Consider the following 143,534-nt stretch of genomic DNA (forward strand, 5'->3'; position numbering starts at 1 on the left):
TTTTTGTTTGTATTCCTGTGAATGGGAATAACATTTAAGTTGTTCATGATTAATATTGCAATTTATTTATTTGCATGATGCTTTTTTTTTGTAATTTATTATTTGAAAATTCACCTGTATAGCCGTGGTATTTTGTATACAGATAGTGTCAAAATGACTTAATAATGTCTGTCGGCATCCCATTTGTCACCCCTTATTCCACCGTTGACTCAACTGTGGAATGTGTCGGGAACATTGCAAGAGATTAGATGGTCACCATATATGTATGGCCAACAACCTTGTATAATACACTCCTAGCAGATGAAAGTTACCTTAAATTACCCATGTTCCAAACAAACATCAAAACACCTTTCAGTTCTTGAGACTACTTTTCTCTTTGTAATTTACTGTCTAAAATGAATAGTGTTAGAAAAGTTAGTCCTGGGCGAAATTTATGATTATTTAGGGTATGTGATTGGTTGTAGTACACTAGGAGCATACTACTGGAAGGATGGGGATCTGCTAGCGGCAGGCCATTGGAACATTTTCAGCTGACTTTCAAAACAATCCAGTGGTGTAAGTGTAATGATTCTTGAACTGCTTTAGAATCTGACAAAAGGCACGAGAAATTAACTCTTTTTAGTTACAAAAATAACGTGGTTCTTGCAGAAAGAGTGCTGTTTAAGGGTCCAGCAGAATAGTAGAAGTACTTAATCTGTATTGCATGCGTATGTACAATTAGGTTGTGTTTTTGAAATGGTTATGCTGATAAGGCACACGTTGAGCAATATTTATGCAGTAAGTTGTTAAGTTAGAACACAGTCTTACGTTGCAGTTTGACGTGCTAACAAAAGAAGTTACAATGCTTGCACGAATATTAGACATTATTACAGTAGAGAAAAGTGGAGCTATTATCAGAACATTTCCATCCAAGGTATCTTGTTATGAAGTGTAGAATGGCCCAGTGATTTTTAAAGAGCTGCTGACTTTGAAACAGGCTTAAAATGTAGTTGGTATGACAAAATAATTGCTATTAAATACTTCATTGTCAAATCTCAGTATATAAGTTACGTTATCTGTCAGTCTAACCGTATAGCTGGTTAGGTGCCATGTATAGTAGCTTTGGTTTTGATCCCTACGGCTGTTACGGTGGTTTGGTGGATTAATTAGTTCAGAATAGATCTGTAGCATACATTGGAAGCATTAGTTGCTTGCTAGCATTTATAATGACTGTTTTGTTTTATACATCAGACGCGGAGCTGCAGTTATTTGTGAAAGTATATGTATGCATGGGACTGTAGGTCATGATTAGGGTATGTTTTCTTTGGGATTTGCATTTGCCGTTGACTTATTGTTATTTATTGATAAAAGGTAATTTAGTTATAATTTCATGCAAACAGCTGGACGAATGTTTTACCCAGTAACATAGCCTTTGCCACTATCTAGCATTGGGCCTGATCTGTGACTTAAAAGCGTTTAGGCTGACATTGATGACCACATGGTCAGCAGTTGAGGGTGAAGTTGACTAACTACATGTCAACATGTCATCTCCTTTTGAAACATGGTCTTGATTTGTCACTGGAATGCTAGTTACTAGTACCATTATTGGAACAGTTCTTGAGACTACTTTTCTCTTTGTAATTTACTGTAAACATAGCAGGCACTCAGGCATGTTAGGAGTGGAGACATCAAGAGATGCCAGATAATAGGTATGTTGCTACTTACACAGGGCTGAGTACTTAGCTGCCTTGACATCGAATTACAGCCGTCATGTATGTTTTCACTGTCATTTAGCTGCTATAAGAGATTACCCTGTTCATTCCTGAAAGCCAACTGTTAAATCTTGTTCAGCCATTATATAGTTATTTTACTGTCTAATACTGTATCCCAACACAGTGGTATGCTTTCAGATTTGTTGTGTAGCTCCTCTAAACGATAACCCGTTCTCTCCTGAATCCAGCCATCACAACTTGTTCAGCAAATTCGTAACTTCTCATTTGACATTGTGGTGGGAAATCATATTCATGTGTTATTTCAACTTCAGACATTCTTATAGCAGATTATTCATATCAATAAATTACACTCAGTTTTTATATACGTGTTTGTGTCTTTTTCTCTCTTTTGGAAGTTGTGTCTTTAATACTGTACCTCGGTCTTTCGACTTTAATAGTACTTCCGCGTTTGGCCCTCTGCACAAGGGGATATATTATTCTGGACAGCCCAGTGCAGATTGTTACTAGTCGTGTACATGGTGTACTTGGTATAGCATTTGAGTGAGACAGCATTACAAATACAAAGGTGATCCAAAGAGAATGAAAGCTATAACAGCTAATTAGGTGAAGGCCAGTTTTGAGTCCAAGTTGTTCAAATATCTTCAAGTAAAAATTCGAAGACAGTTTAACGTCAACGGGTCAAAGGCAGATGTACAGGATGGCCATTAAGGTCAGAATAAAGAGAGCTGAGTTGACTCTAAACCTAAGAAATGTGAAGGTGAATGTGTTCAAACTGGGTGGAATTGCACTTGGGGATGATGGTAGCAGGCATGTTTAACGATTAAAACTGGATTGAATTGAGGTCTTCAAATCCCCCCCCCCCCCCCCACCTTTACCTCCCTAGAGATTTAAAATGACCAGCTCTCAAAATATAGGTCTGAATGCAAGAATTTTTTTCCGTTGAGTTGTCCAAGGCATTCTTGGGAAACGGCTGTACCTAACGTTTTACTTATTTCCTCGTCTAGCAGAATCTGAAAAATCAAAGTTATAGCATTTATATTCACAATTTGGTTATTGTAAACATTTACATGGAACAGAATAAAACTCTTACTCAACTGTCGGATTTCACCGGTTATGTGTGACCATTTTATCACACAGTCGTCGCTGCTGTTCTCTTAGTATTGTATTCATATTGATTCGGCCTGTATGTATCTTGTTTAGAGCAGAGCTAACAACTATCACAAGATTATCAATTAATGTAAGAAGCCAAGAACCAAAATGATATGAGCTGTGTAATATGTCTGCCACCGCATTAATTTACCTTCTATACCGCTGAACCGGCCCGGATAGCACAGTTGGTAGAGCGACCGGTAGATCGAGGATCAATCCTTGATCGAGTCACACCTAAGACTTTAAAAGAGGAAGTTGTAACTTCCTCGCTTGGCGTTCAGCATGAAGGGGATAGTGCAAACGTATCAGTATAATGGCTCGGGCGGGGCAGCTTACTTGCCTTCGGTAAGTCGTCTCAGTGAAGCAGCACTAAATAAAAGAGCGGTGGAAATCCGTCCTGCAACAAGGAGGCACATTACACGTACATGCACCCTAATGATTCCTTCGTCGTCATATGACTGGAAAATTGTTGAGTACGACGTTAAACCCCAAGCACTCACTCACTCACTCTATACCGCTGAAGAGCCGTAACCGAGGTGGTTAGTGTGCCAGCGCGGCGCAATGACCCAGGAGCCTCTCATAAATGTGGTCGCAGTGAGTTAAGTCTAGCTCATGCTTGCTTCCTTCCCATTCATACGTGGGAAGGTCTGTCAGCAACTTGTCGATGGTTGTGAGTTTCCCCCAGATTCCTCCAACTATATGCATAAAACATCAATCACATAAATAAATAAATACACCGCTGAAGAAATAGAATTTCACCTTTGATACTATTGCTAAGCCCAAAATTTTTAAGCAGTGATTATATGTGACTCATACCATTCTGTCAATTGGTATAAAATTTGAAAGATTTAGGCCTTAATTACATGTATAAAACAGAAATAAAGACATTGCAATGACTTCATAGGCAATAAACCACCGAAGCTATTTCAGTTAACATTGCTGCTGTTCGGTGGATTTATCTCGACATTATTGTATTTCACGATACCTGACGCAGTCAGATTTTACGTTTTTACTTGTGCTGTCACAAAAAGAACGCAGGGACATGTGGGCAAGCTGTTGAGGGGTTATTCCTAAAGAATTATCAAGCACCAGGCATCCATTCACAAAGACTACTCGGATCTTAGTCTTTAGCCAATGATCCTGATGCCATTGTATTGAAGTCGTCATTTGCATAGTTATCTATAAGTGGCGTCCTTCCTGAAAGCCTATTATAGATTTAATTGACTGCGGGTTTGTGTCAAAAAAGGTGAATAGTCTGAAGGTAAGGTAACTTATTTGGTTCGGTGGTTGTCCAAAGACACTGTCCCGTTTTCACGACACAGAAGCACGTACACTAGCAAGTCATATTACTGAGATATTGTTGAGTGAAGCATAAACCACAAGCTTAGTAAATCAATAACAAAAGATAAATCACGAAAGTTGCCCGGAAAACGAAATTGTTGATGTTTAAGATAAATATAAAACCCCTTTGTACAAATACAGTATAGCATGTAGCTCCAGGAAGACTTGGATCTTTTTCATTTTGTTTACTTGAGTAAGATTCTTGAGTTAACTTCGTGACGGTTTTGCACTTTTGTTCGATGAAAGCTGTTGTCTTTGATTTGCCATTCTTTGCAGCATAAATAGAAAAATTAGACGCCGACCTCCTCCCCTTTTCACTTATCATGTCATAATATGTTACAAAGGAACAGTGAAATTAGAATTATATGCCACATTCGTAGAGGTCCGTTCTAATCTTCAGTGTCACTGGAACAAAAACAAAACCAGGTTAAATCGCGCAATCACGCACAGAGGCTGTTTTAACTTATGTGTGTTTTGCACAAAAAAAAGGAAAAAGGCAAAAGACCAATCCAGTTTGTGTATGTTCTAGGCAAGAAGAATTCAATGGGTGCGAGTTTATTAATTTCAAAATAACTGATGTCTAAACAATTATAAAGTTCAAGGTAACGTTGCCAAGGCGGCATATTACATGTATTTGAAACCACATTAAGCAAAAGATGTGGACTGTGTAGTTCTGATGAAGTGGCAGTGCATTGGCAGTTTGCTTTGCGTATAATGTAAGTATGTAGCTAATACAGTTAGCCATTGCCTTGGCTGACCTCCAGTGGGTGGCCTCTTCTCCCATTATACGCTGGAAGTTAATGTAGCAACCTTTGAATGGTCATAGATTTCCCCCTGTCTTTGCCCGGTTTTCTCCCATCGTAATGCTGGCCGTCATCGTATAAGTGAAATATTCTGGAGTACTTCGTAAAACACCAATGGAATAAATGAATAAATAAATAAGTAAATAAATGATGATCTGGCTAGATATTACATTTTTGTTTCATTTGGGTCTACTCCTATTGGGCCCTATAGCTGTTAGCATCGCTCGTTGGCCTGTCCAAGAATTTCCGGACCCTGATTCTATGAGGCAGCGCTGTCACTTGGGAACAAAGACCGGGTGGAGGATTTTAACACTGCCGGTGAAATATCTTTAAATGTATTCTATACCACTTAAATAAATCCGTCTTCTGTCATTGTTAAGAGGAGGTCAATCTGTAAGACAACGATTGATTTTAATCTAACAAGGGTTTGGATCATTTAGCTTTGTTATTTCCAAGCTCCTATCTGTTGGCTGACGAATTAGGGAATTCACTTGGAAGTTTAATCGGGCTATCAGAGGGATTATGGCTGTGCTTACCCAAATCACTTCTCTGATCGAGGCAGGATTTAAAAGAAAGCCAGATTTCGGACCTTGTTGGCGGCTGACTTTCTGACGCTAATATGGCAAGTGATGGCGAGCTTCCGTGGTCAAGCTTGTTTTCGGCCGAACGACATGGCGGAATTTTCGGGTCAACTTGTTTACAGCAAGACAAGTATATTTATCTCGAGCTACAAATGCAGCAACCTACTTCCTGAAACGCAGTTCCGCTTACAGAGGCACTGACTGTTACCAACTCTTCCACATAACCTGAGACATCACACAGCTGGTTCTTTCATTAGGCAGAAACGCGAGAAAGTAAAAAGGCATTCGCCTACAGTGTGGACGGTGTCCTCATTGTGAATATTATGAAAGTGTCTGAAAAGAACAGTCGATGAAAGAGTACAGGGGTGTATGTCCGAAAATTACAGTCGATGAAAGAGTATACGGATGTATGTCCGAAAATTATTGTCGATGAAAGAGTGTACGGACGTATGTTCGAAAATTATTGTCGATGAAAGAGTATAGCGACGTATGTCCGACAATTATTGTCGATGAAAGAGTATAGGGACGTATGTCGGGCAATTATTGTCGACGAAAGATTGTTGGAAATTTCAGTCGATGAAACCCACTCTCTGAAGTGTATATGAAATCAAATTCGCAAATAAAGTTTATATACGTTATCACCTTTGTGAAGAGTATGAAAATGTCCCAAAACATGAATACAGTGGATGAAACATGCATAGTGAAGAGTAGGCCTACAAAGGGATGTTTGCCTGAAAATTACAGCCGTTTAAACCGGCACTCTGAGGGTAGGGAAGTGTGTATAAAATTACAGTCGGTGAAGCCTGCACTGTGAAGAGTTTGGAACTGTGTCCGATAATTGTATCTGTGTGCTTAAACCTAGACAGGGTAGAAAAAGGAAACCTGAACAAGTCGATAGAAGTTCAAAACAATTAAATAAAGCCGAGGAAATATTCCAAGGCCTGTATAAGAGTATGAGAGTTCCTATGAGTTGCTCAATACACCAGGTACCTATCAGTGTTCACCAATATATGAATCAGATTTGGAAGATTTAGAAGTATTGCTGATCTTTCTGTATCCCTGCCAAGACAAATGCATCTCAGTTATCAGATAATCCGTTTTGGAAACTATGTTTCGTGATTAAGACGTTGTCTTCTAAGGTCTTTCGTCATTCAACATTGCCAGAAGTCTTCGACAGTATTAAAATGCCTACGATTTGAGTTTATTGATTGGGGCTAAATTAAAGTGACGTCGGGCACTTGCGATTTGAAAAAACTGGTATAATTTAATCGAGGATCGAGGAGATGTAACGAATAATGGAATCCAAATCCGTTTAAAAGTTCACGTTGCTTCGTGTTGTACTTTGGGTATATGGGCTGTATACGTGGAACCGATTATATATATTATACCCTATATTTGTGTCACTAGGTGGTGCTAGCTAAGCAATACACAATACCGCCGAAATTCGTTCATTTAGAGAACAAACAATAGATACTTAACCGTAGCAACCCCAGCTGTATTATAAGAACTCTTATTTTGTAAAGTCACCAAGAATCAATAGAGCGTGCCGATGTGCAGACCTAGATATCTTTTGTTTCACAAGGCATAATTTCTTGAGGTTTATATAAAAATTTTAAAGAAAGGTTGATTTGATTGAAGGTAGGCCTATAATGCACGATAAGCGCGAAACGAAACACGTGTTTTCTTAAGCAGCTCATTTCTATTCTAACTTATGAACAACAGATTGACATCTTTGTAGGGAACAATCAGTCCGTGTTTTCGTGTCCTGTGTCAATCCTGGTTTTAGCTCAAATCACACAACAACAGCCACACTCACACTTTGTATCAGGTTTACGTGAATCTGGGCGCCCGCGTGCGACAGAACACGAGCTTGTCGTGAACTCAGTTGGCGGATCCGGGAAGATTAGCGCTCGCCCCAAGGTAAATAAGAAACAAATCCCCACTCTCACTCATCCAGATGCCCAGTCGTCGTAACTGTCTACGACATTCACACAGGCAGCTGATTCCCAGAGACACGGGACTTGCAGGGACAAAGATCTTCGTTTCGTCTCTAAATATTTCATATATTAAATAATATCCATTTGATATATAAAATATGAGAAATTCCTCGACCTGTATAAGTGTTGTCGCGATGATTAGGTATTTTGCACATCGTTACTTAAGCAATATTATGCTTGTCGGTTTATCATTTGCATGAGTTAGAAGCGCCCCCATTTACACATCAGCATTACATAGGTGTATTTATACATGTAGACCTGACACATTGCATTATATACTTTACGCTCGATCTGTGAAAAAAGCTGTTTTTATGTGTGATTATTACAGGCTGCACAACGATTCACAAGTATCTAGTTTTGTACAGTGTAGATGTAAGAAGATAAAAATCAACGTCAATTCTAGTGATATGTTTCAATGATGGTTTTAATTTGTCACAGACCTACAGAGAGGCGATAATCTTGGATAAGGTAACTTATTAACTGCACACCTTGTTACCTTTGTTATATAAAATACAAATCGAATGTAAAATGACTCATTTTGCCGCTATATCTGTAGAAATCGTCAAATTTTATTTGAAACTGTGGTATTTGAGTCTTAAATTCTCTCTCATGTTATAGTTTGATGATAAAACCTGGCACAAGTTTACTGCAATAAATACACCTGGGATGTTTTGCCATGTATCAATTATCTGTTATAAATTCGTTGCCATCGCCGCTTTCACACACATATAAATTTGGTTCTAATAGCAGGCACCTACCTCTCTTTCATAAGCATTGTACTCTTTCTAGCCAACACCCTGTGTACAATGTTCGTCCAAATTTGATATGCAAGGTACGTTGAATTCTATATTTGGGTTAAATAAAACATTTTCAGTCAGGATAAAGATGTTTTATAAAACCTAAATCCAGGATGCTGTTATGACCGAAACAGAATTCAGTATGCCTTTCTGTCGTTTCTTAAAGTCTTTACATTAGTTATTATACATCAATCTATTCAGTGGAAATCACGTGATAAATACTTTGATTCACTTCACAAGGTTAATTCACTTCGTAAATTAAATATGACCTGTTTGAACAAGTGTCGTAAAAACGAAACAAAGGACAAAAGCGTTAGTATTTTTGAGTGACTGAACACGATCACCGATAGTCGTAATGACACCATACATTTCAAATGTTCATTATTTTAAAGCTTTACATACATGCGTATGAAGGCTTCCACATAGTGATGTGCATATCTTGAAAGAAAAATCGGTTCGCAGATAACCTTGACGGTTACCTCTCTTGTGGAACATGGCGTTATCTTAGCACCAGGATGCTAATGAGCGACGGCTTAAGCTAACACGGGTAACAGAGTGCGGGGATCGCTCTTGTCTTCTTGATTACTCAGCTTAATCTTCCAAAACACAGACCTGATCTTCACAGAATGGCTAAGATGCCAGACAAATACCCCACTAATCCTCGCTTTTTGGCACGTTGGTTTGTGGCGAGGTTAGCCGAATTACGTAATTATTCCTCCGCCAACAAAGTTAACCCGAAACATTCGCGTCTTGCCTGATTTTAGCTTTAGTCACAATAGTGGATAAATGCTGTCTTGGTGTATCTCAATAGATAGTGAGTGTTAAACTCACTGACTGTGCACTTTACTTTTATACTCCATTTCAGTTTTGTGAATGTTATTATAATATTGTCCATTTTGACTGCTCTTCTTATTCGTTGGACAAACTATTTGATTGAGTTAAAGAATTTTACCTTTTATGCAATATTTCTTTGTGATACATTTGTTTACATGAGAGTTGATTGTTGCAGATTTGCTAACAGAAGGAAACGTTGCGAAGGGAAACATTGCATAATAGAGATTACATATATTTACGTTCTGTAAAATTCGGGGTTTCTGAACAAATGTCTGATGTTTTCGAGGTTACATAATACAAAATCCATACAGCCTGAGGGAGTTTGAAATTCTTCAAACCGATTTACCGGGTCTCATTTGGCTGAAAAAGGAAAGATTACAGAGGCAAGTCTTTAGGCAATACCACTTTTACATTTCCGTTGGGAATTATGCAAATATTTTCTATCGCCAGACAAACAAATTCCATATCATAACTATGTTTATGAAGATACATTTGATTGATGTTTTAAATGCGTTTCAGTGGCCGTCTGGACGTTTTCTCTAAGTAAAATGTCAAGTTCAATGCTTAGCCTTTTACAGCCAACAAGATTACTGATAAGAATTAATCCAAGCGATTAAATGATTACCGACGAATCCCGACGGCCGTCGTCCTTGGATTATCCCCGACTAGACAAGGTCACAGCCACGTCTGCCAACGTGTTCTTTTCCGTATTTTGCATAAGACTAGCGTAACATTTCGCAATTTTGGTCTAATTTTGTCACAGTGAATGCAGTGTTATTTTATCATATTTGTATATAGCGATTTTGTGAGATGAGTAAATCAATATCAGAAGCGATTTCACACTAGAGACCAGTAAGGGAATGCATCTGAAGACATATAATTGTCGGCAGGCCGCAGTTTCTAAAAAGACAAGACTCTCGCTCTGACGGACAACATTGACAAAGGATTAACCGAGAGAAAGTTTCAAGAAGCGGAGACGTCTGTTCGGGGAAGGGATACACAAGCTGCTATGTTATTGCGCATGGAAAAATGAGATAAAACTTTTTTTTTTATCTTTACACGCCTTTGCAAAGTATTCAACGTGATCTGTTCTCCATTGTAAGCTGTGTTTACCTCTCATGGAAACCTTTTTGTGATGTTTGCTTTGAACAAATAGGCGAATTAGTCGCATTATTCTGTAAGCTTCCTTTCCGGGTTCGCAGAGCTATATTAAAGCAGACTTGAACGGGTCCTATCCAAACGGCGCAATAAACTCGCCCCAGAAACAGACCACTCGCGACAAAGCCAAATCTGAGGACTTTACCAACTTGACGTCGTTGTGCACCGCTCAGCTCCCATCACTTGGGGCTCATTGTGCAGGATCGTAAGCTACACGTAGAGGGATTAAAGGGCTCTTATATAAAGGCAAGGGCCTCGTCTGTTGTTTCAGTCAAAGAGAACAGCCGTCAACCTTATCACGTGTTTGAGTAAACGGACCTGTTCCATCATCAAAAGCAATTTGTGACAGCATCTGGTTAGTGTCGCCATGAATCCTCGGGGATGCTGTACCGTTACATTGTTCATCGCTATATTGATGGTTGTGGAACTGCCCAAAACTGAAGCATATTACGGCGTCAATATGCAGGAACTCTCCAGTAAGTATATTTCTCTTTTGGGAGACATTTTTCATTTGGTCTGGGATGGACCATGTAAAGTATAAATAGCCTTGACACAGGAAAGAGAACGCCAGTTATAGTCCAAAGATTGCACTTTCAAATTGGTCGTTGGCCCCAAATCTTGACTTTTACCGATGAAGAGATCATCAGATCCTTCTTAAGTCTCGAAAGTTAGATGTAAGTTTAATATGAAAAAATGCTAACAAAGAGTACGTGGAAAGAAAACAAGATCATGCCTTCCTTCCATCCAGAAATGTGCCCTCTTAAAATATGCTATAGATTACAAATCGTGCTGAGGAAGGAAGTCAAATTCTTAAGCTAATTCGTTTCCCTAACAGTTGAAAACGTACACTGAATTCACAAGTGGATTTTCGTTCAATATTTTAGAAAATTTAAACACGGTATGTACAAAGAAGGCTCTGATTTGAATTGTTATTCTTTTATCCAGTTTACAGATACTGTGGATTATACGATAGTTTTACAACGAAAATGTAACCAATACAGCGGCATATCAGTAATCATAAATGATTATGATTACTGATATGCCGCTGTATTGGTTCATGACAAAACAATACACCCAGCGGAATACTATTGTACAATGTATTTTGATATTCGTTACAGTATGGAATGGTTATTTGCACATAGTTCAAGCATTCTACTATCATTTTATTTTCTGCTAAGTTACACCAAGACAATTTTCAGGCCAATAGTGAATGGTATTAGAAATACATAACCTTTTACGTGCCGTACATAAACCGCACGAAATATTTAAAACAGGCAACTTTTACAAGATGTGCTCAATGTGCAAGAGTTATGGCGAATTTGGAGGCAGACTTGAAAATGAAGACGAAGCAAATCTCACTAAACATCAAACGCAAAGTTAAATTCGCAAGCCGCGCCTTATTTCACAAACCACAGTTGTGTCTGACAGAGATGAAGTCCAACGCTGCAAGAATAGAATTTTAGCGCACGGGCGTTCTTCTCGTCTCTCCCACCTTCTCCCCGAGGACAATGGTCGCTTGTTCAGCACATCGGACTTACCTGTCTAAGCTCTGTGTTTTGAAGACCTCTTTCCAAGCCGCAGATTATCGGCGGAATCTTATATAAATCTCTGTGTGTTTGTATCAGGAATTCTTCCTTATATTGTCAGCCAAATTCAGATATTATGAGCCAATGGTTTGCTTCGTGTTAAACGCTGGAGAACAATGGATCGTGGACGAGACGATACAACCTATGAGACTGCGTGAATACCATTGGCGTGTTAGAGCCGATGTTGTTGCCGTCTTAAACAATTTACGGGAACTTGGCAAAATGCGTTTGTGGTATTTGCCTTTACTTGTGCCTGGTAATCGCTAGTGGGCTGTTCTTAACTGGATTTGTCGTTGTTGAAACGCAAATTTCATAACCGTATTCACGCCTCATGGGCTGTTGTTTAGAAAGAAAATACCTTTTTGACATTTGCCTTTTAAAACACCTTTTAGTGCATTCTTTCACGGCAATCTAAAATTAAGACACCTTTTGTCAACTAACGCGAATATTATCATCCAGTACTTTTCATGACAAAACTATGGATCTGTGCGGGCATGCCGAAGCCCGCCGTCAAGCAAAATGGACGTTGCGGGTCAATAATCACAAGGCTGATTCCCAAATACCATTTAACACAAACCACCAAAGAAAGTGTATCAAGTGTGAAATTAAGGCGGAATCATAAGTTAAGGTTAGGAGCTACATAACGGATAAAACCCATCGATTCTTCAATATGGATGCAAAACTTCTCATCATTTACAAAAAAATACATAAAATTACCCAAAGTAATCGGTCAATTAGCTAATTAATTATCTGATCCCAGAATTTGAACTTGACTCAAGTCATCCCTGAATATGACCTTCAAACGTCATTGATTGTGGTGAAAATAAATATGTTTGACATCGATTTGGAAGGATATTGGTGTGATAAGCATGTATAAATCCTATGGAGATATTATGGTCAATAAATTTATCCTTACGCCCCTTATCATGTTTTTTATCTCTCGATAATGTATAATCAGACAAAATAAATAGTGAGGTTGATATTTTCGTAAGATTTATTGTCCTTAGACAAAGCGTTAGTCTGGAACATGTCAAACAACCGGGCGTGCATGTTTTGTGCACGGTGCATGTTGGCGGGATCATTCTGATCATTACCTGGTTTGTGTTTTATTGACTTTCCAGAATACTGTGAGGCCTGTATGCTGTGGGGAGGGGCGCCTTTCTACAAACATCCCAAACATTGCCACAAGTACATCCATTGTTTCTACGGCTCAAACAACACGGTACTCGGTACGGAGATGAACTGTCCAGAAAGAACCTTCTGGTCACAGGATGACCTCACGTGCAGACCCCAGAACGAAGTCAAATGCAAACATGGTGAGTCAGATCGGGCCATGGAAAGAAGAGCGGAAGAATGATTTCAAGTGGCATTTATTGTTTGATTTAATTGTTCAAAGACTGAATGGATCCTATTGTCATGACTTTTGTATCTACTATACGACATTTTCTATACCTAGTCACTTTATCCTCGATATAGAGTGTACCACAAAATCTCGCATAATTCAGATCTAGTGTACTCGGTCCCTATACTAACTTATCGGCATATACATCTGAAGTAATACCGATCTCTCACTGACGACGGTATCTAGATCTGAAGAGACACCTACTCGCAGCTTGTTCGACTCTCCCAAGCTAGAGACTCTTTAGCTAGAGAGGCCAAATCTTGGCACCAACGAAACCGTTGTAATACATTAAACGAACTGATTTTGGTCAAATACAAATGAACCAACTGCAGACAGGTTAAGGGAAGATATGTCTTCAATTTTAATACAGAGAGCGAGTGCTATATCTGAAAATTTATGTTTAATTTATATCGAACTTTGGACTGGAAGAATTGCTAAAATGATACATCAGCGGTGTGGTTCTAAGAAGTATGGTTTCTCACAGATTAGGTCCAAGGACACATTCAACACAATATTACAGTGAATCTGGGTTAGGGAATAGCCGTGTAATGAACAAACAATCTCTCGCTTGCTCAGTTACCGCTACTCTGCACCGTTTTCTGTGTCATCCCAGATCCCTGTAAGTTACCGGGTCGCACCACCTACTCGGACGGACGGACGTGCAATGGCTACTGGAAATGCCGGGGTGACGCCCTGCCCCACAAGAAGTGTTGTCCCAAGGGTCAGAGGTACGACGACGGCAAGGAAATGTGCATAAATGACAAAAACTGCACGGAGGGGTGCCAGAAAAAATTTCAACTCACTGATAATTTTTTACCACGTAAGTAATAAGTTAACTGTGTGGTAAGGAAAAAAACAGCCAAATGTTGCCTCTTTACCGGTGACAAATAACATCGTGACTGACTGAATGTTTACTTATACAAAGGGAATAACATCGTGACTGACTGGTTGTTTACTTATATTACGGGAATAACATCGTGACTGACTGGTTGTTTACTTATATTACGGGAATAACATCGTGACTGACTGGTTGCTTACTTATATTACTGGAATAACATCGTGACTGACTGGATGCTTACTTATATTACGGGAATAACATCGTGACTGACTGGATGCTTACTTATATTACGTGAATAGCATCGTGACTGACTGGATGCTTACCTATATTACGAGAATAACATCGTGACTGACTGGATGCTTACTTATATTACGGGAACAACATCGTGACTGGCAATAACTGGACGTCAACAGATTGACATGTTGAACGCTAACAGCTTGACTGATATTAGATATAATATAGCAAGGGATAACATACTGACTGGCAGAAGCTGGGGGATAACATGCTGATCGAAAATAACTTAGGAATAACGTAGTAACTGAATGCTTGCAAGTGTGATTGACAATAGTTAGGGAATAACATCATGACTGACAATAGCTGGAGGATAACAGTGTGACTGGCAGTATCTGGAGGATAACAACCTGGCAGACAGTATCTGGAGGATACCATTGTGACTTCAGCTGCTGGATAACATGTTGATTGACAACAGCTGGAATATACCACCGTGACTGACAATAGCTTGAGGATAACATTGTGACAGGCAATAGCTAGAGGACAACAATGTGACTTGCAATAGCTAGAGGATAACATCGTGACTGACAATATCTGGAGGATAACATCGTGACTGACAATAGCTGGAGGATAATCTCGTGACTGACAATAGCTGGAGGATAACATCGTGCCTGACGATAACGTAAGAATAACATTGTGACTGACGATAGCTGCGAGTTACCATACCAACAAGAGATGGAGCAAATGCCGTAAATAACAATTCTTTGGAATAAACATCGTGACTGACAATAGCGTGGAATTAACATTGTAACTGACAGTCACAAGAGGCCGAGGCTAACTGACACTTATGACTGACTAATCATGCGTTTGTTAACTTTGTGGTGATAGTTTGTGCGAACATTGTGACTGACCATTGCTTGTGTAAACTTTGTGACTAACAATAATTTGTGTTAACAATGTGACCAAGACCATTGCTTATGTTAACATGATGGTTGGAAATTATAAATTTCAAAGTTCTGATGACAATATCTGATGTGCTATAGCGTCTGACATGTTAGAGAATGTGAAATCAGGAAAACTCAAATATATAGATAGGTGTATTCAGTGATCTTAAAATGAACTCCTAAGGCCCGTTTGTTCATAAGTGACAGTTAACTTTTATTGATCATTTACTTTAACAACGTGACTGATGTGACTGTTGGGTCTTTTAGTATTACATCTGCCTCCAGAATATCACGTGATCATGTTTGTTGACGTCATTGTAGAATGCGATAGCCGAGCCTTTGAAGGCGACAATCGGTACTACATGAGGAGGGTGCAGAGTGGGGCATTCGTCAAGATGCCCTGCAGTCCCGGCACACGGTTTAATATCGGCACGTGCAGCTGTTCGGAGTACGATGAGGATTTCTCCACAGGTAACCATGACAAGTGCTTTTGTGTATTTCACGTACATATTCAGCTGTTTCTATAAACTATTTGTACATTTTACGTATGCACAGTATGCACTTTCCGCACTTATCATGTATGTTTTAGTAACAGCTTTACACTTGTATCTCGAGTGCAACTGAACTCCAACTATACGTGGGTCCGATCCCATGCCCAAAGTGACTTGTGTTAGAACTTCATTGTACTGTTGTTGTTCTTTGTCTATGGTCTCAGAAGTTCGAATTTAGAATTTTCTAAAAAAAAAAAACAAAAAAAAAAAACACATATTATGTTTGCACACTTTGAGGTATTATAACTAAAAAAGACAAAATTTAACTAGGGTTTATGCAGGTGATTGGCTGTTTTGCACGTATTATAAGTTTACTCCTTTTTAGGACATATTTTATGTCAACTTTCTGACTTGTAAGTGAGCTGAAACAGCAAAATGTATGTCGCGCTCGTGTTTGCCCTCTATAATCTCGTATTTTCTTGCTTTTTCTGGCATTATTTACAGAAGTAGAATGCTTGCCATTCTTTTACTTTCCTTTGGACACGGACTTCAGGGACAAGACGTATAACGACCTCCGTACAGGTGACGTCAACGTCAAAATCCAGGCGGCCGCCGGGGCCACAGGAGGAAAAGCGGCCTATTTTGACGGTAAAAGCAAGCTGACGGTGTGGGCACTCAACAACATGGAGTTCGGGTCGCACTTCGCTCTGACGTTCAGGTTTAAGGCTGATGGACCGACGTACCGGAAGGATAACCGATATGACCGGAACTTGCCAGTGGCACTGGTGGACAACAGTGACTGTGATCGGAATGCCACGTTCGGGATCGCCCTCTCCTCTGATGGCGTCTCCGGAACGGTGTTTGGGGGCTTCCTCCTGGAAGATAGCAGCATTATCACCAGGAACGTGGGCAACATCGTAAGTCCGAAGACAAATCTTGTTGATGGTCATTTTCAAAACATAGTAGGGTCGTTGTCATCAGGTACGAGTTAATATTTGCAAGATGAAATCAGAAACGCTTTGGTGTTGAATTACTGGAGCGGCTTTATCGTTGATGAAAATACTTCTCGACATCAAGGGCATCGCAATAGTTCCAGATGACTACAACCTTCAGTTTGACAATATTTTTTTCATAACTTCTCGTATACAATATAACTTGTAGACATCGTCATCTACGAAAAACTTAAGAGAAACAGAACTTTTTGAAAGTTTTGTAAAAGTGGCCAGGCCTTTGAAGGGCCTGTTCCAAACCGGTTTCGCCGGGAAGTCGCCTGTCGTCATACATCAGCAGATGTGCAATGTATGCAAAAAACAACGGGCGGTTGTTATACCAGCCAGCTCTGATTGCTATTTTTTGCAATATGTTGCTCGTGATAACAGCCACACAAAATTTCCAAAAAGAGAGGTGCCGCAAAAACTCACCCACCCAACCAACCCAAAAAGCAAATGTGTTTTATTTCATTTGGATTTTATGAAATTAAGAAACCAGTGGTCAATTATGAGAAGTATGTTGACGTTGTCTTGTCTGCTAGGCTCTTACATGGAAATGGGTTCATACATATATGATATCTTAAAACTTACTTTATATTCTCATTTATAGCCCATGGGAAGTTGGCATGACGTCAGACTGGTCAAAGATGACAGCTATTTCGAGCTCAAAGTTGACAACACTATTGTGACAGGAGAAGCTGCTGGTAAGCATTTGCTCCATGCTCTCAGCGCCGTAATAATAATGGTAACTTCCAAGTTGTGGGAAGTATATATTTGTTTCTTCCTCAGAATGTTCCAAAATGATCTGAGACTAAATTAGAGAATTCATGTACCTGAAAGGAGGGCTACCCGAATTAAGATTTGTACCAACTTGGAAGAGGCGTTCAAGTCTTCAGAGAGTTTCAGAGCGTTGCCTTAGTCTACGTACATTATCTTTATATATATTTATTATTTGATTGACGCTTTATGCAGTACTCAAGAACAGGAGGAAACCGGGCAAAGCCCGGATGAAACCGACGACTATTCGCAGGTCTCTCGCATACCTTCCCACGTACGGCGTACATTAATCCAAAAAATGGGTGTAAATTCATGTATTAAGGCAGATGACGATTTAATGTGAGAATTATATGTAATCAGATTCGTGTTTACATATAATGTCGTTTTGAAAAAAATTTTCTTTGAGAATCTGGATTTCGTAAAACAGGAATTTGACCCCCCAAATGCCCACCTCCTCCCTAAGAAAAGAGGCAACCGCACGAATCCTTTTTGAGTTCTTGTTATTTGTTCGTTATAATGCCGCGTTCATAATGATATTTGAAGATGTTTGAAAACGTCACACACAGATGAAGAATATGTGTACGTTTTCTCGTACACAATCTGTGCTGATTCGGCTTGTCTGCATTCGGTAAATTGTTTGTGTTTTAATTTCAGGTAACATCAAGAGACACCCATGTTCAATGACGATAGGTATGGGCACCGGCCTCAACAACTTCCGGGGTTTTATTGACGATGTAAGTATCAGCCACTATGGCAATGCATACTATATACAAAACAATTTTGTTTTTAAATAAGTTGTCTTTTTCGTTTGTAAGTGATTATTCAGTATATGTACGCTTATGAAATCATTTAGATGTTTAGAGCCGCCTAACCTTATACACAAAGGGACAGTCCTGGGCAATTTATTTCATTTATATCAAGAACATTTCACTTACCCACGGCCAGCATTATGATGGGAGGAAACCGGTTTAGTGGAACAACTCTTGGGAGTTTTTTAGACACTTAAAATGTAGAATCAAATCAACCAGGAAAATTGAACATATAGCATTATGATAAGATGAAAACGGTATGAGCCCCGGGGAACCCACGACCATCAACAGGTGCTGAAAGACCTTCTTCCTGAGCTGGACTTGAATTGAATGGATAACAAATTGGATGAATATAACAGGTACCTAACCCGATTTGAGTAGCAAGACTTTTGCACAGATAAGGCTATGCTTTAATAACTTGCCCATTTCTGAATTCGTTTCCATTTTATTTTTCTTATTCAGATCCGGTTCTATAAGTGCAATCCTGGCTCAAAGCAGGAACAGAAACCTGCAAACCAAGTCTATGAAAAAGTGAAACCGAAACAGTAACAGCTAGATGGGATTTTTTTTTTGTTTCTCACGTTTGATTGTCTGATATAAACCATGTTTTCTTTATTTGTACATAATCATGCATGAATGCATGAGGTAAGTTTTGTTTTGTTGTTATGGTGTTGTGAGATTTTATCAGTGCTGACTGAAATGCAGTATATGGGATGTATATACTTCTGGTCTGTCATCCTCTTAAAAAGTCTTTTCACAGTTTCAAAGATCTGTAAAATTGCAGTACTTAGCCTAATTGTTTTTAATTAGTCATCAAATCAACCAGGAAAATTTCACAATACTGAGGAAGTTTTCACTCATACCATGGCGCTTAGGTTTGTGGTTGGAGGAAACCCAAATTTTCAAAGTACCATATCTTACAAACATCGTAACTTCAAACCAAGCCCAATCAGCGAAAGCTGGATTCAAGCCTTCGACACTTCGAAGCCTTGGTTAGGAATAATAACGGTTTACTTGAATGAGCCAGCGATGGGATCCCAATGGATGCTGCTTATGTATGTAAAACATTACCGTATTAAGCCACATTTGCATTAATGTAGAAATATATTTGAGCTGGTTGATGAGTTTTCGAGAGGTGCCACCATCGCTGGGCTGGCCTAGTTCTCTAATGGGTTCTCCTAGAATCCTCTTGACTAATGGACTCGAGTTTGAATTCTTAGTCTTACATTTCCAAAGAACCTCCAAAATGCTTTCATTCCGGATTTCAAGCACTTCCGGAACAGTGCAGTGTATCCAAGGTAGAGTCGCTCAAAATTATATGCTTTTCAGAGATATTTAATTTTTTCCCACAAACATCTTTAGCCTCATCAGAGCTCGAAACCACCTATCCAGATAACCTGAATCACATTTATTTATCAAATAATTTTACTTGTAAAAAAAATGGTCTCTAGCTTGTTTAATGGTTCCGAGGATTTTGTGGAAGGCATGATTATTTTACCTAGGCGACCTAAATGAAGAATTTTCTTGAATTTCCATTTATCAGACACTCTTTAAATATTTCATCCAAACATTTTGTACTGAAAATGATATAGATTTGAAAAGAAACTCGTTTATCAGTCACAAGATCAAGAATACGTACAAACATCAAAGACCGGTGATGTTTTTTATGTTAGGGTAATTTGATTTAAAACATATGCTCTCAGAGGCCGGGTTAATACAGTAATACCTTATCTGACCTTTGTTTTACGTTTGCACTAAATTATTTTACGTATATTATTTTGTATTCCGCTAAGATAGTTATTGTATCTTGGTTTAATCCAAACAGGACTCGAATCTATAAATCAGATTACAGTATTTACAGATGACGGTATGTGTGATCAGGAGGCCAAGATGATGGTTCTCGTACCTTGTAGTTACAGTGTCGATCAGATAGCTTCATATGCTTACATATCACTCTTACTTTAGAACATATTTACATCATTTTAATGAAGTCGATGTTTCATCCCTCATTTTATTAACTTGTTTTTTTTTTATTGTTTTATTGTGTACATATATAAATGAACCGTAGAACTGTATTTACTTCTTACTTGTCAACATTTTTGTAAATTATTCATTCCTCAATTCCAAATAAAAGAATCAGTTTTCTACAAGAGTCTTCCCGTGTACAACTCTTTCAACCACCGTAGGGGCCCCCGTGGCTCAGTTGGTTAGCGCGCTAGCGCAGCGTAATGACCCAGGAGTCTCTCACCAATGCGGTCGCTGTGAGTTTAAGTCCAGCTCATGCTGGCTTCCTCTCCGGGAAGGTCTTCCAGCAACCTGCGGATGGTCGTGGGTTTCTCCCAGGCTCTGCCCAGTTTCCACCCACCATAATAGTGGCCGCCGTCGTATAAGTGAAATATTCTTGAGTACTTCGTAAAACACCAATCAAATAAATCAAATAAAATCAACCACTGTAGGCAGTAATCCTCGAGTGACTTGTTGAAATGTCATGCCTGGTGTCAGTTTACTGTGACTTGTTAAAGTGTCATGTCTGGTGTCAGTTCACTGTGACTTTTTGAAATGCCATGTATGGTGTCAGTTTACTGTGACTTAGTGAAGTATCATGCCTGATGTCAGTTTACTATGACTAGAACTGTCATGTCTGTTGGTGTCGTTCAAGTGTCCGAACTGGTGTCAGTTTTCCTATCTAGTATAAGTCATGCAAATTTTACTGGTACTAGGTGGAGTGTCGTGCCTGATTTATGTTTAGACACACGGTTATTGTTCTGCATCCGGTATAAGCTTTACTGGTACCGGTTGGGGCGTCGTGTCTGATGTCTGCTCAGTGTAACTCGATGGGTGTCCTGTCCAGTAACAGTTATGCTGGGTCGGAGTAAGATGTTTTAATTCTGATCACTGGTCGCTTTATAGTGTACCTTGTTAGATGAAGTACTATACAGTTACACTGGAATCAAACCTAGTAAACTAGACTGACTCGCCGCATTAAAACACCACCTCTTTGTCAAACGCCCGATGGCATGAACGTGTGAAACAAATCAAAGTCCTTTAAAAACACCAATGGATAAAGTCAGATGATTTGAACAAACGACTTTGTATATGGTAGGTTTCCCTCGCATTTTGTAAAGGTATCATGCCTAGTGTCACCTGTATATACAGGTGTCCACACTGTCTCTTAAAAGACGGAAGCAGTAAGTTGACGAAACCATCATGGAAGCGACGTCAAACTGGAAAGAGCTTATGAATCGGTTAATCGACCAATGGTACTGTCGAAGGAACGGCTGTAACTTGGAATGCAGAACTGTTCGCCCATATCGCCACAAATCAGTCACAGAGATATGATATGGACAGGGAAATCAGCTATTTAACATGACGGCTGCTTGAACTGGCTCATCAACAGCAAGTGCCTTATCACTAACAAAAGAATCTCTCTACGTGTTTTGACCACGACACATTTCGCCCGATCAAAACAACAACAAATATATGACTAAGGATAAACCAGTCAGGGGAAAATGACAACCAGCTTATGTGATTTATTGTAGTAACACATTTGATGATTTATATGCAATTGGATTGGATACGTTTGGCATGAAACAGAAATTACACATCGTGGTGAACTCAAATGACAATTGTCGTCCGATATCAACGATGCTCTATCCTATCTATAAGATGTGACTACAACAATTTCTGTGCTTATGAGAACTGCACATGTATGAACAACGACATGCTGTTTTAAAACTTAAAATGATGTTTTCTTTCCATTGATTTAAATTATACAATTTATTCATTGAAGTAATTGGTTCAAATTATGTTATTATACTCGTGCGTTTTTTGTAAACTTCAAAATATTTAAATATACACCGTCTCTTCAAGGTTCCTACTACACCACAACAGTCAATGTTCCAAAACCCACATTTTCAGGCGACAAGATGAGGCCCGCTTTTTGGAGGCAAACTCAAATCCACATGTTTTCAATCTTTTTGGTGATCGACGAAACATTTATCGTCCACATAGTTTGTTTACTGTGTCACAAAGTTAAAGGTAGCATCGAAAATCTTCCCGGTCGTCTTCTCGTGAGCCTTCACCTTGAGCTCTGTGCCGCCAACTATAAACTTCACTCCGACTTCACGGTGCTTCTCTCCAGTCAAATCCGGCATGTCTACTGTGAAACTACCCAATTTAAAGCAAGAAGAGTCAGTTGTGTACTTTGGTTTCATCTTCGTCGACTTAAACACCTGTATGGTCATTCTTGTCTGACCAGTGTAAACGGGGACAGAGATCTTTTCCGGCGTTTCCATTCCGTATGGCACTTCTTCGTCCATCTTAACAAACCTAGCGAAAATATCACCGCATAACCTTTTACCTTCAGCTATATATAACTTCTCAGGGGCATGTTCACCATCAATAAAAACTCTTGATGTCCTTTTTCCGTAAGTAAATGCGGCAAGGCGGATTCCAATGGCGCCCGGCTGATGGCCGAATATCACCGCTCCTTTCACCACAGACAGGACGGCGTCTAGAGGAGTGACCACAGTCACAGACCGGAAGTTTTTCCTGAACTCCTCTTGGAGAAGTGGCGATTCGGAAAACCCACCCACCAGTAAGATGTGGGAAATTCCTCTACACTTGGGATCCGCCATTAGTGTTTCTACATGAGTGATAATTTTCTGAATGGTTGGTTTCATCAAAGACTGCATCACTTTACCGCTGATTCTAATCTTGTCACCTGTAAACCGAACATCTCTGGATAACCCAGACTCAGCCACTTGGTCCTCTAACGAGCACTTGCTGTGAAAGTTGAACGTTTCATGTAGAGAAGCCGGCAACCGGAAGGTGAATTTCTGTTCATCATTACTAGATATCCTCCGTTTATTGATTTCAAATTCTTTCTCAAGTTCCAGCCAATCCGATTTGTGGTTTTTGCCGAACTCCTTCATCACCTTTACGGTAAAAATCTTGAGCAACAGATCGGTGAATTGGTCGTCTACCTGAGTGCCGCCCCAACCTCCCCCGCTGGCTTTGTGTAGTTCTTTGAGATCCCCGCTTAGCATCACCTCGTGCACTGTCGTGTCCACAGTACCACCTGGGTAAAATAAAACGTTATCAACCAAGTTTAGGCCCATGAGTAACATTCTTCATGTAGATACACGTGTAGGGATGACAGATTAAAGAGAAGCCACACAGTTTCAAAATAATGAGCTTAGCTGAAATAAATGATGTGAGTAAAAGCCCTCTGTCCAAAATTCTGGGAAATGATCTTGTATAGTTCCATCATACCTTTGCTGTTTATTGACGTTGCCCACACCTACCTTTTGCCGTCAACAGTTCAACAGCCCACACTGTCTACAGTGTGATCATATAACCCCTATCCGATTAATCTCCATTTCTCTACCTATTTTCTGCTAATTAACTGCTCCAAATCAAAGGGTTTATGTATATTTCAAACTTCAATTCCGAGATAAACAGTAACATTATATATGCGTCTATAAACCTACTCAGTATATATAAACTCTATTCAGTATATGCTCTATAAGGCACAAGCGAATACAACTGATTTTCTGTCAATGATCCATATCTTGTAAATTGACTTCTTCGGCGTAGTATATAGCTTTCATCGCCATGGTTGTTCATTCTAATGAATAATAATTTAAACTTGTGAATATCCAGGCAGGAGACAATATGGAGAGTTCATGTACTAGATGAACAGTTACCACTTCATCTGCATAAATACGTAATTGTCCTCAGTCTTCTGAAGCGCGTGGAATCATTTCATTGTGCAGTACGATTTGAACAACGACAAGATTGAGTACAATGACGTCAGATCTTATAGAATCGTTAAAACAAAAATGGTTTAGATTTAATTCCACGACTAGAATCCTTACGCACATGGCATACGAATGATAATGCGTTTACGTTCAGATTTATTCAGGTACCTCCAGCGTCCACAACAATGTAGCGAGATCCAATTCCCGAGATGTCGTCTGCGTCACAGAATTCGTCATCGGATCGGCTGTTCGCTAATAAGGACTGACAGAAAATGGAGGCCGCTTCCGGTTCCAGTGCAATAGCCAGTTGATCTCCAAGTATGCCAGACTGGTTAAAGAAAGAAAACATGTAAATATATGCTATCATTTGTTGTTTAAATGATATCGAAAAGGGTTTCTTCATTGTGAACATAATTATGAATATGGCAAAAGAATACAATGACTTTTCTTTACACCTGAGTAAATATCAAGGCTGAGTGTTAAAACAATAACCCAATTGAACACCAGCGTTTTGTGTGTAATAGATTATTAACAGTTAATCGGATTATATGATAGAAAATCATAAACATCAAAGAAACCATTACATGAAAATTTCATCTGGAATTTGTACCTGCAGAGCGGCTTTCCTCATGAACTGCTTGGCGTCCTCGTCCCATATAGCAGGTACCGTCAGCACGTACTGGATCTCCGAGTCAGCCACTTGCTGCTGAAGGCTTCGTCTAAAATGCTCCTTAAGGTACAGTATTGACATGGCAAATACACTAAGGGCATTCAACCGTTGTCCGGACACCGACTCCAGCTCCATAGTCTCACTTATCTGAGGTACAAACAAAAACCAGATAGACTAATGCAGATGTATTATGACAAAAATCAATCAATAAAGTGGTATTTTTGTACGAATGAAATGGAACACTGATCAGTAATTGTAGGGATGGTAAGGTACTGTCTTATTCGTTAAGCTTATTTGCTAGTAAATATTCTTGAATACGGTGTAAAACACCAGTGAAATAAATAAATATTTGCTAGTAAAACAGAGATATAACTGTTAAATGTTTATGTTTCACAAAAGACATGCAATAATCTCTGTGTAAACAGGGCAGAAAGTAAAACAGGGGACACAACTTTTGTAAGTGATCCTTCGCATTTGCATATACAGTTGACATGTGTACATGGCATGCTCTTGTCTCTGTTCCTTTTTTCCCCATTAACATTCGTCTATGCCAGTCCTATTAACAATAACAGAGCACACCGCACATTTTCTGTTCATAATCGAAATGTTATCTTCAGTACTTATATCCATTATACAAACAGTGCATGCTGAGCGATGGTATATCAGGAATTGTATTTCTGTATTATTATTTTTGTATGGGGTATTTCAAGATCCATGGGTATATATCCCCACTTTTGCAAACGAAAATTTCCATCGTCATCTTGAATTATCGACATGTTTTGTCGTGGTAATAAATAAAGATTTTACATCCCAGGTAGTTTTCGTTTCTGTGTCTCACCTCAGATTTGTAGAGGTTCATCTTAAATTGACGGAATAACAACCAGTTTTTCTCCTCCTTGTTTTTGGCGACTTGCGAGTACTTTGTCTCCGCTTCATATCCGAAACTGTGAAAATGTCCATCCGGGTCGAACAGTACAGATGTCGGGGTTTTGTACGAGGTCTGAAGGTGGTTGCCCCCATCTGACCAAACCTTGTTGGTTGTAATCTTGAGTTTATCAGCCAGAAACTCGTGTTGGAAGGAGAAGGCGTAGCCAGAATACGTTGTACCGATATCAATGGCGACCACGAGAAGGGGTTTGGACTGGGCCATGGTTACCCGGTTTACTTCCAGGTCAAGGCTATGTCAACTGAAGAGAGAGGACTGTTCAAACCTAAATTTCAGTTTGATCTCTAAGCCGAGCTTCAATTTTGTAATTAGCCCCAAAGTGATTGTGTAATAATGCATTAAACATGTAATAAATCTGCTGCTGTTATAATTGGGATGGGACAACGGTATTGGCTTCTGGGGTTTGCTAAACATTGAACTACAGGTGTGAGGTAATACACGTTTAAACAGCCGATCCCAGGACAATAAGTCGATGTTAACTGACACTGATTATAATATATGATTCAACAAGTATATGTTAATCATTCATTAATGCGATTTTCTTTATCTGTCTATCAGATAAGAGTAGTGAAATAAACATGTGAATATTTACAAATGTAATTAAACTGGGCCAGTACCTAAGAATATCTTCAAGATACAACAAAGGCTAGCCGAGCGTATAGGAGAAACCATATTGTGTCCCCCACAGACCCTATACGCCCATTCGAACAAGCGATCCGGCGGGTAATAACATGTAGTCTCTGAACTGACCCATTCCAGACCGCTGGGTTCTATATAGGCGGACATAAACCTTGTATACTGGGTAAGTTTTGGCCTATATAGCACGTTAAATCTCCCTCGCTAAGCTTGCAGGCCTTGATCGATACAACACTGAGCTATACTACATCACTACGCCTGCTCAAGGCTGAGAGAGAAAAGAGTTAGAAACTGAATGTTTGTAGTCGACAATCAACTTTTCTCCCAGAAGACTTACAACACTGACACGTTCTGTGAAGAGGAATTACCCCGGTATCTGTAGTGTCGACAACTCACCTCAAATTGGTCGCCGGCAAGCTAAAGATGGCTGTTTGTGCAGGGTGATTTCTGGCTAAATGAGCAGGTTGGAGAGACAGATGACGTGACACACCTATAATGAAAGTGAAAGTACAATTGCACATCACTGCCTTCGCCCGGCTTGGCTCTGGGATTTTCCTGGAGTACATCAGGCATCAATATAAATAGAAATACAGTTAGCGTTGTACCGTATAAATCTCTACATGCAATGCCAACGTAATCAATCCCTATTATAAATGTCAATTGCTATTATATGTGCAATATGGACAATCATGAATCAGTGAATTCAACGAGTTCATGATCCAAATACTGTATAAACTTCTCCTTACTAAAATGTGCAAATATACATTGGTATGGTCATGCATGGGTTCATTGTTTATTCATTATTCCTGATCAAGATAGGTATGATACACAATTGACACTAAATCCCCTTAATGATCATAGTGAGTGTATTAGGTGATTCCTTTTGGAATTCGTATTAGGCATTTTTAACAGCCAGTTATCAGGCGACCTGCAGCTCCAGGTGAATTTGTGTATTAATCTCGCCGAAAGCAGGTGCTCTGAGATGGCCGAGTGATCAGAGAGTCGGCTTGTGACGCGGTGGGTGCTATTAGCGCTGAGTTTTATCAAGTATCTTGGTACTGCCTCATTTAGGAGGCATGTCTCTTTAAAATGCCCAATTGCTTATAGTATTATAATCTGACTTCATGCGGTGTCTGGGAAGTTTTACTGAAAGCAAAACGTTCACAACCAATCACGACTATGTATACATATAAACACATACATGCCTGTTTTACTATGTAGTCTATGTCTACATAACACGTTTTCTTCCATAGTCAAGAGCTCTCTAGTCCCTTGTGCGTGAGTGAGAACAGCACTTACACATGCTGTTTGTAGAGAAAGGAATTATAGCTGGAATGTTTCTAATCGGCAGCCAGTATGTGTACTAGAAGAGTTATATAATCCCGTCAATGAAAGATCCTTTCACGAGGAATTAATCTGACATCAATTCCCACCACTCTCATTAAGCTGTAATCGCTCGTTACATCTCCATTTTATCACGTCTTACACGTCGTTTATAATGCAGATATGTGTATCGCCTTCATTCAACAGGCGGAAAGGACCGATCCACCCAAGAATAGCTGATGAATATTAATATAAACAGATTACCCAATGAAATAGTAGTTTCCCTATAACGATGGACAGCAAAGAAGAAACAACATGCATAGATTGTTCACATACACAACGTTTGATGACAAGTAAAATCTGACAACAGAAGCACTTTTCACTCTCTCTGTACGACTGGGGGCGAAAACGGCATAATCATCTGCATAGCTTGGTATCACACTAAACCGTGATGTCAAAATAACTTATTTGAAATATAATTGATCTTTTAGTGATTTCTGTACATTCAGTACACCTCACAGCTGCGTCTGAAATTTTCTGTTTGTATAAGCCCTTTGCAAACTTGAGCGGGTGTGTGACTAGATTATGATGACGGCTGGTTAAGTTCTTTTGGAGATAGACATCCGCTTAGCTATCATATAAAAGTAGTTAAAGGAGTGGCATAAAAGCAGGAGCAATAGAGGTAGTCTCTGGCTTGATTTAAGCCGTTACCTGGGTCTCGTCCCTGAATTACTGGTTATTTACTCCGTGGGCGTCGGTAAACATGACCGCCGGTATAAGTGAAAACGAATCCAGTTCACATCTAAAGTGAGACATGTAAAGGAAAGTTACATAAAAGTACGTTTAAGTTCTACCATGGATATTTCATAAGCAGTTGACTGTAAATAGGTGAGGTACCATGACTGGTATTTGTTGAGTATGGCTAGTGATTGTCATGTACTCTGTTACTTAACTGTGAATATGTGAGATATCCTGTATGGTGTTTGTTGAGTATGGTTGGTAATGTGTCATGTATCGTGTCAGTTGACTGACTAGGTGAAGTGTCCTCTCCACTGACCTATACATAACCGGAGTAGTGATGACATTTCCTGACGTCACAACTGTCCAATATTTTTAATATATTGGACAGTTGTAACTGTGACGTCACACGTACGGACTACTTTTTGTTTGTCAACAAGCAGACGATACAACACGATGTTCGTCCGTGCTCGTCCAGAAAAATCTGTGTCTCCGAACAGTTCGTTCTACCTCACACCAATTCACGAGTGTCGCCTCAAACCTGATGCAGCTGTGTGGTATTACTCGACTCCAATGGGAGAGTATCGTTTGGGAGAGCTAATAAAAAGGGCAGCCGAGGCTGCTGGACTGAAAGGCCGGAAAACTAATCACTCGGTCGAAAAAACAATCGTCCAAACCCTTGTAAAATCTGGCGTCGCTCCACATAAAATTATGCAGGTCACCGGACCAAATCCTTGCTAGCATCCAGGAGTATGATTCTAAATTAGATCACGTAGAGCAGAAGCAAATGTCGAGTTTACTTCAGGGCAATCGCGCCTTCAGTCAACCATCTCTCGCGCTTACACTCCCTGGCCGGTCAGTTCAAGTGCACACAAACGAAGTTTTCACGACTCCGATGCCATCAGCTTCCGCACAGAATCCCAAGGATAATCAGCTAACTTTGTCAGCAAACTCTACTTCTCTTTCGTCCTCATCCTGTAAAGATTACACAAGTCTGTTCGGTGGCGCAGTTTTCAATAACTGCGCTTAATTTTCACTGAAATGTCTGCATTCCTTTTCTTTACAATTCTATTTGTAAAATACCGCTTCGGCCACGTGCGCCTGACCCAGTTTTCCGTCAGCCAATAAAAGTGCTCCATTCAGTATTCCATATTCATCCGCAACCGGCAATCGTCTATTGTTACGCGATATGAAATAATTAGCACGGTTTTACCCAATTTGTTCAGCGTTCGAGTTTATTTACTTACGTTTTTGACAAGTGGGTGTATAATAAAAAGGTTATTGGATTGTATGGTCCTGTATGGACTCGCAAGCTCGTCCCTTTCCTGGGCGCCTAGGACTCGTCCATACAAGACCATACAATCCAATAAGCTATAAATATCAGCCGAAAAGCAAAGCTGTGATTTATCGTCTATTTCACCTCAAGGTAAAAGTAATGCATGTACAATAGCATAAAGGTATGAACCCGTTCCATATGCATACTAATCAATTTAGTACCTAAGAATTTAAGGCAACATTTTCATGTCTCGTTAATTTAATCAAAGGCGTAACTGGATATACATAATACATATGGCATAAAAAGTTTGGCGCCGCAGATCTGATAACACTATTTCCAGCACTATCCCATCCCAAAACATCGCTGCAATTTCTATGACTGCTTTTAGCGACTCCAAACGCAAATTTCCTAGAGCACCCTTGACGCAATTCTCGATATAGTGTTATTTTCTAGTAGTTTTCCGGATAAGATTTATTTACATATTTGATTGGTGTTTTATGCCGCTCTCAAGAATATTTCAGGTGTTCGACGGCGACAAACATTATGGTGTCAGGAAACTGGGCAGAGCCCAGGGGAATCCCACAATCACCCGCATGTTGATTGGAAATTTTCGCACGTGCGGCCAAGGAGGAAGCAACCATGAGCTGGACTTGAACTCACAGCGACCACATTGGTAAAAGGGTACTACGTCTTTTCGCCGCGTTGGCGTGGTAACCACTTCGGCCAACTGTGCATCTCCAGACTCTCAGAGTCTTTCTATGGTATATCATACCGTATTCTGTCCATAAACTATAAATAAATAATACAACTACTAAGAACATCATATTCTTAGTTAGTTGTATATGTTAAACATATATGATAAGAAAAACCAAATCTGTAATGTGTCAACTGAAAACATATATCTTGGGTTTACTTTGAAAGCTTACCTTGTCTAATACTTACCGGCGCAGCAACCATCCGTAACTACGAACATTCTATTTTTGGTTAATTTTATATATTAAACATAAATGATAAACACAGAATGTTCAATATATGTGCCTACTAAAAACAAATATCTTGGTTCTCACTCTTTGACAGGATATCCTATCTAATACATTTACTGACACAGCAACAATCACGTGACACGTCTTGTTAGTTGATGCCTCAAGACCAATTCTTCAGTGAAAGTGATATCAAACATTACAACAGTATTCAGCAACAAAGTTCTGACCCCTTCCGCGTTCAGAATATTAGGTTGGGTTAAGCTGTTCCCGGAGCTCATATTTTTTTTATCTTCAGTCCGCTGTCTGTGGCTCTGGATAGCATACAGATAGTCTGACTTACTTTGTCACAAAGTTAAAGGTAGCGTCGAAGATCTTCCCGGTCGTCTTCTCGTGAGCCTTCACCTTGAGCTCTGTGCCACCAACTATAAACTTCACTCCGACTTGACGGTTCTTCTCTCCTGTCAAATCCGGCATGTCTACTGTGAAACTACCTAACTTAAAACATGAAGGGTCAGTTGTATATTTGGGTTCCGTCGCCGTGGATTTGTACACTGCCACCCTCATTTTTGTTTGTCCAGAGTAATTCGGAGAAAAGGTATGTTCGCTAGTTTCCATACCATATGGCACTTCTTCGTCAACAGAACCAAATCTGTCAAATAAATCCTTGCACATCCTCTCACCTTCAACCATAATTAATTTGTCAGGATCATGGTCACCATCCTCAAAAGTGGATACGATATCAGTTCCGTAAGTAAAGGCTGCCAGACGGATTCCAATGGCGCCCGGTCGATGACCGAATATCACCGCCCCTTTCACCACAGACAGGACGGCGTCTCTTTGAGTGACCACATTCATAGACCGGAAGTTCTTCCTGAACTCCTCTTGGAGAAGTGGCGATTCGGAAAACCCACCCACCAGTAAGATGTGGGAAATTCCTCTACACTTGGGATCCGCCATTAGTGTTTCTACATGAGTGATAATTTTCTGAATGGTTGGTTTCATTAAAGACTGCATCACTTTACCGCTAATTCTCATCTTGTCACCTGTAAACCGAACATCTTTGGATAACCCAGACTCAGCCACTTGGTCCTCTAACGAGCACTTGCTCTGAAAGCTGAACGTTTCATGTAGAGAAGCTGGCAACCGGAAGCTGAATTTCTGTTCATCATTACTAGATATCCTCCGTTTATTAATTTCAAATTCTTTCTCAAGTTCCAGCCAATCCGATTTGTGGTGTTTGCCGAACTCCTTCATCACCTTTACGGTAAAAATCTTGAGCAACAGTTCGGTGAATTGGTCGTCTACCTGAGTGCCGCCCCAACCTCCCCCGCTGGCTTTGTGTAGTTCTTTGAGATCCCCGCTTAGCATCACCTCGTGCACTGTCGTGTCCACAGTACCACCTGGGTAAAATGAAACGTTATCAACCAAGTTTAGGCCCATGAGTTACATTCTTTATTTAGATACACATGTAGGGATGACAGATTGAAGAGAAGCCACACAGTTTCAAAATAATGAGTGAGTAAAATAATAAATGATGTGAGTAAAAGCCCTGTGTCCAAAATTCTGGGAAATGATCCGGTATAGTTTATCATGCCAATGTTGTTGATCAACCATGTCCACGCCTAGTTTTTGCCGTTAACGGTTCAACAACCCACACTGTCTACAGTGTGATCATATAACCCCCCCACACGATTAATCGAAATTCTGTGCCAATTTTCTGGTAATCACTTACTCCAAATCAAAGAGTTTCTGTATTTTTCAACTTCTATCCCTAGACAAGCAGTAACATTATACATGTGTCTATAAACCTACTCAATATATATAAGATCTATTCAGTATATGCCCTATAAGGCACAAGCGAATACAACTGATTTTCTGTCAATAATCAATATCTTGTAAATTTACTTCTTCAGCGTAGTATATAGCTTTTATCGCCTTGGTTGTTCATTCTAATAAACAATAATTTAAACTTGTGAATATCCAGGCAGGAGGCAATATGGATCAACTCATGAGCTTATGTATTAGATGAACAGTTACCACTTCATCTGCATAAATACGTAATTGTCTTCAGTCTTCTAAAGCGCGTGCAATCAAAGTGCAGTACGATTTGAACAACGAAACGATTGAGTACAATGCCGTCAGATCTTATAGAATCGTTAAAACAAAAATGGTTTAGATTTAATTCCACGACTAGAATCCTTACGCACATGGCATACGAATGATAATGCGTTTACATTAAGTTAAATACCTCCAGCGTCCACAACAATGTATCGAGATCCATTCCGCGAGATGTCGTCTGCGTCACAAAATTCGTCATCGGATCGGGTGTTCGCTAATAAGGACTGACAGAAAATGGAGGCCGCTTCCGGTTCCAGTGCAATAGCCAGTTGATCTCCAAGTATCCCAGACTGGTTAAAGAAACAAAACATGTAAATATATGCTATCATTTGTTGTTTAAATGATATCGAAAAGGGTTTCTTCATTGTGAACATAATTATGAATATGGCAAAAGAATACAATGGCTTTTCTTTACACCTGAGTAAATATCAAAGCTGAGTGTTAAAACAATAACCCAAGTGAACACCAGCGTTTTGTGTGTAATAGATTATTAACAGTTAATCGGATTATATGATAGAAAATCATAAACATCAAAGAAACCATTACATGAAAATTTCATCTGGAATTTGTACCTGTAGAGCGGCTTTCCTCATAAACTGCTTGGCGTCCTCGCCCCATATAGCAGGTACCGTCAGCACGTATTGGATCTCCGAGTCAGCCACTTGCTGCTGAAGGCTTCGTCTAAAATGCTCCTTAAGGTACAGTATTGACATGGCAAATACACTGAGGGCATTCAACCGTTGTCCGGACACCGACTCCAGCTCCATAGTCTCACTTATCTGAGGTACAAACAAAAACCAGATAGACTAATGCAGATGTATTATGACAAAAATCAATCAATAAAGTGGTATTTTTTGTACGAAAGAATTGGTAATTGTAGGAATGGTACGGTACTATCTTATTCGTTATGCTTATTTACTAGTAAATATTTTTGAATACGGTGTAAAACACCAGTGAAATAAATAAATATTTGCTAGTAAAACAGAGACATAACTGTTAAATTTGCAAGTTAATGTTTCACAAAAGACATGCAATAATCTCTGTGTAGGCAGGGCAGAAAGTAAAACAGGGGACACAACTTTTGTAACTGATCCTTCGCATTTCCATATACAGGTGACGTGTACATGTCATGCTCTTGTATTTGTTGCTTTTTTTCCCCATTAACATTCGTCTATGCCAGTCCTATTAACAATAACAGAGCACACCGCACATTTTTTGTTCATAATCGAAACGTTATCTTCAGTACTTATATCCATTATACAAACAGTGCATGTTGAGCGATGGTATATCAGGAATTGTACCATAGGGTATTTCAAGATCCATGGGTATATATCCCCACTTTTGCAAACGAAAATTTCCATCGTCAGATTGAATTATCGACGTGTATTGTAGTGGTAATAAATAAAGATTTTACATCCCAGGTAGTTTTCGTTTCTGTGTCTCACCTCAGATTTGTAGAGGCTCATCTTAAATCGACGGAATAACAACCAGTTTTTCTCCTCTTTGTTTTTGGCGACTGTCGAGTACTTTGTCTCCGCTTCATATCCGAAACTGTGAAAATGTCCATACGGGTCGAACAGTACAGATGTCGGGGTTTTGTACGAGGTCTGAAGGTGGTTGTCCCCATCTGACCAAACCTTGTTGGTTGTAATCTTGAGTTTATCAGCCAGAAACTCGTGTTGGAAGGAGAAGGCGTAGCCAGAATACGTTGTACCGATATCAATGGCGACCACGAGAAGGGGTTTGGACTGGGCCATGGTTACCCGGTTTACTGCCAGGTCAAGGCTATGTGAACTGAGGAGAGAGGACTGTTCAAACCTAAATTTCAGATTTATCTCTAAGCCGAGCTTCAATTTTGTAATTAGCCCCAAAGCGATTGTGTAATAATGCATTAAACATGTACTAAATCTGCTGCTGTTATAGTTGGGATGGGACAACGGTATTGGCTTCTGGGGTTTGCTAAACATTGAACTACAGGTGTGAGGTAATACACGTTTAAACAGCCGATCCCAGGACAATAAGTCGATGTTAACTGACACTGATTATAATATATGATTCAACAAGTACATGTAAGCTATTCATTAGTGTGATTTCTTTATCTGTCTATCAGATAAGAGTAGTGAAATAAACATGTGAATATTTGCAAATGTAATTAAACTGGCCAAGTACCGAAGAATATCTTGATGATACAGCAAAGGCTAGCCGAGCGTTTAGGGAAAACCATATTGTGTCCCCCACAGACCCTATACGCCCATTCGAACAAGCGATCCGGCGGGTAATAACATGTAGTCTCTGAACTGACCCATTCCAGACCGCTGGGTTCTATATAGGCGGACATAAACCTTGTATACTGGGTAAAATTTGGCCTATATAGCACGTTAAATCTCCCTCGCTAAGCTTGCAGGCCTTGATCGGTACAACACTGAGCTATACTACATCACTACGCCTGCTCAAGGCTGACAGAGACGAGAGTTAGAAACTGAATGTTTGTACTCGACAATCAACTTTTCTCCCAGAAGACTTACAACACTGACACAGTTCTGTGAAGGGGAATTAGTCCGGTATCTGTAGTGTCGACAACTCACCTCAAATTGGTCGCCGGCAAGCTAAAGATGGCTGTTGTGCAGGGTGATTTCTGGCTAAATGAGCAGGTTGGAGAGACAGATGACGTGAGACACCTATAACTAAAGTGAAAGTAAAATTGCACTCACTGCCTTCGCCCGGCTTCGCTCTGGGATTTTCCTGAGGACTTTCAGCACCGATATAAATAGAAATACAGTCAGCGTTGTACCGTATAAAGCTCTACATGCAATGTCGCCGTAATCAATCCCTATTATAAATGTGAATTGCTATTATATGTGTGATATAGACAATTATGAATCAGTGAAATCACCGAGTTCATGATCCAAATATTGTAAAAACTTCCCGTAACTAAAATGTGCAAATATACATTGGTATGGTTATGCATGGGTTCATTGTTTATTCATTATTCCTGATCAAGATAGGTATGATACACAAATGACACTAAATCCCCTTAATGATCATAGTGAGTGTATTGGGTGATTCCTTTTGGAATTCGTATTAGGCATTTTTTAACAGCCAGTTATCAGGCGACCTGCAGCTCCAGGTGAATTTGTGTATTAACCTCACCGAAAGCAGGTGCTCTGAGATGGCCGAGTGATCAGAGAGTCGGCTTGTGACGCTGTGGGTGCTATTAGCGCTGAGTTTTATCAAGTATCTTGGTACTGCCTCATTTAGGAGGCATGTCTTTTTATAATGCCCAAGTGCTTATAGTATTATAATCTGACTTCATGCGGTGTCTGGGAAGTTTTATTAAAAGCAAAACGTTCACAACCAATCACGACTATGTATACATATAAATACATACATGCCTGTTTTACTATGTAGTCTATGTCTACATAACACGTTTTCTTCCATTGTCAAGAGTCCTGTAGTCCTTTGTGCATGACGTGAGAACAGCACTTACACATGCTGTTTGTAGAGAAAGGAATTATAGCTGGAATGTTTCTAATCAGCAGCCAGTATGTGTACTAGAAGAGTTATATAATCCCGTCAATGAAAGATCCTTTCACGAGGAATTAATCTGACATCAATTCCCACCACTCTCATTAAGCTGTAATCGCTCGTTACGTCTCCATTTTATCACGTCTTACACGTCGTTTATAATGTAGATATGTGTATCGCCTTCATTCAACAGGCGGAAAGGACCGATCCACTCAAGAATAGCTGATGAATATTAATATAAACAGATTACCCAATGAAATAGTAGTTTCCCTATAACGATGGACAGCAAAGAAGAAACAACATGCATAGATTGTCCACATACACAACGTTTGATGACAAGTAAAATCTGACAACAGAAGCACCTTTCACTCTCTCTGTACCAGTGGGGGCGAAAACGGCATAATCATCTGCATAGCTTGGTATCACACTAAACCGTGATGTCAAAATAACTTATTTCAAATATAATTGATCTTTTAGTGATTTCTGTACATTCAGTGCATTTCACAGCTGCGTCTGAAATTTTCTATTTGCATAAGCCCTTTGCAAACTTGAGCGGGTGTGTGACTGGATGATGATGACGACTTGTTAAGTTCTGTTGGAGATAGACATCCGCTTAGCAATCATATAAAAGTAGTTAAAGGAGTGGCATAAAGGCAGGAGCAATAGAGGTAGTGTGTGTATTGATTTAAGCCGTTACCGGGGTCTCGTCCCTGAATCACTGGCGGTTTACTCAGTGGGGGTCGGTAAACATGACCGCCGGTATCAGTGAAAACGAATCAAGTTTACATCTAAAGTGAGACATGAAAAGGAAGGTTACATAAAAGTACATTTCAGTTCTGCAGTGGATGTTTCCTAAGCAGTTGGCTGTAAACAGCTATCCAGTGTGGTATTTGTTATGACTGGTGAATGTCACGTATTGTGTTACTTGACTTTGAGTATGTGAGGCATCCTGTGTGGTGTTTGTTGAGTATGGTTGGTAATGTGTCACGTATAGTGTCAGTTGACTGAATAGGTGAGGTATGCTGTTTGGTGTTTGTTTAGTATGGTTGGTAATGTGTAATGTATGGTGTCAGTTGACGAGTTATAGGTGAGGTATCATGTCTAGTGTTTTTGGAGTATGACTGACAATGTCTCATTATCGTGTCAGTTAACTGTGAATAGGTAAGGTATCCTGTCTTCTGTTTAGTGTGTCATGTATTCCGTTAGGTATCATGCCTGGTGTTTGTTGAGTATGATTGGTAATGTCTCATGTATCGTGTTAAATGACTGTGAATAGCTCAGGTATCATGTCTCCTGTCTAGTGTGTCATGTATTACGTTAGTTTACTGTGGGGTATCATGCCTGGCGTTTGTTGAGTATGATTGGTAATGTCTCATGTGTCGTGTTAACTGACATGGGGTGGGTGAGATATCATGTCCCCTGTTTTTTGGGACGATTAATAATGTATTATTTTTGTGTCAGTTAACTGTGAATAGGTGAGGTATCATGTCCAATGTTTTTTGAGTATCATTAGTAATGTCTCATGTATCGTGTCAATTCACAAGGTCAGGTATCCTACTTGGTCTTTGTTGAGTATAACTGGCAATGTCTCAAGTAACGAGTCATTTGAATGTAAATACCCGAGGCATCTTGTCTCCTGTCTAGTGTGTCATGTATTACGTTAGTTTACTGTGAGGTATCATGCCTGGTGTTTGTTGAGTATGACTGGTATTGTCTCATGTGTCGTGTTAATTGACATGGGGTGGATGAGATATCATGTCTGCTGGTTTTTGGGACGATTAATAATGTATTAAACGAATCCAGTTCATATCTGAAGTGAGACATGACAAGGAAAGTTACATAAAAGTACGTTTAAGTTCTACCATGGATATTTCATAAGCAGTTGGCTGTAAATAGGTGAGGTACCATGACTGGTATTTGTTGAGTATGGCTAGTGATTGTCATGTATTCTGTTACTTAACTGTCAATATATGAGATATCCTATATGGTGTTTGTTTAGTATGGTTGGTAATATGTCATGTATCGTATCAGTTGACTGACTAGGTGAGGTATTCTCTCCACTGACCTATACATAACCGGAGTAGTGATGACATTTCCTGACGTCACAGCTGTCCAATATTTTTAATATATTGGACAGTTGTAACTGTGACGTCACACGTACGGACTACTTTTTGTTTGTCAACAAGCAAACGACATTACACGATGTTCGTCCGTGCTGGTCCAGAAAAATCTGTGTCTGCGGACAGTCCGTTCTACCTCACACCATTTCCCGAATGTCGCCTCAAACCTGATGCAGCTGTGTGGTATTACTCCACTCCAATGGGAGAGCATCGTTTGGGAGAGCTAATGAAGAGGGCAGCCGAGGCTGCTGGACTGAAAGGCCAGAAAACTAATCACTCGGTCCGAAAAAACAATCGTCCAAACCCTTGTAAAATCTGGCGTCGCTCCACATAAAATTATGCAGGTCACCGGACACAAATCCCTTGCCAGCATCCAGGAGTGTGATTCTAAATTAGATCACGCACAGCAGAAGCAAATGTCGAGTTTACTTCAGGGCAATCGCGCCTTCAGTCAAACATCTCTCGCGCTTACACTCCCTGGCCGGTCAGTTCAAGTGCACACAAACGAAGTTTTCACGACTCCGATGCCATCAACTTCCGAACAGAATCCCACGGATAATCAGCTAACTTTGTCAGCAAACTCTACTTTTCTTTCGTCCTCATCCTGTAAAGATCACACTAGTCTGTTCGGTGGCGCAGTTTTCAATAACTGCACTTAATTTTCACTGAAATGTCTGCATTCCTTTTCTTTACACTTCTATTTGTAAAAAAACCGCTTCGGCCACGTGCGCTTGACCCAGTTTTCTGTCAGCCAATGAAAGTGCTCCATTTAGTATTCCATATTCATCCGCAATCAGCTATCGTCTATTGTTACGCGATATGAAATAATTAGCACGGTTTTACCCAATTTGTTTAGCGTTCGAGTATATCTACTTACGTTTTTGACAAGTAGGTGTATAATAAAAAGGTTATTGGATTGTATGGTCCTGTATGGACTCGCAAGCTCGTCCCTTTCCTGAGCGCCTAGGACTCGTCCATACAAGACCATACAATCCAATAAACTATAAATATCAGCCAAAAAGCAAAGCTGTGATTTATCGTCTATTTCACCTCAAGGTAAAAGTAATGCATGTACAATAGCATAAAGGTATGAACCCTTTCCATATGCATACTAATCAATTTAGTACCTAAGAATTTAAGGCAACATATTTATGTCTCGTTAATTTAATCAAAGGCATAACTGTATATACATAATACATAAGGCATAAAATGTTGGCGCCGAAGATCTGATAACACTATTTGCAGCACTATCCCATCCCAAAACATCGCTGCAATTCCTATGACTGCTTTTAGCGACTCCAAACGCAAATTTCCTAGAGCACCCTTAAGGCAATTCTCGTTTTAGTGTTATTTTCTAGAAGTTTTTTTTACATTTAAGATAAGATTTATTTACATATTTGATTGGTGTTTTATGCCGCTCTCAAGAATATTTCAGTTGTTCGACTGCGACAAACATTATGGTGTCAGGAAATCGGGCAGAGCCCAGGGGAATCCCACAATCACCCGCATGTTGTTTGGAAATTTTCGCACGTGCGGCCAAGGAGTAAGCAGCCATGAGCTGGACTTGAACTCACAGCTACTACATTGGTAAAAGTGTACTACGTCTTTTTGCCGCGTTGGCGTGGTAACCACTTCGGCCAACTGTGCATCTCCAGACTCTCAGAGTCTTTCTATGGTATATTATACCGTATTCTGTCCATAAACTATAAATAAATAATACAACTACTAAGAACATCATATTCTTGGTTAGTTGTATATGTTAAACATATATGATAAGAAAAACCAAATCTGTAATGTGTCAGCTCAAAACATATATCTTGGGTTTACTTTGAAAGCTTACCTTGTTTAATACTTACTGGCGCAGCAACCATCCGTAACTACGAACATTCTATTTTTGGTTAATTTTATATATTAAACATAAATGATAAACACAGAATGTTCAATATATGTGCCTACTAAAAACAAATATCTTGGGTCTTAATATCTGACAGGATATCCTATCTAATACATTTACTGACCAAGCAACAATCACGTGACACGTCTTGTTAGTTGATGCCTCAAGACCAATTCTTCAGTGAAAGTGATATCAAAGATTACAACAGTATTCGCAACAAAGTTCAGACCCCTTCCGCGTTCAGAATATTAGGTTGGGGTAAGCTGTTCCCGGAGCTCATATTTTTTTTATCTTCAGTCCGCTGTCTGTGGCTCTGGATAGCATACAGATAGTCTGACTTACTTTGTCACAAAGTTAAAGGTAGCGTCGAAGATCTTCCCGGTCGTCTTCTCGTGAGCTTTCACCTTGAGCTCTGTGCCACCAACTATAAACTTCACTCCAACTTCACGGTCCTTCTCTCCCGTCAAATCCGGCATGTCTACTGTGAAACTACCTAACTTAAAACATGAAGGGTCAGTTGTATATTTGGGTTTGGTCACCGTGGATTTGTACACTGCAAGCCCCATTGTTTTTTGTCCAGAGTAAATCGGATTAAAGGTATGTTCGCTAGTTTCCATACCGTGTGGCACTTCTTCGTCAACAGAAACAAATCTTTCAAATATATCCTTGCACTTCCTCTCACCTTCAATCATAATTAACTTGTCAGGATCATGTTCACCATCGTCAAAAGTGGATAAGATATTAGTTCCGTAAGTAAAGGCTGCCAGACGGATTCCAATGCCGCCCGGTCGATGGCCGAATATCACCGCCCCTTTCACCACAGACAGGACGGCGTCTCTTTGAGTGACCACATTCACAGACCGGAAGTTCTTCCTGAACTCCTCTTGGAGAAGTGGCGATTCGGAAAACCCACCCACCAGTAAGATGTGGGAAATTTCTCTACACTTGGGATCCGCCATTAGTGTTTCTACATGAGTGATAATTTTCTGAATGGTTGGTTTCATCAAAGACTGCATCACTTTACCGCTAATTCTCATCTTGTCACCTGTAAACCGAACATCTCTGGATAACCCAGACTCAGCCACTTGCTCCTCTAACGAGCACTTGCTCTGAAAGCTGAACGTTTCATGTAGAGAAGCTGGCAACCGGAAGCTGAATTTCTGTTCATCATTACTAGATATCCTCCGTTTATTAATTTCAAATTCTTTCTCAAGTTCCAGCCAATCCGATTTGTGGTGTTTGCCGAACTCCTTCATCACCTTTACGGTAAAAATCTTGAGCAACAGTTCGGTGAATTGGTCGTCTACCTGAGTGCCGCCCCAACCTTCCCCGCTGGCTTTGTGTAGTTCTTTGAGATCCCCGCTTAGCATCACCTCGTGCACTGTCGTGTCCACAGTACCACCTGGGTAAAATGAAACGTTATCAACCAAGTTTAGGCCCATGAGTTACATTCTTTATTTAGATACACATGTAGGGATGACAGATTGCCACAAGAGAAGCCACACAGTTTCAAAATAATGAGTGAGTAAAATAATAAATGATGTCAGTAAAAGCCCTCTGTCCAAAATTCTGGGAAATGATCCGGTATAGTTTATCATGCCAATGTTGTTGATCAACCATGTCCACGCCTAGTTTTTGCCGTTAACGGTTCAACAGCCCACACTGTCTACAGTGTGATCATATAACCCCCACACGATTAATCAAAATTCTGTGCCAATTTTCTGGTAATCACTTACTCCAAATCAAAGAGTTTCTGTATTTTTCAAATTTCTATCCCGAGACAAGCAGTAACATTATCCATGTGTCTATAAACCTACTCAATATATATAAGATCTATTCAGTATATGCTCTATGAGGCACAAGCGAATACAACTGATTTTCTGTCAATAATCAATATCTTGTAAATTGACTTCTTCAGCGTAGTATATAGCTTTTATCGCCTTGGTTGTTCATTCTAATAAACAATAATTTAAACTTGTGAATATTCAGGCAGGAAGCAATATGGATAAACTCATGAGCTTATGTATTAGATGAACAGTTACCACTTCATCTGCATAAATACGTAATTGTCATCAGTCTTCTAAAGCGCGTGTAATCAAAGTGCAGTACGATTTGAACAACGAAACGACAAGGTACAATGACGTCAGATCTTATAGAATCGTTAAAACAAAAATGGTTTAGATTTAATTCCACGACTAGAATCCCTACGCACATGGCATACGAATGATAATGCGTTTACATTAAGTTAAATACCTCCAGCGTCCACAACAATGTATCGAGATCCATTCCGCGAGATGTTGTCTGCGTCACAGAATTCGTCATCGGATCGGCTGTTCGCTAATAAGGACTGACAGAAAATGGAGGCCGCTTCCGGTTCAAGTGCAATAGCCAGTTGATCTCCAAGTATCCCAGACTGGTTAAAGAAACAAAACATGCAAATATATGCTATCATTTGTTGTTTAAATGATATCGAAAAGGGTTTCTTCATTGCGAACATAATTATGAATTACGGTAAAAGAATACAATGGCTTTTCTTTACACCTGAGTAAATACCAAGGCTGAGTGTTAAAATAATAACCCAATTGAACACCAGCGTTTTGTGTGTAATAGATTATTAACAGTTAATCGGATTATATGATAGAAAATCATAAACATCAAAGAAACCATTACATGAAAATTTTATCTCGAATTTGTACCTGTAGAGCGGCTTTCCTCATGAACTGCTTGGCATCCTCGTCCCAGATAGCAGGTACCGTCAGCACGTATTGGATCTCCGAGTCAGTCACTTGCTGCTGAAGGCTTCCACTGAAATGCTCCTTAAGGTACAGTATTGACATGGCAAATACACTGAGGGCATTGAACCGGTGTCCGGATACTGACTCCAGCTCCATAGTCTCACTTATCTGAGGTACAAACAAAAACCAGATAGACTAAAGCAGGTGTATTATGGAAAAAATCAATCAATAAAGTGGTATTTTTGTACGAAAGAAAGGCAACATACCACTCATCAGTACTTGAAGCAATGGTACTGTACGACCTTATTCGTTCATCTTACTTCCTAGTAAATATTTTTGAGTACCGTGTAAAACACAGGTCAAATAAATAAATACTAACTAGTAAAACAAGGCTATAACCGTAAAATTAGCAAGTAAATGCTTGATACAAAACATGCAATATACGCCGTGCACAAAGGGCAGAAAGTGTACCAGGGGACACAAATTTTGTAACTCATCCATACATGTGACATGTATACATGGCATGCTCTTGTCTCTGTTGCATTTTTATCATTAACATCTGTCTATGCCAGTCCTATTAACAATAACAGAGCACACCACACATTTTTCTGTTCATAATCGAAAGGTTACCTTCAGTACTTATATCCATTATACAAATAGTGCATGCTGAACGATGGGATATCAGGACCGTGGGATATTTCAAGATCCATGTGTATATATCCCCACCTTTGCAAAGGAAAATTTCCATCGTCATGTTGAATTATCGTCATATTTTATCGTGGCAATAAATAAAGATTTTAGAGCCCAGGTTGTCGTTTTCAGGTCTCTTTGTTTCTTACCTCAGATTTGTAGAGGTTCATCTTAAATCGACGGAATAACAACCAGTTTTTCTCCTCTTTGTTTTTGGCGACTGTCGAGTACTTTGTCTCCGCTTCATATCCGAAACTGTGGAAATCTCCATACGGGTCTATCAGTACAGAGGTCGGGGTTTTGTACGAGGTCTGAAGGTGGTTGTCCCCATCTGACCAAACCTTGTTGGTTGTAATCTTGAGTTTATCAGTCAGAAACTCGTGTTGGAAGGAGAAGGCGTAGCCGGAATATGCTGTACCGATATCAATGGCGACCACGAGAAGGGGTTTGGACTGGGCCATGGTTACCCGGTTTACTGCCAGGTCAAGGCTATGTGAACTGAGGAGAGAGAACTGTTCGAACTTAAATTTCAGATTTAACTAAGCCGAGTTTTTAATTTTGTAAATAGCCCCAAAGCGATTGTGTAATAATGTATTAAACATGCACTAAATCTGCTACTGCTATAATTGGGATGGAACAAGAGTATTTGTTTCTGGGGTATGCTAAACATTTAACTACAGGTGTGAGCTAAACCTTTGACTATAAAATCTGACTTAATACAAGTATGAGCTAATACATTTTTGAATAACCGATCATAGGACAATAAGTCGATATTGACTAAAACTGATTATAATATATAATTCAACAAGTATATGTAAGCATTAGTGTGATTTTCTTTATTTGTCCATCAGATAAGAGTACTGAAATAAACATGTGAAAATTTGCAAATGTGATTAAACTGGGCAAGTACCTAAGAATATCTTCAAGATACAACAAAGTTAGCCGAGCGTATAGGAGAAATCCACGCTAAGTGCCCCACAGACCCTAGGACGTATGATGAGCTATACGTCGATTCGAACATGCGACCCGGCGGGTAATAACATGTAGTCTCTGAACAGACCCATTCTAGACCGCTGGGTTCTATATAGGCGGACATAAACCGTGTATATTTGGTAAGTTTTGGCCTATATAGCACGTTAAATCTCCCTCGCTAAGCTTGCAGGCCTTGATCGGTACAACACTGAGCTATACTACATCACTACGCCTGCTCAAGGCTGACAGAGAAAAGCGTTAGAAACTGAATGTTTGTACTCGGTATTCAACTCTTCTGCCAGAAGACTTACAACACTGACACGTTCTGTGAAGAGGAATTAATCCTATATCTGTAATGTCGACAACTCACCTGAAGTATATTGATCGCTGGCAAGCTAAAGATTACCACCCTGCTGGATGCTTTCTGGCTAAATGAGCAGGTTGGAGAGACAGATGACGTGGCACACCTATAACGAAAGTGAAAGAAAAATTACACATCACTACCTTCGCCCGACTTCGCTCTGGGATTTTCCTGGAGTACTTCAAGCATCGATATAAATAGAAATACAGTTAGCGTTGTACCGTATGAATCTCTGCATGCAATGTCACCGTAATCAATCCCTATTATAAATGTCAATTGCTATTATTTGTGCAATATGGACAATTATGAATCAGTGAAATCATCGAGTTCATGATCCAAGTATTGTATAAACTTCTCCTTACTAAAATGTGCAAATATACATTGGTATGGTCATGCATGGGTTCATTGTTTATACATTATTCCTGATCAAGTTAGGTATGAAACACAACTGACACTAAATCCCCTTATGATCATAGTGAGTATATCACGACTCTGTCATTCCTTCTAAAATTTGTATTAGGCATCTTTAATAGCCAGTTATCAGATCTGCAGCACCCAGGTGAAGTTGTGTATTAATGGCAAAGAGTCAGGCTCGAGACGCGGTGGGTGCTATCAACGCTGAGTTTTATCAAGTATCTTGGTACTGCCTTATTTAGGAGGCCTGTCTCTTAAAAATGCCTAATTGCTTGTGGTATGATAGTCTGACTTCATGCGGTGTCTGGGAAGTTTTGCTAAAACTAAAACATTCTCAGCCACTCACGACTATATATACATATAAATACATAAATACCTGTTTTACTATGTGGTCTGTCTACATAACACGTTTTCTTCCATGGTCTAGAGTCCTATAGTCGTTTGTGCATGAAGTGGGCACAGCACTTACACACGCTGTTCGAAGAGAAAGGAATTATAGCTGGAATGTTTCTAAACAGCAGCCAGTATTTGTACTAGAAGAGTTATATAATCTTGTCAATGAAGGATCCTTTCACGAGGAATTTATCTGACATCATTGCCCACCACTCTAATTAAGCTGTGATCACTCGTTAAATCTTCATTTATCACGTCTTACACGTCGCATATAATGTAGATATGTGTATTGCCTTCATTCAACATGCCGAAATGACCGATCCACCCAAGAATAGCTGATGAAAATAAATATAAAAAGATTACCCAATGAAACAGTATTTAATGATGGACAGCAAAGACGAAAAAGCAGGAGCAATAGAGGTAGTGTGTGTCTTGATTTAAGCCGTTACCGGGGTCTCGTCCCTGAATCACTGGTGGTTTACTCCGTGGGCATAGATAAATATTACCGCCGGTATCAGTGAAAACGAATCAAGTTTACATCTAAAGTGAGACATGAAAAGGAAGGTTACATAAAAGTACAGTTCAGTTCTGCAGTTGATGTTTCCTAGGCAGTTGGCTGTAAACAGCTATCCAGTGTGGTATTTGTTATGACTGGTGAATGTCATGTATTGTGTTACTTGACTTTGAGTATGTGAGGCATCCTGTGTGGTGTTTGTTGAGTATGGTTGGTAATGTGTAATGTATCGTGTCAGTTGACGAGTTATAGGTGAGGTATCATGTCTAGTGTTTTTGGAGTATGACTGACAATGTCTTATTATCGTGTCAGTTAACTGTGAATAGGTAAGGTATCCTGTCTTCTGTTTAGTGTGTCATGTATTCCGTTAGGTATTATATCTGGTGTTTGTTGAGTATGATTGGTAATGTCTCATGTATCGTGTTAAATGACTGTGAATAGCTCAGGTATCCTGTCTCCTGTCTAGTGTGTCATGTATTACGTTAGTTTACTGTGGGGTATCATGCCTGGTGTTTGTTGAGTATGATTGGTAATGTCTCATGTGTCGTGTTAATTGACATGGGGTGGGTGAGATATCATGTCTCCTGTTTTTTGGGACGATTAATAATGTATTATTTTTGTGTCAGTTAACTGTGAATAGGTGAGGTATCATGTCCAATGTTTTTTGAGTATCATTAGTAATGTCTCATGTATCGTGTCAATTCACAAGGTCAGGTATCCTACTTGGTCTTTGTTGAGTATAACTGGCATTGTCTCAAGTAACGAGTCATTTGAATGTAAATACCCGAGGCATCCTGTCTCCTGTCTAGTGTGTCATGTATTACGTTAGCACACCTATAACGAAAGTGAAAGAAAAATTGCACATCACTGCCTTATAAATACATGTATATATAACAATATATTTATTTATATCGATATAAACAGAAATACATTTAGCGTTGTACCGTATAAATCTCTACATGCAATGTCAACGTAATCAATCCCTATTATAAATGTCAACTGCTATTATATGTGTGATATAGACAATTATGAATCAATGAAATCACCGAGTTCATGATCCAAATATTGTAAAAACTTCCCGTAACTAAAATGAGCAAATATACATTGTTATGGTTATGCATGGGTTCATTGTTTATTCATTATTCCTTATCAAGATAGGTATGAAACACAACTGACACTAAATCCCCTTAATGATCATAGTGAGTTTATCACGGCTCTGTCATTCCTTCTGGAATTCGTATTAGGCTTTTTAATAGCCACTTATCAGATGACCTGCAGCACCAGGTGGTTAGGGGACGTTGGCACAGGACTGCCCACTGGACTGGACGTGTGCATGACGAAGGGCACAACACTTACACACGCTGTTTGGAGAGAAAGGAATTATAGCTGGAATGTTTCTAATCAGCAGCCAGTATGTGTACTAGGAGAGTTATACAATCCTGTCAATGAAAGACCTTTAACAAGGAATAATTCTGACACCATTTTCCATTCTCATTAATCTGTAATCGTTCGTTACATCTTCATTTTATTACGTCTGACACGTCGCATATAATGTAGATATGTGTATTGTCTTCATTTAACAGGCCGAAATGACCGATCCACCCAAGAATAGCTGATGAATATTAATATAAACAGACTACCCAATGAAATAGTAGTTTCCATACATCGATGGGCAGCAAAGAAGAAACATCATGCAAACGTTGTCCACATACACGATGGTTGATGGCAAGTAAAATCTGATAACAGAAGCACTTTTCACTCTCTCTATACGAGTAGGGGCGAAAACGGCATAATCATCTGCATAGCTTGGTATCACACAAAACCGTGATGTCAAAATCATTTATTTGAAATATAATTTATCTTTCAGTGATTTCTGTACATTCAGTGCATTTCACAGCTGCGTCTGAAAATTTCTATTTGACTAAACCCTTTGCAAACTTGAGCAGGTGTGTGAATGACATTGTTAAGGTCTGTAAGAGATAGACAACCGCGTAGGCGTCATAGAAAAGTGGTAAAAGAAATGATGTAAACGCAGGAGCGATTGAGGTAGTGTCTGGGTGGTGTAAGCCGTTACCAGGGTATTGTCCCTGAAGTAAATATTAAGTGAAAATGAATCCAATTCACATCTGAAGTGAGACATGAAAAGGAAAGTTCAAAATAGTATATTTAAGTTCTGTTGTGGATAATTCCAAAGCAGTTGGCTGTTAATAGGTGCAATATCATGGCTAGTATTTGTTCAGGATGACTGGTAATGTGTCATGTATCGTGTTATTTGACTGTAAACAGGTGAGGTATCTTGCCTGGTGTTTGTTGAGTATGACTAGTAATGTGTCAAGTATCGTGTTACTTGACTGTTAATAGGTGAAGTATCCTGTCTAGTGTTTGTTGAGTATGATTGGTAATATGTCATGTATCGTGTCAGTTGACTGAACAGGTGAGGTATGCTGTTTGGTGTTTGTTTAGTATGGTTGGTAATGTGTAATGTATCGTGTCAGTTGACGAGTTATAAGTGAGGTTTCATGTCTCGTGTTTATTGAGTATGGTTGGTAACGTCTCATGTATCGTGTCAGTTGACTGTGAATAGGTGAGGTATTATGTCTCGTGTTTGTTGAGTATGATTGGTGATATCTCATGTATCGTTTCAGTCGACTGTGAATAGGTGAGATATAACTTCTGGTGTTTGTTGATTATGATTGGTAATGTCTCATGTACATTCCCAGTTAACTGTGAATAGCTGAGGTATCCTGTCTCCTGTCTGGTATGTCATATATTACGTTAGTTTACTGTGAAGTATGTTTGATGTTTGTTGAGTATGATTGGTAATGTGTCGTCTATCGTGTCAGTTGACTGTGAATAGCTGAGGTATCCTGTCTCCTGTGTAGTGTGTCATGTATTACGTTAGTTTACTGTAAGATATCGTGTCTAATGTTTGTTGAGTATGATTGGTAATGTGTCATCTATCGTGTCAGTTGACTGTGAGCAGCTGAGCTATCCTGTCTCCTATATAGTGTGTCATGTATGACGTTAGTTTACTGTGAGGTACTGTGTCTGGTGTTTCCACGTACATGTATGTGGTTGGATGAGCTGACGTTTACTGACGTCTGTGTAGGAGTAAAACGTATTTACAGACATGAATTTTTTCAACGATGCAGCCCAGTCCTTCACGGAAATAGTGATAAAATTTGCAAACGTTAAAATCGAAACAATTAATAACCAGAACTACGCGTTGTGAGGTAAGAGGTTGCAGAAGTTAACAAATCTTCGCCACGGTCCAGCTACAAATCTAGCTCTTGGTTTATCTGCCATTTCATACCGCCTCAAGGTTCAAACGATAAATGTATAAAGGAGCGCCCATGACATAAAGGTACGAGCTCTCCCCACATGCATACCGATCGTAGAGCTTATGGTATAGTATATAACAAACAACTAAAGCTCTAGGAAATAAGACAAAATTACTTTCATTTTATTCCTGAAGGAATACACATGTTTCTCTTCACATGATGCATATGGCGTAAAACAAAAAATACACGTCCTCCTCTTCACCAATGGGACTTGAGATCTGCGACCATAGAAGCGCTACTTCATCCTGAAAACATAATTACAACCCCTGACATAGCTTTTGGCGAAGCCATACGCAGATTCCTGGACCAGCAATGACGCAATTCTTGATTGGTGTCTTTTATAGTATTTTACCCGATAAGACTAATAGACACACAGTTTTGTTATAACCGAATATCACCGCACCTTTCACCACAGACAGGACGTCGTCAGGTGGAGTGATCACAGTCACTGAGCGGAAGTTCTCTCGGAACTCCTCCTGGAGAAGTGGCGATTTAGAAAACCCACCCACCAATAAGATGATGGATGGATAGATGGTTTCATCAACCCATGCATCACTTTGCCACTGATTCTCATCCTGTCGCCTGTAAACCGAACATCTCTGGATAACCCAGACTCAGCCACTTGGTCCACTAGCGAGCACTTGGTGTGAAAACTGAACACCTCACGTAGAGAAGCCGGCAACCGGAAAGTGAATTTCTGTTCATCATTACTTGATATCCTCCGTTTACTGATTTCAAATTCTTTCTCAAGTTCCAGCCAATCCGATTTGTGGACTGTGGTTGGGGTGAAACCCAAGTCATTAAAAATGTTGGTATACTCTCTTGTTCGGAGGTATGTCTACCAGGCGAATTGGTTCTGGCAATATAGCCTGACTTCATACTGTGTCAGGTGTGTTTTCCTAAAACTGAAACATTCCTAATTTCTCGAGATCATAGATACAACCATGCAAATGTCTGTTTCATGGTGTAGACTACATGTTTGTCTACGTTAGGCCATGGCTTTCTTCATCGTGAGTTCTGTAATCCTTCTGTGTGTTCTACGCTATGTTTGGTGATAAAGAAATTATAGCTGGAACATTCAAAATAATTATTCTGTTAAATTAAACAGAAAGTCTGATATCTGAGTAATACTCAAAATGTATCCGGATAATTCTGTTAAATATAACACACTTATTCTGTTCAACAGAACTATTCTATTAGACTGACAATATATTATTGTTGAATGTGACACAATATTGAGTTATAATAACAGAATACATTCCAGCATCACTCATACAACAAACTTTCTGCTAAACTTAACGGACCAATTTTTTTAGAAAACGATTCTAATCAGCAACCAGTATGTGAACTAGAACTTACATTCTTACCAATTAAGTCGAGATCGCTGGCAAGTTACATCTTCATTTCGTCAAGTCTGATACTTCGCATTTACATTCAACAGGGAGTTTTATACATGATCCACCCCACTCTATAGCTGATGATTATCAGTATAAATACAGTACCCAATAAATAGTAAAATAGTAGTTTCCCTATAATTATGGACAGAACAGACGAAGCAACAACGTGCATAGGTTCTCCACATACACGGCCGTCGATGAAAGGTAACATCTGATAACAGAAGCACTTTCCGCGCCCTCCACGTGTTATTCACAAAAACAGGATTATCATCATTATGTTTTAGCTCTATTTCTATATTTAGTGCAGTTCATAAGTGCGTCTAATTTTATATTTGCATAAACGTTTGCAAACATGAGCGCGTACGTGTCTGACAGGCATAATGATGACGGCCTGTAAAGGAACATCCGACTCGTCGTTACATCATGGCAGTGAATGGAGTAATATAAAAGCCGAATCAGTATACATAATCCGGTTTTATTTAATCTGTTACCGGATATTCGTCTCTCAATCACTGGTGGTTAATACCGTGGACATCCATAAATATATCCGCCGGCATGTAAGAGAAAACGATCCTGTTCAAATCTGAGATGAGGCACAAAAAGGAATGTTACATGAAAGTACACATTTAGGTTTAACCGTGATTTTGTTATCTAAGTATTTTGCCTTATTCATGTTTTCTGTATGCATGATTTATTTATTAATTTATTTGATTGTGATTATTTATCACCATCCTGAGGAATCTTTCGCTTATAGGATGGCAGTCATTTTCTATGGGTTAGGTAAACTACCGACCTTTGGCAAGCTGTCCACCAAATTTCCAACATACGACGTACAGGTATTGACACTGAGGTAATGACACTGAGGCAATGTGTCATCTATTGTGTCAGTGGACTGCATGTAAATATGGGAGGTATCTTATCTGCTGGCCGCCGTCGTATAATTGAAATATTCTTGAACACGGCGTAAATCACTAATCAAATAAATAAATTATCTGCTACTTGTACGGCTGGTAAAGCATCACACATCATGTCAGTTACCTGTGAGAAACCCTGTCTCCTGTTTGTTATCCTGTCTGGTGTTTGCTAGATATTATTGGTATAATATGTCATGTATCGTGTCAGTTGACGGTGAATAGATTATGTACACGTATTATGTTTGGTGTGTCATGTATTATGGCAGTTGACTGTAATTATGTGAGGTGTCATATCTGATGTTTATGTGATTATTTGAGTTTTTTTTATTTATTTGATTTCTTTTACGCCGCACTCAAGAATATTTGACTTACACGACGGCGGTCAGTATTATGGTGGGAGGAAACCAGGCAGAGCCCGGGAGAAATCCACAACCATTCGCAGGTTGCTGGAAAACCTTTCCACGTACGGCCAGAGAGGGAGCCATCGTGAGTTGGACTTGAACTCACAGCGACCGCAATGAAGAAAGGCTCTTGGGTCATTGATAAATGCGCCGCGCTGACGTGCTAACCATCGGCCCAGGTAGTTGATTAATTGAGCTGACGTTTAATAACATCTGTTTACTGGCAAAACGTCTTCGATGTCATCGAGATAACTTTTATTCAGGGATACAGCCTTTTACATAACCAGAGTAATAATGAAATTTTCTAACATCTTAATGGAAACAATTAGTAAACCAAAAAGTGAACGGATATTTGTTACGTTCAAGGCTTAGTGCATCTACTCTTTCATATCGCCACAAATCATCCAAAAAGCAAAGCTGTGATTTATCGCCTGTTTCACCTCAAGGTTAAAGTGATACATGTACAATAGCACAGAGGTACGAATCCTTCCCACATGCATACTTAGCAATTTAGTATCCAAGATTTAAGGCAACATGAGATATGTCTCGATTATTTAACGACATACCTGGATATGCATAATACATACGATATAAAAAGTTTGCGCTGAAGATCTGATAACACTATCTGCAGCACTATTCGATCCCAAAATATCATTGTAATTTCTAGGACAGGTTTTAGCGACTCCAAACGCAATTTCCTGGAGCAAGTCTCGTTTTAGTGAACTTAGCTGAACTTGAACTCACAGCGACAGCATTAGTGAAAGGGCACTGGATCATCTCGCCAGATGAGACTAATAGACTCTCAAATTTTTATGGTATTTTAGACTGTATTCTTAGTTAGTTGTATATGTTAAACATATATGATAAGAAACACCAAATATGTAATGTGTCAGCTAAAAATAAAATTTCTTCGGTTTACTCTGACAGCTTACCTTGTCTAATACTTACTGGCGCAGCAACCATCCGCATACTACGAACACTATATTTTTGGTTAATTGTATATGTTAAACATAAATGATAAACACAAAATGTGCAATACATTATCTAATACATTTACTGACACAGCAACAATCACGTGATACCTCTTGTTAGTTTTTCAGTGAATGTGCTTTCAAAGATTACAACAGTATTCAGCGACAAATCCCTAATCCCTTTCGTGTTCAGAATATTAGGTCGAGGTAAGCTGTTCCAAGAGCTCCCATGTACACATTTTTAATCTTAAGTCCGCTTTCTGTGCCTCTGGATAGTATATAGATGGTCTAACTTACTTAGTCACGAAGTTAAAGATAGCGTCGAAGATCTTCCCGGTCGTCTTCTCGTGTGCCTTCACCTTGAGCTCTGTACCGCCAACTATAAACTTCACTCCAACTTTACGCTTCTTCTCTCCCGTCAAATCCGGCATGTCTACAGTGAAACTACCTAACTTAAGACATGAAGGGTCAGTTGTATATTTGGGTTTCGTCACCGTAGATTTGTACACGGCGAGCTCCAATGCTGTTTGTCCAAAGTAAGCCGGAGCAAAGATGTGTTCCCTAGTTTCCATACCGTGTGGCACTTCTTCGTCAACAGAAACAAATCTGTTAAAAATATCCTCGCACTTCCTCTCACCTTCAATCATAATTAACTTGTCAGGATCATGTTCACCATCAACAAAAGTGGATACGCTACGAATTCCGTAAGTAAAGGCAGCCAGACGGATTCCAATGGCACCGGGCCGATGGCCGAATATCACCGCCCCTTTCACCACAGACAGGACGGCGTCCAGTGGAGTGACCACATTCACAGACCGGAAGTTCTTCCGGAACTCCTCTTGGAGAAGTGGCGATTCGGAAAACCCACCCACCAGTAAGATGTGGGAAATTCCTCTACACTTGGGATCCGCCATTAGTGTTTCTACATGAGTGATAATGTTCTGGATAGTTGGTTTCATCAACGACTGCATCACTGTACCGCTAATTCTCATCTTGTCACCTGTAAACCGAACATCTCTGGATAACCCAGACTCAGCCACTTGGTCCTCTAACGAGCACTTGCTCTGAAAGCTGAATACTTCATGTAGGGACGCCGGCAACCGGAAGGTGAACTTCTGTTCATCATTACTAGATATCCTCCGTTTATTGATTTCAAATTCTTTCTCAAGTTCCAGCCAATCCGATTTGTGGTGTTTGCCGAACTCCTTCATGACCTTTACGGTAAAAATCTTGACCAACAGATCGGTGAATTGGTCGTCTACCTGAGTGCCGCCCCAACCTCCCCCGCTGGCTTTGTGTAGTTCTTTGAGCTCCCCGTTGAACATCACTTCGTGCACAGTCGTGTCCACAGTACCACCTGGGTAAAATGAAACGTTACCAAACAAGTTTAGGCCCATGAATTACATTCTTTATTTAGATACACGTGTCAGGATGACAGATTCAAAATACACAGTTTCAAAATAATGAGCTTAGCTGAAATAAATGATGTGAGTAAAAGCCCTGTGTCCAAAATTCTGGGAAATGATCTTGTATAGTTCCATCATACCTTTGCTGTTTATTGACGTTGCCCACACCTAGCTTTTGCCGTCAACAGTGCAACAGCCCACACTGTCTACAGTGTGATCATATAAACCCTATCCGATTAATCTCCATTTCTCTACCTTTTTTCTGCTAATTAACTGTTCCAAATCAAAGAGTTTCTGTATATTTCAAACTTCAATTCCGAGATAAGCAGTAACATTATCTATGCGCCTATAAACTTACTCAATATATATAAGATCTATTCAGTATATGCTCTATAAGGCACAAGCGGATACAACTGATTTTCTGTCAATGATCAATATCTTGTAAATTGACTTCTTCAGCGTAGTATATAGCTTCATCGCCATGGCTGTTCATTCTAATGAATAATAATTTAAACTTGTGAATATCCAGGCGGGAGGCAATATGGAGAGTTCATGTACTAGATGAACAGTTACCACTTCATCTGCATAAATACGTAATTGTCCTCAGTCTTCTAAAGCGAGTGCAATCATTTCATTGTGCAGTACGATTTGAACAACGACACGATTGAGTACAATGACGTCAGATCTTATAGAATCGTTAAAACAAAAATGGTTTAGATTTAATTCCACGACTAGAATCCCTACGCACATGGCATACGAATGATAATGCGTTTACGTTCAGATTTAGTCAGGTACCTCCAGCGTCCACAACAATGTAGCGAGATCCAATTCCCGAGATGTCGTCTGCGTCACAGAATTCGTCATCGGATCGGCTGTTCGCTAATAAGGACTGACAGAAAATGGAGGCCGCTTCCGGTTCCAGTGCAATAGCCAGTTGATCTCCAAGTATGCCAGACTGGTTAAAGAAACAAAACATGTAAATATATGCTATCATTTGTTGTTTAAATGATATCGAAAAGGGTTTCTTCATTGTGAACATAATTATGAATATGGCAAAAGAATACAATGACTTTTCTTTACACCTGAGTAAATACCAAGGCTGAGTGTTAAAACAATAACCCAAGTGAACACCAGCGTTTTGTGTGTAATAGATTATTAACAGTTAATCGGATTATATGATAGAAAATCATAAACATCAAAGAAACCATTACATGAAAATTTCATCTGGAATTTGTACCTGTAGAGCGGCTTTCCTCATGAACTGCTTGGCATCCTCGTCCCATATAGCAGGTACCGTCAGCACGTATTGGATCTCCGAGTCAGCCACTTGCTGCTGAAGGCTTCCACTGAAATGCTCCTTAAGGTACAGTATTGACATGGCAAATACACTGAGGGCATTCAACCGTTGTCCGGACACCGACTCCAGCTCCATAGTCTCACTTATCTGAGGTACAAACAAAAACCAGATAGACTAATGCAGATGTATTTTGACAAAAATCAATCAATAAAGTGGTATTTTTGTACGAATGAAATGGAACACTGATCAGTAATTGTAGGAATGGTACGGTACTGTCTTATTCGTTAAGCTTATTTACTAGTAAATATTCTTGAATACGGTGTAAAACACCAGTGAAATAAATAAATATTTGCTGGTAAAACAGAGATATAACTGTTAAATTTGCAAGTTAATGTTTCACAAAAGACATGCAATAATCTCTGTGTAGACAGGGCAGAAAGTAAAACAGGGGACACAACTTTTGTAACTGATCCTTAGCATTTCCATATACAGGTGACATGTATACATGCTCTTGTGTTTGTTTCTTTTTTCCCCATTAACATTCGTCTATGCCAGTCCTATTAACAATAACAGAGCACACCGCACATTTTTCTGTTCATCATCGAAATGTTATCTTCAGTACTTATATCCATTATACAAACAGTGCATGCTGAGCGATGGTATATCAGGAATTGTACCATGGGGTATTTCAAGATCTATTGGTATATATCCCCACTTTTGCAAACGAAAATTTCCATCGTCATCTTGAATTATCGACATGTTTTGTCGTGGTAATAAATAAAGATTTTACATCCTAGGTAGTTTTCGTTTTTCTGTCTCACCTCAGATTTGTAGAGGCTCATCTTAAATCGACGGAATAACAACCAGTTTTTCTCCTCCTTGTTTTTGGCGAGTTGCGAGTACTTTGTCTCCGCTTCATATCCGAAACTGTGGAAATGTCCATCCGGGTCAAACAGTACAGATGTCGGGGTTTTGTACGAGGTCTGAAGGTGGTTGTCCCCATCTAACCAAACCTTGTTGGTTGTAATCTTGAGTTTATCAGCCAGAAACTCGTGTTGGAAGGAGAAGGCGTAGCCAGAATACGTTGTACCGATATCAATGGCGACCACGAGAAGGGGTTTGGACTGGGCCATGGTTATCCGGTTTACTGCCAGGTCAAGGCTATGTGAACTGAGGAGAGAGAACTGTTCAAACTTAAATTTCAGATTTATCTCTATGCCGAGCTTCAATTTTGTAATTAGCCCCAAAGTGATTGTGTAATAATGCATTTAACATGTACTAAATCTGCTGCTGTTATAATTGGGATGGGACAACGGTATTGGCTTCTGGTATTTACTAAACATTGAACTACAGGTGTGAGGTAATACACGTTTGAACAGCAGATCCCAGGACAATAAGTCGATGTTAACTGACACTGATTATAATATATGATTCAACAAGTATATGTAAGCTATTCATTAATGCGATTTATCTGTCTATCAGATAAGAGTAGTGAAATAAACATGTGAATATTTGCAAATCTGATTAAACTGGGCAAGTACCTAAGAATATCTTGATGATACAGCAAAGGCTAGCCGAGCGTTTAGGGGAAACCATATTGTGTCCCCCACAGACCCTATACGCCCATTCGAACAAGCGAGCCGGTGGGTGATAACATGCTGTCTCTGAACTGACCCATTCTAGACCGCTGGGCCTATTTTTTGGCCTATATAGTACGTTAAATCTCCCTCGGTAAGCTTGCAGGCCTTGATCGGTACAACACTGAGCTATACTACATCACTACGCCTGCTCCAGGCTGACAGAGACGAGAGTTAGAAACTGAATGTTTGTACTCGGTAATCAACTCTTCTGCCAGAAAACTTACAACACTGACACAGTTCTGTGAAGGGGAATTAGTCCGATATCTGTAGTGTACTCACCTCAAATTGGTCGCCGGCAAGCTAAAGATGGCTGTTTGTGCAGGGTGATTTCTGGCTAAATGAGCAGGTTGGAGAGACAGATGACGTGGCACACCTATAACGAAAGTGAAAGTACAATTGCACATCACTGCCTTCGCCCGGCTTCGCTCTGGGATTTTCCTGGAGGACTTTCAGCATCGATATATAAATAGAAATACAGTTAGCGTTGTACCGTATAAAGCTCTACATGCAATGTCGCCGTAATCAATCCCTATTATAAATGTCAATTGCTATTAAATGTGTGATATAGACAATTATGAATCAGTGAATTCAACGAGTTCATGATCCAAATATTGTAAAAATTTCCCGTAACTAAAATGTTCAAAAATACATTGTTATGGTCATGCATGGGTTCATTGTTTATTCATTATTCCTGATCAAGATAGGTATGATACACAAATGACACTAAATCCCCTTAATGATCATAGTGAGTGTATTAGGTGATTCCTTTTGGAATTCGTATTAGGCATTTTTAACAGCCAGTTATCAGATGATCTGAAGCACTGGGTGAATTTGTGTATTAACCTCACCGAAAGCAGGTGCTCTGAGATGGCCGAGTGATCAGAGAGTCAGCTTGTGACGCGGTGGGTGCTATTAGCGCTGAGTTTTATCAAGTATCTTGCTACTGCCTCATTTAGGAGGCATGTCTCTTTAAAATGCCCAAATGCTTATAGTATTATAATCTGACTTCATGCGGTGTCTGGGAAGTTTTACTAAAAGCAAAACGTTCACAACCAATCACGACTATGTATGCATATAAACACATACATGCCTGTTTTACTATGTAGTCTATGTCTACATTACACGTTTTCTTCCATTGTCAAGAGTCCTGTAGTCCTTTGTGCATGACGTGAGAACAGCATTTACACATGCTGTTTGTAGAGAAAGGAATTATGTGTGTGCACTAGAAGAGTTATATAATCCCGTCAATGAAAGATCCTTTCACGAGGAATTAATCTGACATCAATTCCCACCACTCTCATTAAGCTGTAATCGCTCGTTCCGTCTCCATTTTATCACGTCTTACACGTCGTTTGTAATGTAGATATGTGTATCGCCTTCATTCAACAGGCGGAAAGGGCCGATCCACCCAAGAATAGCTGATGAATATTAATATAAACAGATTACGCAATGAAATAGTAGTTTCCCTATAACGATGGACAGCAAAGAAGAAACAACATGCATAGATTGTTCACATACACAACGTTTGATGGCAAGTAAAATCTGACAACAGAAGCACATTTCACTCTCTCGACACGAGTGGGGGCGAAAACGGCATAATCATCTGCATAGCTTGGTATCACACTAAACCGTGATGTCAAAATAATTTATTTCAAATATAATTGATCTTTTAGTGATTTCTGTACATTCAGTACACCTCACAGCTGCGTCTGAAATTTTCTGTGTGTATAAGCCCTTTGCAAACTTGAGCGGGTGTGTGACTAGAATATGATGACAGCTTGTTAAGTTCTGTTGGAGATAGACATCCGCTTAGCTATCATATAAAAGTAGTTAAAGGAGTGGCATAAAAGCAGGAGCAATAGAGGTAGTCTCTGGCTTGATTTAAGCTGTTACCGGGCCTCGTCCCTGAATTACTGCTTATTTACTCCGTGGGCGCCGGTAAACATGACCGCCGGTATAAGTGAAAACGAATCCAGTTCACATCTAAAGTGAGAGATGTAAAGGAAAGTTACATAAAAGTACGTTTAAGTTCTACCATGGATATTTCATAAGCAGTTGGCTGTAAATAGGTGAGGTACCATGACTGGTATTTGTTGAGTATGCCTAATGATTGTCATGTATTCTGTTACTTAACTGTCAATATATGAGATATCCTGTGTGGTGTTTGTTGAGTATGGTTGGTAATATGTCATGTATCGTGTCAGTTGACTGACTTGGTGAAGTATCCTCTCCACTGACCTATACATAACCGGAGTAGTGATGACATTTCCTGACGTCACAACTGTCCAATATAATGTATTGGACAGTTGTAACTGTGACCTCACACGTACGGACTACTTTTTGTTTGTCAACAAGCAGACGATACAACACGATGTTCGTCCGTGCTCGTCCAGAAAAATCTGTGTCTCCGGACAGTCCGTTCTACCTCACACCATTTCCCGAATGTCGCCTCAAACCTGATGCAGCTGTGTGGTATTACTCCACTCCAATGGGAGAGTATCGTTTGGGAGAGCTAATGAAGAGGGCAGCCGAGGCTGCTGGACTGAAAGGCCAGAAAACTAATCACTCGGTCGAAAAAACAATCGTCCAAACCCTTGTAAAATCTGGCGTCCCTCCACATAAAATTATGCAGGTCACCGGGCACAAATCCCTTGCCAGCATCCAGGAGTATGATTCTAAATTAGATCACGTAGAGCAGAAGCAAATGTCGAGGTTACTTCAGGGCAATCGCGCCTTTAGTCAACCATCTCTCGCGCTTACACTCCCTGGCCGGTCAGTTCAAGTGCACACAAACGAAGTTTTCACGACTCCGATGCCATCAACTTCCGCACAGAATCCCACGGATAATCAGCTAACTTTGTCAGCAAACTCTACTTCTCTTTCGTCCTCATCCTGTAAAGATTACACAAGTCTGTTCGGTGGAGTAGTTTTCAATAACTGCGCTTAATTTTCACTGAAATGTCTGCATTCCTTTTCTTTACAATTCTATTTGTAAAATACCGCTTCGGCCACGTGCGCCTGACCCAGTTTTCCGTCAGCCAATAAAAGTGCTCCATTCAGTATTCCATATTCATCCGCAACCAGCTATCGTCTATTGTTACGCGATATGAAATAATTAGCACGGTTTTACCCAATTTGTTCAGCGTTCGAGTTTATTTACTTACGTTTTTGACAAGTGGGTGTATAATAAATAGGTTATTGGATTGTATGGTCCTGTATGGACTCGCAAGCTCGTCCCTTTCCTGGGCGCCTAGGACTCGTCCATACAAGACCATACAATCCAATAAGCTATAAATATCAGCCGAAAAGCAAAGCTATGATTTATCGTGTATTTCACCTCAAGGTAAAAGAAATGCATGTACAATAGCATAAAGATATGAACCCTTTCCATATGCATACTAAGCAATTTAGTACCTAAGAATTTAAGGCAACATTTTTATGTCTCGTTAATTTAATCAAAGGCATAACTGGATATACATAATACATATGGCATAAAATGTTGGCGCCGAAGATCTGATAACACTATTTGCAGCACTATCCCATCCCAAAACATCGCTGCAATTTCTATGACTGCTTTTTGCGACTCCAAACGCAAATTTCCTAGAGCACCCTTGACGCAATTCTCGTTTTAGTGTTATTTTCTAGAAGTTTTCCGGATAAGATTTATTTACATATTTTATTGGTGTTTTACGCCGCTCTCAAGAATATTTCAGGTGTTCGACGGCGACAAACATTATGGTGTCAGGAAATCGGACAGAGCCCACGGGAATCCCACAATCACCCGCATGTTGTTTGGAAATTTTCGCACGTGCGGCCAAGGAGGAAGCAACCATGAGCTGGACTTGAACTCACAGCGACTACATTGGTAAAAGGGTACAACGTCTTTTCGCCGCGTTGGCGTGGTAACCACTTCGGCCAACTGTGCATCTCCAGACTCTCAGAGCCTTTCTATGGTATATTATACCGTATTCTGTCCATAAACTATAAATAAATAATACAACTACTAAGAACATCATATTCTTGGTCAGTTGTATATGTTAAACATATATGATTTATGTTAAACACCAAATCTGTAATGTGTCAACTCAAAACATATATCTTGGGTTTACTTTGTAAGCTTACCTTGTCTAATACTTACTGGCGTAGCAACTATCCGTAACTACGAACATTCTATTTTTGGTTAATTTCATATATTAAACATAAATGATACATAAAAATATGATAAATAAAAAACATAATGATTCAGTGAAAGTGATATCAAAGATTACAACAGTATTCGCAACAAAGTTCTGACCCCTTCCGCGTTCAGAATATTACGTTGGGGTAAGCTGTTCCAAGAGCTAATATTTTTTTTATCTTCAGTCCGCTGTCTGTGGCTCTGGATAGTATACAGATAGTCTGACTTACTTTGTCACAAAGTTAAAGGTAGCGTCGAAAATCTTCCCGGTCGTCTTCTCGTGAGCTTTCACCTTGAGCTCTGTGCCACCAACTATAAACTTCACTCCGACTTCACGGTTCTTCTCTCCCGTCAAATCCGGCAGGTCTACTCTGAAACTACCTAACTTAAAACATGAAGGGTCAGATGTATATTTGGGTTTGGTCACCGTGGATTTGTACACGGTCGCCCTCATTTTTGTTTGTCCAGAGTAAGTCGGAGAAAAGGTATGTTCGCTAGTTTCCATACCATATGGCACTTCTTCACCAACAGAAACAAATCTGTAAAAAATATCCTTGCACTTCCTCTCACCTTCAATCATAATTAACTTGTCAGGATCATGTTCACCATCAACAAAAGTGGATAAGCTACGAATTCCGTAAGTAAAGGCAGCCAGACGGATTCCAATGGCACCGGGCCGATGGCCGAATATCACCGCCCCTTTCACCACAGACAGGACGGCGTCCAGTGGAGTGACCACATTCACAGACCGGAAGTTCTTCCGGAACTCCTCTTGGAGAAGTGGCGATTCAGAAAACCCACCCACCAGTAAGATGTGGGAAATTCCTCTACACTTGGGATCCGCCATTAGTGTTTCTACATGAGTGCTAATTTTCTGAATGGTTGGTTTCATCAACGACTGCATTACTTTACCACTGATTCTCATCTTATCGCCTGTTAACCGAACATCTCTGGATAACCCAGACTCAGCCACTTGGTCCTCTAGCGAGCACTTGCTCTGAAAGCTGAACGTTTCATGTAGAGAAGCCGGCAACCGGAAGGTGAATTTCTGTTCATCATTACTAGATATCCTCCGTTTATTGATTTCAAATTCTTTCTCAAGTTCCAGCCAATCCGATTTGTGGTGTTTGCCGAACTCCTTCATGACCTTTACGGTAAAAATTCTTGAGCAACAGTTCGGTGAACTGGTCGTCTACCTGAGTGCCGCCCCAACCTCCCCCGCTGGCTTTGTGTAGTTCTTTGAGATCCCCGCTTAGCATCACCTCGTGCACTGTCGTGTCCACAGTACCACCTGGGTAAAATGAAACGTTATCAACCAAGTTTAGGCCCATGAGTTACATTCTTTATTTAGATACACATGTAGGGATGACAGATTGAAGAGAAGCCACACAGTTTCAAAATAATGAGTGAGTAAAATAATAAATGATGTGAGTAAAAGCCCTGTGTCCAAAATTCTGGGAAATGATCCTGTATAGTTTATCATGCCAATGTTGTTGATCAACCATGCCCACACCTAGTTTTTGCCGTTAACGGTTCAACAGCCCACACTGTCTACAGCATCCAGGCAGGAGGCAATATGGATAAACTCATGAGCTTATGTATTAGATGAACAGTTACCACTTCATCTGCATAAATACGTAATTGTTCTCAGTCTTCTAAAGCGCGTGCAATCAAAGTGCAGTACGATTTGAACAACGACACGAATGGGTACAATGACGTCAGATCTTATAGAATCGTTAAAACAAAAATGGTTTAGATTTAATTCCACGACTAGAATCCCTACGCACATGGCATACGAATGATAATGCGTTTACATTAAGTTAAATACCTCCAGCGTCCACAACAATGTATCGAGATCCATTCCGCGAGATGTCGTCTGCGTCACAGAATTCGTCATCGGATCGACTGTTCGCTAATAAGGACTGACAGAAAATGGAGGCCGCTTCCGGTTCCAGTGAAATAGCCAGTTGATCTCCAAGTATGCCAGACTGGTTAAAGAAACAAAACATGTAAATATATGCTATCATTTGTTGTTTAAATGATATCGAAAAGGATGTATCATTGTGAACAAAAATATGAATATAGTAAAAGAATACACTGACTTTTCTTTACACCTGAGTAAATATCAAGGCTGAGTGTTAAAATAATAACCCAATTGAATACCAGCGTTTTGTGTGTAATAGATTATTAACAGTCAATCGGATTATATGATAGAAAATCATAAACATCAAAGAAACCTTTACATGAAAATTTTATCTCGAATTTGTACCTGTAGAGCGGCTTTCCTCATATATCTGAGGTACAAACAAAAACCAGATAGACTAAAGCAGGTGCATTATGAAAAAATCAAACAATAAAGTGGTATTTTTGTACGAAAGAAAGGCAACATACCACTCATCAGTACTTGAAGCAATGGTACTGTACGACCTTATTCGTTCATCTTACTTCCTAGTAAATATTTTTGAGTACCGTCTAAAACACAGGTCAAATAAGTAAATACTAACTAGTAAAACAGAGCTATAATTGTTAAATTAGCAAGTAAATGCTTGATACAAAACATGCAATATACTCCGTGCACAAAGGGCAGAAAGTGTACCAGGGGACACAACTTTTGTAACTCATCCATATTGTGACATGTGTACATGGCATGCTCTTGTCTCTGTTGAATTTTTATCATTAACATCTGTGTGTTCTGTGCCAGTCCTATTAACAATAACAGAGCACACCACACATTTTTCTGTTCATGATCCAAAGGTTACCTTCAGTACTTATATCCATTATACAAATAGCGCATGCTGAGGGATGGGATATCAGGACCGTGGGATATTTCAAGATCCATGGGTATATATCCCCACATTTGTAAGGGAAAATTTGCATCGTCATGTTGAATTATCGTCATATTTTATCGTGGCAATAAATAAAGATTTTAGAGCCCAGGTTGTCGTTTTCAGGTCTCTTTGTGTCTTACCTGAGATTTGTAGAGGTTCATCTTAAATCGACGGAATAACAACCAGTTTTTCTCCTCCTTGTTTTTGGCGAGTTGCGAGTAATTTGTCTCCGCTTCATATCCGAAACTGTGGAAATCTCCATACGGGTCTATCAGTACAGAGGTCGGGGTTTTGTACGAGGTCTGAAGGTGGTTGTCCCCATCTGACCAAACCTTGTTGGTTGTAATCTTGAGTTTATCAGCCAGAAACTCGTGTTGGAAGGAGAAGGCGTAGCCGGAATATGTTGTACCGATATCAATGGCGACCACGAGAAGGGGTTTGGAATGGGCCATGGTTACCTGTTTTACTGCCAGGTCAAGGCTATGTGAACTGAGGAGAGAGGACTGTTCAAACTTAAATTTCAGATTTAACTAAGCCGAGTTTTCAATTTTGTAAATAACCCCAAAGCCATTGTGTAATAATGTATTAAACATGTACTAAATCTGCTACTGCTATAATTGGGATGGAACAAGAGCCTTTGCTTCTGGGGTATGCTAAACCTTTGACTATAAAATCTGACAATACAGGTATGAGCTAATACATTTTTGAATAACCGATGATAGGACAATAACTCGATATTAACTAAAACTGATTATAATATATAATTCAAAAAGTATATGTAAGCATAAGTGTGATTTTCTTTATTTGTCCATCAGATAAGAGTACTGAAATAAACATGTGAAAATTTGCAAATGTGATTAAACTGGGCAAGTACCTAAGAATATCTTCAAGATACAACAAAGTTAGCCGAGCGTATAGGAGAAATCCACGCTAAGTGCCCCACAGACCCTAGGACGTATGATGAGCTATACGTCGATTCGAACATGCGACCCGGTGGGTAATAACATGTAGTCTCTGAACAGACCCATTCTAAACCGCTGGGTTCTATATAGGCGGACATAAACCGTGTATATTTGGTAAGTTTTGGCCTATAGAGCACGTTAAATCTCCCTCGGTAAGCTTGCAGGCCTTGATCGATACAACGCTGAGATAGGTTACATCAGTAGGCCTGCTCCAGGCTGACAGAGAAAAGAGTTAGAAACTGAAAGTTTGTACTAGACAATCAACTTTTCTCCCAGAAGACTTACAACACTGACACGGTTCTGTGAAGGGGAATTAGTCCTATATCTGTAGTGTCGACAACTCACCTCAAGTATATTGATCGCTGGCAAGCTAAAGATTACCACCCTGCTGGATGCTTTCTGGCTAAATGAGCAGGATGGAGAGACAGATGACGTGGCACACCTATAACGAAAGTGAAAGCAAAATTACACATCACTACCTTCGCCCGACTTCGCTCTGGGATTTTCCTGGAGTACTTCAAGCATCGATATAAATAGAAATACAGTTAGCGTTGTACCGTATGAATCTCTGCATGCAATGTCACCGTAATCAATGCCTATTATAAATGTCAATTGCTATTATTTGTGCAATATGGACAATTATGAATCAGTGAAATCAACGAGTTCATGATCCAAGTATTGTATAAACTTCTCCTTGCTAAAATGTGCAAATATACATTGGTATGGTCATGCATGGGTTCATTGTTTATTCATTATTCCTGATCAAGTTAGGTATGATACACAACTGACACTAAATCCCCTTATGATCATAGTGAGTATATCACGACTCTGTCATTCCTTCTAAAATTTGTATTAGGCATCTTTAATAGCCAGTTATCAGATGATCTGCAGCGCCCAGGTGAAGTTGTGTATTAAACAGCGACCCTCACCGAAAGCAAGTGCTCTGAGATGGCAGAGAGTCATGCTCGAGACGCGGTGGGTGCTATCAACGCTGAGTTTTATCAAGTATCTTGGTACTGCCTTATTTAGGAGGCCTGTCTCTTAAAAATGCCTAATTGCTTGTGGTATGATAGTCTGACTTTATGCGGTGTCTGGGAAGTTTTGCTAAAACTAAAACATTCTCAGCCACTCACAACAATATATACATAAAAATACATAAATGCCTGTTTTACTATGTAGTCTGTCTAAATAACACCTTTTCTTCCATGGTCAAGAGTCCTATAGTCGTTTGTGCCTAAAGTGGGCACAGCACTTACACATGCTGTTCGAAGAGAAAGGAATTATAGCTGGAATGTTTCTAAACAGCAGCCAGCATGTGTACTAGAAGAATTATATAATCTTGTCAATGAAAGATCCTTTCACGAGGAATTAATCTGACATCATTGCCCACCACTCTCATTAAGCTGTGATCACTCGTTAAATCTTTCTTATCACGTCTGACCTGTCACATATAATGTAGATATGTGTATCGCCTACATTCAACATGCCGAAATGACCGATCCACACAAGAATAGCTGATGAATATTAATATAAAAAGATTACGCAATGAAATAGTAGTTAATGATGGACAGCAAAGACGAAACATCATGCAAACGTTGTCCATATACACGGCGGTAGAAGGCAAGTAAAATCTGATAACAGAACCACTTTTCACTCTCTCTATACGAGTAGGGGCGAAAACGGCATAATCATCTGCATAGCTTGGTATCACACTAAACCGTGATGTCAAAATAACTTATTTGAAATATAATTCATGTTTTTAGTGATTTCTGTACATTCAGTGCATTTCACAGCTGCGTCTGAAATTTTCTGTTTGCATAAGCCCTTTGCAAACTTGAGCGGGTGTGTGACTGGATGATGATGACGGCTTGTTTAGTTCTGCTGGAGATAGACATCGGCGTCGCCGTCATATAAAAGTAGTTAAAGGAGTGGTATAAAAGCAGGAGCAATAGAGGTAGTGTGTGTCTTGATTTAAGCCGTTACCGGGGTCTCGTCCCTGAATCACTGGTGGTTTACTCCGTGGGCATAGATAAATATTACCGCCGGTATCAGTGAAAACGAATCTAGTTTACATCTAAAGTGAGACATGAAAAGGAAAGTTACATAAAAGTACATTTCAGTTCTGCAGTGGATGTTTCCTAGGCAGTTGGCTGTAAACAGCTATCCAGTGTGGTATTTGTTATGACTGGTGAATGTCATGTATTGTGTTACTTGACTTTGAGTATGTGAGGCATCCTGTGTGGTGTTTGTTGAGTATGGTTGGTAATGTGTCACGTATAGTGTCAGTTGACTGAATAGGTGAGGTATGCTGTTTAGTGTTTGTTTAGTATGGTTGGTAATGTGTAATGTATCGTGTCAGTTGACGAGTTATAGGTGAGGTATCATGTCTAGTGTTTTGGAGTATGACTGACAATGTCTCATTATCGTGTCAGTTAACTGTGAATAGGTAAGGTATCCTGTCTTCTGTCTAGTGTGTCATGTATTACGTTAGTTTACAGTGGGGTATCATGCCTGGCGTTTGTTGAGTATGATTGGTAATGTCTCATGTGTCATGTTAATTGACATGGGGTGGGTGAGATATCATGTCTCCTGTTTTTTGGGACGATTAATAATGTATTAAACGAATCCAGTTCATATCTGAAGTGAGACATGACAAGGAAAGTTACATAAAAGTACGTTTAAGTTCTACCATGGATATTTCATAAGCAGTTGGCTGTAAATAGGTGAGGTACCATGACTGGTATTTGTTGAGTATGGCTAGTGATTGTCATGTAGTCTGTTACTTAACTGTCAATATGTAAGATATCCTGTATGGTGTTTGTTTAGTATGGTTGGTAATATGTCATGTATCGTGTCAGTTAACTGACTAGGTGAGGTATTCTCTCCACTGACCTATACATAACCGGAGTAGTGATGACATTTCCTGACGTCACAACTGTCCAATATTTTAAATACATTGGACAGTTGTAACTGTGACGTCACACGTACGGACTACTTTTTGTTTGTCAACAAGCAGACGATACAACACGATGTTCGTCCGTGCTGGTCCAGAAAAATCTGTGTCTGCGGACAGTCCGTTCTACCTCACACCATTTCCCGAATGTCGCCTCAAACCTGATGCAGCTGTGTGGTATTACTCCACTCCAATGAGAGAGCATCGTTTGGGAGAGCTAATGAAGAGGGCAGCCGAGGCTACTGGACTGAAAGGCCAGAAAACTAATCACTCGGTCCGAAAAAACAACCGTCCAAACCCTTGTAAAATCTGGCGTCGCTCCACATAAAATTATGCAGGTCACCGGACACAAATCCCTTGCTAGCATCCAGGAGTGTGATTCTAAATTAGATCACGTACAGCAGAAGCAAATGTCGAGTTTACTTCAGGGCAATCGCGCCTTCAGTCAAACATCTCTCGCGCTTACACTCCCTGGCCGGTCAGTTCAAGTGCACACAAACGAAGTTTTCACGACTCCGATGCCATCAACTTCCGAAATGAATCCCACGGATAATCAGCTAACTTTGTCAGCAAACTCTACTTCTCTTTCGTCCTCATCCTGTAAAGATCACACTAGTCTGTTCGGTAGCGCAGTGTTCAATAACTGCACTTAATTTTCACTAAAATGTCTCCATTCCTTTTCTTTACACTTCTATTTGTAAAAAACCGCTTCGGGCCATGTGCGCCTGACCCAGTTTTATGTCAGCCAATGAAAGTGCTACATTCAGTATTCCATATTCATCGCAAATCAGCTATCGTCTATTGTTACGCGATATGAAATAATTAGCACGGTTTTACCCAATTTGTTTAGCGTTCGAGTATATTTACTTACATTTTTGACAAGTGGGTGTATAATAAAAAGGTTATTGGATTGTATGGTCCTGTATGGACTCGCAAGCTCGTCCCTTTCCTGGGCGCCTAGGGCTCGTCCATACAAGACCATACAATCCAATAAACTATAAATATCAGCCAAAAAGCAAAGCTGTGATTTATCGTCTATTTCACCTCAAGGTAAAAGTAATGCATGTACAATAGCATAAAGATATGAACCCTTTCCATATGCATACTAAGCAATTTAGTACCCAAGAATTTAAGGCAACATTTTTATGTCTCGTTAATTTAATCAAAGGCATAACTGGATATACATAATACATATGGCATAAAAAGTTGGCACCGAAGATCTGATAACACTATTTGCAGCACTATCCCATCCCAAAACATCGCTGCAATTTCTATGACTGTTTTTAGCGACTCCAAACGCAAATTTCCTAGAGCACCCTTGACGCAATTCTCGTTTTAGTGTTATTTTCTAGAAGTTTTCCGGATAAGATTTATTTACATATTTGATTGGTGTTTTACGCCGCTCTCAAGAATATTTCAGTTGTTCGACGGCGACAAACATTATGGTGTCAGGAAACCAGGCAGAGGCCAGGGGAATCCCACAATCACCCGCATGTTGTTGGCAAATTTTCGCACGTGCGGCCAAGGAGGAAGCAACCATGAGCTGGACTTGAACTCACAACGACCACATTGGTAAAAGGGTACTACGTCTTTTCGCCGCGTTGGCGTGGTAACCACTTCGGCCAACTGTGCATCTCCAGACTCTCAGAGTCTTTCTATGGTATATTATACCGTATTCTGCCCATAAACTATAAATAAATAATACAACTACTAAGAACATCATATTCTTGGTTAGTTGTATATGTTAAACATATATGATAAGAAAAACCAAATCTGTAATGTGTCAACTCAAAACATATTCTTGGGTTTACTTTGAAAGCTTACCTTGCTTAATACTTACTGGCGCAGCAACCATCCGTAACTACGAACATTCTATTTTTGGTTAATTTCATATATTAAACATAAATGATAAACACAGAATGTTCAATATATGTGCTTACTAAAAACAAATATCTTGGTTCTCACTCTTTGACAGGATATCCTATCTAATACATTTACTGACAAAGCAACAATCACGTGACACGTCTTGTTAGTTGATGCCTCAAGACCAATTCTTCAGTGAAAGTGATATCAAACATTACAACAGTATTCAGCAACAAAGTTCAGACCCCTTCCGTGTTCACAAAATTAGGTTGGGGTGAGCTGTTCCAAGAGCTCATATTTTTTTTATCTTCAGTCCGCTGTCTGTGGCTCTGGATAGCATACAGATAGTCTGACTTACTTTGTCACAAAGTTAAAGGTAGCGTCGAAGATCTTCCCGGTCGTCTTCTCGTGAGCTTTCACCTTGAGCTCTGTGCCACCAACTATAAACTTCACTCCGACTTTACGCTTCTTCTCTCCAGTCAAATCCGGCATGTCTACTGTGAAACTACCTAATTTAAAACATGAAGGGTCAGTTGCATATTTGGGTTTCGTCGCCGTGGATTTGTACACTGCCACCCTCATTTTTGTTTGTCCAGAGTAAGCCGGATAAAAGGTATGTTCGCTAGTTTCCATACCATATGGTACTTCTTCGTCAACAGAAACAAATCTGTCAAAAATATCCTTGCACTTCCTCTTACCTTCAATCATAATTAATTTGTCAGGATCATGTTCACCATCAACAAAAGTGGATAAGGTATCAGTTCCGTAAGTAAAGGCTGCAAGACGGATTCCAATGGCGCCCGGTCGATGGCCGAATATCACCGCCCCTTTCACCACAGACAGGACGGCGTCTAGAGGAGTGACCACATTCACTGACCGGAAGTTCTTCCGGAACTCCTCTTGGAGAAGTGGCGATTCAGAAAACCCACCCACCAGTAAGATGTGGGAAATTCCTCTACACTTGGGATCCGCCATTAGTGTTTCTACATGAGTGATAATTTTCTGAATTGTTGGTTTCATCAAAGACTGCATCACTTTACCGCTCATTCTCATCTTGTCGCCTGTAAACCGAACATCTCTGGATAACCCAGACTCAGCCACTTGCTCCTCTAACGAACACTTGCTGTGAAAGCAGAATACTTCACGTAGGGACGCCGGCAACCGGAAGGTGAACTTCTGTTCATCATTACTAGATATCCTCCGTTTATTGATTTCAAATTCTTTATCAAGTTCCAGCCAATCCGATTTGTGGTTTTTGCCGAACTCCTTTATCACCTTTACGGTAAAAATCTTGAGTAACAGTTCGGTGAATTGGTCGTCTACCTGAGTGCCGCCCCAACCTCCCCCGCTGGCTTTGTGTAGTTCTTTGAGGTCCCCAGTGAACATCACCTCGTGCACTGTCGTGTCCACAGTACCACCTGGGTAAAATGAAAAGTTATCAACCAAGTTTAGGCCCACGAGTTACATTCTTTATGTAGATACACGTGTAGGGATGACAGATTGAAGAGAAGCCACACAGTTTCAAAATAATGAGCTTAGCTGAAATAAATGATGTCAGTAAAACCCCTGTGTCCAAAATTCTGGGAAATGATCTTGTATAGTTCCATCATACCTTTGCTGTTTATTGACGTTGCCCACACCTAGCTTTTGCCGTCAACAGTTCAACAGCCCACACTGTCTACAGTGTGATCATATAACCCCTATCCGATTAATCTCCATTTCTCTACCTATTAACTGTCCCAAATCAAAGGGTTTCTGTATATTTCAAACTTCAGTTCCGAGATAAGCAGTAACATTATATATGCGTCTATAAACATATTCAGTATATATAAAATCTATTCAGTATATGCTCTATAAGGCACAAGCAAAAATAACTGATTTTCTGTCGATCCATATCTTGTAAATTGACTTCTTCGGCGTAGTATATAGCTTTCATCGCCATGGTTGTTCATTCTAATGAACAATAATTTAAACTTGTGAATGTCCAGGCGGGAGGCAATATGGAGAGTTCATGTACTAGATGAACAGTTACCACTTCATCTGCATAAATACGTAATTGTCCTCAGTCCTCTGAAGCGCATGCAATCATTTCATCGTGCAGTACGATTTGAACAGCGACACGATTAAATACAATGACGTCAGATCTTATAGAATCGTTAAAACAAAAATGGTTTAGATTTAATTCCACGACTAGAATCCCTACGCACATGGCATACGAATGATAATGCGTTTACGTTCAGATTTAGTCAGGTACCTCCAGCGTCCACAACAATGTAGCGAGATCCATTCCGCGAGATGTCGTCTGCGTCACAGAATTCGTCATCGGATCGACTGTTCGCTAATAAGGACTGACAGAAAATGGAGGCCGCTTCCGGTTCCAGTGCAATAGCCAGTTGATCTCCAAGTATGCCAGACTGGTTAAAGAAACAAAACATGTAAATATATGCTATCATTTGTTGTTTAAATGATATCGAAAAGGGTTTCTTCATTGTGAACATAATTATGAATATGGCAAAAGAATACAATGACTTTTCTTTACACCTGAGTAAATATCAAGGCTGAGTGTTAAAACATAACCCAATTGAACACCAGCACTTTGTGTGTAATAGATTATTAACAGTTAATCGGATTATATGATAGAAAATCATAAACATCAAAGAAACCATTACATGAAAATTTCATCTGGAATTTGTACCTGTAGAGCGGCTTTCCTCATGAACTGCTTGGCGTCCTCGTCCCATATAGCAGGTACCGTCAGCACGTATTGGATCTCCGAGTCAGCCACTTGTTGCTGAAGGCTTCGTCTGAAATGTTCCTTAAGGTACAGTATTGACATGGCAAATACACTGAGGGCATTCAACCGTTGTCCGGACACCGACTCCAGCTACATAGTCTCACTTATCTGAGTTACAAAGAAAAACCAGATAGACTAATGCAGATGTATTATGACAAAAATCAATCAATAAAGTGGTATTTTTGTACGAAAGAAATGGTAATTGTAGGAATGGTACGGTACTATCTTATTCGTTAAGCTTATTTACTAGTAAATATTTTGAATACGGTGTAAAACACCAGTGAAATAAATAAATATTTGCTAGTAAAACAGAGATATAACTGTTAAATTTGCAAGTTAATTTTTCACAAAAGACATGCAATAATCTCCGTGTAGACAGGGCAGAAAGTAAAACAGGGGACACAACTTTTGTAACTGAGCCTTCGCATTTCCATATACAGGTGACATGTGTACATGTCATGCTCTTGTATTTGTTGCTTTTTTTCTCCATTAACATTCGTCTATGCCAGTCCTATTAACAATAACAGAGCACACCGCACATTTTCTGTTCATAATCGGAATGTTATCTTCAGTACTTATATCCATTATACAAACAGTGCATGTTGAGCGATGGTATATCAGGAATTGTACCATGGGGTATTTCAAGATCCATGGGTATATATCCCCACTTTTGCAAACGAAAATTTCCATCGTCATCTTGAATTATCGACGTGTATTGTAGTGGTAATAAATAAAGATTTTACATGCCAGGTGGTTTTCGTTTTTGTGTCTCACCTCAGATTTGTAGAGGCTCATCTTAAATCGACGGAATAACAACCAGTTTTTTTCCTCCTTGTTTTTGGCGACTTGCGAGTACTTTGTCTCCGCTTCATATCCGAAACTGTGAAAATGTCCATACGGGTCAAACAGTACAGATGTCGGGGTTTTGTACGAGGTCTGAAGGTGGTTGTCCCCATCTGACCAAACCTTGTTGGTTGTAATCTTGAGTTTATCAGCCAGAAACTCGTGTTGGAAGGAGAAGGCGTAGCCAGAATACGTTGTACCGATATCAATGGCGACCACGAGAAGGGGTTTGGACTGGGCCATGGTTACCCGGTTTACTGCCAGGTCAAGGCTATGTGAAATGAGGAGAGAGGGACTGTTCAAACCTAAATTTCAGATTTATCTCTAAGCCGAGCTTCAATTTTAATTTGTAATTAGCCACAAAGCGATAGTGTAATAATGCATTTAACATGTACTATATCTGCTGCTGTTATAATTGGCATGGGACAACAATATTGGCTTCTGAGGTTTGCTAAACATTTAACTACAGGTGTGAGGTAATACACGCTTGAACAGCCGATCCCAGGACAATAAGTCGATGTTAACTGACACTGATTATAATATATGATTCAACAAGTATATGTAAGCTATTCATTAATGCGATTTATCTGTCTATCAGATAAGAGTAGTGAAATAAACATGTGAATATTTGCAAATCTGATTAAACTGGGCCAGGACCTAAGAATATCTTGATGATACAGCAAAGGCTAGCCGAGCGTTTAGGGGAAACCATATTGTGTCCCCGACAGACAATAAACGCCCATTCGAACAAGCGATCCGGCGGGTAATAACATGTTGTCCCTGAACTGACCCATTCCAGACCGCTGGGTTCTATATAGGCGGACATAAACCTTGTATACTGGGTACAGAGAAAAGAGTTAGAAACTGAATGTTTGTACTCGACAATCAACTTTTCTCCCAGAAGACTTACAACACTGACACGGTTCTGTGAAGTGGAATTAGTCCGATATCTGTAATGTCGACAACTCACCTCAAATTGGTCGCCGGCAAGCTAAAGATGGCTGTTTGTGCAGGGTGATTTCTGGCTAAATGCGCAGGTTGGAGAGACAGATGACGTGGCACACCTATAACGAAAGTGAAAGTACAACTGCACATCACTGCCTTCGCCCGGCTTCGCTCTGGGATTTTCCTGGAGGACTTTCAGCACCGATATAAATAGAAATACAGTTAGCGTCGTACCGTATAAAGCTCTACATGCAATGTCGCCGTAATCAATCCCTATTATAAATGTCAATTGCTATTATATGTGTGATATAGACAATTATGAATCAGTGAAATCACCGAGTTCATGATCCAAATATTGTAAACACTTCCCCTAACTAAAATGTGCAAATATACATTGTTATGGTCATGCATGGGTTCATTGTTTATTCATTATTTTTGATCAAGATAGGTATGATACACAACTGACACTAAATCCTCTTAATGATCATAGTGAGTGTATTAGGTGATTCCTGGAATTCGCATTAGGCATTTTTAACAGCCAGTTATCAGATGATCTGCAGCACTTGGTGAATTTGTGTATTACCCTCACCGAAAGCAGATGCTCTGAGATGGCCGAGTGATCAGAGAGTCGGCTTGTGACGCGGTGGGTGTCATCAACGCTGAGTTTTATCAAGTATCTTGGTACTGCCTCATTTAGGAGGCATGTCTCTTTAAAATGCCCAAATGCTTATAGTATTATAATCTGACTTCATGCGGTGTCTGGGAAGTTTTATTAAAAGCAACACGTTCACAACCAATCACGACTATGTATACATATAAACACATACATGCCTGTTTTACTATGTAATCTATGTCTACATAACACGTTTTCTTCCATTGTCAAGAGTCCTGTAGTCCTTTGTGCATGACGTGAGAACAGCATTTACACATGCTGTTTGTAGAGAAAGGAATTATGTGTGTATACTAGAAGAGTTATATAATCCCGTCAATGAAAGATCCTTTCACGAGGAATTAATCTGACATTAATTCCCACCACTCTCATTAAGCTGTAATCGCTCGTTCCGTCTCCATTTTATCACGTCTTACACGTCGTTTATAATGTAGATATGTGTATCGCCTTCATTCAACAGGCGGAAAGGACCGATCCACCCAAGAATAGCTGATTACGCAATGAAATAGTAGTTTCCCTATAACGATGGACAGCAAAGAAGAAACAACATGCATAGATTGTTCACATACACAACGTTTGATGGCAAGTAAAATCTGACAACAGAAGCACATTTCACTCTCTCGACACGAGTGGGGGCGAAAACGGCATAATCATCTGCATAGCTTGGTATCACACTAAACCGTGATGTCAAAATAATTTATTTCAAATATAATTGATCTTTTAGTGATTTCTGTACATTCAGTACACCTCACAGCTGCGTCTGAAATTTTCTGTGTGTATAAGCCCTTTGCAAACTTGAGCGGGTGTGTGACTAGAATATGATGACGGCTTGTTAAGTTCTGTTGGAGATAGACATCCGCTTAGCTATCATATAAAAGTAGTTAAAGGAGTGGCATAAAAGCAGGAGCAATAGAGGTAGTCTCTGGGTTGATTTAAGCTGTTACCGGGCCTCGTCCCTGAATTACTGGTTATTTACTCCGTGGGCGCCGGTAAACATGACCGCCGGTATAAGTGAAAACGAATCCAGTTCACATCTAAAGTGAGAGATGTAAAGGAAAGTTACATAAAAGTACGTTTAAGTTCTACCATGGATATTTCATAAGCAGTTGGCTGTAAATAGGTGAGGTACCATGACTGGTATTTGTTGAGTATGGCTAGTGATTGTCATGTATTCTGTTACTTAACTGTCAATATATGAGATATCCTGTGTGGTGTTTGTTTAGTATGGTTGGTAATATGTCATGTATCGTGTCAGTTGACTGACTTGGTGAAGTATCCTCTCCACTGACCTATACATAAACGGAGTAGTGATGACATTTCCTGACGTCACAACTGTCCAATATAATGTATTGGACAGTTGTAACTGTGACGTCACACGTACGGACTACTTTTTGTTTGTCAACAAGCAGACGATACAACACGATGTTCGTCCGTGCTCGTCCAGAAAAATCTGTGTCTGCGGACAGTCCGTTCTACCTCACACCATTTCCCGAATGTCGCCTCAAACCTGATGCAGCTGTGTGGTATTACTCGACTCCAATGGTAGAGTATCGTTTGGGAGAGCTAATGAAGAGGGCAGCCGAGGCTGCTGGACTGAAAGGCCAGAAAACTAATCACTCGGTCGAAAAAACAATCGTCCAAACCCTTGTAAAATCTGGCGTCGCTCCACATAAAATTATGCAGGTCACCGGGCACAAATCCCTTGCCAGCATCCAGGAGTATGATTCTAAATTAGATCACGTAGAGCAGGAGCAAATGTCGAGTTTACTTCAGGGCAATCGTGCCTTCAGTCAACCATCTCTCGCGCTTACACTCCCTGGCCGGTCAGTTCAAGTGCACACAAACGAAGTTTTCACGACTCCGATGCCATCAACTTCCGCACAGAATCCCACGGATAATCAGCTAACTTTGTCAGCAAACTCTACTTCTCTTTCGTCCTCATCCTGTAAAGATTACACAAGTCTGTTTGGTGGAGTAGTTTTCAATAACTGCGCTTAATTTTCACTGAAATGTCTGCATTCCTTTTCTTTACAGTTCTATTGGTAAAATACCACTTCGGCCACGTGCGCTTGACCCAGTTTTCCGTCAGCCAATAAAACTGCTCCATTCAGTATTCCATATTCATCCGCAACCAGCTATCGTCTATTGTTACGCGATATTAAAATAATTAGCACGGTTTTACCCAATTTGTTCAGCGTTCGAGTTTATTTACTTACGTTTTTGACAAGTGGGTGTATAATAAATAGGTTATTGGATTGTATGGTCCTGTTTGGACTCGCAAGCTCGTCCCTTTCCTGGGCGCCTAGGACTCGTCCATACAAGACCATACAATCCAATAAGCTATAAATATCAGCCGAAAAGCAAAGCTATGATTTATCGTCTATTTCACCTCAAGGTAAAAGTAATGCATGTACAATAGCATAAAGATATGAACCCTTTCCATATGCATACTAAGCAATTTAGTACCTAAGAATTTAAGGCAACATTTTTATGTCTCGTTAATTTAATCAAAGGCATAACTGGATATACATAATACATATGGCATAAAATGTTGGCGCCGAAGATCTGATAACACTATTTGCAGCACTATCCCATCCCAAAACATCGCTGCAATTTCTATGACTGCTTTTTGCGACTCCAAACGCAAATTTCCTAGAGCACCCTTGACGCAATTCTCGTTTAAGTGTTATTTTCTAGAAGTTTTCCGGATAAGGTTTATTTACATATTTGATTGGTGTTTTACGCCGCTCTCAAGAATATTTCAGGTGTTCGACGGCGACAAACATTATGGTGTCAGGAAATCGGGCAGAGCCCACGGGAATCCCACAATCACCCGCATGTTGTTTGGAAATTTTCGCACGTGCGGCCAAGGAGGAAGCAACCATGAGCTGGACTTGAACTCACAGCGACCACATTGGTAAAAGGGTACTACGTCTTTTCGCCGCGTTGGCGTGGCAACCACTTCGGCCAACTGTGCATCTCCAGACTCTCAGAGCCTTTCTATGGTATATTATACCGTATTCTGTTCATAAACTATAAATAAATAATACAACTACTAAGAACATCATATTCTTGGTTAGTTGTATATGTTAAACATATATGATTTTATGTTAAACACCAAATCTGTAATGTGTCAACTCAAAACATATTCTTGGGTTTACTTTGTAAGCTTACCTTGTCTAATACTTACTGGCGTAGCAACCATCCGTAACTACGAACATTCTATTTTTGGTTAATTTCATAATTTAAACATAAATGATAAACACAGAATGTGCAATACATGTGCCTACTAAAAACAAATATCTTGGGTCTTAATATCTGACAGGATATCCCATCTAATACATTTACTGACACAGCAACAATCACGTGACACGTCTTGTTAGTTGATGCCTCAAGACCAATTCTTCAGTGAAAGTGATATCAAAGATTACAACAGTATTCGCAACAAAGTTCAGACCCCTTCCGCGTTCAGAATATTACGTTGGGGTAAGCTGTTCCAAGAGCTTATATTTTTTTTATCTTCAGTCCGCTGTCTGTGGCTCTGGATAGTATACAGATAGTCTGACTTACTTTGTCACAAAGTTAAAGGTAGCGTCGAAAATCTTCCCGGTCGTCTTCTCGTGAGCTTTCACCTTGAGCTCTGTGCCACCAACTATAAACTTCATTCCGACTTTACGCTTCTTCTCTCCCGTCAAATCCGGCAGGTCTACTCTGAAACTACCTAACTTAAAACATGAAGGGTCAGTTGTATATTTGGGTTTGGTCACCGTGAATTTGTACACTGCCACCCTCATTTTTGTTTGTCCAGAGTAAGTCGGAGAAAAGGTATGTTCGCTAGTTTCCATACCATATGGCACTTCTTCATCAACAGAAACAAATCTGTAAAAAATATCCTTGCACTTCCTCTCACCTTCAATCATAATTAACTTGTCAGGATCATGTTCCCCATCAACAAAAGTGGATAAGCTACGAATTCCGTAAGTAAAGGCTGCAAGACGGATTCCAATGGCACCGGCCCGATGGCCGAATATCACCGCCCCTTTCACCACAGACAGGACGGCGTCCAGTGGAGTGACCACATTCACAGACCGGAAGTTCTTCCGGAACTCCTCTTGGAGAAGTGGCGATTCAGAAAACCCACCCACCAGTAAGATGTGGGAAATTCCTCTACACCTGGAATCCGCCATTAGTGTTTCTACATGAGTGCTAATTTTCTGAATGGTTGGTTTCATCAACGACTGCATTACTTTACCGCTGATTCTCATCTTATCGCCTGTTAACCGAACATCTCTGGATAACCCAGACTCAGCCACTTGGTCCTCTAGCGAGCACTTGCTCTGAAAGCTGAACGTTTCATGTAGAGAAGCCGGCAACCGGAAGGTGAATTTCTGTTCATCATTACTAGATATCCTCCGTTTATTGATTTCAAATTCTTTCTCAAGTTCCAGCCAATCCGATTTGTGGTGTTTGCCGAACTCCTTCATCACCTTTACGGTAAAAATTCTTGAGCAACAGTTCGGTGAACTGGTCGTCTACCTGAGTGCCGCCCCAACCTCCCCCGCTGGCTTTGTGTAGTTCTTTGAGATCCCCGCTTAGCATCACCTCGTGCACTGTGGTGTCCACAGTACCACCTGGGTAAAATGAAACGTTATCAACCAAGTTTAGGCCCATGAGTTACATTCTTTATTTAGATACACATGTAGGGATGACAGATTGAAGAGAAGCCACACAGTTTCAAAATAATGAGTGAGTAAAATAATAAATGATGTCAGTAAAAGCCCTGTGTCCAAAATTCTGGGAAATGATCCTGTATAGTTTATTATGCCAATATTGTTGATCAACCATGCCCACACCTAGTTTTTGCCATCAACAGTTCAACAGCCCACACTGTCTACAGTGTGATCATATAACCCCTATCCGATTAATCTCCATTTCTCTACCTATTTTCTGCTAATTAACTGCTCCAAATCAAAGGGTTTATGTATATTTCAAACTTCAATTCCGAGATAAACAGTAACATTATATATGCGTCTATAAACCTACTCAGTATATATAAACTCTATTCAGTATATGCTCTATAAGGCACAGGTGAATAGAACTGATTTTCTGACAATGATCAATATCTTGTAAATTGACTTCTTCAGCGAAGTATATAGCTTTTATCGCCATGGTTGTTCATTCTAATAAACAATAATTTAAACTTGGGAATATCCAGGCAGGAGGCAATATGGATAAACTCATGACCTTATGTATTAGATGAACAGTTACCACTTCATCTGCATAAATACGTAATTGTTCTCAGTCTTCTAAAGCGCGTGCAATCAAAGTGCAGTACGATTTGAACAACGACACGATTGGGTACAATGACGTCAGATCTTATAGAATCGTTAAAACAAAAATGGTTTAGATTTAATTCCACGACTAGAATCCCTACGCACATGGCATACGAATGATAATGCGTTTACATTAAGTTAAATACCTCCAGCGTCCACAACAATGTATCGAGATCCATTCCGCGAGATGTCGTCTGCGTCACAGAATTCGTCATCGGATCGACTGTTCGCTAATAAGGACTGACAGAAAATGGAGGCCGCTTCCGGTTCCAGTGCAATAGCCAGTTGATCTCCAAGTATGCCAGACTGGTTAAAGAAACAAAACATGTAAATATATGCTATCATTTGTTGTTTAAATGATATCGAAAAGGATGTATCATTGTGAACAAAAATATGAATATGGTAAAAGAATACACTGACTTTTCTTTACACCTGAGTAAATATCAAGGCTGAGTGTTAAAATAATAACCCAATTGAATACCAGCGTTTTGTGTGTAATAGATTATTAACAGTCAATCGGATTATATGATAGAAAATCATAAACATCAAAGAAACCATTACATGAAAATTTTATCTCGAATTTGTACCTGTAGAGCGGCTTTCCTCATGAACTGCTTGGCATCCTCGTCCCAGATAGCAGGTACCGTCAGCACGTATTGGATCTCCGAGTCAGCCACTTGCTGCCGAAGGCTTCGACTGAAATGCTCCTTAAGGTACAGTATTGACATGGCAAATACACTGAGGGCATTGAACCGCTGTCCGGATACTGACTCCAGCTCCATAGTCTCACTTATCTGAGGTACAAACAAAAACCAGGTAGACTAAAGCAGGTGCATTATGAAAAAATCAATCAATAAAGTGGTATTTTTGTACGAAAGAAAGGCAACATACCACTCATCAGTACTTGAAGCAATGGTACTGTACGACCTTATTCGTTCATCTTACTTCCTAGTAAATATTTTTGAGTACTGTCTAAAACACAGGTCAAATAAGTAAATACTAACTAGTAAAACAGAGCTATAAATGTTAAATTATCAAGTAAATGCTTGATACAAAACATGCAATATACTCCGTGCACAAAGGGCAGAAAGTGTACCAGGGGACACAACTTTTGTAACTCATCCATACATGTGACATGTGTACATGGCATGCTCTTGTCTCTGTTGAATTTTTATCTTTAACATCTGTGTGTTCTGTGCCAGTCCTATTAACAATAACAGAGCACACCACACATTTTTCAGTTTATGATCCAAAGGTTACCTTCAGTACTTATATCCATTATACAAATAGTGCATGCTGAGGGATGGGATATCAGGACCGTGGGATATTTCAAGATCCATGGGTATATATCCCCACATTTGTAAGGGAAAATTTGCATCGTCATGTTGAATTATCGTCATATTTTATCGTGGCAATAAATAAAGATTTTAGAGCCCAGGTTGTCGTTTTCAGGTCTCTTTGTGTCTTACCTCAGATTTGTAGAGGTTCATCTTAAATCGACGGAATAACAACCAGTTTTTCTCCTCCTTGTTTTTGGCGAGTTGCGAGTAATTTGTCTCTGCTTCATATCCGAAACTGTGGAAATCTCCATACGGGTCTATCAGTACAGAGGTCGGGGTTTTGTACGAGGTCTGAAGGTGGTTGTCCCCATCTGACCAAACCTTGTTGGTTGTAATATTGAGTTTATCAGCCAGAAACTCGTGTTGGAAGGAGAAGGCGTAGCCGGAATATGTTGTACCGATATCAATGGCGATCACCATAAGGGGTTTGGAATTGGCCATGGTTACCTGTTTTACTGCCAGGTCAAGGCTATGTGAACTGAGGAGAGAGGACTGTTCAAACTTAAATTTCAGATTTAACTAAGCCGAGTTTTCAATTTTGTAAATAACCCCAAAGCCATTGTGTAATAATGTATTAAACATGTACTAAATCTGCTACTGCTATAATTGGGATGGAACAAGAGCCTTTGCTTCTGGGGTATGCTAAACCTTTGACTATAAAATCTGACAATACAGGTATGAGCTAATACATTTTTGAATAACCGATGATAGGACAATAACTCGATATTAACTAAAACTGATTATAATATATAATTCAAAAAGTATATGTAAGCATAAGTGTGATTTTCTTTATTTGTCCATCAGATAAGAGTACTGAAATAAACATGTGAAAATTTGCAAATGTGATTAAACTGGGCCAGTGCCTAAGAATATCTTCAAGATACAACAAAGTTAGCCGAGTGTATAGGAGAAATCCACGTTAAGTGCCCCACAGACCCTACGACGTATGATGAGCTATACGTCGATTCGAACATGCGACCCGGTGGGTAATAACATGTAGTCTCTGAACAGACCCATTCTAGATCGCTGGGTTCTATATAGGCGGACATAAACCGTGTATATTTGGTAAGTTTTGGCCTATATAGCACGTTAAATCTCCCTCGGTAAGCTTGCAGGCCTTGATCGGTACAACACTGAGCTATACTACATCACTACGCCTGCTCAAGGCTGACAGAGAAAAGCGTTAGAAACTGAATGTTTGTACTCGACAATCAACTTTTCTCCCAGAAGACTTACAACACTGGCACGGTTCTGTGAAGAGGAATTAATCCTATATCTGTAGTGTCGACAACTCACCTCAAGTATATTGATCGCTGGCAAGCTAAAGATTACCACCCTGCTGGATGCTTTCTGGCTAAATGAGCAGGATGGAGAGACAGATGACGTGGCACACCTATAACGAAAGTGAAAGCAAAATTACACATCACTACCTTCGCCCGACTTCGCTCTGGGATTTTCCTGGAGTACTTCAAGCATCGATATAAATAGAAATACAGTTAGCGTTGTACCGTATGAATCTCTGCATGCAATGTCACCGTAATCAATCCCTATTATAAATGTCAACTGTTATTATATGTGTGATATAGACAATTATGAATCAGTGAAATCACCGAGTTCATGATCCAAATATTGTATAAACTTCCCGTACCTAAAATGTGCAAATATACATTGGTATGGTTATGCATGGGTTCATTGTTTATTCATTATTCCTGATCAAGATAGGTATGATACACAACCGACACTAAATCCCCTTAATGATCATAGTGAGTATATCACGACTCTGTCATTTCTTCTGGAATTCGTATTAGGCTTTTTTAATAGCCACTTATCAAATGACCTGCAGCACCAGGTAGTTAAGGGACGTTGGCACAGGACTGCCCACTGGACTGGACGTGTGCATGACGAAGAGCACAGCACTTACACACGCTGTTTGGAGAGAAAGGAATTACAGCTGGAATGTTTCTAATCAGCAGCCAGTATGTGGTTGAGTATGGTTGGTAACTTCTCATGTATCGTGTCAGTTGACAGGGGATAAGTGAGGTATCATGCCTGGTGTTTGTTGAATATGATTGGTAATGTCTCATGTGTCGTGTCAGTTAACTGTGAATAGCTGAGGTATCCTATCTCCTGTGCAGTGTCATGTATTACGTTAGTTTACTGTAAGATATCATGTCTAATGTTTGTTGAGTATGATTGGTAATGTGTCATCTATCGTTTCAGTTGACTGTGAGCAGCTGAGCTATCCTGTCTCCTATATAGTGTGTCATGTATGACGTTAGTTTACTGTGAGGTATTATGTCTGGTGTTTCCACGTACATGTATGTGGTTGGATGAGCTGACGTTTACTGACGTCTGTGTAGGAGTAAAACGTATTTACAGACATGAATTTTTTCAAATATGCAGCCCAGTCCTTAACGGAAATAGTGATAAAATTTGCAAACGTTAAAATCGAAACAATTAATTAACCAGAACTGACCGCTCTGAGGTAAGATGTTGCAGAGGTTAACAAATCTTCGCCACGGTCCAGCTACAAATCTAGCTCTTGGTTTATCTGCCATTTCATACCGCCTCAAGGTTCAAACGATAAATCTATAGAGGAGCGCCCATGACATAAAGGTACGAGCTCTTCCCACATGCATAACGATCGTAAAGCTTATGGTATAGTATATAACAAACAACTAAAGCTCTAGAAAATAAGGCAAAATTACTTTCATTTTATTCCTGAAGGAATACACATGTTTCTATTCACATGATGCATATGGCGTAAAACAAAAAAATACATGTCCTCCTCTTCACCAATGGGACTTGAGATCTACGAACATAGAAGCGCTACTTCATCCTGAAAACATAATTACAACCCCTGACATAGCTTTTGGCGAAGCCATACGCAGATTCCTGGACCAGCAATGACGCAATTCTTGATTGGTGTCTTTTATAGTATTTTACCGGATAAGACTAATAGACACACAGTTTTGTTATAACCGAATATCACCACACCTTTCACCACAGACAGGACGGCGTCAAGTGGAGTGATCACAGTCACAGAGTGGAAGCTCTCTCGGAACTCCTCTTGGAGAAGTGGCGATTTACAAAACCCACCCACCAGTAAGATGATGGATGGATAGATGGTTTCATCAACCCTTGCATCACTTTGCAACTGATTCTCATCCTCTCGCCTGTAAACCGAACATCTCTGGATAACCCAGACTCAGCCACTTGGTCCACTAGCGAGCACTTGCTGTGAAAGATGAACACCTCACGTAGAGAAGCCGGCAACCGGAAAGTGAATTTCTGTTCATCATTACTTGATATCCTCCGTTTACTGATTTCAAATTCTTTCTCAAGTTCCAGCCAATCCGATTTGTGGACTGTGGCTGGAGTGAAACCCAAGTCATTAAAAATGTTGGTATACTCTCTTGTTCGGGGGTATGTCTACCAGGCGAATTGGTTCTGGCAATATAGCCTGACTTCATACTGTGTCAGGTGTGTTTTCCTAAAACTGAAATATTCCTAATTTCTCGAGATCATAGATACAACCATGCAAATGTCTGTTTCATGGTGTAGACTACATGTTTGTCTACGTTAGGCCATGGCTTTCTTCATCGTGAGTTCTGTAATCCTTCTGTGTGTTCTACGCTATTTTTGGTGAGAAAGAAATTATAGCTGAACTATTCAAAATAATTATTCTGTTAAATTAAACAGAAAGTCTGATGTCTGAGTAATGCTCAAAATGTATCCGGATAATTCTGTTAAATATAACACACTTATTCTGTTCAACAGAACTATTCTATTAGACTGACAATATATTATTGTTGAATGTGACACAATATTGAGTTATAATAACAGAATACATTCCAGCATCACTCATACAACAAACTTTCTGCTAAACTTAACGGATCAATTTTTTTAGAAAACGATTCTAATCAGCAACCAGTATGTGAACTAGAACTTAAATTCTTACCAATTAAGTAGAGATCGCTGGCAAGTTACATCTTCATTTCGTCAAGTCTGATACTTCGCATTTACATTCAACAAGGAGTTTTATACATGATCCACCCCACTCTATAGCTGATGATTATCAGTATAAATACAGTACCCAATAAATAGTAAAATAGTAGTTTCCCTATAATTATGGACAGAACAGACGAAGCAACAACGTGCATAGGTTCTCCACATACACGGCCGTCGATGAAAGGTAACATCTGATAACAGAAGCACTTTCCGCGCCCTCCACGTGTTATTCACAAAAACAGGATTATCATCATTATGTTTTAGCTCTATTTCTATATTTAGTGCAGTTCATAAGTGCGTCTAATTTTATATTTGCATAAACGTTTGCAAACATGAGCGCGTACGTGTCTGACAGGCATAATGATGACGGCCTGTAAAGGAACATCCGACTCGTCGTCACATCATGGCAGTGAATGGAGTAATATAAAAGCCGAATCAGTATACATAATCCGGTTTTATTTAATCTGTTACCGGATATTCGTCTCTCAATCACTGGTGGTTAATACCGTGGACATCCATAAATATATCCGCAGGCATATAAGAGAAAACGATCCTGTTCAAATCTGAGATGAGGCACAAAAAGGAATGTTACATGAAAGTACACATTTAGGTTTAACCACGATTTTGTTATCTAAGTATTTTGCCTTATTCATGTTTTCTGTATGCATGATTTATTTACTAATTTATTTGACTGTGATTGTTTATAACCATCCTGAGGAATCTTTCGCTTATAGGATGGCAGTCATTTTCTATGGGTTAAGTAAACTACCGACCTTTGGCAAGCTGTCCACCAAATTTCCAACATACGACGTACAGGTATTGACACTGAGGTAACAACACTGAGGCAATGTGTCATCTATTGTGTCAGTGGACTGCATGTAAATATGGAAGGTATCTTATCTGTTACTAATGCTGGCCGTCGTCGTATAATTGAAATATTCATCACTAATCAAATAATTAAATTATCTGCTACTTGTACGGCTGGTAAAGCATCACACATCATGTCAGTTACCTGTGAGAAACCCTGTCTCCTGTTTGTTATCCTGTCTGATGTTTGCTAGATATTATTGGTATAATGTGTCATGTATCGTGTCAGTCGACGATGAATAGATTATATACACGTCTTATGTTTGGTGTGTCATGTATTATGGCAGTTGACTGTAAATATGTGAGGTGTCATATCTGATGTTTATGTGATTATTTGAGATTTTTTATTGATTTGATTTCTTTTACGCCGCACTCAAGAATATTTGACTTACACGACGGCGGTCAGTATTATGGTGGGAGGAAACCAGGCAGAGCCCGGGAGAAATCCACAACCATTCGCAGGTTGCTGGAAAACCTTTCCACGTACGGCCAGAGAGTGAGCCATCGTGAGTTGGACTTGAACTCACAGAGACCGCAATGAAGAAAGGCTCTTGGGTCATTGATAAATGCGCCGCGCTGGCGTACTAACCATCGCGGTCCCCAAGGCCCAGGTAGTTGATTAATTGAGCTGACGTTTAATAACATCTGTTTACTGGCAAAACGTCTTCGATGTCATCGAGATAACTTTTATTCAGGGATACAGCCTTTTACATAACCAGAGTAATAATGAAATTTTCTAACATCTTAATGGAAACAATTAGTAAACCAAAAAGTGAACGGATATTTGATCACGTTCAAAGCTTAGTGCATCTACTCTTTCATATCGCCACAAATCATCCAAAAAGCAAAGCTGTGATTTATCGCCTGTTTCACCTCAAGGTTAAAGTGATACATGTACAATAGCACAGAGGTACGAATCCTTGCCACATGCATACTTACCAATTTAGTATCCAAGATTTAAGGCAACATGAGATATGTCTCCATTATTTAATTATTATTTGATTGGTGTTTTACGCCGTAATCAAGAATATTTCATTTCTTGACGGTGGCAAACATTATGGTGGGAGGAAATCGGGCAGAGCACAGGGGAATCCCACAATCACCCGCAGGTTGATGGCAATTTTTCACACGTGCGGGCCAGGGAGAAACCCAGCATGAGCTAAACTTGAACTCACAGAGACATCATTAGTGAAAGGGCACTGGATCATTTCGCCAGATGAGACTAATAGACTCTCAGATTTTTATGGTATATTAGACTGTATTCTTGGTTAGTTGTATATGTTAAGCATATATGATAAGAAACACCAAATATGTAATGTGTCAGCTAAAAATAAATTTCTTCGGTTTACTCTGACAGCTTACCTTGTCTAATACTTGCTGGCGCAGCAACCATCCGCATACTACGAACACTATATTTTTGATTAATTGTTTATGTTAAACATAAATGATAAACACAAAATGTGCAATATATGTATCTACTAAAAGCAAATATCTTGGGTCCAAATATTTAAAAGGATATCTTATCTAATAAATTTACTGACACAGCAACAATCACGTGATACCTCTTGTTAGTTTTTCAGTGAATGTGCTTTCAAAGATTACAACAGTATTCAGCGACAAATGTCTAATCCCTTTCGTGTTCAGAATATTAGGTTGAGGTAAGCTGTTCCAAGAGCTCCCATGTACACATTTTTAATCTTAAGTCCGCTTTCTGTGGCTCTGGACAGCATATACATGGTCTGACCTAAGACCAATTCTTCAGTGAAAGTGATATCAAACATTACAACAGTATTCAAGTTCTGACCCCTTCCGTGTTCACAAAATTAGGTTGGGGTGAGCTGTTCCAAGAGCTAATATTTTTTTTATCTTCAGTCCGCTGTCTGTGGCTCTGGATAGCATACAGATAGTCTGACTTACTTTGTCACAAAGTTAAAGGTAGCGTCGAAAATCTTCCCGGTCGTCTTCTCGTGAGCTCTCACCTTGAGCTCTGTACCGCCCAGTATAAACTTCACTCCGACTTTACGGTTCTTCTTTCCCGTCAAATACGGCATGTCTACTCTGAAACTACCTAACTGAAAACATGAAGGGTCAGTTGTATATTTGGGTTTCGTCGCCGTGGATTTAAATACTGCAAGCCCCATCGTTGTTTGTCCAGAATAAACCGGAGAAAAGGTCTGCTCTCTAGTTTCCATACCGTATGGTACTTCTTCGTTCATCGTAACAAATATGTTGAAAATGTCACGGCATAACCTTTTGCCTTCAGCTATGAATAACTTCTCAGGGGCATCATCACCATCAATAAAAACTCTTGATGTCCTTTTTCCGTAAGTAAATGCGGCAAGGCGGATTCCAATGGCGCCCGGTCGATGGCCGAATATCACCGCCCCTTTCACCACAGACAGGACGGCGTCTAGAGGAGTGACCACAGTTACTGACCGGAAGTTCTTCCTGAACTCCTCTTGGAGAAGTGGCGATTCGGAAAACCCACCCACCAGTAAGATGTGGGAAATTCCTCTACACTTAGGATCCGCCATTAGTGTTTCTACATGAGTGATAATGCTCTGGATAGATGGTTTCATCAAAGACTGCATCATTTTACCGCTGATTCTCATCTTGTCACCTGTAAACCGAACATCTTTGGATAATCCAGACTCAGCCACTTGGTCCTCTAGCGAGCACTTGCTGTGAAAGCAGAATACTTCACGTAGGGACGCCGGCAACCGGAAGGTGAATTTCTGTTCATCATTACTAGATATCCTCCGTTTATTAATTTCAAATTCTTTCTCAAGTTCCAGCCAATCCGATTTGTGGTGTTTGCCGAACTCCTTTATCACCTTTACGGTAAAAATCTTGAGCAATAGTCCGGTGAATTGGTCGTCTACCTGAGTGCCGCCCCAACCTCCCCCGCTGGCTTTGTGTAGTTCTTTGAGATCCCCGCTTAGCATCACCTCGTGCACTGTGGTGTCCACAGTACCACCTGGGTAAAATGAAACGTTATCAACCAAGTTTAGGCCCATGAGTTACATTCTTTATTTAGATACACATGTAGGGATGACAGATTGAAGAGAAGCCACACAGTTTCAAAATAATGAGTGAGTAAAATAATAAATGATGTCAGTAAAAGCCCTGTGTCCAAAATTCTGGGAAATGATCCTGTATAGTTTATTATGCCAATATTGTTGATCAACCATGCCCACACCTAGTTTTTGCCATCAACAGTTCAACAGCCCACACTGTCTACAGTGTGATCATATAACCCCTATCCGATTAATCTCCATTTCTCTACCTATTAACTGTCCCAAATCAAAGGGTTTCTGTATATTTCAAACTTCAGTTCCGAGATAAGCAGTAACATTATATATGCGTCTATAAACCTATTCAGTATATATAAAATCTATTCAGTATATGCTCTATAAGGCACAAGCAAAAATAACTGATTTTCTGTCGATCCATATCTTGTAAATTGACTTCTTCGGCGTAGTATATAGCTTTCATAGCCATGGTTGTTCATTCTAATGAACAATAATTTAAACTTGTGAATAAAAAGGAGGCAATATGGAGAGTTCATGTACTAGATGAACAGTTACCACTTCATCTGCATAAATACGTAATTGTCCTCAGTCCTCTGAAGCGCATACAATCATTTCATAGTGCAGTACGATTTGAACAACGACACGATTAAATACAATGACGTCAGATCTTATAGAATCGTTAAAACAAAAATGGTTTAGATTTAATTCCACGACTAGAATCCCTACGCACATGGCATACGAATGATAATGCGTTTACGTTCAGATTTAGTCAGGTACCTCCAGCGTCCACAACAATGTAGCGAGATCCAATTCCCGAGATGTCGTCTGCGTCACGGAATTCGTCATCGGATCGGCTGTTCGCTAATAAGGACTGACAGAAAATGGAGGCCGCTTCCGGTTCCAGTGCAATAGCCAGTTGATCTCCAAGTATCCCAGACTGGTTAAAGAAACAAAACATGTAAATATATGCTATCATTTGTTGTTTAAATGATATCGAAAAGGGTTTATTCATTGTGAACATAATTATGAATATGGCAAAAGAATACAATGACTTTTCTTTACACCTGAGTAAATATCTAAGCTGAGTGTTAAAACAATAACCCAATTGAACACCAGCGTTTTGTGTGTAATAGATAATTAACAGTTAATCGGATTATGATAGAAAATCATAAACATCAAAGAAACCATTACATGAAAATTTCATCAGGAATTTGTACCTGCAGAGCGGCTTTCCTCATGAACTGCTTGGCATCCTCGTCCCATATAGCAGGTACCGTCAGCACGTATTGGATCTCCGTGTCAACCACTTGCTGCTGAAGGCTTCGACTGAAATGCTCCTTAAGGTACAGTATTGACATGGCAAATACACTGCGGGCATTCAACCGTTGTCCGGACACCGACTCCAGCTCCATAGTCTCACTTATCTGAGGTACAAACAAAAACCAGATAGACTAATGCAGATGTATTTTGACAAAAATCAATCAATAAAGTGGTATTTTTGTACGAATAAAATGGAACACTGATCAGTAAATGTAGGAATGGTACGGTACTGTCTTATTCGTTGAGCTTATTTACTAGTAAATATTCTTGAATACGGTGTAAAACACCTGTGAAATAAATAAATATTTGCTAGTAAAACAGAGATATAACTGTTAAATTTGCAAGTTAATGTTTCACAAAAGACATGCAATAAACTCTGTGTAGATAGGGCAGAAAGTAAAACAGGGGACACAACTTTTGTAACTGATCCTTCGCAGGTGACATGTGTACATGTCATGCTCTTGTATTTGTTGCTTTTTTTCTCCATTAACATTCGTCTATGCCAGTCCTATTAACAATAACAGAGCACACCGCACATTTTCTGTTCATAATCGAAATGTTATCTTCAGTACTTATATCCATTATACAAACAGTGCATGCTGAGCGATGGTATATCAGGAATTGTACCATGGGGTATTTCAAGATCCATGGGTATATATCCCCACTTTTGCAAACGAAAATTTCCATCGTCATCTTGAATTATCGACGTGTATTGTAGTGGTAATAAATAAAGATTTTAAATGCCAGGTAGTTTTCGTTTTTGTGTCTCACCTCAGATTTGTAGAGGCTCATCTTAAATCGACGGAATAACAACCAGTTTTTTTCCTCCTTGTTTTTGGCGAGTTGCGAGTACTTTGTCTCCGCTTCATATCCGAAACTGTGAAAATGTCCATACGGGTCAAACAGTACAGATGTCGGGGTTTTGTACGAGGTCTGAAGGTGGTTGTCCCCATCTGACCAAACCTTGTTGGTTGTAATCTTGAGTTTATCAGCCAGAAACTCGTGTTGGAAGGAGAAGGCGTAGCCAGAATACGTTGTACCGATGTCAATGGCGACCACGAGCAGGGGTTTGGACTGGGCCATGGTTACCCAGTTTACTGCCAGGCCAAGGCTATGTGAAATGAGGAGAGAGGACTGTTCAAACCTAAATTTCAGATTTATCTCTAAGCCGAGCTTCAATTTTAATTTGTAATTAGCCCCAAAGCGGTAGTGTAATAATGCATTAAACATGTACTAAATCTGCTGCTGTTATAATTGGCATGGGACAACAATATTGGCTTCTGAGGTTTGCTAAACATTTAACTACAGGTGTGAGGTAATACACGCTTGAACAGCCGATCCCAGGACAATACGTCGATGTTAACTGACACTGATTATAATATATGATTCAACAAGTATATGTAAGCTATTCATTAATGCGATTTATCTGTCTATCAGATAAGAGTAGTGAAATAAACATGTGAATATTTGCAAATCTGATTAAACTGGGCAAGTACCTAAGAATATCTTGATGATACAGCAAAGGCTAGCCGAGCGTTTAGGGGAAACCATATTGTGTCCCCCACAGACCCTATACGCCCATTCGAACAAGCGATCCGGCGGGTAATAACATGTAGTCTCTGAACTGACCCATTCTAGACCGCTGGGTTCTATATAGGCGGACATAAACCTTGTATACTGGGTACGTTTTGGCCTATATAGCACGTTAAATCTCCCTCGGTAAGCTTGCAGGCCTTGATCGGTACAACACTGAGCTATACTACATCACTACGCCTGCTCCAGGCTGACAGAGAAAAGAGTTAGAAACTGAATGTTTGTACTCGACAATCAACTTTTCTCCCAGAAGACTTACAACACTGACACGGTTCTGTGAAGTGGAATTAGTCCGATATCTGTAATGTCGACAACTCACCTCAAATTGGTCGCCGGCAAGCTAAAGATGGCTGTTTGTGCAGGGTGATTTCTGCCTAAATGCGCAGGTTGGAGAGACAGATGACGTGGCACACCTATAACGAAAGTGAAAGTACAATTGCACATCACTGCCTTCGCCCGGCTTGGCTCTGGGATTTTCCTGGAGGACTTTTAGCACCGATATAAATAGAAATACAGTTAGCGTCGTACCGTATAAAGCTCTACATGCAATGTCGCCGTAATCAATCCCTATTATAAATGTCAATTGCTATTATATGTGTGATATAGACAATTATGAATCAGTGAAATCACCGAGTTCATGATCCAAATATTGTAAAAACTTCCCGTAACTAAAATGTGCAAATATACATTGGTATGGTTATGCATGGGTTCATTGTTTATTCATTATTCTTGATCAAGATAGGTATGATACACAACTGACACTAAATCCCCTTAATGATCGTAGTGAGTGTATTAGGTGATTCCTGGAATTCGCATTAGGCATTTTTAACAGCCAGTTATCAGGTGATCTGCAGCACTTGGTGAATTTGTGTATTAACCTCACCGAAAGCAGATGCTCTGAGATGGCCGAGTGATCAGAGAGTCGGCTTGTGACGCGGTGGATGCTATTAGCGCTGAGTTTTATCAAGTATCTTGGTACTGCCTCATTTAGGAGGCATGTCTCTTTAAAATGCCCAAATGCTTATAGTATTATAATCTGACTCCATGCGATGTCTGGGAAATTTTACTAAAAGCAAAACGTTCACAACCAATCACGACTATGTATACATATAAACACATACATGCCTGTTTTACTATGTAGTCTATGTCTACATTACACGTTTTCTTCCATTGTCAAGAATCCTGTAGTCCTTTGTGCATGACGTGAGAACAGCACTTACACATGCTGTTTGTAGAGAAAGGAATTGTAGCTGGAATGTTTCTAATCAGCAGCCAGTATGTCTACTAGAAGAGTTATATAATCCCGTCAATGAAAGATCCTTTCACGAGGAATTAATCTGACATCAATTCCCACCACTCTCATTAAGCTGTAATCGCTCGTTACGTCTCCATTTTATCACGTCTTACACGTCGTTTATAATGTAGATATGTGTATTGCCTTCATTTAACAGGCGGAAAGGACCGATCCATCCAAGAATAGCTGATGAATATTAATATAAACCGATTACCCAATGAAATAGTAGTTTCCCTATAACGATGGACAGCAAAGAAGAACCAACATGCATAGATTGTTCACATACACAACGTTTGATGGCAAGTAAAATCTGATAACAGAAGCACTTTTCACTCTCTCTGTACGACTGGGGGCTAAAACGGCATAATCATCTGCATAGCTTGGTATCACATTAAACCGTGATGTCAAAATAATTTATTTCAAATATAATTGCTCTTTTAGTGATTTCTGTACATTCAGTCCATTTCACAGCTGCGTCTGAAATTTTCTATTTGCATAAGCCCTTTGCAAACTTGAGCGGGCGTGTGACTGAATGATGATGACGGCTTGTTAAGTTCTGATGGAGATAGACATCGGCGTCGCCGTCATATAAAAGTAGTTAAAGGAGTGGTATAAAAGCAGGAGCAATAGAGGTAGTGTGTGTATTGATTTAAGCCGTTACCGGGGTCTCGTCCCTGAATCACTGGCGATTTACTCAGTGGGGGTCGGTAAACATGACCGCCGGTATCAGTGAAAACGAATCAAGTTTACATCTAAAGTGAGACATGAAAAGGGAGGTTACATAAAAGTACATTTCAGTTCTGCAGTGGATGTTTCCGAGGCAGTTGGCTGTAAACAGCTATCCAGTGTGGTATTTGTTACGACTGGTGAATGTCATGTATTGTGTTACTTGACTTTGAGTATGTGAGGCATCTTGTGTGGTGTTTGTTGAGTATGGTTGGTAATGTGTCACGTATAGTGTCAGTTGACTGAATAGGTGAGGTATGGTGTTTGGTGTTTGTTTAGTATGGTTGGTAATGTGTAATGTATCGTGTCAGTTGACGAGTTATAGGTGAGGTATCATGTCTAGTGTTTTTGGAGTATGACCGACAATGTCTCATTATCGTGTCAGTTAACTGTTAATAGGTAAGGTATCCTGTCTTCTGTTTAGTGTGTCATGTATTCCGTTAGGTATCATGCCTCGTGTTTGTTGAGTATGATTGGTAATGTCTCATGTATCGTGTTAAATGAGTATGAATAGCTCAGGTATCCTGTTTCCTGTCTAGTGTGTCATGTATTACGTTAGTTCACTGTGGGGTATCATGCTTGGCGTTTGTTGAGTATGATTGGTAATGTCTCATGTGTCGTGTTAATTGACATGGGGTGGGTGAGATATCATGTCTCCTGTTTTTGGGACGATTAATAATGTATTAAACGAATCCAGTTCATATCTGAAGTGAGACATGACAAGGAAAGTTACATAAAAGTACGTTTAAGTTCTACCATGGATATTTCATAAGCAGTTGGCTGTAAATAGGTGAGGTACCATGACTGGTATTTGTTGAGTATGGCTAGTGATTGTCATGTATTCTGTTACTTAACTGTCAATATATGAGATATCCTGTATGGTGTTTGTTTAGTATGGTTGGTAAAATGTCATGTATCGTATCGGTTGACTGACTAGGTGAGGTATTCTCTCCACTGACCTATACATAAACGGAGTAGTGATGACATTTCCTGACGCCACAGCTGTCCAATATTTTTAATATATTGGACAGTTATAACTGTGACGTCACACGTACGGACTACTTTTTGTTTGTCAACAAGCAGACGACATTACACGATGTTCGTCCGTGCTGGTCCAGAAAAATCTGTGTCTCCGGACAGTCCGTTCTACCTCACACCATTTCCCGAATGTCACCTCAAACCTGATGCAGCTGTGTGGTATTACTCCACTCCAATGGGAGAGCATCGTTTGGGAGAGCTAATGAAGAGGGCAGCCGAGGCTGCTGGACTGAAAGGCCAGAAAACTAATCACTCGGCCCGAAAAAACAACCGTCCAAACCCTTGTAAAATCTGGCGTCGCTCCACATGAAATTATGCAGGACACTGGACACAAATCCCTTGCTAGCATCCAGGAGTATGATTCTAAATTAGATCACGCACAGCAGAAGCAAATGTCGAGTTTACTTCAGGGCAATCGCGCCTTCAGTCAAACATCTCTCGCGCTTACACTCCCTGGCCGGTCAGTTCAAGTGCACACAAACGAAGTTTTCACGACTCCGATGCCATCAACTTCCGAACAGAATCCCATGGATAATCAGCTAACTTTGTCAGCAAACTCTACTTTTCTTTCGTCCTCATCCTGTAAAGATCAAACTAGCCTGTTCGGTGGCGCAGTTTTCAATAACTGCACTTAATTTTCACTGAAACGTCTGCATTCCTTTTCTTTACACTTCTATTTGAAAAAAACCGCTTCGGGCCACGTGCGCCTGACCCAGTTTTCTGTCAGCCAATGAAAGTGCTCCATTCAGTATTCCATATTCATCCGCAATCATCTATCGTCTATTGTTACGCGATATGAAATAATTAGCACGGTTTTACCCAATTTGTTTAGCGTTCGAGTATATTTACTTACGTTTTTGACAAGTGGGTGTATAATAAAAAGGTTATTGGATTGTATGGTCCTGTAAGGACTCGCAAGCTCGTCCCTTTCCTGGATGCCTAGGGCTCGTCCATACAAGACCATACAATCCAATAAACTATAAATATCAGCCAAAAAGCAAAGCTGTGATTTATCGTCTATTTCACCCTAAGGTAAAAGTAATGCATGTACAATAGCATAACGGTATGAACCCTTTCCATATGCATACTAAGCAATTTAGTACCTAAGAATTTAAGGGAACATTTTTATGTCTCTTTTATTTAATCAAAGGCAGAACTGGATATACATAATACATATGGCATAAAAAGTTGGCACCGAAGATCTGATAACACTATTTGCAGCACTATCCTATCCCAAAACATCGCTGCAATTTCTATGACTGCTTTTAGCGACTCCAAACGCAAATTTCCTAGAGCACCCTTGACGCAATTCTCGTTTTAGTGTTATTTTCTAGAAGTTTTCCGGATAAGATTTATTTACATATTTGTTTGGTGTTTTACGCCGCTCTCAAGAATATTTCAGGTGTTCGACGGCGACAAACATTATGGTGTCAGGAAATCGGGCAGAGCCCAGGGGAATCCCACAATCACCCGCATGTTGTTGGCAAATTTTCGCACGTGCGGCCAAGGAGGAAGCAGCCATGAGCTGGACTTGAACTCACAGCGACCACATTGGTAAAAGTGTACTACGTCTTTTCGCCGCGTTGGCGTGGTAACCACTTCGGCCAACTGTGCATCTCCAGACTCTCAGAGTCTTTCTATGGTATATTATACCGTATTCTGTCCATAAACTATGAATAAATAATACAACTACTAAGAACATCATATTCTTGGTTAGTTGTATATGTTAAACATATATGATAAGATAAACCAAATCTGTAATGTGTCAACTCAAAACATATATTTTGGGTTTACTTTGAAAGCTTACCTTGTTTAATACTTACTGGCGCAGCAACCATCCGTAACTACGAACATTCTAGTTTTGGTTAATTTCATATATTAAACATAAATGATAAACACAGAATGTTCAATATATGTGCCTACTAAAAACAAATATCTTGGGTCTTAATATTTGACAGGATATCCTATCTAATACATTTACTGACAAAGCAACAATCACGTGACACGTCTTGTTAGTTGATGCCTCAAGACCAATTCTTCAGTGAAAGTGATATCAAACATTACATCAGTATGCGCAACAAAGTTCAGACCCCTTCCGCGTTCAGAATAATAGGTCGAGGTAAGCTGTTCCCGGAGCTCATATATTTTTTTATCTTCAGTCCGCTGCCTGTGGCTCTGGATAGCATACAGATAGTCTGACTTACTTTGTCACAAAGTTAAAGGTAGCGTCGAAGATCTTCCCGGTCGTCTTCTCGTGAGCTTTCACCTTGAGCTCTGTGCCACCAACTATAAACTTCACTCCGACTTCACGGTCCTTCTCTCCCGTTAAATCCGGCATGTCTACTGTGAAAGTACCTAAATGAAAACATGAAGGGTCAGTTGTATATTTGGGTTTGGTCACCGTGGATTTGTACACTTCCAGCCCCATTTTTGTTTGTCCAGAGTAAATCGGATTAAAGGTATGTTCGCTAGTTTCCATACCATATGGCACTTCTTCGTCAACAGAAACAAATCTGTTAAAAATATCCTGGCACTCCCTCTCACCTTCAATCATAATTAACTTGTCAGGATCATGGTCACCATCAACAAAAGTGGAAAAGCTACAAATTCCGTAAGTAAAGGCAGCCAGACGGATTCCAATGGCACCGGGCTGATGGCCGAATATCACCGCCCCTTTCACCACAGACAATACGGCGTCCAGTGGAGTGACCACATTCACAGACCGGAAGTTCTTCCTGAACTCCTCTTGGAGAAATGGCGATTCGGAAAACCCACCCACCAGTAAGATGTGGGAAATTCCTCTACACTTGGGATCCGCCATTAGTGTTTCTACATGAGTGATAATTTTCTGAATGGTTGGTTTCATCAACGACTGCATCATTTTACCGCTGATTCTCATCTTGTCACCTGTAAACCGAACATCTTCAGATAACCCAGACTCAGCCACTTGGTCTTCTAACGAGCACTTGCTGTGAAAGCTGAACGTTTCATGTAGAGAAGCCGGCAACCGGAAGGTGAATTTCTGTTCATCATTACTAGATATCCTCCGTTTATTGATTTCAAATTCTTTCTCGAGTTCCAGCCAATCCGATTTGTGGTGTTTGCCGAACTCCTTCATCACCTTTACGGTAAAAATCTTGAGCAACAGTTCGGTGAACTGGTCGTCTACCTGAGTGCCGCCCCAACCTCCCCCGCTGGCTTTGTGTAGTTCTTTGAGATCCCCGCTTAGCATCACCTCGTGCACTGTGGTGTCCACAGTACCACCTGGGTAAAATGAAACGTTATCAACCAAGTTTAGGCCCATGAGTTACATTCTTTATGTAGATACACGTGTCAAGATGACAGATTTAAAATACACAGTTTCAAAATAATGAGCTTAGCTGAAATAAATGATGTGAGTAAAAGCCCTCCTTCCAAAATTCTGGGAAATGATCTTGTATAGTTCCATCATACCTTTGCTGTTTATTGACGTTGCCCACACCTAGCTTTTGCCGTCAACAGTTCAACAGCCCACACTGTCTACAGTGTGATCATATAACCGATATCCGATTAATCTCCATTTCTCTACCTATTTTCTGCTAATTAACTGTTCCAAATCAAAGAGTTTCTGTATTTTTCAAACTTCAATTCCGAGATAAACAGTGACATTATATATGCGTCTATAAACCTACTCAATATATATAAGATCTATTCAGTATATGCTCTATAAGGCACAAGCGAATACAACTGATTTTCTGTCAATGATCAATATCTTGTAAATTGACTTCTTCGGCGTAGTATATAGCTTCATCGCCATGGTTGTTAATTCTAATGAATAATAATTTAAACTTGTGAATATCCAGGCAGGAGGCAATATGGAGAGTTCATGTACTAGATGAACAGTTACCACTTCATCTGCATAAATACGTAATTGTCCTCAGTCTTCTGAAGCGAGTGCAATCATTTCATTGTGCAGTACGATTTGAACAACGACACGATTGAGTACAATGCCGTCAGATCTTATAGAATCGTTAAAATAGAAACTGTTTAGATTTAATTCCACGACTAGAATCCCTACGCACATGGCATAAGAATGATAATGCGTTTACATTAAGTTAAATACCTCCCGCGTCCACAACAATGTATCGAGATCCATTCCGCGAGATGTCGTCTGCGTCACAGAATTCGTCATCGGATCGGCTGTTCGCTAATAAGGACTGACAGAAAATGGAGGCCGCTTCTGGTTCCAGTGCAATAGCCAGTTGATCTCCAAGTATGCCAGACTGGTTAAAGAAACAAAACATGTAAATATATGCTATCATGTGTTGTTTAAATGATATCGAAAAGGATTTATCATTGTGAGCATAATTATGAATATGGCAAAAGAATACAATGACTTTTCTTTACGCCTGAGTAAATATCAAGGCTGAGTGTTAAAATAATAACCGAACTGAACACCAGCGTTTTGTGTGTAATAGATTATTAACAGTTTATCGGATTATATGATAGAAAATCATAAACATCAAAGAAACCATTACATGAAAATTTCATCTGGAATTTGTACCTGCAGAGCGGCTTTCCTCATGAACTGCTTGGCATCCTCGTCCCATATAGCAGGTACCGTCAGCACGTATTGGATCTCCGAGTCAGCCACTTGCTGCTGAAGGCTTCGTCTGAAATGCTCCTTAAGGTACAGTATTGACATGGCAAATACACTGAGGGCATTCAACCGTTGTCCGGACACCGACTCCAGCTCCATAGTCTTACTTATCTGAGGTACAAACAAAAACCAGATAGACTAATGCAGATGTATTATGACAAAAATCAATCAATAAAGTGGTATTTTTTGTACGAAAGAAATGGTAATTGTAGGAATGGTACGGTACTATCTTATTCGTTAAGCCTATTTACTAGTAAATATTTTTGAATACGGTGTAAAACACCAGTGAAATAAATAAATATTTGGTAGAAAAACAGAGATATAACTGTTAAATTTGCAAGTTAATGTTTCACAAAAGACATGCAATAATCTCTGTGTAGATAGGGCAGAAAGTAAAACAGGGGACACAACTTTTGTAACTGATCCTTCGCATTTCCATATACAGGTGACGTGTACATGTCATGCTCTTGTATTTGTTGCTTTTTTTTCCCCATTAACATTCGTCTATGCCAGTCCTATTAACAATAACAGAGCACACCGCACATTTTCTGTTCATAATCGAAATGTTATCTTCAGTACTTATATCCATTAAACAAACAGTGCATGTTGAGCGATGGTATATCAGGAATTGTACCATGGGGTATTTCAAGATCCATGGGTATACCATCCCCACTTTTGCAAAGGAAAATTTCCATCGTCATCTTGAATTATCGACGTGTATTGTAGTGGTAATAAATAAAGATTTTACACCCAAGGTAGTTTTCGCTTCTGTGTCTCACCTCAGACTTGTAGAGGCTCATCTTAAATCGACGGAATAACAACCAGTTTTTCTCCTCCTTGTTTTTGGCGAGTTGCGAGTAATTTGTCTCCGCTTCATATCCGAAACTGTGGAAATGTCCATCCGGGTCAAACAGTACAGATGTCGGGGTTTTGTACGAGGTCTGAAGGTGGTTGTCCCCATCTAACCAAACCTTGTTGGTTGTAATCTTGAGTTTATCAGCCAGAAACTCGTGTTGGAAGGAGAAGGCGTAGCCAGAATATGTTGTACCGATATCAATGGCGACCACGAGAAGGGGTTTGGACTGGGCCATGGTTACCCGGTTTACTGCCAGGTCAAGGCTATGTGAACTGAGGAGAAAGGACTGTTCAATCCTAAATTTCAGTCTGATCTCTAAGCCGAGTTTCAATTTTGTAATTAGCCCCAAAACGATTGTGTAATAATGCATTTAACATGTACTAAATCTGCTGCTGTTATAATTGGGATGGGACAACGGTATTGGCTTCTGGTATTTGCTAAACATTGAACTACAGATGTGAGGTAATACACGTTTGAACAGCAGATCCCAGGACAATAAATCGATGTTAACTGACACTGATTATAATATATGATTCAACAAGTACATGTAAATCATTCATTAATGCGATTTTCTTTATCTGTCTATCAGATAAGAGTAGTGAAATAAACATGTGAATATTTGCAAATCTGATTAAACTGGGCAAGTACCTAAGAATATCTTGATGATACAGCAAAGGCTAGCCGAGCGTTTAGGGGAAACCATATTGTGTCCCCCACAGACCCTATACGCCCATTCGAACAAGCGATCCGGCGGGTAATAACATGTAGTCTCTGAACTGACCCATTCCAGACCGCTGGGTTCTATATAGGCGGACATAAACCTTGTATACTGGGTACGTTTTGGCCTATATAGCACGTTAAATCTCCCTCGGTAAGCTTGCAGGCCTTGATCGGTACAACGCTGAGCTATACTACATCACTACGCCTGCTCCAGGCTGACAGAGAAAAGAGTTAGAAACTCAATGTTTGTACTAGACAATCAATTTTTCTCCCAGAGGACTTACAACACTGACACGGTTCTGTGAAGGGGAATAAGTCCGATATCTGTAATGTCGACAACTCACCTCAAATTGGTCGCCGGCAAGCTAAAGATGGCTGTTTGTGCAGGGTGATTTCTGGCTAAATGAGCAGGTTGGAGAGACAGATGACGTGGCACACATATATCGAAAGTGAAAGCACAATTGCACATCACTGCCTTCGCCCGGCTTGGCTCTGGGATTTTCCTGGAGGACTTTCAGCATCGATATATAAATAGAAATACAGTTAGCGTTGTACCGTATAAAGCTCTACATGCAATGTCGCCGTAATCAATCCCTATTATAAATGTCAATTGCTATTATATGTGTGATATAGACAATTATGAATCAGTGAAATCACCGAGTTCATGATCCAAATATTGTAAAAACTTCCCGTAACTAAAATGTGCAAATATACATTGGTATGGTTATGCATGGGTTCATTGTTTATTCATTATTCCTGATCAAGTTAGGTATGAAACACAACCGACACTAAATCCCCTTAATGATCATAGTGAGTTTATCACGACTCTGTCATTCCTTCTGGAATTCGTATTAGGCTTTTTTAATAGCCACTTATCAGATGACCTGCAGCACCAGGTGGTTAGGGGACGTTGGCACAGGACTGCCCACTGGACTGGACGTGTGCATGACGAAGGGCACAGCACTTACACACGCTGTTTGGAGAGAAAGGAATTATAGCTGGAATGTTTCTAATCAGCAGCCAGTATGTGTACTAGGAGAGTTATACAATCCTGTCAGTAAAAGACCCTTTAACAAGGAATAATTCTGACACCATTTTCCATTCTCATTAATCTGTAATCGCTCGTTACGTCTTCATTTTATCACGTCTGACACGTCGCATATAATGTAGATATGTGTATTGTCTTCATTTAACAGGCCGAAATGACCGATCCGCCCAAGAATAGCTGATGAATATTAATATAAACAGATTACCCAATGAAATGGTAGTTTCCATACATCGATGGACAGCAAAGAAGAAACATCATGCAAACGTTGTTCACATACACAACGTTTGATGACAAGTAAAATCTGATAACAGAAGCACTTTTCACTCTCTCTATACGAGTAGGGGCGAAAACGGCATAATCATCTGCATAGCTTGGTATCACACAAAACCGTGATGTCAAAATAATTTATTTAAAATATAATTCATCTTTTTGTGATTTCCGTACATTCAGTGCATTTCGCAGCTGCGTCTGAAAATTTCTATTTGACTAAACCCTTTGCAAACTTGAGCAGGTGTGTGAATGACACATTGTTAAGGTCTGTAAGAGATAGACAACCGCGTAGGCGTCATAGAAAAGTAGTAAAAGAAATGGCGTAAAAGCATTAGCGATTGAGGTAGTGTCTGGGTGGTGTAAGCCGTTACTAGGGTCTTGTCCCTAAAGTAAATATTAAGTGAAAATGAATCCAATTCACATCTGAAGTTGTGAAACATGAAAAGGAAAGTTCAAAATAGTATATTTAAGTTCTGTTGTAGATAATTCCAAAGCAGTTGGCTGTAAATAGGTGCGATCTCATGGCTGGTATTTGTTCAGGATGACTGGTAATGTGTCATGTATCGTGTTATTTGACTGTAAATAGGTGCGGTATCTTGCCTGGTGTTTGTTGAGTATGACTAGTAATGTGTCATGTATCGTGTTACTTGACTGTTAATAGGTGAAGTATCCTGTCTAGTGTTTGTTGAGTATGATTGGTAATATCTCATGTATCGTTTCAGTTGACTGTGAATAGGTGAGGTATAATGTCTTGTGTTTGTTGAGTATGATTGATAATGTGTGTTGTATCGTGTCAGTGATCTGTAAATAGATGAGATGTCACTTCTGGTGTTTGTTGATTATGATTTGTAATGTCTCATGTACATTCCCAGTTAACTGTGAATAGCTGAGGGATCCTGTCTCCTGTCTAGTGTGTCATATATTACGTTATTTTACTGTGAGGTATGTCTGATGTTTGTTAAGTATTACTGGTAATGTGTCATCTATCGTGTCAGTGAACTGTGAATAGCTTAGGTATCCTATCTCCTGTGCAGTGTCATGTATTACGTTAGTTTACTGTAAGATATCATGTCTACTGTTTGTTGAGTATGATCGGTAATGTGTCATCTATTGCGTCAGTTGACTGTGAATAGCTGAGGTATCCTATCTCCTATATAGTGTGTCATGTATGACGTTAGTTTACTGTAAGGTATCATGTCTGGTGTTTCCACGTACATGTATGTGGTTGGATGAGCTGACGTTTACCGACGTCTGTGTAGGAGTAAAACGTATTTACAGGCATGAATTTTTTTAACGATGCAGCCCAGTCCTTAACGGAAATAGTGATAAAATTTGCAAACGTTAAAATCGAAACAATTAATTAACCAGAACTGACCGCTCTGAGGTAAGATGTTGCAGAGGTTAACAAATCTTCGCCACGGTCCAGCTCCAAATCTAGCGCTTGGTTTATCTGCCATTTCATACCGCCTCAAGGCTCAAACGATAAATGTATAGAAGAGCGACCATGCCATAAAGGTACGAGCTCTTCCCACATGCATACCGATCGTAAACCTTATAGTATAGTATATAATAAACAACTAAAGCTCTAGAAAATAAGCAAAATTACTTTCATTTTATTCCTGAAGGAATACACATGTTTCTATTCACATGATGCATATGGCGTAAAACAAAAAAATACATGTCCTCCTCTTCACCAATGGGACTTGAGATCTGCGAACATAGAAGCGCTACTTCATCCTGAAAACATAATTACAACCCCTGACATAGCTTTTGGCGAAGCCATACGCAGATTCCTGGACCAGCAATGACGCAATTCTTGATTGGTGTCTTTTATAGTATTTTACCCGATAAGACTAATAGACACACAGTTTTGTTATAACCGAATATCACCGCACCTTTCACCACAGACAGGACGGCGTCAAGTGGGGTGATCACAGTCACTGACCGGAAGTTCTCTAGGAACTCCTCCTGGAGAAGTGGCGATTTAGAAAACCCACCCACCAATAAGATGATGGATGGATAGATGGTTTCATCAACCCTTGCATCACTTTGCAACTGATTCTCATCTTGTCACCTGTAAACCAAAAAACTTTGAATAACCCAGACTCAGCCACTTGGTCCTCTAACGAGCACTTGCTCTGAAAGCTGAATACTTCACGTAGAGAAGCCGGCAACCGGAAAGTGAATTTCTGTTCATCATTACTTGATATCCTCCGTTTACTGATTTCAAATTCTTTCTCAAGTTCCGGCCAATCCGATTTGTGGACTGTGGCTGGGGTGAACCCCAAGTCATTAAAAATGTTGGTATACTCTCTTGTTCGGAGGTATGTCTACCAGCCGAATTGGTTCTGGCAATATAGCCTGACTTCATACTGTGTCAGGTGTGTTTTCCTAAAACTGAAACAGTTTTATACATGATCCACCCCACTCTATAGCTGATGATTATCAGTATAAATACAGTACCCAATAAATAGTAAAATAGTAGTTTCCCTATAATTATGGACAGAACAGACGAAGCAACAACGTGCATAGGTTCTCCACATACACGGCCGTCGATGAAAGGTAACATCTGATAACAGAAGCACTTTCCGCGCCCTCCACGTGTTATTCACAAAAACAGGATTATCATCATTATGTTTTAGCTCTATTTCTATATTTAGTGCAGTTCATAAGTGCGTCTAATTTTATATTTGCATAAACGTTTGCAAACATGAGCGCGTACGTGTCTGACAGGCATAGTGATGACGGCCTGTAAAGAAACATCCGACTCGTCGTCACATCATGGCAGTGAATGGAGTAATATAAAAGCCGAATCAGTATACATAATCCGGTTTTATTTAATCTGTTACCGGATATTCGTCTCTCAATCACTGGTAGTTAATACCGTGGACATCCATAAATATATCCGCCGGCATGTAAGAGAAAACGATCCTGTTCAAATCTGAGATGAGGCACAAAAAGGAATGTTACATGAAAGTACACATTTAAGTTTAACCGTGATTTTGTTATCTAAGTATTTTGCCTTATTCATGTTTTCTGTATGCATGATTTATTTACTAATTTATTTGACTGTGATTGTTTATCACCATCCTGAGGAATCTTTCGCTTATAGGATGGCAGTCATTTTCTATGGGTTAGGTAAACTACCGACCTTTGGCAAGCTGTCCACCAACTTTCCAACATACGACGTACAGGTATTGACACTGAGGTAATGACACTGAGGCAATGTGTCATCTATTGTGTCAGTGGACTGCATGTAAATATGGGAGGTATCTTATCTGTTACTTATGCTGGCCGCCGTCGTATAATTGAAATATTCTTGAACAAGGCGTAAATCACTAATCAAATAAATAAATTATCTGCTACTTGTACGGTTGGTAAAGCATCACACATCATGTCAGTTACCTGTGAGAAACCCTGTCTCCTGTTTGTTATCCTGTCTGGTGTTTGCCAGATATTATTGGTATAATATGTCATGTATCGTGTCAGTTGACGGTGAATAGATTATGTACACGTATTATGTTTGGTGTGTTATGTATTATGGCAGTTAACTGTAATTATGTGAGGTGTCATATCTGATGTTTATGTGATTATTTGAGTTTTTTTTATTTATTTGATTTCTTTTACGCCGCACTCAAGAATATTTGACTTACACGACGGCGGTCAGTATTATGGTGGGAGGAAACCAGGCAGAGCCCGGGAGAAATCCACAACCATTCGCAGGTTGCTGGAAAACCTTTCCACGTACGGCCAGAGAGGGAGCCATCGTGAGTTGGACTTGAACTCACAGCGACCGCAATGAAGAAAGGCTCTTGGGTCATTGATAAATGCGCCGCGCTGGCGTGCTAACCGTCACGGTCCCCAAGGCCCAGGTAGTTGATTAATTGAGCTGACGTTTAATAACATCTGTTTACTGGCAAAACGTCTTCGATGTCATCGAGATAACTTTTATTCAGGGATACAGCCTTTTACATAACCAGAGTAATGATGAAATTTTCTAACATCTTAATGGAAACAATTAGTAAACCAAAAAGTGAACGGATATTTGTTACGTTCAAGGCTTAGTTCATCTACTCTTTCATATCGCCACAAATCATCCAAAAAACAAAGCTGTGATTTATCGCCTGTTTCACCTCAAGGTTAAAGTAATACATGTACAATAGCACAGAGGTACGAACCCTTCCCACATGCATACTTAGCAATTTAGTATCCAAGATTTAAGGCAACATGAGATATGTCTCGATTATTTAACGACATACCTGGATATGCATAATACATACGATATAAGAAGAAGATCTGATAACACTATCTGCAGCACTATTCGATCCCAAAATATCATTGTAATTTCTAGGACAGGTTTTAGCGACTCCAAACGCAATTTCCTGGAGCAAGTCTCGTTTTAGTGTTGTTTTATTGTACTTTAACGGGAAAGGTTTATATGCATATTTGATTGGTGTTTTACGCCGTAATCAAGAATATTTCATTTCTTGACGGTGGCAAACATTATGGTGGGAGGAAATCGGGCAGAGCACAGGGATATCCCACAACCACACAGGTTGATGGCAATTTTTCGCACGTGCGGGCCAGGGAGGAACCCAGCATGAGCTGAACTTGAACTCACAGCGACAGCATTAGTGAAAGGGCACTGGATCATATCGCCAGATCAGACTAATAGACTCTCAAATTTTTATGGTATATTAGACTGTATTCTTAGTTAGTTGTATATGTTAAACATATATGATAAGAAACACCAAATATGTAATGTGTCAGTTAAAAATAAAATTTCTTCGGTTTACTCTGACAGCTTACCTTGTCTAATACTTACTGGCGCAGCAACCATCCGCATACTACGAACACTATATTTTTGGTTAATTGTATATGTTAAACATAAATGATAAACACAAAATGTGCAAAATATGTATCTACTAAAAGCAAATATTTTGGGTCTTAAAATTTAAAAGGATATCTTATCTAATACATTTACTGACACAGCAACAATCACCTGATACCTCTTGTTAGTTTTTCAGTGAATGTGCTTTCAAAGATTACAACAGTGTTCAGCGACAAATGTCTAATTCCTTTCGTGTTCAGAATATTTGGTCGAGGTAAGCTGTTCCAAGAGCTCCCATGTACACATTTTTAATCTTAAGTCCGCCTTCTTTGCCTCTGGATAGTATATAGATGGTCTGACTTACTTAGTCACAAAGTTAAAGATGGCGTCGAAGATCTTCCCGGTCGTCTTCTCGTGTACCTTCACCTTGAGCTCTGTACCGCCAACTATAAACTTCACTCCAACTTTACGCTTCTTCTCTCCCGTCAAATCCGGCATGTCTACTGTGAAACTACCTAACTTAAGACATGAAGGGTCAGTTGTATATTTGGGTTTCGTCACCGTGGATTTGTACACTGCAAGCCACATTTCTGTTTGTCCAGAGTAAATCGGATTCAAGGTATGTTCGCTAGTTTCCATACCGTGTGGCACTTCTTCGTCAACAGAAACAAATCTGTCAAATATATCCTCGCACATCCTCACTCCTTCAATCATAATTAACTTGTCAGGATCATGTTCACGATCGTCAAAAGTGGATAAGATATCAGTTCCGTAAGTAAAGGCAGCCAGACGGATTCCAATGGCACCGGGCCGATGGCCGAATATCACCGCCCCTTTCACCACAGACAATACGGCGTCCAGTGGAGTGACCACATTCACAGAACGGAAGTTCTTCCGGAACTCCTCTTGGAGAAATGGCGATTCGGAAAACCCACCCACCAGTAAGATGTGGGAAATTCCTCTACACTTGGGATCCGCCATTAGTGTTTCTACATGAGAGATAATTTTCTGAATGGTTGGTTTCATCAACGACTGCATCACTTTACCGCTGATTCTCATCTTGTCACCTGTAAACCGAACATCTTCGGATAACCCAGACTCAGCCACTTGGTCCTCTAACGAGCACTTGCTGTGAGAGCTGAACGTTTCATGTAGAGAAGCCGGCAACCGGAAGCTGAATTTCTGTTCATCATTACTAGATATCCTCCGTTTATTGATTTCAAATTCTTTCTCAAGATCCAGCCAATCCGATTTGTGGTTTTTGCCGAACTCCTTCATCACCTTTACGGTAAAAATCTTGAGCAACAGTTCGGTGAACTGGTCGTCTACCTGAGTGCCGCCCCAACCTCCCCCGCTGGCTTTGTGTAGTTCTTTGAGATCCCCGCTTAGCATCACCTCGTGCACTGTCGTGTCCACAGTACCACCTGGGTAAAATGAAACGTTATCAACCAAGTTTAGGCCCATGAGTTACATTCTTTATGTAGATACACGTGTCAAGATGACAGATTCAAAATACACAGTTTCAAAATAATGAGCTTAGCTGAAATAAATGATGTGAGTAAAAGCCCTCTGTCCAAAATTCTGGGAAATGATCTTGTATAGTTCCATCATACCTTTGCTGTTTATTGACGTTGCCCACACCTAGCTTTTGCCGTCAACAGTTCAACAGCCCACACTGTCTACAGTGTGATCATATAACCCCTATCCGATTAATCTCCATTTCTCTACCTATTTTCTGCTAATTAACTGTTCCAAATCAAAGGGTTTCTGTATTTTTCAAACTTCAATTCCGAGATAAACAGTAACATTATATATGCGTCTATAAACCTATTCAGTATATATAAAATCTATTCAGTATATGCTCTATAAGGCACAAGCGAATACAACTGATTTTCTGTCAATGATCAATATCTTGTAAATTGACTTCTTCGGCGTAGTATATAGCTTCATCGCCATGGTTGTTAATTCTAATGAATAATAATTTAAACTTGTGAATATCCAGGCAGGAGGCAATATGGAAAGTTCATGTACTAGATGAACAGTTACCACTTCATCTGCATAAATACGTAATTGTCATCAATCTTCTGAAGCGCGTGCAATCATTTCATTGTGCAGTACGATTTGAACAACGACACGATTGAGTACAATGCCGTCAGATCTTATAGAATCGTTAAAATAGAAACTGTTTAGATTTAATTCCACGACTAGAATCCCTACGCACATGGCATACGAATGATAATGCGTTTACATTAAGTTAAATACCTCCAGCGTCCACAACAATGTATCGAGATCCATTCCGCGAGATGTCGCCTGCGTCACAGAATTCGTCATCGGATCGGCTGTTCGCTAATAAGGACTGACAGAAAATGGAGGCCGCTTCCGGTTCCAGTGCAATAGCCAGTTGATCTCCAAGTATGCCAGACTGGTTAAAGAAACAAAACATGTAAATATATGCTATCATGTGTTGTTTAAATGATATCGAAAAGGATTTATCATTGTGAGCATAATTATGAATATGGCAAAAGAATACAATGACTTTTCTTTACGCCTGAGTAAATATCAAGGCTGAGTGTTAAAACAATAACCCAAGTGAACACCAGCGTTTTGTGTGTAATAGATTATTAACAGTTAATCGGATTATATGATAGAAAATCATAAACATCAAAGAAACCATTACATGAAAATTTCATCTGGAATTTGTACCTGCATAGCGGCTTTCCTCATGAACTGCTTGGCATCCTCGCCCCATATAGCAGGTACCGTCAGCACGTAGTGGATCTCCGAGTCAGCCACTTGCTGCTGAAGGCTTCGTCTGAAATGCTCCTTAAGGTACTGTATTGACATGGCAAATACACTGAGGGCATTCAAAAGTTGTCCGGACACCGACTCCAGCTCCATAGTCTCACTTATCTGAGGTACAAACAAAAACCAGATAGACTAATGCAGATGTATTATGACAAAAATCAATCAATAAAGTGGTATTTTTGTACAAAAGAAATGGTAATTGTAGGAATGGTACGGTACTATCTTATTCGTTAAGCTTATTTACTAGTAAAAATTTTTGAATACGGTGTAAAACACCAGTGAAATAAATAAATATTTGCTAGTAAAACAGAGATATAACTGTTAAATTTGCAAGTTAATGTTTCACAAAAGACATGCAATAATCTCTGTGTAGATAGGGCAGAAAGTAAAACAGGGGACACAACTTTTGTAACTGATCCTTCGCATTTCAATATACAGGTGACATGTGTACATGTCATGCTCTTGTATTTGTTGCTTTTTTCCCCCATTAACATTCGTCTATGCCAGTCCTATTAACAATAACAGAGCACACCGCACATTTTCTGTTCATAATCGAAATGTTATCTTCAGTACTTATATCCATTATACAAACAGTGCATGCTGAGCGATGGTATATCAGGAATTGTACCATGGGGTATTTCAAGATCCATTGGTATACATCCCCACTTCTGCAAACGAAAATTTCCATCGTCATCTTGAATTATCGACGTGTATTGTAGTGGTAATAAATAAAGATTTTACACCCAAGGTAGTTTTCGTTTCTGTGTCTTACCTCAGATTTGTAGAGGCTCATCTTAAATCGACGGAATAACAACCAGTTTTTCTCCTCCTTGTTTTTGGCGAGTTGCGAGTACTTTGTCTCCGCTTCATATCCGAAACTGTGGAAATGTCCATCCGGGTCAAACAGTACAGATGTCGGGGTTTTGTACGAGGTCTGAAGGTGGTTGTCCCCATCTAACCAAACCTTGTTGGTTGTAATCTTGAGTTTATCAGCCAGAAACTCGTGTTGGAAGGAGAAGGCGTAGCCAGAATATGTTGTACCGATATCAATGGCGACCACGAGAAGGGGTTTGGACTGGGCCATGGTTATCCTGTTTCCTGCCAGGTCAAGGTCCAGGTTAAATTTCAGATTTATCTCTAAGCCGAGCTTCAATTTTGTGATTAGCCCCAAAGCGATTGTGTAATAATGCATTTAACATGTACTAAATCTGCTGCTGTTATAATTGGGATGGGACAACGGTATTGGCTTCTGGTATTTGCTAAACATTGAACTACAGGTGTGAGGTAATACACGTTTGAACAGCAGATCCCAGGACAATAAGTCGATGTTAACGGACACTGATTATAATATATGATTCAACAAGTATATGTAAGCTATTCATTAATGAGATTTATCTGTCTATCAGATAAGAGTAGTGAAATAAACATGTGAATATTTGCAAATCTGATTAAATTGGGCCAGGACCTAAGAATATCTTGATGATACAGCAAAGGCTAGCCGAGCGTATAGGGGAAACCATATTGTGTCCCCCACACACCCTATACGCCCATTCGAACAAGCGATCCGGCGGGAAATAACATGTAGTCTCTGAACTGCCCCATTCCAGACCGCTGGGTTCTATATAGGCGGACATAAACCTTGTATACTGGGTAAGTTTTGGCCTATATAGCAGGTGAAATCTCCCTCGGTAAGCTTGCAGGCCTTGATCGGTACAACGCTGAGCTATACTACATCACTACGCCTGCTCAAGGCTGACAGAGAAAAGAGTTAGAAACTGAATGTTTGTACTCGACAATCAACTTTTCTCCCAGAAGACTTACAACACTGACACGGTTCTGTGAAGGGGAATTAGTCCGATATCTGTAATGTCGACAACTCACCTCAAATTGGTCGCCGGCAAGCTAAAGATGGCTGTTTGTGCAGGGTGATTTCTGGCTAAAAGAGCAGGTTGGAGAGACAGATGACGTGGCACACCTATAACGAAAGTGAAAGTAAAATTGCACACCACTGCCTTCGCCCGGCTTGGCTCTGGGATTTTCCTGGAGTACATCAAGAATCAATATAAATAGAAATACAGTTAGCGTTGTACCGTATAAATCTCTACATGCAATGCCAACGTAATCAATCTCTATTATAAATGTCAATTGCTGTTATATGTGCAATATGGACAATCATGAATCAGTGAATTCAACGAGTTCATGTATTCTGTTACTTAGCTGTGAATATGTGATATCCTGTGTGGTGTTTGCTGAGCATGGTTGGTAATGTGTCATGTATCGTGTCAGTTGACTGACTAGGTGAAGTATCCTCTCCACTGACCTATACATAACCGGAGTAGTGATGACATTTCCTGACGTCACAACTGTCCAATATTTTTAATATATTGGACAGTTGTAACTGTGACGTCACACGTACGGACTACTTTTTGTTTGTCAGCAAGCAGGCGACATAACACGATGTTCGTCCGTGCTGGTCCAGAAAAATCTGTGTCTGCGGACAGTCCGTTCTACCCCTTACCATTTCCCGAATGTCGCCTCAAACCTGATGCAGCTGTGTGGTATTACTCCACTCCAATGGGAGAGCATCGTTTGGGAGAGCTAATGAAGAGGGCAGCCGAGGCTGCTGGACTGAAAGGCCAGAAAACTAATCACTCCGTCCGAAAAAACAACCGTCCAAACTCTTGTAAAATCTGGCGTCGCTCCACATAAAATTATGCAGGTCACCGGACACAAATCCCTTGCTAGCATCCAGGAGTATGATTCTAAATTAGATCACGTAGAGCAGAAGCAAATGTCGAGTTTACTTCAGGGCAATCGCGCCTTCAGTCAACCATCTCTCGCACTTCCACTCCCTGGCCGGTCAGTTCAAGTGCACACAAACGAAGTTTTCAGAACTCCGATGCCATCAACTTTTGCACAGAATCCCGTGCATAATCAGCTAACTTTGTCAGCAAACTCTACTTCTCTTTCGTCCTCATCCTGTAAAGATCACACTAGTCTGTTCGGTGGCGCAGTTTTCAATAAATGCACTTAATTTTCACTGAAACGTCTGCATTCCTTTTCTTTATACTTCTATTTGTAAAATACCGCTTCGGCCACGTGTCCCTGACCCAGTTTTCTGTCAGCCAATGAAAGTGCTCCATTTAGTATTCCATATTCATCCGCAACCAGCTATCGTCTATTGTTACGCGATATGAAATAATTAGCACGGTTTTACCCAGTTTGTTTAGCGTTCGAGTATATTTACTTACGTTTTTGACAAGTTGGTGTATAAGAAACAGGTTATTGGATTGTATGGTCCTGTATGGACTCGCAAGCTTGCCCCTTTCCTGGGCGCCTAGGATTCGTCCATACAAGACCATAGAATCCAATAAGCTATAAATATCAGCCAAAAAGCAAAGCTGTGATTTATCGTCTATTTCACCTCAAGGTAAAAGTAATGCATGTACAATAGCATAAAGGTATGAACCCTTTCCATATGCATACTAAGCAATTTAGTACCCAAGAATTTAAGGCAACATTTTTATGTCTCGTTAATGTAATCAAAGGCGTAACTGGATATACATAATACACATGGCATAAAAAGCTGGCACCGAAAATCTGAAAACGCTATTTGCAGCACTATCCCATCCCAAAACATCGCTGCAATTTCTATGACTGCTTTTAGCGTCTCCAAACGCAAATTTCCTAGAGCACCCTTGACGCAATTCTCGTTTTAGTGTTATTTTCTAGAAGTTTTCCGGATAAGATTTATTTACATATTTGATTGGTGTTTTACGTCGCTCTCAAGAATATTTCAGTTTTCGACGGCGATAAACATTATGGTGTCAGGAAATCGGGCAGAGTCCAGGAGAATCCCACAATCACCCGCATGTTGTTTGGAAATTTTCGCACGTGCGGCCATGGAGGAAGCAACCATGAGCTGGACTTGAACAGCGACCACATTGGTAAAAGGGTACTACGTCTTTTCGCCGCGTTGGCGTGGTAACCACTTCGGCCAACTGTGCATCTCCAGGCTCTCAGAGTCTTTCTATGGTATATTATACCGTATTCTGTCCATAAATTACAAATACAAAATACTACTACTAAGAACATCATATTCTTGGTTAGTTGTATATGTTACACATAAGAAATACCAAATCTGTAATGTGTCAACTGAAAACATATATCTTGGGTTTACTTTGAAAGCTTACCTTGTCTAATACTTACTGGCGCAGCAACCATCCGTAACTACGAACATTCTATTTTTAGTTAATTTCATATATTAAACATAAATGATAAACACAGAATGTGCAATATATGTGCCTACTAAAAACAAATATCTTGGGTCTTAATATTTGACAGGATATCCTATCTAATACATTTACTGACACACCAACAATCACGTGACACGTCTTGTTAGTTGATGCCTCAAGACCAATTCTTCAGTGAAAGTGATATCAAACATTACAACAGTATTCATCAACAAAGTTCAGACCCCTTCCGTGTTCACAAAATTAGGTTGGGGTGAGCTGTTCCAAGAGCTCATATTTTTTTTATCTTCAGTCCGCTGTCTGTGGCTCTGGATAGCATACAGATAGTCTGACTTACTTTGTCACAAAGTTAAAGGTAGCGTCGAAGATCTTCCCGGTCGTCTTCTCGTGAGCTTTCACCTTGAGCTCTGTGCCGCCAACTATAAACTTAACTCCAACTGTACGCTTCTTCTCTCCCGTCAAATCCGGCATGTCTACTGTGAAACTGCCTAATTTAAAACATGAAGGGTCAGTTGAATATTTGGGTTTCGTCGCCGTGGATTAAAATACTGCAAGTCCCATCGTTGTTTGTCCAGAATAAACCGGGGAAAAGGTCTGCTCTCTACTTTCCATACCGTATGGTACTTCTTCGTTCATCGTAACAAATATGTTGAAAATGTTACGGCATAACCTTTTGCCTTCAGCTATGAATAACTTCTCAGGGGCATGATCACCATCAATAAAAACTCTTGATGTCCTATTTCCGTAAGTAAATGCGGCAAGGCGGATTCCAATGGTGCCCGGTCGATGGCCGAATATCACCGCCCCTTTCATCACAGACAGGACGGCGTCTAGAGGAGTGGCCACAGTTACTGACCGGAAGTTCTTCCGGAACTCCTCTTGGAGAAGTGGCGATTCAGAAAACCCACCCACCAGTAAGATGTGGGAAATTCCTCTACACTTGGGATCCGCCATTAGTGTTTCTACATGAGTGATAATTTTTTGAATGGTTAGTTTCATCAAAGGCTGCATCACTTTACCGCTGATTCTCATCTTGTCACCTGTAAACCGAACATCTTTGGATAACCCAGACTCAGCCACTTGGTCCTCTAACGAGCACTTGCTGTGAAAGCTGAACGTTTCATGTAGAGAAGCCGGCAACCGGAAGCTGAATTTCTGTTCATCATTACTAGATATCCTCCGTTTATTGATTTCAAATTCTTTCTCAAGATCCAGCCAATCCGATTTGTGGTTTTTGCCGAACTCCTTTATCACCTTTACGGTAAAAATCTTGAGCAATAGTTCGGTGAATTGGTCGTCTACCTGAGTGCCGCCCCAACCTCCCCCGCTGGCTTTGTGTAGTTCTTTGAGGTCCCCAGTGAACATCACCTCGTGCACTGTCGTGTCCACAGTACCACCTGGGTAAAATGAAACGTTATCAACCAAGTTTAGGCCCATGAGTTACATTCTTTATGTAGATACACGTGTAGGGATGACAGATTGAAGAGAAGCCACACAGTTTCAAAATAATGAGCTTAGCTGAAATAAATGATGTGAGTAAAACCCCTGTGTCCAAAATTCTGGGAAATGATCTTGTATAGTTCCATACCTTTGCTGTTTATTGACGTTGCCCACACCTGGCTTTTGCCGTCAACAGTTCAACAGCCCACACTGTCTACAGTGTGATCATATAACCCCTACCCGATTAATCTCCATTTCTCTACCTATTAACTGTCCCAAATCAAAGGGTTTCTGTATATTTCAAACTTCAGTTCCGAGATAAGCAGTTTAAACTTGTGAATGTCCAGGCGGGAGGCAATATGGAGAGTTCATGTACTAGATGAACAGTTACCACTTCATCTGCATAAATACGTAATTGTCCTCAGTCCTCTGAAGCGCGTGCAATCATTTCATAGTGCAGTACGATTTGAACAACGACACGATTGAGTACAATGACGTCAGATCTTATAGAATCGTTAAAACAAAAATGTTTTAGATTTAATTCCACGACTAGAATCCCTACGCACATGGCATAAGAATGATAATGCGTTTACGTTCGGATTTAGTCAGGTACCTCCAGCGTCCACAACAATGTATCGAGATCCATTCCGCGAGATGTCGTCTGCGTCACAGAATTCGTCATGTGATCGGCTGTTCGCTAATAAGGACTGACAGAAAATGGAGGCCGCTTCCGGTTCAAGTGCAATAGCCAGTTGGTCTCCAAGTATGCCAGACTGGTTAAAGAAACAAACATGTAAATATATGCTATCATTTGTTGTTTAAATGATATCGAAAAGGGTTTCTTCATTGTGAACATAATTATGAATATGGCAAAAGAATACAATGACTTTTCTTTACACCTGAGTAAATATCAAGGCTGAGTGTTAAAACAATAACCCAATTGAACACCAGCATTTTGTGTGTAATAGATTATTAACAGTTAATCTGATTATATGATAGAAAATCATAAACATCAAAGATACCATTACATGAAAATTTCATCTGGAATTTGTACCTGTAGAGCGGCTTTCCTCATGAACTGCTTGGCGTCCTCGTCCCATATAGCAGGTACCGTCAGCACGTATTGGATCTCCGAGTCAAGAACTTGCTGCTGAAGGCTTCCACTGAAATGTTCCTTAAGGTACAGTATTGACATGGCAAATACACTGAGGGCATTCAACCGTTGTCCGGACACCGACTCCAGCTCCATAGTCTCACTTATCTGAGGTACAAAGAAAAACCAGATAGACTAATGCAGATGTATTATGACAAAAATCAATCAATAAAGTGGTATTTTTGTACAAAAGAAATGGTAATTGTAGGAATGGTACGGTACTATCTTATTCGTTAAGCTTATTTACTAGTAAATATTTTGAATACGGTGTAAAACACCAGTGAAATAAATAAATATTTGCTAGTAAAACAGAGATATAACTGTTAAATTTGCAAGTTAATGTTTCACAAAAGACATGCAATAATCTCTGTGTAGACAGGGCAGAAAGTAAAACAGGGGACACAACTTTTGTAACTGATCCTTCGCATTTCCATATACAGGTGACATGTGTACATGTCATGCTCTTGTATTTGTTGCTTTTCTTCTCCATTAACATTCGTCTATGCCAGTCCTATTAACAATAACAGAGCACACCGCACATTTTCTGTTCATGATCGAAATGTTATCTTCAGTACTTATATCCATTATACAAACAGTGCATGCTGAGCGATGGTATATCAGGAATTGTACCATGGGGTATTTCAAGATCCATGGGTATATATCCCCACTTTTGCAAACGAAAATCATCGTCATCTTGAATTATCGACGTGTATTGTAGTGGTAATAAATAAAGATTTTACATGCCAGGTAGTTTTTGTTTTTGTGTCTCACCTCAGATTTGTAGAGGCTCATGTTAAATCGACGGAATAACAACCAGTTTTTTTCCTCCTTGTTTTTGGCGACTTGCGAGTACTTTGTCTCCGCTTCATATCCGAAACTGTGGAAATCTCCATCCGGGTCAAACAGTACAGATGTCGGGGTTTTGTACGAGGTCTGAAGGTGGTTGTCTCCATCTGACCAAACCTTGTTGGTTGTAATCTTGAGTTTATCAGCCAGAAACTCGTGTTGGAAGGAGAAGGCGTAGCCAGAATATGTTGTACCGATATCAATGGCGACCATGAGAAGGGGTTTGGACTGGGCCATGGTTACCCGGTTTACTGCCAGGTCAAGGCTATGTCAACTGAGGAGAGAGGACTGCTCAAACCTAAATTTCAGATTTATCTCTAAGCCGAGCTTCAATTTTAATTTGTAATTAGCCACAAAGCGATAGTGTAATAATGCATTAAACATGCACTAAATCTGCTGCGGTTATAATTGGCATGGGACAACAATATTGGCTTCTGAGGTTTGCTAAACATTTAACTACAGGTGTGAGGTAATACACGCTTGAACAGCAGATCCCAGGACAATAAGTCGATGTTAACTGACACTGATTATAATATATGATTCAACAAGTATATGTAAGCTATTCATTAATGCCATTTATCTGTCTATCAGATAAGAGTAGTGAAATAAACATGTGAATATTTGCAAATCTGATTAAATTGGGCCAGGACCTAAGAATATCTTGATGATACAGCAAAGGCTAGCCGAGCGTATAGGGGAAACCATATTGTGTCCCCCACACACCCTATACGCCCATTCGAACAAGCGATCCGTCAGGTAATAACATGTAGTCTCTGAACAGACCCATTCCAGACCGCTGGGTTCTATATAGGCGGACATAAACCTTGTATACTGGGTAAGTTTTGGCCTATATAGCACGTTAAATCTCCCTCGGTAAGCTTGCAGGCCTTGATCGGTACAACACTGAGCTATACTACATCACTATGCCTGCTCAAGGCTGACAGAGAAAAGAGTTAGAAACTGAATGTTTGTACTAGACAATCAACTTTTCTCCCAGAAGACTTACAACACTGACATGATTCTGTGAAGGGGAATTAGTCCGATATCTGTAATGTCGACAACTCACCTCAAATTGGTCGCCGGCAAGCTAAAGATGGCTGTTTGTGCAGGGTGATTTCTGGCTAAATGAGCAGGTTGGAGAGACAGATGACGTGGAACACCTATAACGAAAGTGAAAGTACGATTGCACATCACTGCCTTCGCCCGGCTTCGCTCTGGAAGCATTGGTATGGTCATGCATGGGTTTATTGTTCATTGGTTCATTGTTTATTCATTATTGCTGATCAAGATAGGTATGATACACTACTGACATTAAATCCCTTTAATGATCATAGTGAGTGTATTTGGTGATTCCTTTTGGAATTCGTATTAGGCATTTTTAACAGCCAGTTATCAGGGGACCTGCAGCTCCAGGTGAATTTGTGTATTAACCTCACCGAAAGCAGGTGCTCTGAGATGGCCGAGTGATCAGAGAGTCGGCTTGTGACGCGGTGGGTGCTATTAGCGCTGAGTTTTATCAAGTATCTTGGTACTTCCTCATTTAGGAGGCATGTCTCTTTAAAATGCCCAATTGCTTATAGTATTATAATCTGACTTCATGCGGTGTCTGGGAAGTTTTACTAAAAGCAAAACGTTCACAACCAATCACGACTATGTATACATATAAACACATACATGCCTGTTTTACTGTGTAGTCTATGTCTACATAACACGTTTTCTTCCATAGTCAAGAGTTCTCTAGTCCCTTGTGCGTGAGTGAGAACAGCACTTACACATGCTGTTTGTAGAGAAAGGAATTATAGCTGGAATGTTTCTAATCAGCAGCCAGTGTGTGAATTAGAAGAGTTATATAATCCCGTCAATGAAAGATCCTTTCACGAGGAATTAATCTGACATCAATTCCCTCCACTCTCATTAAGCTGTAATCGCTCGTTACGTCTCCATTTTATCACGTCTTACACGTCGTTTATAATGTAGATATGTGTATCGCCTTCATTCAACAGGCGGAAAGGACCGATCCACCCAAGAATAGCTGATGAATATTAATATAAACAGATTACCCAATGAAATAGTAGTTTCCCTATAACGATGGACAGCAAAGAAGAAACAACATGCATAGATTGTTCACATACACAACGTTTGATGACAAGTAAAATCTGATAATAGAAGCACTTTTCACTCTCTCTGTACGACTGGGGGCTAAAACGGCATAATCATCTGCATAGCTTGGTATCACAATAAACCGTGATGTCAAATTAACTTATTTGAAATATAATTGATCTTTTAGTGATCTCTGTACATTTAGTCCATTTCACAGCTGCGTCTGAAATTTTCTGTTTGCATAAGCCCTTTGCAAACTTGAGCGGGTGTGTGACTGAATGATGATGACGGCTTGTTAAGTTCTGCTGGAGATAGACATCGGCGTCGCCGTCATATAAAAGTAGTTAAAGGAGTGGCATAAAAGCAGGAGCAATACAGGTAGTATGTGTCTTGATTTAAGCCGTTACCGGGGTCTCGTCAAGGAATCACTGGTGGTTTACTCCGTGGGCATAGATAAATATTACCGCCGGTATCAGTGAAAACGAATCAAGTTTACCTCTAAAGTGAGACATGAAAAGGAAAGTTACATAAAAGTACATTTCAGTTCTGCAGTTGATGTTTCCTAAGCAGTTGGCTGTAAACAGCTATCCAGTGTGGTATTTGTTATGACTGGTGAATGTCATGTATTGTGTTACTTGACTTTGAGTATGTGAGGCATCCTGTGTGGTGTTTGTTGAGTATGGTTGGTAATGTGTCACGTATAGTGTCAGTTGACTGAATAGGTGAGGTATGCTGTTTGGTGTTTGTTTAGTATGGTTGGTAATGTGTAATGTATCGTGTCAGTTGACGAGTTATAGGTGAGGTATCATGTCTAGTGTTTTTGGAGTATGACTGACAATGTCTTATTATCGTGTCAGTTAACTGTGAATAGGTAAGGTATCCTGTCTTCTGTTTAGTGTGTCATGTATTCCGTTAGGTATCATGCCTCGTGTTTGTTGAGTATGATTGGTAATGTCTCATGTATCGTGTCTGTTGACTGTGATTAGCTGAGGTATCCTGTCTCCTGTCTAGTGTGTCATATATTACGTTAGTTTACTGTGGGGTATCGTGCCTGGTGTTTGTTGAGTATCATTGGTGATGTCTCATGTGTCGTGTTAATTGACATGAGGTGGATGAGATATCATGTCTCCTGTTTTTTGGGACGATTAATAATGTATTAAACGAATCCAGTTCATATCTGAAGTGAGACATGACAAGGAAAGTTACATAAAAGTACGTTTAAGTTCTACCATGGATATTTCATAAGCAGTTGGCTGTAAATAGGTGAGGTACCATGACTGGTATTTGTTGAGTATGGCTAGTGATTGTCATGTATTCTGTTACTTAACTGTCAATATATGAGATATCCTGTATGGTGTTTGTTTAGTATGGTTGTTAATATGTCATGTATCGTGTCAGTTGACTGACTAGGTGAGGTATTCTCTCCACTGACCTATACATAACCGGAGTAGTGATGACATTTCCTGACGTCACAGCTGTCCAATATTTTTAATACATTGGACAGTTGTAACTGTGACGTCACACGTACGGACTACTTTTTGTTTGTCAACAAGCAGACGACATTACACGATGTTCGTCCGTGCTGGTCCAGAAAAATCTGTGTCTCCGGACAGTCCGTTCTACCTCACACCATTTCCCGAATGTCGCCTCAAACCTGATGCAGCTGTGTGGTATTACTCCACTCCAATGGGAGAGCATCGTTTGGGAGAGCTAATGAAGAGGGCAGCCGAGGCTGCTGGACTGAAAGGCCAGAAAACTAATCACTCCGTCCGAAAAAACAACCTTCCAAACCCTTGTAAAATCTGGCGTCGCTCCACATAAAATTATGCAGGTCACCGGACACAAATCCCTTGCTGGCATCCAGGAGTGTGATTCTAAATTAGATCACGTGCAGCAGAAGCAAATGTCGAGTTTACTTCAGGGCAATCGCGCCTTCCGTCAAACATCTCTCGCGCTTACACTCCCTGGCCGGTCAGTTCAAGTGCACACAAACGAAGTTTTCACGACTCCGATGTCATCAACTTCCGAACAGAATCCCACGGATAATCAGCTAACTTTGTCAGCAAACTCTATTTTTCTTGCGTCCTCATCCTGTAAAGATCACACTAGTCTGTTCGGTGGCGCAGTGTTCAATAACTGCACTTAATTTTCACTGAAACGTCTGCATTCCTTTTCTTTACACTTCTATTTCTAAAAAAACCGCTTCGGCCACGTGCGCCTGACCCAGTTTTCTGTCAGCCTATGAAAATGCTCGATTCAGTATTCCATATTCATCCGCAATCAGCTATCGTCTATTGTTACGCGATATGAAATAATTAGCACGGTTTTACCCAATTTGTTTAGCGTTCGAATATATTTACTTACGTTTTTGACAAGTGGGTGTATAATAAATAGGTTATTGGATTGTATGGTCCTGTATGGACTCGCAAGCTTGTCCCTTTCCTGGGCGCCTAGGACTCGTCCATACAAGACCATATAATCCAATAAACTATAAATATCAGTCAAAAAGCAAAGCTGTGATTTGTCGTCTATTTCACCTCAAGGTAAAAGTAATGCATGTACAATAGCATAAAGGTATGAACCCTTTCCATATGCATACTAAGCAATTTAGTACCTAAGAATTTAAGACAATATTTTTATGTCTCGTTAATTTAATCAAAGGCGTAACTGGATATACATAATACATATGGCATAAAAAGTTGGCACCGAAAATTTGATAACACTATTTGCAGCACTATCCCATCCCAAACCATCGCTGCAATTTCTATGACTGCTTTCAGCGACTCCAAACGCAAATTTCCTAGAGCACCCTTGACGCAATTCTCGTTTTAATGTTATTTTCTAGAAGTTTTCCGGATAAGATTTATTTACATATTTGATTGGTGTTTTACGCCGCTCTCAAGAATATTTCAGTTGTTCGACTGCGACAAACATTATGGTGTCAGGAAATCGGGCAGAGCCCAGGGGAATCCCACAATCACCCGCATGTTGTTTGGAAATTTTCGCACGTGTACGGCCAAGGAGGGAGCAACCATGAGCTGGACTTGAACTCACAGCGACTACATTGGTAAAAGGGTACTACGTCTTTTCGCCGCGTTGGCATGGTAACCACTTCGGCCAACTGTGCATCTCCAGAGTCTTTCTATGGTATATTATACCGTATTCTGTCCATAAACTATAAATAAATAATACAACTACTAAGAACATCATATTCTTGGTTAGTTGTATATGTTAAACATATATGATAAGAAAAACCAAATCCGTAATGTGTCAACTCAAAACATATATCTTGGGTTTACTTTGAAAGCTTACCTTGTCTAATACTTACTGGCGTAGCAACCATCCGTAACTACGAACATTCTAGTTTTGGTTAATTTCATATATTAAACATAAATGATAAACACAGAATGTGCAATATATGTGCCTACTAAAAACAAATATCTTGGTTCTCAATCTTTGACAGGATATCCTATCTAATACATTTACTGACACAGCAACAATCACGTGACACGTCTTGTTAGTTGATGCCTCAAGACCAATTCTTCAGTGATAGTGATATCAAAGATTACAACAGTATTCGCAACAAAGTTCAGACACCTTCCGCGTTCAGAATATTAGGTTGGGGTAAGCTGTTCCAAGAGCTCATATGTTTTTTTATCTTCAGTCCGCTGTCTGTGGCTCTGGATAGCATACAGATAGTCTGACTTACTTTGTCACAAAGTTAAAGGTAGCGTCGAAGATCTTCCCGGTCGTCTTCTCGTGAGCTTTCACCTTGAGCTCTGTGCCACCAACTATAAACTTCACTCCGACTTTACGCTTCTTCTCTCCCGTCAAATCCGGCATGTCTACTGTGAAAGTACCTAACTGTAAACATGAAGGGTCAGTTGTATATTTGGGTTTGGTCACCGTGGATTTGTACACTGCCAGCCCCATTTCTGTTTGTCCAGAGTAAATCGGATTAAAGGTATGTTCGCTAGTTTCCATACCGTATGGCACTTCTTCGTCAACAGAAACAAATCTGTTAAAAATATCCTGGCACTTCCTCTCACCTTCAATCATAATTAACTTGTCAGGATCATGTTCACCATCAACAAAAGTGGATAAGCTACGAATTCCGTAAGTAAAGGCAGCCAGACGGATTCCAATGGCACCGGGCCGATGGCCGAATATCACCGCCCCTTTCACCACAGACAACACGGCGTCGAGTGGAGTGACCACAGTCACAGACCGGAAGTTCTTCCGGAACTCCTCTTGGAGAAGTGGCGATTCGGAAAACCCACCCACCAGTAAGATGTGGGAAATTCCTCTACACTTGGGATCCGCCATTAGTGTTTCTACATGAGTGATAATTTTCTGAATGGTTGGTTTCATCAACGACTGCATCACTTTACCGCTGATTCTCATCTTATCACCTGTAAACCGAACATCTCTGGATAACCCAGACTCAGCCACTTGGTCCTCTAACGAGCACTTGCTGTAAAAGCTGAACGTTTCATGTAGAGAAGCCGGCAACCGGAAGGTGAATTTCTGTTCATCATTACTAGATATCCTCCGTTTATTGATTTCAAATTCTTTCTCAAGTTCCAGCCGATCCGATTTGTGGTGTTTGCCGAACTCCTTCATCACCTTTACGGTAAAAATCTTGAGCAACAGTTCGGTGAACTGGTCGTCTACCTGAGTGCCGCCCCAACCTCCCCCGCTGGCTTTGTGTAGTTCTTTGAGATCCCCGCTTAGCATCACCTCGTGCACTGTCGTGTCCACAGTACCACCTGGGTAAAATGAAACGTTATCAACCAAGTTTAGGCCCATGAGTTACATTCTTTATTTAGATACACATGTAGGGATGACAGATTGAAGAGAAGCCACACAGTTTCAAAATAATGAGTGAGTAAAATAATAAATGATGTGAGTAAAAGCCCTCTGTCCAAAATTCTGGGAAATGATCCTGTATAGTTTATTATGCCAGTGTTGTTGATCAACCATGTCCACACCTAGTTTTTGCCGTTAACGGTTTAACAGCCCACATTGTCTACAGTGTGATCATATAACCGCCACACGATTAATCAAAATTCTGTGCCAATTTTCTGGTAATCACTTGCTCCAAATCAAACAGTTTCTGTATATTTCAAACTTCTATCCCTAGACAAGGAGTAACATTATCCATGCGTCTATAAACCTACTGAATATATATAAGATCTATTCAGTATATGCTCTATAAGGCACAAGCGAATACAACTGATTTTCTGTCAATGATCAATATCTTGTAAATTGACTTCTTGGGCGTAGTATATAGCTTTTATCGCATTGGTTGTTCATTCTAATAAACAATAATTTAAACTTGTGAATATCCAGGCAGGAGGCAATATGGATAAACTCATGAGCTCATGGATTAGATGAACAGTTACCACTTCATCTGCATAAATACGTAATTGTCCTCAGTCTTCTAAAGCGCGTGCAATCAAAGTGCAGTACGATTTGAACAACGAAACGATTGAGTACAATGCCGTCAGATCTTATAGAATCGTTAAGACAAAAATGGTTTACATTTAATTCCACGACTAGAATCCCTACGCACATGGCATACGAAGGATAATGCGTTAACATCAAGTTAAATACCTCCAGCGTCCACAACAATGTAGCGAGATCCATTCCGCGAGATGTCGTCTGCGTCACAGAATTCGTCATCGGATCGGCTGTTCGCTAATAAGGACTGACAGAAAATGGAGGCCGCTTCCGGTTCCAGTGCAATAGCCAGTTGATCTCCAAGTATGCCAGACTGGTTAAAGAAACAAAATATGTAAACATATGCTATCATAAGTTGTTTAAATGATATCGAAAAGTATTTATCATTGTGAACATAATTATGAATATGGCAAAAGAATACAATGACTTTTCTTTACACCTGAGTAAATATCAAGGCTGAGTGTTAATATAATAACCCAATTGAACACCAGCGTTTTGTGTGTAATAGATTATTAACAGTTAATCGAATTATATGATAGAAAATCATAAACATCAAAGAAACCATTACATGAAAATTTTATCTGGAATTTGTACCTGTAGAGCGGCTTTCCTCATGAACTGCTTGGCATCCTCGTCCCAGATAGCAGGTACCGTCAGCACGTATTGGATCTCCGAGTCAGTCACTTGCTGCTGAAGGCTTCGACTGAAATGCTCCTTAAGGTACAGTATTGACATGGCCAATACACTGAGGGCACTGAACCGCTGTCCGGACACCGACTCCAGCTCCATAGTCTCACTTATCTGAGGTACAAACAAAAACCAGATAGACTAAAGCAGGTGTATTATGAAAAAAGCAATCAATAAAGTGGTATTTTTGTACGAAAGAAAGGCAACATACCCCTTATCAGTACTTGAAGCAATGGTACTGTACAACCATATTCGTTCATCTTACTTCCTAGTAAATATTTTTGAGTACCTTGTAAAACACAGGTCAAATAAATAAATACTAACTAGTAAAATAGAGCTATAACTGTTAAATTAGTAAGGGAATACTTGATACAAAACATGCAATATACGCCGTGCACAAAGGGCAGAAAGTGTACCAGGGGACACAACTTTTGTAACTCATCCATACATGTGACATGTGTACATGGCATGCCCTTGCCTCTGTTGCATTTTTATCATTAACATCTGTGTGTTCTGTGCCAGTCCTATTAACAATAACAGAGCAGACCACACATTTTTCTCTTCATGATCGAAAGGTTACTTTCAGTACTTATATCCTTTATTCAAATAGTGCATGCTGAGCGATGAGATATCAGGAATTGTACCATGGGGTATTTTAAGATCCATGGGTATATATCCCCACTTTTGCAAACGAAAATTTCCATCGTCATATTTTATCGTGGCAATAAATAAAGATTTTAGAGCTTAGGTTGTCGTTTTCAGGTCTCTTTTTTTCTTACCTCAGATTTGTAGAGGTTCATCTTAAATCGACGGAATAACAACCAGTTTTTCTCCTCCTTGTTTTTGGCGAGTTTCGAGTACTTTGTCTCCGCTTCATATCCGAAACTGTGAAAATCTCCATCCGGGTCTATCAGTGCAGAGGTCGGGGTTTTGTACGAGGTCTGAAGGTGGTTGTCTCCATCTGACCAAACCTTGTTGGTTGTAATCTTGAGTTTATCAGCCAGAAACTCGTGTTGGAAGGAGAAGGCGTAGCCAGAATATGTTGTACCGATATCAATGGCGACCACGAGAAGGGGTTTGGACTGGGCCATGGTTACCCTGTTTACTGCCAGGTCAAGGCTATGTGAACTGAGGAGAAAGAACTGTTCAAACTTAAATTTCAGATTTAACTAAGCCGAGTTTTTCATTTTGTAAATAACCCCAAAGCGATTGTGTAATAATGTATTAAACATGCACTAAATCTGCTACTGCTATAATTGGGATGGAACAAGAGTATTTGCTTCTGGGGTTTGCTAAACCTTTGACTATAAAATTTGACTTAATACAAGTATGAGCTAATACATTTTTGAATAACCGATCATAGGACAATAAGTCGACATTAACTAAAACTGATTATAATATATGATTCAACAAGTACATGTAAGCTATTCATTACTGTGATTTCTTTATTTGTCCATCACATAAGAGTACTGAAATAAACATGTGAAAATTTGTAAATGTGATTAAACTGGGCAAGTAGCTAAGAATGTCATAAAGATACAGCAAAGTTAGCCGAGCGTATAGGTGAAATCCACATTAAGTGCCCCACAGACCCTAGGACGTATGATGAGCTATACGTCGATTCGAACATGCGACCCGGTGGGTAATAACATGTAGTCTCTGAACAGACCCATTCTAGACCGCTGGGTTCTATATAGGCGGGCATAAACCGTGTATATTTGGTATGTTTTGGCCTATATAGCACGTTAAATCTCCCTCGGTAAGCTTGCAGGCCTTGATCGATACAACGCTGAGATAGGCTACATCAGTAGGCCTGCTCCAGGCTGACAGAGAAAAGCGTTAGAAACTGAATGTTTGTACTCGGTAATCAACTCTTCTGCCAGAAGACTTAAAACACTGACACGTTCTGTGAAGAGGAATTAATCCTATATCTGTAGTGTCGACAACTCACCTGAAATATATTGATCGCTGGCAAGCTAAAGATTACCACCCTTCTGGATGCTTTCTGGCTAAATGAACAGGTTGGAGAGACAGATGACGTGGCACACCTATAACGAAAGTGAAAGCAAAATTACACATCACTACCTTCGCCCGCCTTCTCTCTGGGATTTTCCTGGAGTACTTCAAGCATCGATATAAATAGAAATACAGTTAGCGTTGTACCGTATGAATCTCTGCATGCAATGTCATGCATGGGTTCATTGTTTATTCATTATTCCTGTGTTTCAAGTGTTTCATTATTCCTGTGTTTCAAGTTAGGTACGAAACACAACTGACACTAAATCCCCTTATGATCATAGTGAGTATATCACGACTCTGTCATTCCTTCTAAAATTTGTATAAGGCATCTTTAATAGCCAGTTATCAGATGATCTGCAGCGCCCAGGTGAAGTTGTGTATTAAACAGCGACCCTCACCGAAAGCAAGTGCTCTGAGATGGCAGAGAGTCATGCTCGAGACGCGGTGGGTGCTATCAACGCTGAGTTTTATCAAGTATCTTGGTACTGCCTTATTTAGGAGGCCTGTCTCTTAAAAATGCCTAATTGCTTGTGGTATGATAGTCTGACTCCATGCGGTGTCTGGGAAGTTTTGCTAAAACTAAAACATTCTCAGCCACTCACACCTATTGTTATGTGCACGACTGCCGTCAGTTTCTAAATGTTGCTTGCCACTGTTTACATATGCTAAGTTCAGGGAGTGCTGTCTGCCTCTACCTTAGAATGTTCCAGAATACGCTCAGTTCGGTGACTGTTTGTTTACATCAAGTGTTCAGGAATTTTCTTATTCTGGACTATTCCACCAGGCTATATAAGACCTATGAAATCAGGAGAACAGAGAACGGAGAACGGAGAATTATTGAGAGTTTGGATGCTTTTGCTGTGTATTACTTTAGTAGGCCTTTTGTGCTGAAATTTGGTGTCTCTATAGCCTCTAGCTTTGTTATATCCTATCTCCACCGAGCACTTGTTCAGTCTGAACTTGTATGTTTAATTTGTGCTCTTGTATCCTCTGTGCCTATTACCACACGTCACGGACCCTGTCTGTGGAATTTTGTGTATATTTCGTCATACACTCAGTTATACTGTGGATTTTCCCTCTTGTGGATTTGCCTCTGAGCATTTATGTCTGTGTGGTATATATATTGTGGAATATATGCGTCCGTTTGGACTTGACACCGTAAGTACTTTAGTATTTGTATAGATACTGCTATCCTTTCTTGTTAAACTTAAGTACTTTAGTATTTGTATAAGTCTTATTATCTGTTCTTGTTAAGCTAATAAATTGTTGTAAAATAAAATCTGCTGGTTTTGGTTACTTTTTTGTGCGGCTAAACTGTCGTGTATTTCGAACAAGCCATCTCTTTATAATACAGACAGTTTGGGTCGTAACACTATATATACATATAAATACATAAATGCCTGTTTTACTATGTAGTCTGTCTACATAACACGTTTTCTTCCATGATCAAGAGTCCTATAGTCGTTTGTGCATGAAGTGGGCACAGCACTTACACACGCTGTTCGAAGAGAAAGGAATTATAGCTGGAATGTTTCTAATCAGCAGCCAGCATGTGTACTAGAATTATATAATCTTGTCAATGAAAGATCCTTTCACGAGGAATTTATCTGACACCATTGCCCACCACTCTCATTAAGCTGTGATCACTCGTTAAATCTTTCTTATCACGTCTGACACGTCGCATATAATGTAGACATGTGTATTGCCTTTATTCAACATGCCGAAATGACCGATCCACCCAAGAATAGCTGATGAATATAAATATAAAAAGATTACCCAATGAAACAGTAGTTAATGATGGATAGCAAAGACGAAACATCATGCAAACGTTGACCACATACACGACGGTTGACGGCAAGTAAAATCTGATAACAGAAGCACTTTTCACTCTCTCTGTACGACTGGGGGCGTAAACGGCATAATCATCTGCATAGCTTGGTATCACACTAAACCGTGATGTCAAAATAACTTATTTCTGTACATTCAGTGCATTTCACAGCTGCGCCTGAAATTTTCTATTTGCATAAGCCCTTTTCAAACTTGAGCGTGTGTGTGACTGGATGATGATGACGACTTGTTAAGTTCTGTTGGAGATAGACATCAGCTTAGCAATCATATAAAAGTAGTTAAAGGAGTGGCATAAATGCAGGAGCAATAGAGGTAGTGTCTGGCTTGATTTAAGCCGTTACCGGGGTCTCGTCCCTGAATCACTGGCGGTTTACTCCGTGGGGGTCGGTAAACATGACCGCCGGTATCAGTGAAAACGAATCAAGTTTACATCTAAAGTGAGACATGAAAAGGAAGGTTACATAAAAGTACATTTCAGTTCTGCAGTGGATGTTTCCTAAGCAGTTGGCTGTAAACAGCTATCCAGTGTGGTATTTGTTATGACTAGTGAATGTCATGTATTGTGTTACTTGACTTTGAGTATGTGAGGCATCCTGTGTGGTGTTTGTTGAGTATGGTTGGTAATGTGTCACGTATAGTGTCAGTTGACTGAATAGGTGAGGTATGCTGTTTGGTGTTTGTTTAGTATGGTTGGTAATGTGTAATGCATCGTGTCAGTTGACGAGTTATAGGTGAGGTATCATGTCTAGTGTTTTTGGAGTATGACTGACAATGTCTTTTTATCGTGTCAGTTAACTGTGAATAGGTAAGGTATCCTGTCTTCTGTTTAGTGTGTCATGTATTCCGTTAGGTATCATGCCTCGTGTTTGTTGAGTATGATTGATAATGTCTCATGTATCGTGTTAAACTACTATGAATAGCTCAGGTATTCTGTCTCCTGTCTAGTGTGTCATGTATTACGTTAGTTTACCCTGGGGTATCATGCCTGGTGTTTGATGAGTATGATTGGTAATGTCTCATGTGTCGTGTTAATTAACATGGGGTGGGTGAGATATCATGTCTCCTGTTTTTTGGGACGATTAATAATGTATTAAACGAATCCAGTTCATATCTGAAGTGAGACATGACAAGGAAAGTTACATAAAAGTACGTTTAAGTTCTACCATGGATATTTCATAAGCAGTTGGCTGTAAATAGGTGAGGTACCATGACTGGTATTTGTTGAGTATGGCTAGTGATTGTCATGTAGTCTGTTATTTAACTGTCAATATATGAGATATCCTGTATGGTGTTTGTTTAGTATGGTTGTTAATATGTCATGTATCGTGTCAGTTGACTGACTAGGTGAGGTATTCTCTCCACTGACCTATACATAACCGGAGTAGTGATGACATTTCCTGACGTCACAGCTGTCCAATATTTTTAATACATTGGACAGTTGTAACTGTGACGTCACACGTACGGACTACTTTTTGTTTGTCAACAAGCAGACGACATTACACGATGTTCGTCCGTGCTGGTCCAGAAAAATCTGTGTCTCCGGACAGTCCGTTCTACCTCACACCATTTCCCGAATGTCGCCTCAAACCTGATGCAGCTGTGTGGTATTACTCCACTCCAATGGGAGAGCATCGTTTGGGAGAGCTAATGAAGAGGGCAGAAGAGGCTGCTGGACTAAAAGGCCAGAAAACTAATCACTCGGTCCGAAAAAACAACCTTCCAAACCCTTGTAAAATCTGGCGTCGCTCCACATAAAATTATGCAGGTCACCGGACACAAATCCCTTGCTGGCATCCAGGAGTGTGATTCTAAATTAGATCACGTGCAGCAGAAGCAAATGTCGAGTTTACTTCAGGGCAATCGCGCCTTCCGTCAAACATCTCTCGCGCTTACACTCCCTGGCCGGTCAGTTCAAGTGCACACAAACGAAGTTTTCACGACTCCGATGTCATCAACTTCCGAACAGAATCCCACGGATAATCAGCTAACTTTGTCAGCAAACTCTATTTTTCTTGCGTCCTCATCCTGTAAAGATCACACTAGTCTGTTCGGTGGCGCAGTGTTCAATAACTGCACTTAATTTTCACTGAAACGTCTGCATTCCTTTTCTTTACACTTCTATTTCTAAAAAAACCGCTTCGGCCACGTGCGCCTGACCCAGTTTTCTGTCAGCCTATGAAAATGCTCGATTCAGTATTCCATATTCATCCGCAATCAGCTATCGTCTATTGTTACGCGATATGAAATAATTAGCACGGTTTTACCCAATTTGTTTAGCGTTCGAATATATTTACTTACGTTTTTGACAAGTGGGTGTATAATAAATAGGTTATTGGATTGTATGGTCCTGTATGGACTCGCAAGCTTGTCCCTTTCCTGGGCGCCTAGGACTCGTCCATACAAGACCATATAATCCAATAAACTATAAATATCAGTCAAAAAGCAAAGCTGTGATTTGTCGTCTATTTCACCTCAAGGTAAAAGTAATGCATGTACAATAGCATAAAGGTATGAACCCTTTCCATATGCATACTAAGCAATTTAGTACCTAAGAATTTAAGACAATATTTTTATGTCTCGTTAATTTAATCAAAGGCGTAACTGGATATACATAATACATATGGCATAAAAAGTTGGCACCGAAAATTTGATAACACTATTTGCAGCACTATCCCATCCCAAACCATCGCTGCAATTTCTATGACTGCTTTCAGCGACTCCAAACGCAAATTTCCTAGAGCACCCTTGACGCAATTCTCGTTTTAGTGTTATTTTCTAGAAGTTTTCCGGATAAGATTTATTTACATATTTGATTGGTGTTTTACGCCGCTCTCAAGAATATTTCAGTTGTTCGACTGCGACAAACATTATGGTGTCAGGAAATCGGACAGAGCCCAGGGGAATCCCACAATCACCCGCATGTTGTTTGGAAATTTTCGCACGTGTACGGCCAAGGAGGGAGCAACCATGAGCTGGACTTGAACTCACAGCGACTACATTGGTAAAAGGGTACTACGTCTTTTCGCCGCGTTGGCGTGGTAACCACTTCGGCCAACTGTGCATCTCCAGAGTCTTTCTATGGTATATTATACCGTATTCTGTCCATAAACTATAAATAAATAATACAACTACTAAGAACATCATATTCTTGGTTAGTTGTATATGTTAAACATATATGATAAGAAAAACCAAATCCGTAATGTGTCAACTCAAAACATATATCTTGGGTTTACTTTGAAAGCTTACCTTGTCTAATACTTACTGGCGCAGCAACCATCCGTAACTACGAACATTCTATTTTTGGTTAATTTCATATATTAAACATAAATGATAAACACAGAATGTTCAATATATGTGCCTACTAAAAACAAATATCTTGGGTCTTAATATTTGACAGGATATCCTATCTAATACATTTACTGACACAGCAACAATCACGTGACACGTCTTGTTAGTTGATGCCTCAAGACCAATTCTTCAGTGAAAGTGATATCAAAGATTACAACAGTATTCGCAACAAAGTTCAGACACCTTCCGCGTTCAGAATATTAGGTTGGGGTAAGCTGTTCCAAGAGCTCATATGTTTTTTATCTTCAGTCCGCTGTCTGTGGCTCTGGATAGCATACAGATAGTCTGACTTACTTTGTCACAAAGTTAAAGGTAGCGTCGAAGATCTTCCCGGTCGTCTTCTCGTGAGCTTTCACCTTGAGCTCTGTGCCACCAACTATAAACTTCACTCCGACTTTACGCTTCTTCTCTCCCGTCAAATCCGGCATGTCTACTGTGAAACTGCCTAATTCAAAACATGAAGGGTCAGTTGTATATTTGGGTTTCGTCGCCATGGATTTGTACACTGCCAGCCCCATTTTTGTTTGTCCAGAATAAACCGGGGAAAAGGTATGTTCGCTAGTTTCCATACCGTATGGTACTTCTTCGTCAACAGAAACAAATCTGTTAAAAATATCCTGGCACTTCCTCTCACCTTCAATCATAATTAACTTGTCAGGATCATGTTCACCATCAACAAAAGTGGGTAAGCTACGAATTCCATAAGTAAAGGCAGCCAGACGGATTCCAATGGCACCGGGCCGATGGCCGAATATCACCGCCCCTTTCACCACAGACAGGATGGCGTCGAGTGGAGTGACCACAGTCACAGACCGAAAGTTCTTCCGGAACTCCTCTTGGAGAAGTGGCGATTCGGAAAACCCACCCACCAGTAAGATGTGGGAAATTCCTCTACACTTGAGATCCGCCATTAGTGTTTCTACATGAGTGATAATTTTCTGAATGGTTGGTTTCATCAAAGACTGCATCACTTTACCGCTGATTCTCATCTTGTCACCTGTAAACCGAACATCTTTGGATAACCCAGACTCAGCCACTTGGTCCTCTAACGAGCACTTGCTGTGAAAGCTGAACGTTTCATGTAGAGAAGCCGGCAACCGGAAGCTGAATTTCTGTTCATCATTACTAGATATCCTCCGTTTACTGATTTCAAATTCTTTCTCAAGTTCCAGCCGATCCGATTTGTGGTGTTTGCCGAACTCCTTCATCACCTTTACGGTAAAAATCTTGAGCAACAGTTCGGTGAATTTGTCGTCTACCTGAGTGCCGCCCCAATCTCCCCCGCTGGCTTTGTGTAGTTCTTTGAGATCCCCGCTTAGCATCACCTCGTGCACTGTCGTGTCCACAGTACCACCTGGGTAAAATGAAACGTTATCAACCAAGTTTAGGCCCATGAGTTACATTCTTTATTTAGATACACATGTAGGGATGACAGATTGAAGAGAAGCCACACAGTTTCAAAATAATGAGTGAGTAAAATAATAAATGATGTGAGTAAAAGCCCTCTGTCCAAAATTCTGGGAAATGATCCTGTATAGTTTATTATGTCAATGTTGTTGATCAACCATGTCCACACCTGGTTTTTGCCGTTAATGGTTCAACAGCCCACATTGTCTACAGTGTGATCATATAACCCCCACACGATTAATCAAAATTCTGTGCCAATTTTCTGGTAATTACTTTCTCCAAATCTGTATTTTTCAAACTTCTATCCCAAGACAAGCAGTAACATTATCTATGCGTCTATAAACCTACTCAATATATATAAGATCTATTCAGTATATGCTCTATAAGGCACAGGTCAATAGAACTGATTTTCTGTCAATGATCAATATCTTGTAAATTGACTTCTTTAGCGTAGTATATAGCTTTTATCGCCTTGGTTGTTCATTCTAAAAAACAATAATTTAAACTTGTGAATATCCAGGCATGAGGCAATATGGATAAACTCATGAGCTCATGTACTAGATGAACAGTTACCTCTTCATCTGCATAAATACGTAATTGTCCCCAGTCTTCTAAAGCGCGTGCAATCAATGTGCACTATGATTTGAACAACGAAACGACTGAGTACAATGCCGTCAGATCTTATAGAATGGTTAAAACAAAAATGGTTTAGATTTAATTCCACGACTAGAATCCCTACGCACATGGCATATGAATGATAATGCGTTTACATTAAGATTTAGTCAAATACCTCCAGCGTCCACAACAATGTATCGAGATCCATTCCGCGAGATGTCGTCTGCGTCACAGAATTCGTCATCTGATCGGCTGTTCGCTAATAAGGATTGACAGAAAATGGAGGCCGCTTCCGGCTCTAGTGCAACTGTGAGCTGAACTCCAGGTATCCCAGACTGGTTAAGGAAACAAAACATGTACATATATCCTATCGCCTTATTTCGACATAGAGATGAATTAAATGATATTGAAAAACGTTTCTTCATGGTCCATATAATTATGAATCTGCCAAATTAATATCATGACTTTTCTTTACCAAACACCTGAGGGAATATTGGCTTATTGTTAAAACAATAACCCAACTGAACACCAGCGTTTTGAGTGTAATAGATTATTACCAACAGTTAATGGGTTTATATGATAGAAAATCTTAGACATAAAGGAAATCTCGAATTTGTACCTGTAGAGCGGCTTTCCTCATGAACTGCTTGGCGTCCTCGTCCCATATAGCAGGTACCGTCAGCACGTACTGGATCTCCGAGTCAGCCACTTGCTGCTGAAGGCTTCGACTGAAATGCTCCTTAAGGTACAGTATTGACATGGCAAATACACTGAGGGCACTGAACCGCTGTCCGGATACCGACTCCAGCTCCATAGTCTCACTTATCTGAGGTACAAACAAAAACCATTTGACTAATGCAGATGTATTATGACAAAAATCAATCAATAAAGTGGTATTTTTGTACGAAAGAAATGCAACATACTATTGATCAGTAATTGTAGGAATGGAACGGTACTATCTTATTCGTTAAGCTTATTTACTAGTAAATATTTTTGAGTACGGTGTAAAACACCAGTGAAATAAATAAATATTTGCTAGTAAAACAGAGATATAACTATTAAATTTGCAAGTTAATGTTTCACAAAAGACATGCAATAATCTCCGTGTAGACAGGGCAGAAAGTAAAACAGGGTACACGACTTTTGTAACTGATCTTTCGCATTTGCATATACAGGTGACATGTGTACATGTCATGCTCTTGTATTTGTTTCTTTTTTCCCTATTAACATTCGTCTATGCCAGTCCTGTTAACAATAACAGAGCACACCGCACATTTTCTGTTCATAATCAAAATGTTATCTTCAGTACTTAAGTCTTTTATACAAACAGTGCATGCTGAGCGATGGTATGTCAGGAATTGTACCATGGGGTATTTCAAGATCCATGGATATATATCCCCACTTTTGCAAAGGAAAATTTCCATCGTCATCTTGAATTATCGACATGTTTTGTCGTGGTAATAAATAAAGATTTTACATCCCAGGTAGTTTTCGTTTTTCTGTCTCACCTCAGATTTGTAGAGGCTCATCTTAAATCGACGGAATAACAACCAGTTTTTCTCCTCCTTGTTTTTGGCGAGTTGCGAGTACTTTGTCTCCGCTTCATATCCGAAACTGTGGAAATGTCCATCCGGGTCAAACAGTACAGATGTCGGGGTTTTGTACGAGGTCTGAAGGTGGTTGTCCCCATCTAACCAAACCTTGTTGGTTGTAATCTTGAGTTTATCAGCCAGAAACTCGTGTTGGAAGGAGAAGGCGTAGCCAGAATACGTTGTACCGATATCAATGGCGACCACGAGAAGGGGTTTGGACTGGGCCATGGTTACCCGGTTTACTGCCAGGTCAAGGCTATGTGAACTGAGGAGAGAGAACTGTTCAAACTTAAATTTCAGATTTATCTCTATGCCGAGCTTCAATTTTGTAATTAGCCCCAAAGTGATTGTGTAATAATGCATTTAACATGTACTAAATCTGCTGCTGTTATAATTGGGATGGGACAACGGTATTGGCTTCTGGTATTTACTAAACATTGAACTACAGGTGTGAGGTAATACACGTTTGAACAGCAGATCCCAGGACAATAAGTCGATGTTAACTGACACTGATTATAATATATGATTCAACAAGTATATGTAAGCTATTCATTAATGCGATTTATCTGTCTATCAGATAAGAGTAGTGAAATAAACATGTGAATATTTGCAAATCTGATTAAACTGGGCAAGTACCTAAGAATATCTTGATGATACAGCAAAGGCTAGCCGAGCGTTTAGGGGAAACGATATTGTGTCCCCCACAGACCCTATACGCCCATTCGAACAAGCGATCCGGCGGGTAATAACATGCTGTCTCTGAACTGACCCATTCCAGACCGCTGGGCCTATTTTTTGGCCTATATAGCACGTTAAATCTCCCTCGGTAAGCTTGCAGGCCTTGATCGGTACAACACTGAGCTATACTACATCACTACGCCTGCTCCAGGCTGACAGAGACGAGAGTTAGAAACTGAATGTTTGTACTCGGTAATCAACTCTTCTGCCAGAAAACTTACAACACTGACACGGTTCTGTGAAGGGGAATTAGTCCGATATCTGTAGTGTACTCACCTCAAATTGGTCGCCGGCAAGCTAAAGATGGCTGTTTGTGCAGGGTGATTTCTGGCTAAATGAGCAGGTTGGAGAGACAGATGACGTGGCACCCCTATAACGAAAGTGAAAGTACAATTGCACATCACTGCCTTCGCCCGGCTTCGCTCTGGGATTTTCCTGGAGGACTTTCAGCATCGATATATAAATAGAAATACAGTTAGCGTTGTACCGTATAAAGCTCTACATGCAATGTCGCCGTAATCAATCCCTATTATAAATGTCAATTGCTATTAAATGTGTGATATAGACAATTATGAATCAGTGAAATCACCGAGTTCATGATCCAAATATTGTAAAAATTTCCCGTAACTAAAATGTTCAAAAATACATTGTTATGGTCATGCATGGGTTCATTGTTTATTCATTATTCCTGATCAAGATAGGTATGATACACAAATGACACTAAATCCCCTTAATGATCATAGTGAGTGTATTAGGTGATTCCTTTTGGAATTCGTATTAGGCATTTTTAACAGCCAGTTATCAGATGAACTGCAGCACTGGGTGAATTTGTGTATTAACCTCACCGAAAGCAGGTGCTCTGAGATGGCCGAGTGATTAGAGAGTCAGCTTGTGACGCGGTGGGTGCTATTAGCGCTGAGTTTTATCAAGTATCTTGGTACTGCCTCATTTAGGAGGCATGTCTCTTTAAAATGCCCAAATGCTTACAGTATTATAATCTGACTTCATGCGGTGTCTGGGAAGTTTTACTAAAAGCAAAACGTTCACAACCAATCACGACTATGTATGCATATAAACACACACATGCCTGTTTTACTATGTAGTCTATGTCTACATTACACGTTTTCTTCCATTGTCAAGAATCCTGTAGTCCTTTGTGCATGACGTGAGAACAGCACTTACACATGCTGTTTGTAGAGAAAGGAATTATAGCTGGAATGTTTCTAATCAGCAGCCAGTATGTCTACTAGAAGAGTTATATAATCCCGTCAATGAAAGATCCTTTCACGAGGAATTAATCTGACATCAATTCCCACCACTCTCATTAAGCTGTAATCGCTCGTTACGTCTCCATTTTATCACGTCTTACACGTCGTTTATAATGTAGATATGTGTATTGCCTTCATTTAACAGGCCGGAAATGACCGATCCACCCAAGAATAGCTGATGAATATTAATATAAACAGATTACCCAATGAAATAGTAGTTTCCCTATAACGATGGACAGCAAAGAAGAAATAACATGCATAGATTGTCCACATAAACAACGTTTGATGACAAGTAAAATCTGACAACAGAAGCACATTTCACTCTCTCTGTACCAGTGGGGCGAAAACGGCAATAGTCATCTGCATAGCTTGGTATCACACTAAACCGTGATGTCAAAATAACTTATTTCAAATATAATTGATCTTTCAGTGATTTCTGTACATTCAGTGCATTTCACAGCTGCGTCTGAAATTTTCTGTTTGTATAAGCCCTTTGCAAACTTGAGCGTGTGTGTGACTGGATGATGATGACGACTTGTTAAGTTCTGTTGGAGATAGACATCCGCTTAGCCATCATATAAAAGTAGTTAAAGGAGTGGCATAAAAGCAGGAGCAATAGAGTAGTGTCTGCTTGATTTAAGCCGTTACCGGGGTCTCGTCCCCTGAATCACTGGCGGTTTACTCAGTGGGGGTCGGTAAACATGACCGCCGGTATCAGTGAAAACGAATCAAGTTTACATCTAAAGTGAGACATGAAAAGGAAGGTTACATAAAAGTACATTTCAGTTCTGCAGTTGATGTTTCCTAAGCAGTTGGCTGTAAACAGCTATCCAGTGTGGTATTTGTTATGACTGGTGAATGTCATGTATTGTGTTACTTGGCTTTGAGTATGTGAGGCATCCTGTGTGGTGTTTGTTGAGTATGGTTGGTAATGTGTCACGTATAGTTTCAGTTGACTGAATAGGTGAGGTATGGTGTTTGGTGTTTGTTTAGTATGGTTGGTAATGTGTAATGTATCGTGTCAGTTGACGAGTTATAGGTGAGGTATCATGCCTCGTGTTTGTTGAGTATGATTGGGAATGTCACATATCGTGTCAGTTAACTGTGAATATGTAAGGTATCCTGTCTTCTGTTTAGAGTGTCATGTATTACCTTAGTTTACTGTAAGGTATCATGTCTGGTGTTTGTTGAATATGATTGGTAATGTCTCATGTATCGTGTCTGTTGACTGTGAATAACTAAGGTATTCTGTCTCCTGTCTGGGTGTGTCATGTATTACCTTAGTTTACTGCGAGGTATTATGTCTGGTGTTTGTTGAGTATGATCGGTAATGTCTCATGTATCGTGTCAGTTGACTGTGAATAGCTGAGGTATCCTGTCTCCTGTGACGTTTACCGACGTCTGTTTACGAGTACAACGTCTTCACAGACGTGGATTTTTTCAACGATGCAGCCCAATACTTGTCGGAAATAGCGATAAAATTTGCAAACATTAAAAATCGAAACAATTAATTAATCAAAAACTATGAGCTGTGAGGTAAGAGGTTGCAAAGGTTAACAAATCTTCGCCACAGTTCAGCTACAAATCTAGCTCTTGGTTTATCTGCCCATTTCATACCGCCTCAAGGTTCAAACCATAAATGTATAAAGGAGCACCTATGACATAAAGTTACTAGCTCTCCCCACATGCATACCTATCGCAAAGCTTATGGTATAGCATATAACAAACAACTAAAGCTCTAGAAAATTAGGCAAAATTACTTTCATTTTTATCCCTGAAGGAATACACATGTTTCTATTCACATGATACATATGGCGTAAAACAAAAAATACATGTCATCCTCTTCACCAGTGGGGCTTGAGATCTGCGAACATAGAAGCGCTACTTCATCCTGAAAATATGAATTACAATCTCTGACATAAGTTTTGGTGAATCCATACGCAGATTCCTAGACCAGCAATGACGCAATTCTTGATTGGTGTCTTTTATAGTATTTTACCGGATGACACTAAACAGACACCGAATATCACCGCCCCTTTCACCACAGACAGGACGTCGTCGAGTGGAGTGATCACAGTCACAGACCGGAAATTCTCTCAGAACTCCTCCTGGAGAAGTGGCAATTCAAAAAACCCACCCACGAGTAAAATGTGGGGGAATTCCTCTACACTTACGACCCGCCATTAGTGTTTCTACATGAGTGATAATGTTCTGGATAGTTGGTTTCATCAACCCTTGCATCGCTTTGCCACTGATTCTCATCTTGTCGCCTGCAAAGGGCAAATCTCCGGATAACCCTGCGTCCGCTATGTGTTCCTCTAGCGGCCGCTGGTTGTGAAAGCTGAACACTTCACGCAGAGACGCCGGCAACCGGAAGCTGAAATCATGTGTCTCATTACTAGATATCATCCGTTTATTGATTTCAATTCTCTTCCAAGCTCCAATTTATCCGATTTTTGGTGTTTGCCAAACTCTTTTATCGCCTTTACGGTAAAAATGTCCGACAACAGATCGGTGAACTGGTCGTCAACTTGAGTGCCGTCCCAACCTCCCCAACCAAACAAAACAACGGACCTTGGATAAAACATAGTTAAACAGTCCACGTTTTCTTCAGTGTGGCCATAATATACGAACCTGATTTCTATCAAAATTCTAGATCAATTTCCTACTGCTTACCTACTCCAAATAAATGAGTTTCACGTAATTTAAACTTCAAACCCGATATAAGTATACAAATAATACAAACTCCGTGCATATAAAACTTTTCACACTATAAGACACGTTCTCATCATTGTGATTTATCTCAGTTTAATGTACATAAAATGATGATTGTACGTCTTGTAAATTGACCTAATTGTTCCCCTATTCTGTCTTTGATAATGCGGGTGGTAAGGTGCTTCAGAAGCTCAGAACAAAGTATTCAAGCGTGTAAAGCTCACTCGCTGTAGTGTTTTGTCATGTTGATTGATGTCAACTTCTGAAAAGCAAGAGAGGAGGCAATGTGGGTAAACCCATAACTAGCACCCCTACCCACATGGCCAGCAAGAATGTTAATGCGTTACGTCAGGTACTTCCAGCCTCCACAACAATGTAGCGAGATCCAATCCTCGAGATGTCGTCTGC

The 143,534-nt window shown here is 39.9% G+C and overlaps 14 protein-coding genes across 14 annotated transcripts; 1 reads left to right on the top strand and 13 right to left on the bottom strand.

Annotated features, from left to right (window-relative positions):
• Positions 1-10,608: 10,608 nt before the first annotated feature.
• On the top strand, positions 10,609-20,528 carry LOC135469053 (uncharacterized). Its single transcript, XM_064747574.1, has 8 exons — positions 10,609-10,848; positions 13,080-13,274; positions 13,974-14,180; positions 15,695-15,844; positions 16,369-16,781; positions 17,464-17,557; positions 18,285-18,364; positions 18,902-20,528. Exons 1-8 carry the CDS (start codon positions 10,740-10,742, stop codon positions 18,986-18,988), a joined length of 1,335 nt encoding a protein of 444 aa, XP_064603644.1. The 5' UTR covers positions 10,609-10,739; the 3' UTR covers positions 18,989-20,528.
• A 1,484-nt stretch (positions 20,529-22,012) lies between these two features.
• LOC135467304 (heat shock 70 kDa protein 12B-like) lies at positions 22,013-26,044 on the bottom strand. The gene is made up of 4 exons (XM_064745073.1): positions 25,710-26,044; positions 24,812-25,018; positions 24,370-24,529; positions 22,013-23,519 (listed from the first exon to the last, which is right to left on the bottom strand). Exons 1-4 carry the CDS (start codon positions 26,019-26,021, stop codon positions 22,456-22,458), a joined length of 1,743 nt encoding a protein of 580 aa, XP_064601143.1. The 5' UTR covers positions 26,022-26,044; the 3' UTR covers positions 22,013-22,455.
• Positions 26,045-30,610: 4,566 nt separating this feature from the next.
• Positions 30,611-35,456, bottom strand: LOC135468596 (heat shock 70 kDa protein 12B-like). The gene is made up of 4 exons (XM_064746937.1): positions 34,337-35,456; positions 33,464-33,670; positions 33,022-33,181; positions 30,611-32,173 (listed from the first exon to the last, which is right to left on the bottom strand). Exons 1-4 carry the CDS (start codon positions 34,856-34,858, stop codon positions 31,110-31,112), a joined length of 1,953 nt encoding a protein of 650 aa, XP_064603007.1. The 5' UTR covers positions 34,859-35,456; the 3' UTR covers positions 30,611-31,109.
• Positions 35,457-40,492: 5,036 nt separating this feature from the next.
• LOC135469043 (heat shock 70 kDa protein 12B-like) lies at positions 40,493-44,316 on the bottom strand. Its single transcript, XM_064747560.1, has 4 exons — positions 44,005-44,316; positions 43,127-43,333; positions 42,684-42,843; positions 40,493-41,832 (listed from the first exon to the last, which is right to left on the bottom strand). The coding sequence occupies exons 1-4, from the start codon at positions 44,314-44,316 to the stop codon at positions 40,769-40,771; spliced, it is 1,743 nt and encodes a 580-aa protein (XP_064603630.1). The 3' UTR covers positions 40,493-40,768.
• A 3,456-nt stretch (positions 44,317-47,772) lies between these two features.
• LOC135467305 (heat shock 70 kDa protein 12B-like) lies at positions 47,773-57,369 on the bottom strand. The gene is made up of 6 exons (XM_064745074.1): positions 57,058-57,369; positions 56,177-56,383; positions 55,735-55,894; positions 53,831-54,890; positions 50,254-50,432; positions 47,773-47,870 (listed from the first exon to the last, which is right to left on the bottom strand). The coding sequence occupies exons 1-6, from the start codon at positions 57,367-57,369 to the stop codon at positions 47,773-47,775; spliced, it is 2,016 nt and encodes a 671-aa protein (XP_064601144.1).
• Positions 57,370-62,279: 4,910 nt separating this feature from the next.
• On the bottom strand, positions 62,280-65,333 carry LOC135467306 (heat shock 70 kDa protein 12B-like). Its single transcript, XM_064745075.1, is given in 6 exon segments — positions 62,280-63,221; positions 63,223-63,344; positions 63,882-64,041; positions 64,323-64,347; positions 64,837-64,893; positions 65,017-65,333. Coding segments are annotated over 6 exon segments (1,623 nt in total).
• A 5,680-nt stretch (positions 65,334-71,013) lies between these two features.
• Positions 71,014-75,895, bottom strand: LOC135467307 (heat shock 70 kDa protein 12B-like). Its single transcript, XM_064745076.1, has 5 exons — positions 75,831-75,895; positions 74,228-74,567; positions 73,355-73,474; positions 72,914-73,073; positions 71,014-72,077 (listed from the first exon to the last, which is right to left on the bottom strand). Exons 1-5 carry the CDS (start codon positions 75,893-75,895, stop codon positions 71,014-71,016), a joined length of 1,749 nt encoding a protein of 582 aa, XP_064601146.1.
• Positions 75,896-79,477: 3,582 nt separating this feature from the next.
• LOC135467309 (heat shock 70 kDa protein 12B-like) lies at positions 79,478-83,025 on the bottom strand. Its single transcript, XM_064745077.1, has 5 exons — positions 82,714-83,025; positions 81,832-82,038; positions 81,391-81,550; positions 80,399-80,542; positions 79,478-80,184 (listed from the first exon to the last, which is right to left on the bottom strand). The coding sequence occupies exons 1-5, from the start codon at positions 83,023-83,025 to the stop codon at positions 79,478-79,480; spliced, it is 1,530 nt and encodes a 509-aa protein (XP_064601147.1).
• Positions 83,026-84,412: 1,387 nt separating this feature from the next.
• Positions 84,413-92,897, bottom strand: LOC135467310 (heat shock 70 kDa protein 12B-like). The gene is made up of 6 exons (XM_064745078.1): positions 92,586-92,897; positions 91,712-91,918; positions 91,272-91,431; positions 89,380-90,439; positions 85,582-85,760; positions 84,413-84,510 (listed from the first exon to the last, which is right to left on the bottom strand). Exons 1-6 carry the CDS (start codon positions 92,895-92,897, stop codon positions 84,413-84,415), a joined length of 2,016 nt encoding a protein of 671 aa, XP_064601148.1.
• Positions 92,898-98,665: 5,768 nt separating this feature from the next.
• On the bottom strand, positions 98,666-102,195 carry LOC135467311 (heat shock 70 kDa protein 12B-like). The gene is made up of 4 exons (XM_064745079.1): positions 101,884-102,195; positions 101,009-101,215; positions 100,568-100,727; positions 98,666-99,729 (listed from the first exon to the last, which is right to left on the bottom strand). The coding sequence occupies exons 1-4, from the start codon at positions 102,193-102,195 to the stop codon at positions 98,666-98,668; spliced, it is 1,743 nt and encodes a 580-aa protein (XP_064601149.1).
• Positions 102,196-109,189: 6,994 nt separating this feature from the next.
• Positions 109,190-112,718, bottom strand: LOC135467312 (heat shock 70 kDa protein 12A-like). Its single transcript, XM_064745081.1, has 4 exons — positions 112,407-112,718; positions 111,533-111,739; positions 111,092-111,251; positions 109,190-110,253 (listed from the first exon to the last, which is right to left on the bottom strand). Exons 1-4 carry the CDS (start codon positions 112,716-112,718, stop codon positions 109,190-109,192), a joined length of 1,743 nt encoding a protein of 580 aa, XP_064601151.1.
• Positions 112,719-116,220: 3,502 nt separating this feature from the next.
• Positions 116,221-119,563, bottom strand: LOC135467313 (heat shock 70 kDa protein 12B-like). The gene is made up of 5 exons (XM_064745082.1): positions 119,252-119,563; positions 118,382-118,588; positions 117,941-118,100; positions 116,502-117,284; positions 116,221-116,375 (listed from the first exon to the last, which is right to left on the bottom strand). The coding sequence occupies exons 1-5, from the start codon at positions 119,561-119,563 to the stop codon at positions 116,221-116,223; spliced, it is 1,617 nt and encodes a 538-aa protein (XP_064601152.1).
• Positions 119,564-125,131: 5,568 nt separating this feature from the next.
• On the bottom strand, positions 125,132-128,667 carry LOC135467314 (heat shock 70 kDa protein 12B-like). Its single transcript, XM_064745083.1, has 4 exons — positions 128,356-128,667; positions 127,484-127,690; positions 127,043-127,202; positions 125,132-126,195 (listed from the first exon to the last, which is right to left on the bottom strand). Exons 1-4 carry the CDS (start codon positions 128,665-128,667, stop codon positions 125,132-125,134), a joined length of 1,743 nt encoding a protein of 580 aa, XP_064601153.1.
• A 6,414-nt stretch (positions 128,668-135,081) lies between these two features.
• LOC135467315 (heat shock 70 kDa protein 12B-like) lies at positions 135,082-138,644 on the bottom strand. Its single transcript, XM_064745084.1, has 4 exons — positions 138,322-138,644; positions 137,433-137,639; positions 136,989-137,148; positions 135,082-136,145 (listed from the first exon to the last, which is right to left on the bottom strand). Exons 1-4 carry the CDS (start codon positions 138,631-138,633, stop codon positions 135,082-135,084), a joined length of 1,743 nt encoding a protein of 580 aa, XP_064601154.1. The 5' UTR covers positions 138,634-138,644.
• Positions 138,645-143,534: the final 4,890 nt, after the last annotated feature.

The sequence above is a fragment of the Liolophura sinensis genome, chromosome 6 (genome assembly GCF_032854445.1).
Source record: "Liolophura sinensis isolate JHLJ2023 chromosome 6, CUHK_Ljap_v2, whole genome shotgun sequence".
NCBI lineage: Eukaryota > Metazoa > Mollusca > Polyplacophora > Chitonida > Chitonidae > Liolophura > Liolophura sinensis.

Excerpts from the sequence above, each read along its gene's own strand:
- LOC135467311 (XM_064745079.1), bottom strand. The coding sequence starts at position 102,195 with ATGGCCCAGTCCAAACCCCTTCTCGTGGTCGCCATTGATATCGGTACA. Across the intron at positions 100,728-101,008 it reads TGAGGAAAGCCGCTCTGCAG|TCTGGCATACTTGGAGATCA; the intron begins GTACAAATTCCA and ends TTCTTTAACCAG. Across the intron at positions 99,730-100,567 it reads CATTGTTGTGGACGCGGGAG|GTGGTACTGTGGACACCACA; the intron begins GTATTTAACTTA and ends CATTTTACCCAG.
- LOC135467314 (XM_064745083.1), bottom strand. The coding sequence starts at position 128,667 with ATGGCCCAGTCCAAACCCCTTCTCGTGGTCGCCATTGATATCGGTACA. Across the intron at positions 127,691-128,355 it reads TGAACCTCTACAAATCTGAG|ATAAGTGAGACTATGGAGCT; the intron begins GTAAGAAAAAAA and ends TTTGTACCTCAG. Across the intron at positions 126,196-127,042 it reads CATTGTTGTGGACGCTGGAG|GTGGTACTGTGGACACGACA; the intron begins GTATTTAACTTG and ends CATTTTACCCAG.
- LOC135467305 (XM_064745074.1), bottom strand. The coding sequence starts at position 57,369 with ATGGCCCAGTCCAAACCCCTTCTCGTGGTCGCCATTGATATCGGTACA. Across the intron at positions 56,384-57,057 it reads TGAGCCTCTACAAATCTGAG|ATAAGTGAGACTATGGAGCT; the intron begins GTGAGACAGAAA and ends TTTGTACCTCAG. Across the intron at positions 54,891-55,734 it reads CATTGTTGTGGACGCTGGAG|GTGGTACTGTGGACACGACT; the intron begins GTACCTGACTAA and ends CATTTTACCCAG.
- LOC135469053 (XM_064747574.1), top strand. The coding sequence starts at position 10,740 with ATGAATCCTCGGGGATGCTGTACCGTTACATTGTTCATCGCTATATTG. Across the intron at positions 10,849-13,079 it reads CAATATGCAGGAACTCTCCA|AATACTGTGAGGCCTGTATG; the intron begins GTAAGTATATTT and ends TTGACTTTCCAG. Across the intron at positions 14,181-15,694 it reads CACTGATAATTTTTTACCAC|AATGCGATAGCCGAGCCTTT; the intron begins GTAAGTAATAAG and ends ACGTCATTGTAG.
- LOC135467315 (XM_064745084.1), bottom strand. The coding sequence starts at position 138,633 with ATGGCCCAGTCCAAACCCCTTCTCGTGGTCGCCATTGATATCGGTACA. Across the intron at positions 137,640-138,321 it reads TGAGCCTCTACAAATCTGAG|ATAAGTGAGACTATGGAGCT; the intron begins GTGAGACAGAAA and ends TTTGTACCTCAG. Across the intron at positions 137,149-137,432 it reads TGAGGAAAGCCGCTCTACAG|TCTGGGATACCTGGAGTTCA; the intron begins GTACAAATTCGA and ends TTCCTTAACCAG.
- LOC135467304 (XM_064745073.1), bottom strand. The coding sequence starts at position 26,021 with ATGGCCCAGTCCAAACCCCTTCTCGTGGTCGCCATTGATATCGGTACA. Across the intron at positions 25,019-25,709 it reads TGAACCTCTACAAATCTGAG|ATAAGTGAGACTATGGAGCT; the intron begins GTGAGACACAGA and ends TTTGTACCTCAG. Across the intron at positions 24,530-24,811 it reads TGAGGAAAGCCGCTCTGCAG|TCTGGCATACTTGGAGATCA; the intron begins GTACAAATTCCA and ends TTCTTTAACCAG.
- LOC135467312 (XM_064745081.1), bottom strand. The coding sequence starts at position 112,718 with ATGGCCCAGTCCAAACCCCTTCTCGTGGTCGCCATTGATATCGGTACA. Across the intron at positions 111,740-112,406 it reads TGAGCCTCTACAAATCTGAG|ATAAGTGAGACTATGGAGCT; the intron begins GTAAGACACAGA and ends TTTGTACCTCAG. Across the intron at positions 110,254-111,091 it reads CATTGTTGTGGACGCTGGAG|GTGGTACTGTGGACACGACA; the intron begins GTATTTAACTTA and ends CATTTTACCCAG.
- LOC135467310 (XM_064745078.1), bottom strand. The coding sequence starts at position 92,897 with ATGGCCCAGTCCAAACCCCTGCTCGTGGTCGCCATTGACATCGGTACA. Across the intron at positions 91,432-91,711 it reads TGAGGAAAGCCGCTCTGCAG|TCTGGGATACTTGGAGATCA; the intron begins GTACAAATTCCT and ends TTCTTTAACCAG. Across the intron at positions 84,511-85,581 it reads CGTCCTGTCTGTGGTGAAAG|CGTGTGTAAGTGCTGTGCTC; the intron begins GTGTGGTGATAT and ends CTCTCCAAACAG.
- LOC135467313 (XM_064745082.1), bottom strand. The coding sequence starts at position 119,563 with ATGGCCCAGTCCAAACCCCTTCTCATGGTCGCCATTGATATCGGTACA. Across the intron at positions 118,101-118,381 it reads TGAGGAAAGCCGCTCTACAG|TCTGGCATACTTGGAGACCA; the intron begins GTACAAATTCCA and ends TTCTTTAACCAG. Across the intron at positions 116,376-116,501 it reads GAACGAAGAAGTACCATACG|GCAGTTTCACAGTAGACATG; the intron begins GTATGGAAAGTA and ends GTTTTAAATTAG.
- LOC135467307 (XM_064745076.1), bottom strand. The coding sequence starts at position 75,895 with ATGACACCCACCGCGTCACAAGCCGACTCTCTGATCACTCGGCCATCT. Across the intron at positions 74,568-75,830 it reads TCTCAGAGCATCTGCTTTCG|CCTTGACCTGGCAGTAAACC; the intron begins GTGAGGGTAATA and ends CATTTCACATAG. Across the intron at positions 72,078-72,913 it reads CATTGTTGTGGACGCTGGAG|GTGGTACTGTGGACACGACA; the intron begins GTACCTGACTAA and ends CATTTTACCCAG.
- LOC135468596 (XM_064746937.1), bottom strand. The coding sequence starts at position 34,858 with ATGTTTAGCAAACCCCAGAAGCCAATACCGTTGTCCCATCCCAACTAT. Across the intron at positions 33,671-34,336 it reads TGAGCCTCTACAAATCTGAG|ATAAGTGAGACTATGGAGCT; the intron begins GTGAGACACAGA and ends TTTGTACCTCAG. Across the intron at positions 32,174-33,021 it reads CATTGTTGTGGACGCTGGAG|GTGGTACTGTGGACACGACA; the intron begins GTATTTAACTTA and ends CATTTTACCCAG.
- LOC135469043 (XM_064747560.1), bottom strand. The coding sequence starts at position 44,316 with ATGGCCCAGTCCAAACCCCTTCTCGTGGTCGCCATTGATATCGGTACA. Across the intron at positions 43,334-44,004 it reads TGAACCTCTACAAATCTGAG|ATAAGTGAGACTATGGAGCT; the intron begins GTAAGAAACAAA and ends TTTGTACCTCAG. Across the intron at positions 42,844-43,126 it reads TGAGGAAAGCCGCTCTACAG|TCTGGGATACTTGGAGATCA; the intron begins GTACAAATTCGA and ends TTCTTTAACCAG.
- LOC135467309 (XM_064745077.1), bottom strand. The coding sequence starts at position 83,025 with ATGGCCAATTCCAAACCCCTTATGGTGATCGCCATTGATATCGGTACA. Across the intron at positions 80,543-81,390 it reads CATTGTTGTGGACGCTGGAG|GTGGTACTGTGGACACCACA; the intron begins GTATTTAACTTA and ends CATTTTACCCAG. Across the intron at positions 80,185-80,398 it reads CAAGAATTTTTACCGTAAAG|GCGATAAGATGAGAATCAGC; the intron begins GTGATGAAGGAG and ends TTCGGTTAACAG.